The sequence below is a fragment of the Spinacia oleracea genome, chromosome 2 (assembly GCF_020520425.1).
Source record: "Spinacia oleracea cultivar Varoflay chromosome 2, BTI_SOV_V1, whole genome shotgun sequence".
NCBI lineage: Eukaryota > Viridiplantae > Streptophyta > Magnoliopsida > Caryophyllales > Amaranthaceae > Spinacia > Spinacia oleracea.
This window is the reverse complement of record NC_079488.1, coordinates 66,664,567-66,808,745: the sequence shown is the minus strand read 5'-3', so window position 1 is coordinate 66,808,745 and position 144,179 is coordinate 66,664,567. Positions and strand designations below refer to the sequence as shown.

The following is a 144,179-nucleotide window of genomic DNA, read 5'->3' as shown; positions in this document are numbered from 1 at the left end:
CCAGCCTTTGAAAGGACTTAAAACAAACTAGATGACCCTACAACTAATGTAGCATTGCCATGCTTCATTTCCCACTTGTAGGTCATTAGTGTATCCTAGCTTCCATTATTTGAGTTATTACCGAAGTAAGAACCTCAAGCGGTATATGATACCAAGGAAGTTTGATTGCTAGGTCACTTCTCTTTAAACATAAATTTATAGGTAGAAACGGAATCGTAAATTCCTTTCATTTGTTCCTCGTTTTCCTATTTCTTGTACCCTTTCTTATAGTCTTAAGAATTGAATTCTTTAGTGTTGACTTTTATACTTTGTTAGACATGTCCAATGTCACCAACAAGGTTCTTTACCATTTTAATTTATGTTGAATATTCTGTTTCAACTAGATGATCTTACCAGAAGCTTCTAAAGTTCTCTAAGCATCGATCTATTCGAATGTCTAGGAACTAGACTCATTCGAGAATTAAATGGAAAAAGGATTTTAGGTTGTTAACCATTGGTAAAGCTGAGCGTTTAAACTCAATGCTTTATGATCTCAAAACCACATTGTATTTTGAATTCACAAGCACCAATCGGTTTGCCATTCGACTTTGATACTCGAAAACAACCATAAAAGTCGATATAAGAAACGTACATTTTAAATTGCTCACTTTCTCTCATTTCCGTGAATCGTTCTTGGATTCACTACCAATCGAGGAAATTTACTGTTACCTTTCTAAAAGGATTTATTGCAGTGCAAGATATTTAATTATAAACAATAATTAAAACATACATTGAAGCATGCAAAGTCTAAACATTTATCATGAATAATAACTTGAAATTAAAGCAACCATGCAATTCAAACAAGTTATTAGCATTTTATTCGATTTTATTGTTCCGGCAGGTGTGAATAAAATGATTCCAAGATCCTAAAATCATTGAAGAACTAAGCACAGTTTGTCGACTTAATCCTAGAACATCTTAGGTAAGCAAAAGCCTTTTGCTAATAGTCTAGAAACTATTCTTGGTTGATAGGTACGTCTAAGAACTTATTAGGTAAACCTATCGAATTTGCCACGACATAAAAGGACTCCTTACTTATATCGTTGAGTTTCACCAAAACTAACATGTACTCACAATTATTTGTGTACCTTGCCCCTTTAGGACCAATAAGTAACACCTCGCTGAGCGAAAACTATTACTAGATTGATGTAAAGGATATCCAAGCAAGTGTATATTTTGGCATGACACCTTTTAACTCAATTTTTAAGTTTGGAACTTAAGGCTCTTACTATGTTGGTTAGATTTTAAGTGAACTAAAATCCTTAATCATGCAACATAATCAAGCTTTTGATCTCATGCATTTTAAGACATATTTAAAAGCAATAAATAACTTAAAACATGCATAAGATATTTGTGATCTAGTATGGCCCGACTTCATCTTGAAGCTTTGACTTCAAAGTCCGTCTTGAAAATCTCCGTGGGAGGCACCATTTTCTTCAAATAGGATAAGCTATAACTAATTACAACTATTTGATGGTTCGCAGACCATATTTGAATTGAAAAATAACTTTGGTACTTTAGACCAATTACATTCAAATTAATGGTACGCAGACCATATTTTCTATCCTATTTGGGCCATACTAGTCACTTCATAACCTGCAAAACAGTACATATACAATATATACCATTCACCCATTCATTATCATGAATGGCCCACATAGCTGGTTAGTAAAACACATTATGCATCACGTAAACATTTGCAGCAATTAATCAAGGGCACCAATAATCTACCAATTATTCAGTCCTTATTAATTCTAATCAAGTTGTTTTAACCTTAAGAATTTGTAGACCTAATCAAGAGTTTATGACTAAAAAACGCTCCCACTTAAACCAATAAATTCATATGCTTTACCAATTTTAAACATAAAAATGTATTTCTAGTCTAACCGGAAACATACAAATTTAATTAAAATTTAAAGCTCATATAAATTTATAATTGAATCCAAAAAGTTTAATTTAATTTCAGTCGCATTTAAATTAATTCATGATTTTAATTTTAGTAAAATAATTAGAATAAATAACATTTATTATAATTATAATATTCAAAATTAAAATCCAAGAAAATAATTTAAATTATTAATTTTAAAATTAATTAAAATTACGTGAACTGAAATTTTCAAATTAAACATTCAGAACGATCTAATCGTAACGCAAACACCCTACGCGTTGCACGCCCATGGGCCGCACGCACACAGCCATTGCTGGCCATGTGCGCGCAGCCCATGCGCTCGTCGCATAGCTGCTGCATCCCTATCGCAAGCCTCCGCACGCATTGGTGCTCGCTGCGCGCGCCAGCGCTCATCGCACGCGGGCTATCGCTCGCAGTGCGCGCGCGACATCGCTCGCTGGGCGCGCGACATCGCTCGCTGGGCGCGCGAGCCATCGCTCGCTGGGCGCGCGACATCGCTCGCTGTGCGCGCGAGCAATGCTAGGCGCAGCGCTCGTGGCACGCGAGCTTGCGCTCGCTGCGCGCGAGGCTGCGCGCTCTTGTGCGAGGCAGCGCGCGTTGTGGCGCAGCTCGCTTGCTGCCCACACGCGACTGCCTTGGCTCGCCCTACGCCCATGCCCATTCGTCCATTGGTCGTGGCACACGACACAAGGCAGGGCTGCTGCCTTGTGCTCGTGCACTACGCCCTTGCTCATTGCATTCGTGCCGCATGGGCGACGAGCTCCCTTGCTCGTCGTCGCATGCCCGCATTATACAACACCCCTTAAGGGTAACACGAAGCGTCCATTGCTTCGTGCGTGCAAGTTATATGAACGAATCGCATAAAAATTTAAAATTTATATTTAAAATTAATGACAAATTCATAAATAATATTAATTTCATAATTTTAGGGCGAAAAAATCGAAAATTTATTATCCAATTGATTTCCGATTGTTATGGATTCAAGTCTAGGTCATAAAAATTTAAAATTTATCGTAAATTTACAATTTTTATGGTGGTTTTTAATCATAGGTTTCTAATTAAATTACAATTAATTATGAAAATCAAATTAATTCTAAATTATTCTAATTTTCAACAAATTAATCATAATTACAAATTAGATTGCATAATTAACAAGACTAGGCATTCAAACTTGTTAAACATATGCAGTAGGTCAATCAAAAATTCAAGATTTATCAACAAGAATCGCAAATATTTAATTTAACATCTTAAATTTACGAAATTTTGCATTCGAAAAACTAAAACCTTCGAAAAGTAATAGTTAGGCTTCGAATTTGAGAATTCTGGGTTCGGCAGAAAAATACTCTTTTTGTCAAAATTTTAGAATGCTTTTTACATGCGGAATTGACACAAAAATCACTCAATTCGGATGAGTAACGAAGAAACTGCCGAAAAACTGCGTACGTATAATTAAATAAACGCAATTTGCAATTAATTAACAATTACGAAAATTAATCACCCCTTTTAATTCTTGCAAATTTGTAATATTTAACCATGTTCATGCAATTTAGATTATGAAAATAATAAGGGGCTCGTGATACCACTGTTAGGTTATGATACATATGACAATTCATAAATCATGCGGAAAAACCATAAACCCAGGAAAACATATTATTTACACATAATCATTTAGCATAGATTAGATGCATACTCTTTGTTGCGTGCCTTCCCTAGCTGCGCCCGAACCGAACAAGAACAAGTCTTTAGGACTCCAAGTGTCGTCCCTCCGTAGATAGTCCACAGTACGTCCGGATCCGCCTTAAGATTGACCAACTAGAATCGCCCTTAAGGTACTAGAATTTTCGGCACTTTTGAGCAAGATGTGTGGCTGAATTTTTCTTTCAAAACCTCACTTTAAATACTTTTTAAAACTCGTCATAAATTGTGAACCCAGGCCACATATTTATAGGGTTATGGAAAGGGAATTGGAATCCTATTCAGATACAAATTAATTAAACCTAGAATCCTACAAGAACTCTAATTTAATTAATTTATCAAATAGAATTAGGAATTTAATCATTAACCGAACTCTGCACGTTTTAAGAAACGTGCACGAACACAAACACTTACACACGCACACACGGCAGCCACGATGGGCCGCCCATGCGTGCGCACGAGCAGCAGCCCACGCAGCGCCCGCGCGCGCTGCGCGCTGCGCGTGCTGTGCGCGCTGTGCGCGCTGCGCAGCCTGCTGGGCCTGGCCTTGCGCTGGGCCTGGCGTGGCTGTTTGTGCGGCGCGCTTGGCTTGCTGGGCGATGGCCTGGCTTCGTGCTGGGCCTCGTCCGGCAGGCCTCGTCCGATGCTTATTCGTACGATACGCTTCCGATTAAATTTCCGATTCCGGAATTCATTTCCGATACGAACAATATTTAACATTTCCGATTCCGGAATTAATTTCCGTTTCGAACAAATATTTAATATTTCCGTTTCCGGAATTATTTTCCGATTCCGGTAATATTTCCGATTCTGACAATATTTCCGTTTCCGGCAATATTTCCGATTCTGGTAATATTTCCATTTCCGATAATATTTTCCGATACGTACCATGTTTCCGTTTCCGGCAACATCTACGACTTGGATAATATTTATATTTCCGATACGATCCATATTTCCGTTTCCGGCAATATCATCGTTTCCGGAGTATTCATTTCTTGCCTGTGACGATCTTAGCTCCCACTGAAACCAAGATCCGTCGGTTCCGAATATTCATAGATGGAGTATTTAATGCCATTAAATACTTGATCCGTTTACGTACTATTTGTGTGACCCTACGGGTTCAGTCAAGAGTAAGCTGTGGATTAATATCATTAATTCCACTTGAACTGAAGCGGCCTCTAGCTAGGCATTCAGCTCACTTGATCTCACTGAATTATTAACTTGTTAATTAATACTGAACCGCATTTATTAGACTTAACATAGAATGCATACTTGGACCAAGGGCATTATTTCCTTCAGCAGATGGATGTCAAAACCGCTTTCTTAAACGGCGTTTTAACAGAAACTGTGTTTATGACACAGCCTGAGGGTTTTGAGGATCCAAAGAATGCTAAAAAGGTATGCAAGCTTAAGAAATCAATCTACGGATTGAAGCAGGCATCAAGGAGCTGGAATATACGTTTTGATGAAGCAGTCAGTGACTTTGGTTTCATCAAGAACGCAGACGAATCTTGTGTATACAAGAAGGTCAATGGGAGAAAAATTGCTTTTCTAGTATTATATGTCGACGACATATTACTTATCGGAAATGACATTCCTATGTTGAACTCTGTCAAGATTTGGCTTGGGAAATGTTTTTCGATGAAGGATCTAGAAGAAGCACAGTACATACTGGGCATCAAGATTTACAGAGATAGATCTAAGAAGATGATTGGACTTAGTCAAAGCACTTATATCAATAAGGTGCTTGAAAGGTTCAAGATGGCAGACTCCAAGCGAGGCTACCTACCCATGTCTCGTGGAATGACTCTAAGCAAGACTCGGTGCCCAAAAACACTTGATGAGCGTAGACGAATGAGTGGGATTCCATATGCATCATTGGTTGGTTCAATAATGTATGCTATGATATGTACACGCCCGGATGTTGCGTATGCACTCAGTGCTACGAGCAGATACCAGTCAGACCCAGGAGAGGCACATTGGACTGCTGCCAAGAATATTCTGAAGTACCTGAAAAGGCACAAAGATGATTTCCTGGTCTATGGTGGAGATGATGAATTAATTGTTAAAAGCTATACGGACGCAAGTTTCCAAACCGACAAAGATGATTTCAGATCACAGTCTGGGTTTGTCTTCTGCCTCAACGGAGGTGCCGTAAGCTGGAAAAGTGCTAAGCAAAGCACCATTGCGGGTTCTACAACTGAAGCGGAGTACATTGCTGCACATGAAGCAACAAAGGAAGCTATATGGCTAAGGAAGTTCATAGGTGAACTTGGTGTAGTCCCCTCCATTAAAGGACCAATAGCTCTGTATTGTGATAATAATGGAGCTATTGCACAGGCATAAGAACCTAGACACCACCAAAGACTCAAGCATGTACTTCGTAGATTTCACCTTCTACGAGAGTTCGATGAAAGAAAAGAAGTCGAGATAAGCAAGATTGGAACTGATGACAACATCTCAGATCCATTTACTAAACCTCTGCCACAGGCGAAGAACAACTCGCACACTGCAGCTATGGGAATCAAGCATATTGGAGAATGGTTTTGATGTCCTTGTTTAATGTTTTAAAGTTTTAGAGTTTAATACTTTGTAAAACATTATTGGTTAATCATTCACAATAAATGAATAGAATTCATTTTTCCATTTAATTTGTAGTTTATTAAATGATGAGTCCCTTCAATTTGACGAAATATTCAAGATAGACTGTCAGGACCAGTCCTGTGACTAAGAAATGTCTATCAAGTGAACTTGAATGTCAAAAAAATTGAAAATGGTCCCTGGTCGGAGTTTTCTATAAAGATGGACGCAAAGAAAACGTTAGACGACTAGAATGCAAGATGACTAGTAGTTTTGTTTCTTGAACTATGTGGACATGGCAATGTCGTAATCATTTGCATAGATACTTACTTTGGGAAGACTAGTATCAGACAGACCTATGAAACTTTACTGTAAGAGATGAAAATCTGTCATAAGTAAATTTCATTAAAATTATTAGACACTAATCCTCAATACCTTAAGAGAGATTCTAGTTGGCCAAGCTTAAGGCGGATCCGGACGTGCTGTGGACTTTCTACGGAGGGACGACACTTGGAGTCCTAAAGACTTGTTCTTGTTCGGTTCGGGCGCAGCTAGGGAGGGCACGCTACAAAGTGTATGCATCCTAGACTAATTATATGATTATGTGCAATTAATATGATTCCTGACATTAAGGTTTTTCCGCATGATTTATGTTGTTCATATGTATCATAACCTAACAGATGTAGCTTTAGCCTGGGCCACAGAATGTGACATGCCCCAGGCACATGATCCAGTGTGAGCTACTCCCTTCGTCCCTTAATACTGGACCTGTTTTGACTTTTTGTATTATTCACATAATTCACCTTGACCCTATTTTATTTATAGTATATGAAAACAAATGTGAGTTTATAATATATTGTTGGCTTCATCTTAATATATATTTTCAAAATATTAATATTTTTATAGGTTTTTATAATATGTAGTTAAAGAAATTTGTGGTCAAAGTTGTGCATTGGCAAGCGTGTCTGGTCAAAACAGGTCGAGTATTAAGGGACAGATGGAGTATTGTATACTCTGTAGCTGATGCTTAAGACCATCCTGTTCCAGTACAGTGATTGTCTTTATTCCAAGCTGCATGCACCTATAAATGAAAAGGGATATGACCATCCGCCTGTTCAGCCGCCGGATTTTTGAAAGTTGAAATGACCGGTTAAATTATAGGTTCCACATAAAAGCGTCTAACATCTTTCTTTTTTTTTTTTGTAATTTTGTTTTTTTAAAGCTTTACTTTGTAAGTTTTTTATTTATTTTTTAAACTATACAAAAAAAAAAAAAAAAAAGCTGAATGTTTTTAAAGTGAAGTTGTGTTTTTCCACTTAGACACGTTAGTATTATTATTCGATGGGAACGTCAATTTTGTCCGATCATTGTCAAATTAAAAACGAGTCATGAAAAATGTGTCAAAATCTTATCTTGAAAGGGTGATGATAAAGGTTGCAAGTTGCGACAACATTTATGTGTCGCAATCAGTGGCGGAGCCAGGATTTCACGGATGGTGGGTCACCATTCTACGTCGCTCACCATACAATCATAAATCAATGTTTAAATTAAAAAATATATATATTAATACTTAAAAAAAAAAAATTCCAAGAGTAACAAGTATTAACTATTACAACCAAACTTCGAAATTACAATTGCTCTCTACGGCTTTTCATTTTTTGATATCTATTTATTATATAAATCCTAAATCAACAAATTCCTAAATCAACCAATTCCTAATTCAAATATTTAAATATCAAAATCAACAAATGTCTGATTCCTCAACAATTCAACAATTCCTCAACAATTAAATTCAATTCAACAATTCAATTCCTCACAAATAAAATAAAATTCCTAATTCCTCAACAATTCAATTCAACATTTCAATTCCTCACCAATTCCCAAATATCACAATTCACAAATTAACAAATATCACAATTCACAAACAATATGTAAATATCACAAGTTCACAAATATCACAAATTCACAAATTATCAACATATTACAATTCACAAATTCACAAATCACAATTCAATTATTATCAATAGTTTAAAATTTATATGTTTAATAATTAAAATTTTAATGTTTAATAATTAAATTTACACAATTTAATTATACAATTTATAAATAATACGAAGTATGATGTTATTTATTTATATGATATAAAATCTAAAGCGGTTTTAGTAAAATGTAAATGACCCTATTTATTATTTATTATACTTCGTATTTGCTGATACTTTTACAAAAATTCACATATAAATCTATAATGGTTAAAGGTCTGTTTGGTTCAATTGATTTTGACTTATTACTGACAAAATATGTTTATTTTCCAGGCAAAAGTAATTAAGGAAGTATCATATCATTATTTGCTTACTTTATATGTGGAATATGTACATAGCAATATTACAATATAGCATAAACCAATGATTCACATGTTATTGTGACCACTTTAGTCTTTAGCCGCTAAAATAAATAAGCAAATAAACTAGCCACCAACGAGCTACCGTCCTACTTCGTATCTCCTATGCCTATTTTAGTGGAGGTAATTGATCCAATTAACTCTCATCGGGTCTACAAAATTCATAATTTATACGAATTATACCTCAAGTCAGTGGTCACGAGTTGCACTTGCTGAGTTGCTGAATGGGGTTTCGGCTTGACGGGCGACGGCGACGGCTCGACGGGCGACTCCTCGAGTCCTCGGTGCTCGGCTAGTCGGCTGCTCCTCCTCTTCCTCGGTGCAGACTGCTCGTTGCTCGGTTCCTCTTCCCCGCGACCACGGTGACTCGGGCACACGGTTATGCTGCGGATCTGGGTTCGGTGGTCGGATGACCTGGTGGCTGGTGCCTGGTGGGCTGGTGGCTGCGGCTGCGTCGAAGAGAGAGGGAGAAGGTTTCTAGAATTTTAGGTTTTGCCTTTTGGTTTCACGCACTGCTGCGTTCCAGTCTTTCAGAGAGAGAAAGAGAACGCGTTTTTGGGTTTTCAATTTTTTATTTTTTATTTTTTTTTAATTATTAGTGGGTCACGTGACCTAGGATGCCCAAGCCTAGATCCGCCACTGGTCGCAATCTTACGTGTCGGAGTTTAATTGGTACATATAGACAGCGGCGGATCCAGGATACTATTATAGGATGGGCCGTTACATATTACTAAATTTAAATAGACATTCAAATAAAAATAAAACTAAATTTTTTAATGAAAATAGTTTATTTCCTTTACTTGTATCTAAAATTTTCAATTAAATTTGGTGACCTAAAAATATACTTTTTTAATAGTAAATAAATGAAAATTTTATAAAAATCATAGTACTTCTTAACGGGTCGGTTACTCTGTAAATCCTAAAGAAAAAAAATACTTCCTCCGTTCCGGAAATATCGCACCATGGTTGACTTTTACTCCTCTAACCATTACTTTGACTCATAATATCTCAAATCGTGTGCAAATAAAAATTATAAAAAAATAATATTTAGAAAATATATATCGATACGAATCTAACATGACCCCACATGACCAAAATTTATTTACGTACGAATCACAAAAAATGGCCAAAGTCGTAGTGTGAATAGTGTAAAAAACATATGGTGCGATATTTCCGGAACGGAGGAAGTATATACTTTGTAGACGAAAATTAGTCAAATTTTGGCTATATCACTTGGTGTATGTACAAATTTTTAATTTTACATTGGTAGATGTGAGTTACAAATGGCATGCGCCAAAATTACTACGGAGTAAAGAAGAAAAGATCGCAATTTGGATTATACACCCGGGTGCACAGTGCTCATTTTGCATACTGTTGAACATTTATTGAAAATTTAATGAACATTGAGAATGATTTCAATGTACATGTACTAGTGAAATATGTAAACTATATGTTCTATGGATTTGAACTATATGTTCATTGGCTATATGTTCTTTGGGTATGAATAATATGTTCTTTGTATTTGAACTATATGTTCTTTGTAAAAGAGGGTGCACAGTGAGCATTGTGCACCCGGGTGCATAAACCATATTTTGAGAAAAGATAGTTACTCTTATAAGGCTTTAAAAGGAAAAGAAAAACAATAAATAAATGAGAAACTAGTTGGCAGTAGAGCTGTCAAAAATTGACCCGATCCGATAAACCGACCTGAACCGACCTGTATTTTTAATGATTCGAACCCGACCCGATCCAACCCGTTAAAATCGACGACTGATTTTGACCCGTTAATGCATGACCCGAACCCGAACCTGATACCCGACCGAAATATAACCGATAACAAAACTGAGTCAGTTTACCCGACCGAAAAATGACCCGAACCGATGTCAACACCCGACCCGATGTCAACCCGAAACCGATTATAACCCGATGAAACCTATTATTGACTCAATTCGTGACAACCCGTTACCTGAATTTACGCGACATGTTGACAACTCGTTTTTTCATTGACCTAACTAAATAATGACTTAAATCAAGTTAATATTATGTTTTATAATTACCTAAACTAGAACAAGTGAAAAGCGTTAAACCAAATTTAACCAAATTTATAAAAGTTAATTATAAGGTTTAAACTTGACTAATCCTGATAGCTATCATACCCGGTCTTAACCCGTGCCCGATAGTGAACCCGACCTGAATTTTAACCGGCCCGGTAATTATCCGATCCGAACTTGACCCGACTCGTTAAGACCCGAACCCGTAATGGTACCCGACTAGAAAAAGACCCGACCCGAACCCGAACCGAACCCGACCTATACCGAAATGGAAAAATAACCCGACATGACCCGACAAATTTTCAACCTGACCGAACCCGACCTGCACCCGATAATAAAATGACCCGAGATGACCAGACCCGAACCCGACTTGAGTAACCGTTTTGACAGCTCTAGTTGGCAGCCAAAAGTTGGATAAAGGGACTCGAACCCTGCGACCTTGGATCTATAAGGCTTTATACTTACATCCATGGGGCGGGCCAAGGCCCAGGTAGGCCCCCCCTTGGATCCGCCGGTGCATATAGACGCCACATAGATTATGTGTGATCAGAATATTTTTACTATCAATGTAATATTTTTACTATGAAAATATGTGATTAAGGTAATCGGTATAAAGAAGGAAACAAATTATAATATTAAGATCTTCCTACATTTTTTTTGAAAAATGTATAATAGGTTATATAAGTTAAATATTTTAGTTTCCAATTTAAATCATGACACATAATCACAACATGTCATCGTTGTGACACGGCTCAAAGGTCGCATGTTACGACCTTTATCATTTTCATCTTGAAAAAGGGGCCTAAAAATGTTCAATACAAAATCTTGTCTTTAAAAACGGACCTAAAAATGTTCATCGCACATCTTGTCGTGAAAAATTTGCAAAAAAAAATATACTCACTCCATCCCACATTATTCGTTATACTTACCTTTGTATAAAGTTTTAGATGATAAATGATTGTTTGGTTATCAATTGTTATTTTATTGAAAGGTATATATGATAGGAGTTAGTGGAGTATCTTTTAATTGAATGAGATAGCGTGGGGGATCAAACTTTTATAAATGGGAAGAGAAAGACAATATAATAATGGTGTGGTTATTTCTAATTTAGAAGTGTAATAAATAATGTGGAACAGAGGAAAAAAAAAGTGTAACAAGTAATGTACGATGGAGGAAGTATCTTGAAAACATACTAATAATTAAGTAACCTCAAAAAAGTTCAAAAAGTAGTATCGCAAAAAGCTTTTTTTTAACTTTTTCCTTCTTATTTTTAGGTTAAAGAGGAAACATATTAAGTACTAGTCTTATATGCACGTGATGCGTGCGAGTGTATTAAAAATTTATGCTATTACAACACCTTTAGTATAATTATCTTTCGCCCAGTTATGACCTGCCCTAAACTGCCCAAAGACGGAGTTATCATGCCAGAAAATCTGCTCAGAACCACAACCAAGTTGGATGTCTTCAACCAAAAAGATCAGAGTTGCTACCCAACGCCTTAGATTTCATCACAACACAAATAGCAAAGAATAAACTACGAATTGATATGTATAAAAGCCTTTCCATGATCATATGACACAAAAGAAACAAAGTCACTGATTAAGATAAACCACATTCCTATAAATTTATCTAGCATCACAGCCATTACACCATAAGGAACATATTTTCTCCTACGGAATTGGTATTTGGATGCAACCTAACATTCACATCTATATACAATGAATTAAAGTAAATATGATATTAGTGTATTTAACAAAGTAATTCTCGGTAGTAGGAGAAGTCGTCTATTTGAAAGGCTCACGGCAAGACCAATAGATCGACCTACAGAACACTCCCGTGTTCTTTATCTCGTCATAGCAAGAAACAATATACTTCATGCACATGCATGTAAACAACCAACATTCCGCAACGCTATCATAGTTGGAATAACTATGAAAGAGAGATATAAGAGCTTCAGTGTGTGTAACAATCAGATCATAGATCATTGATCTCACTGAAATCCTCTAAGATAAGGTAAATTATCATCATCAACTCTAATCAACCCACAAATTAGTCACATAAAAACATAATTTTTGAGGAAAAATAAAGCTGAAACAATAGTTTTTCAAAGGTTTACTCAGAGTTCCAAAGGTCAGAAACTCTAGTCCACACTAAGTTATCGGGTCCATGAGCACGGCCCGAGGAACGAACCGATCGCAACTCACTTTGGTGTAGTACACATGAAAGATCTAACTCTCCTTCTGCTCCCCGAGCCTCCTGATTGTACTTCGCACGGTTTCTGCACTGGCGGTGCTGTTATTCAAACATAGAAAACAAATAAGTAAAGAAATAAAAACAAAGAAATTATGTATAATTAGCATAAATGGATGCATAAAACTAATACCCCTGTACGGGGTCACATCCAGAGAGGACAGAACATCAATGACAGAGCAAACCCTGACACCCAGGGCACACCCAAGTCAAAGAAAGACTCTAAACCCCAAGCCAAGCATATGCAGCCCAGGCAGATCAAACCTCCCCAGATCACGTATAAAGACACAGAGCAGAGCTAGACAAAGCTGCATCAGTCCAAGAAGGGACCTGCAGGCTAAACGACAACGACAAGGAATAAAGTACATCGCCGTCATACACGTGGCGGCATCTAAGTAGGCCAAAGTACAGAATAGTACGCCTATAAATAGCACCCACATCATTCATGATGGGACACATTCTTACACACGGTACTTGCTCCACCTTCTCTCTATATTCCCTCTCTAAAGACTTCTTATCTATTTGCTGACTTAGGCATCGGAGGGGGTTTCCTCGGTTAAACCCCCGAGGTTAGCTCACGTTTGCTCTGCTTGACAGGGCCAAGGCACTTCGGAACGTCCTCCCAGTTCCATACTCGGAACAAGTGGCGCTAGAAGGAGGGGACTTCCCAGACCTTGCTTCTAAAAGACCTACCCTCTCACAAAATGACTGAGTCAAGCGAACCGATAATCCAGCAGATAGAACCACCCACCTCAAGAAACAACCAGAGAACCACAAATGTACCTTTGTTCGGCATGCCTCAGAGTCTTGGTCCGCCAAGAGAGACACCACAACCTAGAGCTATGGCAACCCCTAGCCAGGGCCAGGGCATCCCAGTTCCAACCAGTGCCTCACTAGCACGATTGGGGGCACAGTTCTCACCCGACCAGATGCGCACAGCCATAGAAGTCCTGACCTTCCTTACTCAGACAACACCACAAGCCCAGGTCATGAGGACAGCCCCAGAGGTTGAGGTTGAGCAGAGGAGAAAACGTCCCAGACCCCAAAACAGTCCGAACGTCTGGAGGAGGAATCTGCAGCAGGAGATGGAAGGGGTTGATAGCCAAGAATATGAGGCAGAAAGTATCACGCCTAGCAGAGCTCAACCCAGAGCAAGGACCGAACAAGCACCCAGTCAGAGGCACCACTCCGGGCCAGGTATGCCAAATCCCACCCGAGCAATAGTTAAACCTGATAATTCCCCCTTCTGTGATGAGATACTCTCGGAAAAAATGGAAAAGATAAAAATGCCCACCTGCAAATATTCCGGAAAGTCAGACCCAACGAATCACCTCTCTGCCTTTGGGGGACACATGATGCTATATACCAACACAGACTCTATGTGGTGTAAGGTCTTCCCTTCCACTCTGGAGGGGATAGCACAGAGCTGGTTCGGTAAAATACCCAAAGGCACCATAACCTCTTTCCGGCAGTTAGCCATCTTGTTTCGCACCCAATATGTGGCAAACATTGCCAGAGAAAGGATGACAGGGGAGCTGATGTCAGTCATCCAAGGACCTCAGGAATCTCTGAGGGAATACATATCCAGATTCAATATGGAGGCATCGAATATACCCAAGTTACAGCAAGAGGTAGCAGTCCTGGCTATGATGACTGGTCTGTGGGATGGAGAATTCAAGAGCTATATGGGCAGAAAGTCATTCACAACCCTGGCAGAGGTACTGGGGAAGGCAAATGAATTTATAAAAAGTGTCGAGATTGGCAGAGCAACCTCACGACGATATGTGGCAAGTGAGAACAATTACGGTAGTCAGAGCAAGAAAGAGCCGTACAAAAAAGAATACCCAGACAAAAGAGAAAATCAACAGCCCAGAAAAGATTGGCACGGGCAGGTCAGAGGAAGAGGTAGTGAGTTCAAAACTGAAAAGCGAGGCAAATTCAACGAATACACTCCTCTGGTTGCATCCAGAACCCAGATTTTTGCTATCAGCAAGGAGGATGAGAAATGGCAGAGACCACCGAAAATGTACAACAAATACAGGGACACGAAGAAGTACTGTGATTTTCACAAGGATCATGGTCATCTCACAGAGGAGTGCACTCACTTGAAAGATAACATTGAGGACCTGATCCGAAGGGGGTACCTAACACAATTTAAGGCAAAGAGCTCGTATAGCAGGACCTACGAAAACAGGGATGATGAGGGTCGATTTGATAACAGAAAGACAGAGCAAAAGCAGAACCACCCAGCAGATCAGAAGAGGTCGAATGATATACTGGTCATAACAGGAGGACCAGTTTACGCTGGTACTACAGCCAGCGGTGCTAAGGCCAGTGTGAGCGAATTTAAACACCAGGTTAATTACCATAACTCAGGAAAATGGCCTGCCCCTCCAAAAATCCCACAGTGCACCTTTACGGAAGATGATTGTAAGGGCATAATTTATCCCCATGATGACCCAGTGGTGTTAGCTCTGGATGTGGCTAACAGAAAAATCCATCGAATCCTGATAGACGGAGGTAGCTCGGCAAACATTCTATTCTGGCCAGCTTTCCAAGAGCTGCAGATTGAAGAAAAGCACGTAAAACCAGTTAGCTACCCAGTAATTGGTTTCACAGGGGCAACGGTGATACCAGAAGGAATAGTCAATTTACCTGTCCAAATTGGGCAGGGGAAAGATATCAAGGATGTCATGGTTGATTTCATGATAGTGAAAGTACCCGCAGCATACAACGCCATTCTGGGCAGACCATTTATCCATGATGCAGGAGCAGTGGTGTCTACTTATCACCTCACCATGATGTACACAACGAATGATAACAGATCAGCTAAGGTCAAGGGAAACCAAGAGCAGGCCAAGAGATGCTACCACACAGCCCTGAAACAGCCACCCAGACCCCCACCCCTGGCAGAGGCAGACATTCCCTTGTCCAGAAAGAGAAAGAGAGCAGAGCGTAAAAAAGACGCACTACTGGACATGGAGAATTTTGAGCATCGTGAAGAAGGACTGTTAAAACCAGCCCCAGCAGAAGAAACAGAGGAGATAGAGCTGGAAGAAGGAGTAGAGGACAGAACAGTCCGAATTAGCACAGATATAGACCTTTCCCTGAGGGTAAATATCATCGATCTGTTGCGAGAGCACGCGGACATATTTGCCTTCTCTGCCGACGAAATGCCAGGGATTGATCCCAACGTCATGGTCCACAGGTTGAATGTTAACAGAGAAGTCAGGCCGGTAAAACAGAAGAAGAGAACTTTTTCGACAGAGAAGAATGTAGCCATCCAGGAAGAGATCAGCAAACTGTTAGCAGCCAAATTCATAGAAGAGTGTGACTACCCAGAATGGTTGGCTAATGTCGTGATGGTAAAGAAAGCAAATGGTCAATGGAGGATGTGCGTAGACTTTACAGACCTTAACAGGGCTTGTCCGAAGGATTGTTACCCGCTACCCAGGATAGATCAACTGGTGGATTCCACCAGCGGGCATGCCCTGCTGAGTTTCATGGATGCCTTTTCGGGCTATCACCAGATCAGTTTGTTAGAATCAGACCGGAAAAAAGCCGCCTTCATTACAGACGTTGGAGTTTACAACTACAGGGCTATGCCGTTTGGTCTAAAGAATGCAGGGGACACATACCAGAAACTGGTAGACAAAATATTCGCAGGACAAAAAGGCCGAAACGTGGAGGTGTATATAGATGACTCCATAGTCAAGAGCAAAAAGGAGGGTGATCACATTAAGGATCTGAAGGAAACTTTTGCAACATTGAGGCAATTTGGTATGAAGTTAAACCCAAAAAAATGCGTGTTCGGTGTTAAGTCCGGAAAATTTTTGGGGTTCCTGGTCAGTGAAAGAGGAATTGATGCGTAGAGGCCATACTCAACCTACCAGAACCAAGAAACATACGAGACATCCAGAGGTTGACTGGGAAAATGGCAGCACTCACCAGGTTCATCAGCAAGTCCGCGGATAAGTCTCTCCCCTTTTTCCAAGTGCTAAAGGGAAACAAAACATTTAAATGGGGAGAAGAGCAAGAGAAAGCATTCAAGGAGGTGAAGAACCACTTGAAAAGCCTCCCAACCATAGCCAGACCAGAAGTGGGGGACATATTACAGCTATACATCTCTGCCTCCAAGAAAACTGTAGCAGCAGCTCTAGTAGTCGAGAAGGATAAAATCCAGCAGCCAGTCTACTTTGTCAGCCACATCCTCAACCCAGCAGAACAGAGGTACCCCCTGATTGAAAAAATGGCCTTTGCCATCATGATAGCTGCCAGGAAATTGAAACCATACTTTGACGCACATAAAGTGCAAGTGTTAACTAATCAACCTTTAGAGAAGTCATTGCAAAGGTTAGATACTTCTGGTAGACTCCTAAAATGGGCGGTGGAACTCTCAGAATATGACATCGAGTACAAACCCAGAACCGCCATAAAAGCACAGGCACTGGCAGATTTCATAGCAGAGGCATCATACGAGGAGGAGGAAGAGCCATTGGGGACTTCGCAGATCTCAGTAGACGGCTCCGCTGCAGTCACAGGGTCGGGTGCAGGTATCATAATGGTATCACTAGAAGGCAACGTTTTCGAATATGCTATAAAATTCAAATTCAAAGCTTCAAATAACGAGGCAGAGTATGAGGCGGCAATCGCAGGAATCCAGATGTGCAAAGCAGCAGATGCTAAGAAAATAGTGCTCAAAACCGATTCACAGCTGGTGGCCAGCCAATATAGAGGTGAATATGAAGCCAGAGAACCGTCTATGCAAAGGTACTTGGCCTTGATAAAAGAAGCAGTAGCCCAGCTAGAAAGCTTTGAGATTCAACTGGTTCCCAGGGCAGAGAACAGTCAAGCAGACGCCCTATCCAAATTAGCAAGTTCGACGCTACAGGACTTGGAAAGAACAGTGATGGTAGAGGTCCAGGAAGAAAAGAGCATTGACAAAAAGCCTGCAGTCAACTTCATTGACACTGAGCCACAGTGGTATGACAGTATAGTCTCATACAAGCTGGGAAGGGGCCTTCCCACAGCAGAGCAAGAGCAGAAAAAAGTAAAACGAAACGAGCATTGGTTTGTCATTTACCAGGGTAAACTGTACAAGAAATCCTTTTCGTTGCCTCTGCTGAGATGTATATCAACAGAGGAGTCACAACGAGTCATTGAGGAAATACACGAGGGAATATGTGGAAACCACATAGGTGGCAGGACATTAGCCTTGAAAGCTCTCAGAGCAGGATATTATTGGCCAACCATGGTAAGTGATTCTCAAGCATATGCTAAAAAAGTGCGACAAGTGCCAGAAATTCGCCCCAGTGATCAACCAACCCTCTAATGACTTACAGCCAATCATCAACCCCATACCATTCGCCCAGTGGGGAATGGATATTCTGGGACCATTCACAGCAGCACGCGGGGGAAGAAAATTTCTGATCGTGGCAGTTGACTATTTTACTAAGTGGATTGAGGCAGAGCCCACTAAAAGCATAACAGCCAAGCGGATGAAGGATTTCATCTGGAAGAACATTGTGACAAGGTTCGGCATCCCAGAAAGTTTAGTCTTCGATCATGGAACACAGTTCGACTGCACTCCTATAAAGGATTACTGCGCTGAACTAAGAATAAAATTCGCATACGCATCTGTGTGCCATCCCCAGAGCAATGGTCAGGCAGAGGCAGCAAATAAACAAATCCTGGGAGCACTGCGAAAGAAGGTAGAAGATTTTAAGGGTGCATGGGCCGACCTTATTCCAGAGATCTTGTGGTCCAACAGGACCACTGAAAAAGAAGCAACGGGAGAAAGTCCTTACAAACTAGCTTTTGGGGCTGAGGCGGTCCTGCCTGTCGAAGTGGGTCTACCTAGCTTTAGAGTGCAGTACTATGAGGAAGGCACTAATGAGCAGCGTATGAGGGAAGCATTAGATCTCTTACCAGAAGTCAGGCTGCAAGCAGAGCTCAAGTTGGAAGCAAACAAAGAAAAAATGAGCAGGGCATACAACAAGAGGGTAAAGCACAGCCCTATGCAGGTGGGGGATCTGGTCCTCAGAAGAACAGCTGCCACTGGAAAGGGAAAGGCAGAAGGAAAATTCACTGCCAATTGGGAAGGACCTTACCAGATCACAAAAGAGGTAGCCCCAGGCTCGTACCATCTAATGACGATGGAAGGAAGAGAATTGAAGAACAGCTGGAACGCCAACATGCTAAAGAAATACTATGTATAGACACAAGAAGTTAATACTATAACAAGGCAATAGAAGCCAGAGTAGATCTCTTTACTTTTGTAATTTTCCACGCTTACAAGCATAATAAAAATTGGCCCAGCTACCTTCGATAAGAAGAAAGCGCGTCAGGTCTCTTGGAAAAGTAAAAGGTGAACGGCTAAAACTCGTAAAAAAAAAAGAGAGAAACGCTACCCACAAATAACTTGGTCTGATCAACCAAGTTATTGGGTAAGTTTTTTCTCAACGAGATTTAAGCGAAAACGTTTCTCGAGTTTTGTCCTGGCCAAAGCCAGGACAATTCAATAATGCGCAGCCAAAGTAGGCTGGAATATGAAGGAAATAATGCCCTTGGTCCAAGTATGCATTCTATGTTAAGTCTAATAAATGCGGTTCAGTATTAATTAACAAGTTAATAATTCAGTGAGATCAAGTGAGCTGAATGCCTAGCTAGAGGCCGCTTCAGTTCAAGTGGAATTAATGATATTAATCCACAGCTTACTCTTGACTGAACCCGCAGGGTCACACAAATAGTACGTAAACGGATCAAGTATTTAATGGTATTAAATACTCCATCTATGAATATTCGGAACCGACGGATCTTGGTTTCAGTGGGAGCTAAGATCGTCACAGGCAAGAAATGAATACTCCGGAAACGATGATATTGCCGGAAACGGAAATATGGATCGTATCGGAAATATGAATATTATCCAAGTCGTAGATGTTGCCGGAAACGGAAACATGGTACGTATCGGAAAATATTATTGGAAATGGAAATATTACCAGAATCGGAAATATTACCGGAAACGGAAATATTGTCAGAATCGGAAATATTACCGGAATCGGAAAATAATTCCGGAAACGGAAATATTAAATATTTGTTCGAAACGGAAATTAATTCCGGAATCGGAAATGTTAAATATTGTTCGTATCGGAAATAGATTCCGGAAATGGAAATTTAATCGGAAGCGTATCGTACGAATTAGCATCGGACGAGGCTTGCCGGACGAAGGCCCAGCACGAAGCCGGGGCCATCGCCCAGCAAGCATGCGCGCCACAAGCCCAGCCAAGGCAGCGGCCAGGCCTACCGCAAGGCAGGCCCAGCGCGCGCCAAGGGCCACGGCTGCGTGGGCCGTGCTGCGCGGGCTGCTGCTCGCACGCGCATGGGCAGCCCTTGTGGCTGCCGTGTGTGTGTGAGTTTGTGCTCATGCGTGATTCCTGAATCTACAAGAGTCAGTGTATGATTAAATTTCTATTCCTAAATGGATAAATTAATTAAATAGAATTCATGTAGAATTCTAATTCCAATTAATTCGCATCCTACTAGGATTACGATTCCTTTTCCATAACTCTATAAATAAAGGCCTAGGGGTCATAATTTATACACAAGTTTCAAAGTATTCAAAAGTGAGTTTTTTGAGAGAAAATTAAAACACACATCTTGCTCAAAAGTGCCGAAATTTTCTAGTACCTTAAGGGCGATTCTAGTTGGTCAATCTTAAGGCGGATCCGGACGTGCTGTGGACTATCTACGGAGGGACGACACTTGGAGTCCTAAAAGACTTGTTCTTGTTCGGTTCGGGCGCAGCTAGGGAGGGCACGCAACAAAGAGTATGCATCTAAATTATGCTATATGATTATGTGTAAATAATATGTTGTCCTGGGTTAATGGTTGTTTCCGCATGATCTATGTAGTGTCATATGTATCATAACCTAACAGTGGTATCACGAGCCCCTTATTATTTTCATAATCTAAATTGCATGAACATGGTTAAATATTACAAATTTGCAAGAATTAAAAGGGGTGATTAATTTTCGTAATTGTTAATTAATTGCAAATTGCGTTTATTTAATTATATGTACGCAGTTTTTCGGCAGTTTCTTCATTACTCATCCGAATTGAGTGATTTTTGTGTCAATTCCGCATGTAAAAGGCATTCTAAAATTTTGACAAAAATAATATTTTTCTGCCGAACCCAGAATTCTCAAATTCGAAGCCTAACTATGACTTTTCGAAGGTTTTAGTTTTTCGAATGCAAAATTTCGTAAATTTAAGATGTTAAATTAAATATTTGCGATTCTTGTTGATAAATCTTGAATTTTTGATTGACCTACTGCATATGTTTAACAAGTTTGAATGCCTAGTCTTGTTAATTATGCAATCTAATTTGTAATTATGATTAATTTGTTGAAAATTAGAATAATTTAGAATTAATTTGATTTTCATAATTAATTGTAATTTAATTAGAAACCTATGATTAAAAACCACCATAAAAATTGTAAATTTACGATAAATTTTAAATTTTTATGACCTAGACTTGAATCCATATCAATCGGAAATCAATTGGATAATAAATTTTCGATTTTTTCGCCCTAAAATTATGAAATTAATAATATTTATTAATTTGTCATTAATTTTAAATATAAATTTTAAATTTTTATGCGATTCGTTCAAATAACTTGCACGCACGAAGCAATGGACGCTTCGTGTTACCCTTAAGGGGTGTTGTATAATGCGGGCATGCGACGACGAGCAAGGGAGCTCGTCGCCCGTGCGGCACGAATGCAATGAGCAAGGGCGTAGTGCACGAGCACAAGGCAGCAGCCCTGCCTTGTGTCGTGTGCCACGAGCAATGAACGAATGGGCATGGGCGAAGGGCGAGCCAAGGCAGTCGCGTGTGGGCAGCAAGCGAGCTGCGCCACAACGCGCGCTGCCTCGCACAATTGCGCGCAGCCTCGCGCGCAGCGAGCGCAAGCTCGCGTGCCACGAGCGCTGCGCCCAGCACTGCTCGCGCGCGCAGCGCGCGATGTCGCTCGCCCAGCGAGCGATGTCGCGCACCAGCGAGCGATGGCTCGCGCCAGCGAGCGATGGCTCGCGCGCGCAGCGCGCGATGTCGCTCGCCCAGCGAGCGATGTCGCGCCCCAGCGAGCGATGGCTCGCGCGCACAGCGAGCGAGCCAGCGCGCCCAGCGAGCGATCTCGCGCGCGCACTGCGAGCGATAGCTCGCGTGCGATGGGGCGCTGTGCGGAGGCTTGCGATAGGACAGCAGCAGCTATGCGACGAGCGCATGGGCTGCGCGCACATGGCCAGCAATGGCTGTGTGCGTACGGCCCATGGGCGTGCAACGCGTAGGGTGTTTGCGTTACGATTAGATCGTTTTGAATGTTTAATTTGAAAATTTCAGTTCACGTAATTTTAATTAATTTTAAAATTAATAATTTGAATTAATTTCTTGGATTTTAATTTTGAATATTATAATTATAATAAATGGAATTTATTCTAATTATTTTACTAAAATTAAAATCATGAATTAATTTAAATACGACTGAAATTAAATTAAATTTTTGGATTCAATTATAAATTTATATGAGCTTTAAATTTTAATTAAATTTGTATGTTTCCGGTTAGACTAGAAATACAATTTTATGTTTAAAATTAGTAAAGCATATGAATTTATTGGTTTGAGTGGGAGCGCTTTTTAGTCATAAACTCTTGATTAGGTCTACAAATCCTTAAGGTTAAAACAACTCGATTAGAATTAATAAGGACTGAATAATTGGTAGATTATTGGTGCCCTTGATTAATTGCTGCAAATGTTTACGTGATGCATAATGTGTTTTACTAACCAGCTATGTGGGCCATTCATGATAATGAATGGGTGAATGGTATATATTGTATATGTACTGTTTTGCAGGTTATGAAGTGACTAGTATGGCCCAAATAGGATAGAAAATATGGTCTGCGTACCATTAATTTGAATGTAATTGGTCTAAAGCACCAAAGTTATTTTTCAATTCAAAATGGTCTGCGTACCATCAAATAGTTGTAATTAGTTATAGCTTATCCTATTTGAAGAAAATGGTGCCTCCCACGGAGATTTTCAAGACGGACTTTGAAGTCAAAGCTTCAAGATGAAGTCGGGCCATACTAGATCACAAATATCTTATGCATGTTTTAAGTTATTTATTGTTTTAAATATGTCTTAAAATGCATGAGATCATAAGCTTGATTATGTTGCATGATTAAGGATTTTAGTTCACTTAAAATCTAACCAACATAGTAAGAGCCTTAAGTTCCAAACTTAAAAATTGAGTTAAAAGGTGCCATGCCAAAATATACACTTGCTTGGATATCCTTTACATCAATCTAGTAATAGTTTTCGCTCAGCGAGGTGTTACTTATTGGTCCTAAAGGGGCAAGGTACACAAGTAATTGTGAGTACATGTTAGTTTTGGTGAAACTCAACGATATAAGTAAGGAGTCCTTTTATGTCGTGGCAAATTCGATAGGTTTACCTAACAAGTTCTTAGACGTACCTATCAACCAAGAATAGTTTCTAGACTATTAGCAAAAGGCTTTTGCTTACCTAAGATGTTCTAGGATTAAGTCGACAAACTGTGCTTAGTTCTTCAATGATTTTAGGATCTTGGAATCATTTTATTCACACCTGCCGGAACACATAACTTGAATAAAATGCTTAATAAACATTGAATTATGCATGTATTTAAGTTTATTAAGAGAAACTGTGAATGGTTATTTATTTGTTTATTCTTTTCAATTGTAGTTTTAATATGGCAAACAACAATCAAAACATCATCATGGGTTCTGAGCTTATGGTCAAGCTGAACCTGACAAATTTTCTTGAATGGGAAGCTAAGCTAGTTGAAATAGTCAAACTCAATGGACTTGAGTATGTACTATCACATCCCATGCCAAGCTACTATGCCAGAGACATGACCCCTGAGAGATTTTACGCCTGGGATGCGGATCTCAAAAAGGTTATGAGTCTCATGCTGAACAATATCCCTGATGATTGGGCTAGAAGGTTTGTAGCCTATGAACCTTTTACGCTCATCAAGAATCTGAGGGATATCTGTCGTGGAAGTACGGAGGACAGGGACCTGAACGTCCATGAGTTGATTGAATCAATGTCTGGTCTAAAGGTTAGTTCTCCCAACAGGTGTTATAGGATGGAGGTCCAAGAAACACATGTTCAGCTCCTTCGCACTAAACAGAGGGTAGGCGTCCCACTGAGGTTCCATGTGGATCTTATGTGTTCATATTTTGATCGCCTAAGTCTACTAGGAACACCAATAAGCGAAAGGATGGCAGTCTCTGTCTTGCTCAATTCACTACACAGTGGGTTTGGTCGCTTCAAGCAACAATACCTAAGTGAACCAAGAGAAGAAACAGTTGCAGAATTTATTCACCTTGTCAGAAAGGCTGAAATAGTACTGGACTGTGAAGCCAAAGATTTACTCAAGGCTAGAAAGAGACCATTCAAGAAAGGTGGAAAGTCCAAGGGCAATGCTAAATCAAAGCAGGACAAGTCCACATCAAGCTGTCTTTATTGTGATGGAATAGGCCATTACAAAAGAGAATGTCCAAAGCTAAAGGAAGATCAGAAGAACGGAACAGTCGTTCCATCTTCAGGTATTTTCGTTATAGACTGTATACTTGCTAATTCAACTTCTTGGGTATTAGATACAGGTTGTGGCTCACACTTATGTTCCAATCCACAGGGACTAAGAAGAAGTAGAAAGTTAAGCAAGGGTGAAGTCGACCTACGAGTGGGAAATGGAGCACGGATTGCTGCATTAGCCGTAGGAACTTACTATTTGTCGTTGCCCTCCGGGCTAGTTTTGGAACTGGAAGAATGTTTCCATGTTCCAAGTCTTACTAAAAACATCATTTCAGTTTCTTAGATGCTAAGGGATTTTCCTTTATAATAAAAGACAATAGTTGTTCGTTTTATTTTAAAGAGATGTTTTATGGATCTGCTAGATTAGTCAATGGACTTTATTTATTAGATCACGACAAACAAGTATATAACATAAATACCAAAAAGGCCAAAAAGGATGATTCAGATCTCACCTATCTGTGGCATTGTCGATTAGGCCATATAAACTTGAAACGCTTAGAAAAAAACTTCAAAGGGAAGGAATTCTAGAACCATTTGACTTAGAGGATTATGGTAAATGCGAATCATGTTTACTTGGCAAAATGACAAAGCAACCTTTCTCTAAAGTCGGAGAAAGAGCAAATGAACTATTGGGTTTAATCCATACAGATGTATGTGGACCAATGAGTACAAATGCTAGAGGTGGTTTCAGCTACTTTATCACTTTCACTGATGACTTCAGTAGGTATGGTTATGTCTACCTAATGAAGCATAAGTCTGAATCCTTTGACAAATTCAAGGAATTTCAGAGTGAAGTAGAGAATCAATTAGGCAAGAAGATTAAGGCACTGCGGTCTGATAGAGGCGGTGAATATCTGAGCTATGAATTTGATGACCATCTGAAAGAATGTGGAATTCTATCAGAATTGACTCCTCCTGGAACACCACAATGGAACGGTGTGTCAGAACGGAGGAACAGAACCTTGCTAGACATGGTCAGGTCAATGATGGGTCAGGCCGAACTTCCATTAGAATTTTGGGGACATGCACTAAATACAGCTGCACTCACTATAAATAGAGCTCCGTCTAAAGCTGTCGAAAAGACTCCATACGAATTATGGTTTGGAAAGCCTCCAAATGTGTCTTTTCTTAAGATTTGGGGATGTGAAGTATACGTCAAACGATTAATTTCAGACAAACTTCATCCAAAATCTGACAAATGTATCCTTGTGGGCTATCCAAAGGAAACAAAGGGGTATTACTTCTACAATACATCTGAGAACAAAGTGTTTGTTGCTCGAGATGGTGTCTTTTTGGAGAAGGATCACATTTCCAAAATGACAAGTGGGAGAAAAGTAGACCTCGAAGAAATTCGAGTCGAACAACAAACTCTAGAGAATGCTCAAGATGACATTCAGGATGAAACTCAGAGATCTTTAGAAGAATCTGGTGAGAATCATGGTCAATCTAGAAATGTTACCCCGCGTAGATCGCAAAGATATAGATCTCAACCGGAAAGGTACTTAGGTATTTTGACGAACGAGAGCTATGAAGTTCTATTACTTGAAAGTGATGAACCTGCGACTTACAAGCAAGCTATGACGAGCCCTAGCTCCAAGCAGTGGCAAGAAGCCATGCAATCTGAATTAGACTCCATGTCTGAAAACCAAGTATGGGATTTGGTCGATTTGCCAGATGGCTACCAAGCCATTGGAAGCAAATGGGTTTTCAAACTGAAAAAGGACAAGGATGGGAAACTTGAAGTTTTCAAAGCTAGATTGGTTGCAAAAGGTTACAGGCAAGTCCACGGTGTGGATTACGATGAAACCTTTTCACCAGTTGCAATGCTAAAGTCTATTCGAATAATGTTAGCAATCGCTGCATATTACGATTACGAAATATGGCAGATGGATGTCAAAACTGCTTTCTTAAACGGCGTTTTAACAGAAACTGTGTTTATGACACAGCCTGAAGGTTTTGAGGATCCAAAGAATGCTAAAAAGGTATGCAAGCTAAAGAAGTCAATCTACGGATTGAAGCAGGCATCCAGGAGCTGGAATATACGTTTTGATGAAGCAGTCAGTGACTTTGGTTTCATCAAGAACGCGGACGAATCTTGTGTATACAAGAAGGTCAGTGGGAGCAAAATTGCTTTCCTAGTATTATATGTCGACGACATATTGCTTATCGGAAATGACATTCCTATGTTGAACTCTGTCAAGATTTGGCTTGGGAAATGTTTTTCGATGAAGGATCTAGGAGAAGCACAGTACATATTGGGCATCAAGATTTACAGAGATAGATCTAAAAAGATGATTGGACTTAGTCAAAGCACTTATATCAATAAGGTGCTTGATAGGTTCAAGATGGCGGACTCCAAGCGAGGCTACCTACCCATGTCTCATGGAATGACTCTAAGCAAGACTCAGTGCCCAAAAACACTTGATGAGCGTAGACGAATGAGTGGGATTCCATATGCATCATTGATTGGTTCAATAATGTATGCTATGATATGTACACGCCCGGATGTTGCGTACGCACTCAGTGCTACGAGCAGATACCAGTCAGACCCAGGAGAGGCGCATTGGACTGCTGCCAAGAACATTCTGAAGTACCTGAAAAGGCACAAAGATGACTTCCTGGTCTATGGTGGAGATGATGAATTAATTGTTAAAGGCTATACGGACGCAAGTTTCCAAACCGACAAAGATGATTTCAGATCACAGTCTGGGTTTGTCTTCTGCCTCAACGGAGGAGCAGTAAGCTGGAAAAGTGCTAAGCAAAGCACCATTGCGGATTCTACAACTGAAGCGGAGTACATTGCTGCACATGAAGCAGCAAAGGAAGCTATATGGCTAAGGAAGTTCATAGGAGAACTTGGTGTAGTCCCCTCCATTAAAGGACCAATAGCCCTGTATTGTGATAATAACGGAGCTATTGCACAGGCAAAAGAGCCTAGACACCACCAGAGAGTCAAGCATGTACTTCGTAGATTTCACCTTCTACGAGAGTTCGTTGAAAGAAAAGAAGTCGAGATAAGCAAAATTGGAACTGATGACAACATATCAGATCCATTAACTAAACCTCTGCCGCAAGCGAAGCACAACTCGCACACTGCAGCTATGGGAATCAAGCATATTGGAGAATGGCTTTGATGTCTCTGTTTAATGTTTTAAAGTTTTAGAGTTTAAATCTTTGTAAAACATTATTGGTTAATCATTCACAATAAATGAAAGAAATTCATTTTTCCATTTAATTTGTGGTTTATTAAATGATGAGTCCCTTCAACTTGACGATATATTCAAGATAGACTGTCAGGACCAGTCCTGTGACTAAGAAATGTCTATCAAGTGAACTTGAATGTCAAAGGTTGAAAATGGTCCCTAATCGGAGTTTTCTATAAAATTGGACGCATAGAAAACGTTAGACGATTAGAATGCAAGATGACTAGTAGTTCTGTTTCTTGAACTATGTGGACATGGCAATGTCATAATCATTTGCATAGATACTTACTTTGGGAAGACTAGTATCGGACAAGACCTATGAAACTTTACTGTAAGAGATGAAAGTCTGTCATAAGTAAATTTCATTAAATTATTAGACACTAAATCCTCAATACCTGAGTGATTTGAGATTACTTGTTTGAGAACTGGTTGCTTTGACGTTGACCAACCGTCGCACCGTAAAAGGAGGCTATAAAGGCAACGCTCAGGTAATCACCTATCAAACGAAGTCTAATCTCAAGATCGCAAGATTGGGATTGTCCTCCCATAAATCGGGATGAGATGCTTAAAAGTTGTACAAGGCCACTCGGAGAGCTAGAAACTGTGAAATGCATGGCCGTGCTCGGATGAATCATAGGCTATGATTATCTGTTTATTTGATCAGTTGAACTCTGAAACCGAGGAACACCTCTGGACATAATAAGGATGACAACTCTTACCTTATGTTCAAGAGCAAGCATCGAGCGACAAAGGAATTAGGAAATGCACACTTGTCCCTAAGGACAAGTGGGAGACTGAAGGAAATAATGCCCTTGGTCCAAGTATGCATTCTATGTTAAGTCTAATAAATGCGGTTCAGTATTAATTAACAAGTTAATAATTCAGTGAGATCAAGTGAGCTGAATGCCTAGCTAGAGGCCGCTTCAGTTCAAGTGGAATTAATGATATTAATCCACAGCTTACTCTTGACTGAACCCGTAGGGTCACACAAATAGTACGTAAACGGATCAAGTATTTAATGGTATTAAATACTCCATCTATGAATATTCGGAACCGACGGATCTTGGTTTCAGTGGGAGCTAAGATCGTCACAGGCAAGAAATGAATACTCCGGAAACGATGATATTGCCGGAAACGGAAATATGGATCGTATCGGAAATATGAATATTATCCAAGTCGTAGATGTTGCCGGAAACGGAAACATGGTACGTATCGGAAAATATTATTGGAAATGGAAATATTACCAGAATCGGAAATATTACCGGAAACGGAAATATTGTCAGAATCGGAAATATTACCGGAATCGGAAAATAATTCCGGAAACGGAAATATTAAATATTTGTTCGAAACGGAAATTAATTCCGGAATCGGAAATGTTAAATATTGTTCGTATCGGAAATAGATTCCGGAAATGGAAATTTAATCGGAAGCGTATAGTACGAATTAGCATCGGACGAGGCTTGCCGGACGAAGGCCCAGCACGAAGCCGGGGCCATCGCCCAGCAAGCATGCGCGCCACAAGCCCAGCCAAGGCAGCGGCCAGGCCTACCGCAAGGCAGGCCCAGCGCGCGCCAAGGGCCACGGCTGCGTGGGCCGTGCTGCGCGGGCTGCTGCTCGCACGCGCATGGGCAGCCCTTGTGGCTGCCGTGTGTGTGTGAGTTTGTGCTCATGCGTGATTCCTGAATCTACAAGAGTCAGTGTATGATTAAATTTCTATTCCTAATTGGATAAATTAATTAAATAGAATTCATGTAGAATTCTAATTCCAATTAATTCGCATCCTACTAGGATTACGATTCCTTTTCCATAACTCTATAAATAAAGGCCTAGGGGTCATAATTTATACACAAGTTTCAAAGTATTCAAAAGTGAGTTTTTTGAGAGAAAATTAAAACACACATCTTGCTCAAAAGTGCCGAAATTTTCTAGTACCTTAAGGGCGATTCTAGTTGGTCAATCTTAAGGCGGATCCGGACGTGCTGTGGACTATCTACGGAGGGACGACACTTGGAGTCCTAAAAGACTTGTTCTTGTTCGGTTCGGGCGCAGCTAGGGAGGGCACGCAACAAAGAGTATGCATCTAAATTATGCTATATGATTATGTGTAAATAATATGTTGTCCTGGGTTAATGGTTGTTTCCTCATGATCTATGTAGTGTCATATGTATCATAACCTAACAGAATAAATGCGAAGACACTTCTTGAGCTTTGTCCTGGCCAAAGCCAGGACAATTCAATCATACGCAGCCCAAAATAGGCTGAAGTAAATACGAAAACACTTCTTGAGTTTTGTCCTGGCCAAAGCCAGGACAATTCAATGATACGCAGCCCAAAGTAGGCTGGAGCAAATGCAAAAACACTTCTCGGTTTTTGTCCTGGCCAAAGCCAGGACAATTCAACAATACACAGTCCAAAATAGGTCGAAGTGAATATAGAAATACTTTTTGAGTTTTGCCCTGGCCAAAGCCAGGATAATCAAACATGCAAAGCGGGTCAAAAGGAAATATGGGGGAAACAAAACAATAAAAAATAGCAAGCAAAAAAAAAAAACAAGGTAAAACGCAACATAAGCACGACGAGTTAACAAACAATGGGACCGGCGGCTATACCTCAAAAAACTTATGCAATGTACAGCCCTACAAAATGGCCACTGTTGATCAAAACTAAAAACGATAAATATTATTTCCAGAAACAAATTCTTACTCTCCACGCAGGGAGGACAAAAACAACCAGAAGAAATAAACTATGCATTGGCTGAGGTAGTGCAAGATGAACATGGGGACAGCCGCCTGTGCCATTATTGCCCAGCATCATCTTCAGCATCAGACAGAGGCAATTCCCCAGGGTGAACATTTTCAACACAATGATCAGGCACCCCATCATCCTCTGGCACCGCACCGCCTGCAGCCAAAGACGCTTGCTCGGCCTCCCTCTTCTTTCTCAGAAGCTCAACATGGAGCCCAGCCAACCAAGCAGCTTCGATAGGAGACCAGTGAAGATCAGGATGCTTTTCTTGCACTATTAGCGAAGCAGCCTTCCACCCGCCATCATAGCTCTGAGTGCGCAGAGCATACTGCTCATCTGACCGACGGAAGTCGCGAATGGCAGCCGCAAGTTGATCTTCGATGGAGTTCTGCAGTTGGGCCATCTCATTGTCATGAGATTGCTCAACAGAGAGAAAGTCTTGCTGAAGAGTCTCAATTTTCTGCTGTCCGGTAACCAGATCAATTTGGGCCTGGGAAAAGCTAGCCTGCAGCTGATCACGCTCTTCAGTAACAAGCCTCAATTGATCATTGGCCGAAGTAAGACAGGTCGAAGATAGCTCCAGACTATCAGTTAGCTCCTCAATTTTTTTCTTTTGGGCCTCCATATGGGCAGCATTGGCAGCAAGTCGTTTCTGATAAACTATGAAAACTTCTGTCAACTCACGAACAGCGTTGCCACACTAAGAACATAGAAAAAGAGGCAAGCATTGTAAGTTAGTGCATAGCAAAAGAAACGAACCAATGTACCAAAGGAGAAGAGAAATAAACCAAGTATACCTCCATGACCTTCTGGCAAGCATTCGCCCCAGGAGTATACAAACGCTCTTTGGGCAGGTCGCTGGGCAACTGCAGACCTCTCAACATCCTCAGGGCAAGCGTCCCGCCTTTCTCAGGGTAGTTCCCATATAAGCTTTCTGATTCGGACACGTCCCAGCGCGGGACAAAAGTACGATCCGAAGCAGAAGGACCAGAGAAGATAGCAGCCAGCTCAGGGTCGGCCTGGGGACGAATGTCGAGAAACTCTTTCTCAACAAACTCCTTATGCCGACCTATGATATGCAGGTCAAGATCATCAGCAGCCAGATCATTTCCTTGAAGCTCTTGCTCCAAAAACTGTCGAAGAGAGCTACCAGAATTGTTGCTACGATGGGGATCAGCCGCAGAAGGGGAGGCTCGAAGTAGCTCAGCCCCACTATCAAGCCTGGGTTGTTTCCCAGGACGCTGAACAAAAGGCGGCTCTTCAGCTTCGATGTCCACAGGATCGGACGCAGAGCCCGAACGACCTGGCTGGTCACATACCTCATCAGCCACTTCCCCAAAATCATGACCTGCATCCTCTGTTGGAGCTTCGAGCCCAGCCTCGAAATCAGCTCGGTCACGACGAGAGCCTGACAGGGCACCGCGATGGGAAGCTCCACGAGAGGTCTGCCCTCGGCGAATAGGAGTGCTCGCAGAGCCAGTGGTTGTAGAGGAGACCACCCGAGACACTCTGGGAACGATCCCAGAACCGCCACCCCGACCAGATCGGCGTGTAGAACTTCTCCTGCTGCCCTCTATTTGGTCAGCCAAAATTTGATACCCATTCGCAGCGGGATCGGGGGGAGCAGCGCAGATGAAAGAACCATCAGCCCGAACACCCAATTCCTCAAGATTCAAGAATCGACGACCTGGAAATAAAAAAAAATAAAAATAAAAAATAATAAAAAAAAAACGTAAGGAAGAGAAAAACAACTCGCACAAAGAGAAAAGAAAACACGAAGTGAGAAAGTAACACAGAACTAACCTTGAGGGTGAGTAGAACAAAGAAACATAGCGGACAACACGTCATTCCGCAGAACATAACTTGAATGCGGAAGCCAAACACGAGGCAACCGCCCAACCTCTTTACCAGCAGCATTAAACTTGGGCTCAGATGAAAAATGCTCAAAAGCCCTCTCCTCCAAGACAGCACCATCTAAAATCTCGACACCCTCTAGCCGAGTCCGAGGTCGAACAAAACCCCGAGCAACAGGAAAGTCAGCAGGGACAGCGAGCCAGTAAAACCTATCCTTCCACTCTTTTTGACCGGTAGGCATCCCATGGCAGGTCAATCTTCCACGATTGCAATAGATGGAAAACCAACCAATCTTGTTCCCAGTACCACTGTTACGCAGATGATGGACTCGCTTACAGAGAGAAAGGGTCTCACGAAACTCCAAAAACCAATAGACCCAAATATAGCTGATCAAAGTACCAACAGCGAAGGGATGGAGCTGAGCTAAGCAAACGTTAAACGCACGAAGAATCTTCACCAAGGTAGGATCCAGAGGAAAGCGCAAACCAAAGTCCAGACTATAGGCATAAACGCCTATGCACCCCTCTGGTGGATGAGTGATCCGAGCATCGTCGTCTGGCACGATGAGTCGATAACCATCAGGCAGACCATAAAACTCTTTACCAACAACAGCGTGATTCTCTTTTCGCGCATCATCAGTCCACTTAGCGTTCAGCTTCGCGTGTAAGGGACCAAAAGCAGAGGCCTCAGAAAGTAAGGGCGTCGAATCCCCAGGAACGACATTCTCTTCCACGTAGTTCGGAAAAGGCCTCATCTCATTCACCTGGGCCAAAATATCTTCCCCACCAGCTTGCCCACCCACGGAAATAGTGACATGGTTGGCCATCATAGAACGAAAAATAGATTCCCGGCGTCTGTAAACACGCAAAGACAGTTCAGACTCATTAGCTCCAGCAAGCTGCTCAAAATCATCTAACCAGGCCTGTTCAGACAGAGGCTGAACATCAAGCCCTGGGGGGACATTGGACGGCGGATTTATCCTAACTATCCGCGACAGATAGTCATGGCGCATCTCCCTAAGAGTTTGACGTAAAGATGGGGACAGGTCGGCTGTAGAGTCAGGACACCCAGAATCACCCGCATCTGGGGGGGGGGGCGGCTCCTCCCCAGAGGATTCATCGTCAGAGGACAAAGGAATCACAGCAGGCACAGAGCGAGACAAAACATCATGCATTGATTTGGTTCTGTGCTCAGCAGAAGCCCGAGTCTCCTCATCAGAAGATAAAGAGACAGAGGAGGGAGAAGAGGTAACATAGGAAGCAGAGGAAACGCTTTTAGCGTCTGAGCTACTAAGGTTTTGGCTATCAGATGCATCAGACATTATGAACTGAAAGTCACAGGACAAGGGAAAAGGGCACAAAGGTAAATAACAAAAAAAAAAAAAAGAAAAGGGAAAAGCTACTCAACAATGGCGGAAGTTCAAAAACGACTTAACAATGGCGAAAAATACCAGAAATTGAAACCCAAAAAAAAACCTCCAGAAACACTAAAATCAAGCAAACAACAAACAAAAGTCGTACAAAAGAATCGGAAAGATAAAGTATTATGTTTCTTAATCAGTGTGCTCAACAAATCGGCGGAACTGAGTGTGGCTATTACGTTATGAAGTTCATGTTAGAGATAGTCACGTTACAACATGACTATGAAGGCCGGCTAGATGAGGTAATTAAGTAACTAATTGATTCGTATTCTAGACTATTAATACATTGTCATTAGTTGCTTGAATGTTAAAATGTGACATTTCATTTGCATTTAATCGATCTAATGCTCCATCAATTTTTTGTTTTTGTAAGGTCTATACTCCGAGGACCGCGCCTTATGCTAGTGAGGAAATTGATGTGGTTCGTGAGCAATGGGCGAAGTTTTTTACCACCAAGTATTTATTATTGACCTGAGGGCGCTTGATCGTGTTGGTTTAGATGTTATAGAACAATCTTTTATGTTAAAATGTATGCGTACGTTGAAATTGGAACGTAAATATATTTAAATGTATCGGTATGTGCACTTTTGGTTTTGGGATATATACAAAACTCCAGTTGTTGTTTTTATATTTGTTATACAGGTTGCGTTATTCTATTATTGTTTTGACAGGTTTCTATATTTGGTGCAAGGCACTCTAGGTATCCCTAAACAAAATTAGAATTTTCCCGCCAAAAGTGCTTTTTTGCAGCGTACATATATGTTGTACGCTGCAACAAGGGAAAAAAATTTCGCAAAAATTCAGACTTGTTGCAGCGTACAAATAAATGTACACTGCAAAAAATTGAGTAATTCAGACTTGTTGCAGCGTACAAATAAATGTACGCTGCAAAAAGTTGAGTCTTTTGCAGCGTACATATATATGTACGCTGCAACAAGTCCAAAATTTTGCCAATTTTTTGGCACTTGTTGCAGCGTACATCTAAAAGCCCGCTGCAACAAATCACTTTTTGCAGCGAACTTGTACGCTGCAACAAGTTCAGACTTGTTGCAGGCCCCCCAGTTGCAGCACACGATGTACGCTGCAACAGGGGTCTAAAAGCCCGCTGCAATAAGGGTTTTTTCTACTAGTGGGGTTAGAATCAAAAGGAACACAGCAACGGAAACCTCCCTTCGCGAAATGGCAAACGAAAACACGAGGGGCAAATGACCACCACAAGCAACAAGAACACTAGCAATCGACCGGAAAAGTGACGACAAACACAAAAATGAGCAAAAGATCGAATTTTGAGAAGACTTTTGCAAATAACAAGCAACGGAAAATGAGAGCACTCAAGTGTTTTTCTCAGAAACACCAAGGAGAGAGAAGGTAAGAAATGAAGATGAAGAAGGAAGGAAGTTACCTTTTCTTTTTAAAAGCCAAAGAAGAACGGCTAGGATGCGAGCAACGATACAGTTGCACAAGCAGGATGAAGGACACGTGTAGACCTCAATTCAACCAAACTTAATCATGATGAAGGACGGTCCAGATTGAGCGACGATTCCAATTGACTCTTCGGATGGGCAACGCGTGGCACGAGGAAAAGCCGGTTAAAATCCCCAAAGATTTCTTACCATTCACCTCAAAGAAAGCCCGCCCAAAAAAAAAAAAAAAAAAAAAAAAATTAGATCTACTCTGGAGGGACTGGTAGCAAGAAAATACACAGCCAGGACAAAAGCAAAAAGCCAACAAAACAAGCATTGCAGCCCCAAAGAGTCCAGATCAAGGACAGAAGAGCAGACCTGACTTAAAAGGTCAGCTCTACTCTTGAGGGACTAGTTGTACGGGGTCATATCCAGATCAAGGATAGAAGAGCAGACCTGACTTAAAAGGTCAGCTCTACTCTTGAGGGACTAGTTGTACGGGGTCACATCCAGAGAGGACAGAACATCAATGACAGAGCAAACCCTGACACCCAGGGCACACCCAAGTCAAAGAAAGACTCTAAACCCCAAGCCAAGCATATGCAGCCCAGGCAGATCAAACCTCCCCAGATCACGTATAAAGACACAGAGCAGAGCTAGACAAAGCTGCATCAGTCCAAGAAGGGACCTGCAGGCTAAACGACAACGACAAGGAATAAAGTACATCGCCGTCATACACGTGGCGGCATCTAAGTAGGCCAAAGTACAGAATAGTACACCTATAAATAGCACCCACATCATTCATGATGGGACACATTCTTACACACGGTACTTGCTCCACCTTCTCTCTATATTCCCTCTCTAAAGACTTCTTATCTATTTGCTGACTTAGGCATCGGAGGGGGTTTCCTCGGTTAAACCCCCGAGGTTAGCTCACGTTTGCTCTGCTTGACAGGGCTAAGGCACTTCGGAACGTCCTCCCAGTTCCATACTCGGAGAAGTCGTCTATTTGAAAGGCTCACGGCAAGACCAATAGATCGACCTACAGAACACTCCCGTGTTCTTTATCTCGTCATAGCAAGAAACAATATACTTCATGCACATGCATGTAAACAACCAACATTCCGCAACGCTATCATAGTTGGAATAACTATGAAAGAGAGATATAAGAGCTTCAGTGTGTGTAACAATCAGATCATAGATCATTGATCTCACTGAAATCCTCTAAGATAAGGTAAATTATCATCATCAACTCTAATCAACCCACAAATTAGTCACATAAAAACATAATTTTTGAGGAAAAATAAAGCTGAAACAATAGTTTTTCAAAGGTTTACTCAGAGTTCCAAAGGTCAGAAACTCTAGTCCACACTAAGTTATCGGGTCCATGAGCACGACCCGAGGAACGAACCGATCGCAACTCACTTTGGTGTAGTACACATGAAAGATCTAACTCTCCTTCTGCTCCCCGAGCCTCCTGATTGTACTTCTCACGGTTTCTGCACTGGCGGTGCTGTTATTCAAACATAGAAAACAAATAAGTAAAGAAATAAAAACAAAGAAATTATGTATAATTAGCATAAATGGATGCATAAAACTAATACCCCAATCAACAAAACGTCACAAATGTGAACTACAAACTCAATCAAGCTATTGAGTGGAATCCTTGGTCACTACCAATAGTTGTTGGAATTTCGAAAGATGCCTTCAGAGTATCTGTGAATCAGAAGCCTAAAAAAGTTTGTTGTTTGACACTTCTACCAGCTCTTAAGACGTTGTATGGGATCTCAAATCGTATCATATTCATTTGTATCAGACAATCAACTCTAATCTGAACTCTGAAACGCAAGTATATGTATATGAACTGCTGCTAATCTGCTATAGACTTTAGTGTTAAGGGATAGAGAATACATTTCATCAATTTTTTCTAGGTCATTTTATGGGTCTAAATATATAAATATTTTGTTTTTATTCTGGTTAGATTAGGCATCTCCTTCCTCTGTTGTTTTTCTTATTCCATATGAGTGGCGTTGCAATGCTAGTACTTCACCTATTTCTATACATGTATATGTTGACCTAATAAGGATAATATCACAATTATCATAAGTTGAATGCTGGTATGTTGGTATTTAGACTACTTTCTGTTTATATTAACTGCATGCCAGCTGCAGTGTTGCTGAGGCAGAATAAACGTTGTATGCAGCACCTTTACCTGATATACATAAATTCAAAGTGGTTGGATAATCATTCTAATAGATTAATAACATTCTTCTTTCTCGTTACTTATCATTTTTTCTTGTTCTTCTTTTAATAAATTCCTTCAAAATCAAGGCTTTCTAATCGGCGTTTCAAATGAAAATGATATTCAAGTACTACTGATTTTACATCTCAAAAATCCATCTATAAATTCAATTTTTTTTTCCACTGATTATTCTGCTGGCCTATTTCAGTTGAATAACCACTATAAAGCATTAAATGAAAACATCTCACACAGTTGAATAAGAAAGTATGTTTCACAAAATTTAATCAATTAAGTTGGTAATAAAAAATTATATAAATTAATTATAAGGCAAGAAAAAATGTTCGTAAAGTTCGTCTAAGGAAAAATTAGACATCATCTCTATTTAAGAACAAAATACAATTTAATACTCATGGCCATACGAAAATATAAATTGTAATACTAAAGTAAAGAAATCAAACAATGTACGGAGTAATAATCATACCCTTTAAACAATGTACTACGTAATACTTACGCGCATAATTGGTTCTTCTTTTGGCATTTTCGCGTCCTTTTTGTTACGGGGTGAGTGATTGTCCTTGTTGTCATTTTTTAACCTTCCATCTCAACATTCGATCTTGCATAACTTTATCTTCATTTTCTTCTATCATAAAACTCCAAAACTACACATTAAATTATCAATATTATTACAATGTTTAAATCTCTAATATTATTATAACCTTAAATATATTACTTAACCAAATTACTTTTATTATTTTTTCTTAATTAAAGTCATAGAGCATGTAGTCTAAAATACGATTTGACCCGCTCACCTGAAAATAGGGAAGCCTAAAGGTCGTAACTCGTAAGGGTAGTAAGACCTTTAATCTAAGACAATCATAAGTAATCAAAGACCACTAAAAGAGTAAAAGGCTCTTATCTATCAAAACCTAAACAGTAAACTCCATTCTCTTATTTGGCATTAACAACAACACCACCAACATCAACGAAGGAGATATAAGTGAAAATGGAGACAATAATCCCCACCTTTCTCTCCTCCCGTTGTTTCATCTCAAGAGACTCAAATCATCAACTATGTCCTGATTATCTCTCCCTCCATAATTTTATCACCCTTGCACATAAGACTTTCCGCTGAGGCGCCGGCTATTGGAACCGGCCAATTAACTTATCCATGTTGTTGGAGTTCATGTGGGGTTTATATCGACAAATCTCGAATTCGATTAAGACGACTCTTGGATCACTACCCATTTAAATACGACATGCATATCAGGAATCTGCACCTATTGGGGTTTTCGTCGTCGTTTCGCTACCGGTGGTGTGGTGATATATACTTTTGTTTTAGTTAATTTTGAATTCCTTGGTCTTGGGTGTCAGTGAATTTTTTGGCTTGATAATCTTATTGATTTTTAACATTTATTTGAGAATTGTATTTTTTTGGCTTGATAATCTTATTGTTTTTATTACCAACTAATAAACTACAATTGTAGTCTATCACGATCCAAAACTCAAAGTAATTGGCGTTTTTTTTAAGACATACCCAGATGAGAAAATGAACCAAATACATGAAGAATTAGAAATAAGAATGTTTTTTTTTCAATTGATTGACAAAAGATTGTATTTTTCAATCAAATTAGCAATTAAACAAAATGGTAAGAGGATATTCATAGTTTCATACCTGATGAAGAAGCCATCGCCTCAGTAAGAACTTCACTAAAAAAAAAATCAACGTGAGGGTTTTGAAACCCTAATTAATCGACCGATGCCGCCCCCTTCTGGTTAATAAAAAATTACACGAAATTGACATAAGTAAAGCAAAATAGAAACCCTAATTAATCGAAAACAAAAAATTGGGAAACTTAACTGGTTAGATGATGATGAGGGTTTTGATTTTTGAAGAGATTCAACGTGAAAAGGGCCGACCGATGTCGCCTCCTTCTCCATCTCCATCTCAACCAATTGATGATTAAAAAACCTCAATAACACAAAGATCAAACGAATAAGAACATAAGTTTTAATCCCAATTTACCGAATCTTTGAGAAGAGAATAGAACTGAAAAGTGGCGAGTTATCTCACCCGGATCTCCAAAAGATCAGACGTTGATGGTGATGGCGGTGGCGAAGGCGAGAGGCGGAGGAGAGAGAGTCTGCGTGTGCGGTGAAAGAAACACAAAATATTTAGGGTTTGGAATGGAGGACGGGGTTTGGTGGAAGAGGATTAGTGGAAGAAGATCGAAGAAGATGAAGAGGAAGGAGAGAGAAAACGGGAGGGAGGTTGAGGAGTAAATAGGTCTGGAGGTCCCTAAACTTTGCCAAAAGGAGCAGTTAGGTCCCTCAAGTTTCAAAAGGAGCATTTAGGTCCCTGCGTTTGGATGGAAAACGCTGCTTTTTGTTTTCCGTCACTAACGGCCGTTAAAATTCAATTAAATTAAAAGGAAACTAAATAAAAGGCACTAAACGACAAAAAAACAGTTACATTTACCATTTACCAATAATTAAATAAAGGGGAATTCATTTCAGTTAGCTTTTTACAAAAATATAGCCGTTGAGGCTCTCAAAAAACAGAGTATTTAACATTCCATGCACAACAAAACAACAATAAAACACTTAAAAAACAAAATTCTTTCTTCTCCATCTTCTGCTCTGTGTTTTTTCTCTGTTGCTCCACCATAGCTGACTCTTCTCAACAAAAAGGTATTTTTCTGCCATTTTTTTTAAAATCTTAAGTTAGCTTATTTTAACAATAATTAAACATATTTAGGAAATAATTATTAAAACGTAATTTATTTGCAGAATGATGAACAGGGCTATCTCTTTGTTCAACAATGGTGATAATGAACACCCTAAGAGGTGCTACTGTGGATTCACAGTATCCATTCAAAAGGCATGGACAAAAGAAAATCCTGGAAGGAGGTTCATTGCTTGTCCAGATTATGATGTTGAAACAAACAGAAGGGGTTGCATTTTTTTTAGATGGATTGATGAACAAGAACCAACAACTTGGCAAACAATTGTCATACTAGGGCTAATGCAAGATAAACAAAGCCTTGCTGCTGAAGTTGATAGTTTTAGGACAAAACTTAGTGAAGCTAACAATTATGCAAGGAAGAGGGAGGCAGACTATGTGATGAGCAAGATGAGAAGACCTATTAGTGTGAAATGTGAAGTGTGGGTTGTAATCCTAGTGGTTCTGTTTTTTTTTATCTGGTTTGTTTTAAGTTAAGTGGGTTAAGTGGGTAGGTAAAATGTAATGATCTGCACTAATGAAATGTAATGAAGACTTTAAATTCAATAAAATCTAACCTCATGGTCTTTTTTCTAATCTTCTAGCCATTGCAAGATCCTGCAATGCTTGGCTTGATATTGTGTGTCCTTGACTTGGTTGAGTCTGTGACAATGGGAAGTCATGTGCAGGGAAGGAGTAGATGGTTTGCTCACCCCCATGATCAGAATAGAAAGCTGCAGGAGGTCTTTGCCTCTGTGGTGTGGGGAAGTGTTGTGATATAGGCTGCATTAATTAAAACAAATTAGCAACAAGTTGGCTTCAGTACAGTAAAGTAACATGTAAGAAAGAATTTGAGTATATTGAATGACTTACAGTAGCTATTCTTTGATACCCATTTGGGTAGGTATAAATACCCACACCCCTATTGTGCATTGGTATAGCTGAACTGGTTCTTGGGTGTTGTTGCTGTGGTGTGGTCTGCTCTGCAGTAGCATGATTGTTGCTGTGTTGTTGTTGCTTAGGGGCATTCTTGCAACCCCTTTTGTTGTGGCCTATCACACCACATAAGCTGCATTTCATAGAACAACCTGTTCTCTTCAGCTTACCAGATGCAGTTACCTCTCCAACACCATATCTCCTCTTTGTTTTAGGTCTTCCATTGACCTTTTTCACCTTTTGAGCCACAACAATGCTATCAGAAGTAGGCCACTCTTGAGGACCATTTAAAGGCTCTAACAAAAATTCATATACCTTCATGTAGGTCTGTTTGCAGAAATATGCATTGACATATTGTTCTGGGTGGTCTACTTTATTCCATATAGCAACAATTGCATGTTTGCATGGAATCCCACTCACCTGCCATGCATTGCAACTGCAAGTATGTTGGTTCAGATCCACCACATACTTAACCTGTGTTGCACCTTCTCTTACTCCATAGCAAAACCCACCATCCCAGTATGCATTCCAACCCCTAGCCCAAATTTTGTGTTTCTCTAACTGAATTTGGATCCTAGGACACAACATTATCTCCTTTTTCCCAATGAAATCTCTTTTCTTATGCAGTCTTTCCATCAAACCCTCACTGATATCTTCCAACATGGTAATAATAGGCTTGTGCCTTGCACTCAAGATGTATGCATTAAACACCTCACTCATGTTGTTGTCTACACTGTCACAACAAGATAATGGAGTGTAGAATGCGCTACACCATTTCTTGTAGTTCCTTTTCAGTAGGTCTTCAGCAGCTTCATGTGAAATACCCCTCATTACTTCAATGTTTTCATTGAAGTGATTTACTGTGTTGCTTTTTGCAATAGTCCAAAATTGTTTTCTGTACTCTAAACCACCTCCAAACACTCCCCTAAAGTTACAGTACACATGCCTTGCACACACCCTACTTTCAGCTTGTGGAAACACATTTGACACAGCAGCAAGTAAACCCTTTTGTTGGTCAGACATGAAAGTGTACCCTGCTCCTTCACTAGTGCCTAAATCAGTAGCTAGAAGTTCTAGAAACCAACTCCATGTGTCAGTGCTCTCAACCTCACAAACAGCCCAAGCCAAAGGGAACATTTGATTGTTTCCATCCCTCCCTACTGCTACTAACAATTGACCCCCAAATGGTCCCTTTAAGAAACATCCATCAAGTGATATGAAAGGTCTGCATCCTGCCAAGAACCCTTTCCTAAGTGCCTCAAAACACAAATACAGTCTGTCAAACACATTTGCATCCAACTTCAACTTCACTGTGTTCCCTGGATTGCTTCTTAGTATCTCAGCTGCATACCTTGGGAGTAATGCATACTGCTCTTTGTATTCACCAACAATGAGTGCTTGACCCCTTCTCCTAGCCCTGGCAGCCTTGTCTTTGCTCACCCTTATACCCTTTTCTAACCAAATGGTTTCCTGAATATCTTGCACTCTCATGTAAGGGTTAACCTTAAACAGATTCTGGTAGTGTTCTGCAATCCAATGTGAAGTCATCTTCTTAATGATAGGTGTCCTACCACAAGTGTGCTCACTGACAAATGTTTTCACTGTAAATGACCTTCTTCCTCTCTCCCATGAAGCCCAAATTCTCCATTTACAACCTTTATCTTTGTGCTCACACTCTGCACAAACCATAGTGGAATCATTTTTAGAAAATGGAATGTTTCTTCCTTTATCAATTGAATAATCTATGATTTCTTTCCTAAATGTCTTTGGATTCTCAAACTGTTGCCCAACATAAAAAGTGGCTTCCCTCTCTTCAGTTTCAGTGTTGTTTTGCTTCTGTTTCCCTCTCCCCCCTCTTATGGTGTTGTGGTGCAACTAAGTAACCAACATCATCCTCATCTTCTGACTCACTAGGGCTGTCTAAGTCACTGTATCCATCAAAGTCATCCCCCAAATTCAGACCACCTTCTACTTTACTTTCTGCTAGTTTTTTCAACATTACTAACTCCTCAAAATAAGCCTTTTCCCTTCTCATATCATCAGATATCTTAGACCTAGCAGGGGCTAACTCATCATCATCTTCATCTTTACCCTCTGAATCATAATCAATTTCAGGTTGAGGCACATTTTGAGGTTGAATTTGAGGTTCAGGTTGAGGTTCAGGTTGAGTTTCAGTTTGTTTGGGTGGGAGTACTGTAAAAGGTGGTTCCACATAATCAGAATTTAAGTCAACCACATCAGTATTCAACAACTCAAGGAAGCTACCTCTCCCTCCTCCCCCTCCTGCACTCCTGTTTAGGTTAAAGTTGTAGGTGGGTTTGATTTTATGTTCAATGTATATATGAATGCTTTTGTATTCAAAGAGTAAAGCTAAGAAAGGGTCACAAGTACTACTATCAAAACCTAAAAACCTAACCCCATTCTTGAATTCTTTCCTAGGGTCCCAAAAATGTACTTTCTCTATATCATTATAACCTAAACTATCGACTAATTCCTTAACATATTTGCCATCTGCATTCTCATGGATGTAATCAAAGACATCCACCCTCCCCCCACTATAAACCATATCACCTTGCACAACCCATTCACCACCATGATGCACATATATGCAAGGGTTCAAAGTCAAATCATCAACATCATCTGATCAAAGTTAAACAATATCAATTAAAAAAACAAAACTTTAAGAAATCAAACCAAACCAAATCTTGAATAACAACACAAGAGATAACAAAAGGTTAAATTGCATTCATTCATTCATCCACATGATCAGAATTCATTTACAAAAGGGTAGGCTTCAACCCTAACATTTCAAACCTCAATCCACTATTGAGGGAGAAGCCTACGGTTAGATATAAACTACTGTCATAGCAGTGACAAATACCAAAAACCAACATTTGTCACATTCACAAAAACCTAATTGCAATGACAGTAGTAATATAATTGTCCTTGAAAATTAAAAATAAAAAAAGCTATAAACAAGCTGGATCATCATAAGCTTGACAAAAGAGGGGCCACCACCAGCGCCACCACCACCCCTGCATGGCCTCCACCACCAGCTACTCCTCCTCCTTGAAAAGGAGGGGGAAGCCGTCAAAGTAGACGGTCATGTCCTTGTCCATCCAGGCGTGGAAGTCACGGCCATCATTGTCAATGATGTCCATGATCACCCACTCCCGCAGCCACGCGCGGCAGCATCCTTGAGGGTAGTGGTATGGGAGGCGGTACCGCAACTTGGCCCACCTACGCCACTGCTTGCACACCATCTGCACAGCAGCCTGCCCCTCCTAGTCCAGCTTGGTGAAGATCTGGGTGACGAGGATGTCTTGATGATGACAAAGGGGGTGTGCCTCCCTTAAAGCAAGGTCTCCTAAATTCAAAGTAACGGCCAAAGTCAATAAAACAGTAAGTAAACCCTAATTATTATACGGAATCTAGATTAAAATACTTCCAAATTAAACAATAGTTTAAATAAACACCATTTTCAAGAACATGCAAGCATCAATTCGAATTAATCAAACTCTGTTTTTTATTTAAGTGAATCAAAAACAGTAAGTGAAACCCTAATTACTACAAAATCTAGTTTAAATTAATTCCAAATTAGGCAACAATTGTATAATTTAACATATTAAACACCATTTTCAAGAACATGCAAGCATCAATTCGAATTAAATATTGGAAAGTAAAAACGGACGAAACCCTAATTCCAACTTCAATTGATAAATTATGCGAAATCAGCCCACGATTGTTTAAATTAACATATAAAACACCACAATCAAGATAATGCATGCACCAATTTTGGGAAAAAGTTACTTAACAAAAAAGCCCTAATTTATCATGGCTCAACTGCAAACATTTATTGAAAAAACCGACAAATTGAATGAAAATACCTTCGTCCCATCTGGAAATTCTTGTTCTCTTGGGGGTGTGACATTCCCACTTATCAGCAGTCCTCTTTCCTGATACGCAAGAACCCATTTTTGCAGAAAACTCAGAGTAATAACTTCAAATTCTCTTAAGTGTTTGAGTGAGTAAATGGCAAAAAGACAACTGAGAGTGAAAATGGGGGGGGGGGCCATATAAATAGGAAGTGAAAAGGGGGGAAATAGGGTTGGGAACAGTAAAAAATTACCGCCAAAACATTATTAGGAAGGAACCAGAAAAAACGAGAGAAGTTGGAAGGTTTCCACGTGTACACATTGAAAAAGTAAGTTGAAACCTCTAAGTAATTGGAAAAGGCTTATTTTCATCAAAATCATCTGTTTTCAATCATTAATCTACGTGTATATTAATTCTCCTTTTATTTTAATAATTTTTAATATTATTATATTCATTTTAACGGCCGTTAGTAACGGAAAACAAAAAGCAGCGTTTTCCATCCATTTTGAGGGACCTAAATGCTCCTTTTGAAACTTGAGGGACCTAACTGCTCCTTTTGGCAAAGTTTAGGGACCTTCAGTACAGTTTACTCGGAGGTTGAGGGACGCCGAAGACCTAGGAGAGAGAAAGAGAGGTATGTGTGAGAGTGAAAGGCTGGGGGGTTTACTTAGGGGGTAATTTCGTCAATTCGCAGGGGGACACGAAAAGTTATTTTACTATTATGCCCTCAGCTGTTCCTTTATATAATAGAGATACTGTATACTTCATCTGTCATATAGTCTCTCTAAATTCGCTTCAAAAAATGTGCTTGGCCAAGTAAAATATCGTCACAGAAAACGTGTCTAAAAACTTGATTTGAAAAGCGAGTTGAAATGTGCCACAAACGTAACTTACTTTGAAAAGCATGTCAAAATATGGCGTGTTAGTGTGTTACATAACCTGCAACAACGGGTCATAAAGTTAGACTTATTCAGATATAATCAAAACCATGACTTATTTTTAATAAACTGATCAAAGGTTGACTTATTTTCATCAATTTTTCTTTTTTAATATTTATTTTAATGAGGTAACTATGATACCCTGTATTTAAGTAATTATAAATATATTTAATTATATTTATAGGGAATTTTATTATTTCTATAAATTAAAGTCGCATTTAAATACTTATTTAAATGTATTTTATCGGTTATATTTTTTATTATTTTTAATTAGAAGAAAATGATTTTTATTTTGAGTTGGGGAATTTAATTGGGTTTCAAAAAGAAAAACGAGTTTAAATTATTCTAGCCCATTCCAAGTTTAAATTATTACTATAATTTTTTTTGACCCTACATTTTTAGTGTATAACTAGTATAGTACCCGTGCGATGCACGATTTATGATCTAAATATTAATTTTGCATTAAATCTAATCTATAGTTATATATAATTGTCTTCTAAATATAAATTATAGATATTATTCTAATTAAAATTCAAATCTACCACACTTGAAGCAAATTTGTGGGAGACCCTCCTATTCCACACAACGATTATTTTGACCTCTTTCATCACCATGTCAAACATATATGAAGTTATTTTCATCCATTTTTACCTTGGTAATCATACCATCTAATACTCGATATACCATCTACCAATTATCCGATCAATTAACACCTACCCACACTTTTTATTCAAGTAGAGATGACTCTGAAGCGGGTGCGTGCGGAAGATGGTCCCTCCACTTCCATACCCTCCTAAAAATACCATCTCCATCTCTGCTACCCACGATAGTGTATGGTACTCATCCCCATCCCAACCCTATTCACCGCCTCGTGGGGTACAAAATAAAATTCATCCTCGCATCTTCACCACTCAAATATTTACACCCTCTCAAACTCACCCCTATATCCAACAAATTTATTCTCGTAGATGAATTTTGATATAGTGTGTTATTTAAGTAACTTTATATGAAATATGATTGCTGATTCATCTTAAATTAACACCAAATATGATCAATGATTCATCTCAAATCCACCCATAGATCCAACAAATTTATTTTGTTTGGTAGGAGGGTTTTGAATTTAAAAACATTGTTCTTTTCTATGATTTAATTGGATTCTCTGATTCGAGTGATTGAGAAAAATAAATAGAATATATTATTTTTAGGTTAGTAATGAAAACATGTAGATATATTCATAATCAATTAGATGAAAGATAAGCTAGGAAGACGTTTCCAGTCTAAGGCTCTGTTTTGTTCACCTTATTTTCATTTGTGTTTAAAAATAATTCCAGATAACTTCACATAAGTTCAGTTAAGTTCAAATAATTACAGATAAGATAAGTTCCGAAAAAAATTAGGGTTGACCAATTTTATTTTATGAATAAACCAAGTGTTGATAAGTTCTAATAAGTCCAGGTAAGTTCAGATAAGATAAGTTCATAAAAAATAAGTGAAAATCAGGTGAATAGAAGTACCCCCTATAATCCATCATCGCTCGACATATACATTTTTATCCCCATAATCCACTAAGGCGTGACGCACGATTTACGTATCAAAATGTTAATTTTGTACAAAATTTTATACATAGGTAATCTTGCATTCGTTGCATTAACCTATTATTCTACTATCAAAAAAATATTATTAACAATAACTTAACAAAGCCCTAATACGGAGTGTGTTATTTAAGTAATTTTATATCAAATATGATCAATAATTCATCTTAAACACCACCTTTGAATTCTATACTAACCCTTATACTTTTGAGCATATATTTATTGACATTAATTTTTTATTTAATAATAATACTCCCCTGCTCTTAAATATTAGTCCCCTTTTGACTTTTTCATCCGTTTCAACTCCATATTTAAACGTATATATCTCAAAATACGTACGTTAAAGAAATATAAAAAATTGATATTGTTAACCTACACATTGAAACCAACAAAATAACATGAATATATTTTGAAATACGTATTGGAAAGAAATGAGAAGATTCTCTTCAATTGTAAATAGTGACAAGTTCTAAAAATGACTAATAATCGAGAACGGAGGGAGTATACTTCTTAAACAACTCCCTCGGTCCCAATTTAAAGTGTTTACTTATCATGAATACATTACAAATAATTTTAGTATAATTTTGAAGTGTGGTTATCAAATATTATTTTATTGAGAGGTTAAAGTAGGTAGAATGAAAGATAGTAATTTTTTTTAATTAAATGAGAGAGAGTGTGAGACCCTAGGTTTTAGTAGTGGATAAAAAGAAGTAATAATGCAATTGTTGGCCCTTTCCAAAAATAGTAACGTTCTAAACTAAATTGGGCTTCATGACTACTATGTATAATGTATATATGACTATAAATCATAGTCCACCAATTGGAGAATTTGGTTTTGGTCATATTTTTCATAGTATTTGAGGAAGCACATACCAATATATATACTCGATAAGATATATTTCGTTTTATACATTTTCTTAAAAGAATTCTTGAAACGATAAGTATAATTTAGTAGTAGCTATATTTTAATTTCACCATATTATTATTTTAGAAACTGCATATTTAAATATGTTCAAAATGCTATCAATTTTTCTTGTAATATTAAAATATATTTTATTACCAACCTCATAAATTACTTTTGAAAATGATTATTTTTAAAGAATATATTTTTCATTTAGAAATATCAAAAGATATTTTTCATGACGTATTTATTGTTATATATATTGTTTGGTATAAAGTATAATCAATCATTTATAAAAATGAGACGATTTTTAGAAATGAGTATATTATTCATATAATATAAATGCATTATTTCAGTAACTTTATAACAATATAAGATATGGAGTACGAATTAGTATCCATTTTTTTTAATTATTTTTTTCAAAAAATTTGAAGGATTTTTAAATAAAAAAGAAATTATAGGGCACGATGTGTTAGTTTTGCATGCATCGACTTGCTTGTTTAATACGAGTTACATAGTTAAGTACTTCGTATAGGTTACATTAGTTTTTTCTTCTTGTATGTTATGTACAATTATTCAATGTTGTATAATATCACATTCAATAGTTGTATTTTTAGGTCGAATCTATTTTTTAAAATGTTATATTATGTACAAAATATTATACATTCTTAGTTATATTGGTCATTTTAAATTTGTTTGGAGTTATAATTGTTTAAGGTTGACAAATTAATATATCATTATATTAGAAAACTCTTTTTAAGTATACAAAGTAATAGAATTATTTTATTCTTTCAAATACTCCGTATATAATAAAATAGATTTGTAAAAGATATTGATTACCTTAAATAATTATTTGATATATATGTAAGTCAAAAAAAGTAAATAATAAACACTAAAAGATAAGGACACGTGTCAGCTTCATAGACAGTTCCTTGTCTTTTAATAGAGTATATATATAGATACATTATACGGAGCATGATTTACTGTTTTTTAGTACTTTGTATTGAACATTAAACTTTTACCTAGTAAATCGTAGGTTTTTTTTCCTACATCTCTTGTGTATAACTAATACTCATATTGTCTGCTACTAATCTTGAAAAGTGAATACCACATTTTAGTTTATAACTAGTATAATACCCGTGCGATACACAATTTAAATTAATTTTGAATGAAAACTAATTTACAGTTATTGACAATTATCATCAATAGTGCTTATAGATATTCATCTAATTAAAATTAATACATGATAGATATGTTATGACCCCGTTTAGTCTCTTATTTTATTTTATTTAAAAAAAAAACGACCAAGGGTACGTATATGAAATTATTTTCACCTTGTTCATCACCCGTGTCAAAAAGTAAAGTCATTTGCATCCATTATTTACTTTGATAATCAAATCCACCTTATACTGGACACACCATGTATCTTTATACCCGATCACTTTACACTCACTCATACAATCTATTTATTTAGCTACAAATGACTTCGACGTGGGGCGAGTATTGGTCCCTCCAAAACCGTACTTGCTTATCTTGTTCTTATCCTCACCACCCACGATAAGTATGATACTCATCCTCATCTCAAACACAATTCCGATCCCACCAGCGCTGGGTACAAAATAAAACTCATCCCGCCTCCATCACCCACCCCGAAATCGACACCCGGTTCAAGCTCAACCCTGGTCCGGCAATTTCTTTTTGGTATTAGAGTTTTGAATTTTAAAACTCTGTTGTAGACTGTTTGGAAACTTAGTTGTCTGATTACGGTGATTGAGTAAATATACAAAATTAAAATATGTACGTTAGTGTTAAAAATATATATTGATATACTCATAATCAATTAGATAAAGGATAAGTGAGGCGGCCGACCAGGTCCTACCCACGGTGGATAACCCCATCACCCGCATCAGATACATTATTCATTCCCATAACCCACCTTATTTCCATCCCCAGCCACTTGAGATCGATGATGGGGTCAACCATATTGAGGGTCAAAAACTTTCCTCTATCCCCGCGTCAGGTAACTAAGTTACATATATATATCAAATAGTTTATTATTGCAAGGATAGTATATCACTTGTACAATTCACGGTTTATAAAATTTTACTATCAATTTTTGCACTCATTTGAAATCAATCTACTTACTGAGTAATAGTGGAGATGTTTATATTTTTGGTTAATAAACTACAAATATAAATATGGACTATGCGATTCTTTTTAACACTCCTATTTTCTTCTTTTGAATGTTCAACAACAAAGCAATACAATTAGAAAGTGACACTTGTCAGCTTCACATCGATGCATCCTTATATACTAATTGTAATCAATCTATTTTACTGAGTAATAATGGGCATGTATATATTAATAGATTAATAAAATTGCAAATATGTATATGGATTTTGAAATTCTCTTTAACACTACTATTTACTTTTTTTTGAATGTCCAACAACAAAACAATACAATCTTTTCCCCTTTTTTATGCTATTTTGAATTTATTGAATTATTTTTCATAACAGGAGATTTAAATATGTTTTAGGATATGAATAAGTCATATCCTGACCTGTTCTATGTCCTTTTTTTATGCGAATTGATGTTATACAACAAAAAATTGTAAATCCAATTGATAATTTCTTATATTTCTTTTTTTTAACTTGCAACATAGTCCCGCAATACACAACTTCGGACTGTCGGAGGACGTAAAGAAGAAAATAACCAATATAAACATAGCTAAACATCCGAATCACAAAATGTGCTATCCTTATGTTTAAGTTTTAATTAATTTGTTCATTTACATGTTTTTTTCCTTTTTAAACCGGGGCTTTGTTTGGTTGATAGTTACAGAGTAGTATATATTGAATTGATTTTTGCCATATTGAGTTATATTGTTCATCTAATCTGTTATGAAAATAGGTGATTCAGATTCGGAGTAGTTTGTTAAAAATTGACTAAAATATAATTCAATTGTTTAGCCTAAAATATTTGGAGGAGTTCTTTTAAGTATAACGGACCACGTGTTAGTTGCACATCGATTTTCTTATTTACTACTCCCTCCGTCCCAATTTATTCTTTACGCTTTCCTTTTCTAGTGTTCCATTTTAATCTTCACACTTAGAATATTTCTTTTTATATTGTAGCATAAAAGTCCCAAATATTCTGTCAAAAATCATGTCAAATAATTATTCCAAACCAATTAAAATGGTTAGGTCATTTTTACCATTAAATCTCTCACACTTTTCCATTGGAATATTAAGTATTTCTCATTTTTTCAATGTCAAATTTTTGATAAAAGTGAAAATACTATTAATACACGTAATTTGCATTGTTTAAGTTAAACTAAAAGAGAATATTTATCCATATTAATTATTTGTTAAATCGCGTGCATGATACCAAACGTAAAGAATTTGGACGGAGGGAGTAATTCTTCCATTTTTTGTGGATAAACCACTTTTATTTTCACGATTGTTAGTAAGTAATATCAACTATTAATATTTTAAATTATCAATAGTAAAAATTATTACAAAAAATGGATGTTTAATCTACTACATCTGTTTCATAATGATCTTTATGGTTAATATTTGTACAAATATTAAGAAAAAAGAGGAAGAGCGTAAAAAGGTAGGTAATAATAATAAAATATGGATAGGATAGATATGTAAAAAGATGGGTGGGTATAAGAAAAAAAAAAGAATAAAGTGAGTTAAAATTTGTAAATGTTGTGTGGTTTATGAATTTATGTGCTAAGATGGTAAAATTTCATGTCCAAAAATAGTACAAAGTCAAATTTCATGTCCAAAAATAGTATTGAGTAAAATTTCATGTCCTGAAATACAATGTAAAGAAAATTATGAAACAGACTAAAACAGAAAGCGTAAATATCATTTTTGAAACGGAGGTAGTAAGTATTTAGACAAATACAACATAATGCTATGGAGTACATGACTATGTACATAATAAAGTATTAATAATCAACAAAAAACATATATAAGAAGTAGAAAGATGTGTGAATATTGAGGAATTGCAAGAGTAGATAGATTATATTCGATTACACAAGTTTTGCTCATGTTTAAGGAAGTTACATAATTTTTTTAAAGTAGTAAAATATTACTATCAATGACGGTGATAATTATCGAATTAAGTTGTTAAATATACAACGTATAAAGTATTACAATTAATGGCGGTTAATAATCAAATTTAGTTACATTGTTAAAATATTATAGATTGATATTGTAATTTTTTTATACACTCTTATTCATATTCGTGACTTAATTTGTAACTGATTTGGAAAATATTTATGTGGTAATTTATTTGTAAAATATTTATGTCTTTTCTTTGAAAAACTTGTAAGTGCTAATCCGTACTGTTTATTTGTAAAAATTATGTGTCTTCTTTGAAACTATTAATGTGCTAATTTATTTATAAAATATTTATGTGCTAATCTATTTGTCATATGTGATACGGAATACTTGTAAAATATTTATGTGCTAATTTTTTGTAGTGTAATTATGTTAGTATCAGTAGAAACGTCTTATTTTTAAAAAAAAACATCCTACTATATAGTCCGTATAACAAATTAATTTATTTATAAAAAAGATACCTAATATTGGTTATATTTGTTACCAAAATATATAAACGATCATTTATAAAATATTCGATCTCCATGTGTAGATTGTTTTTTTTTTGGTTGTTGAGGAAAATAGAATCAAATATTTTTAACAAAATACTTATAGAATCAAATATTTTATTTTTTTATTTATTAAAAGAGAGGCGAATCAATGAGTGATATTTTTCATCACCACATTGATTTCTTCTCTTTTAGTATAATATAGACTAGTGTTTGGAGCAAGGCGATGTCCCGAAGTATTATGTGAATAACAATTAAGTAATTATTATATGCAATGAAAATTATGTCTGAATTTTGGTCACAAGACAGTTTTTCTGTATTATATTATTATTAATTTTGCTAAGATAACGTATAAAAAATCATAGCTCAATTGGATAACACTCTAGTGTTGAAAGTGGTGGTCGTAGATCAATTGGATAACACTCTAGTGTTGAAAGTGGTGGATAACCTTATACATACCATTTATCTCATTTTTTAAATGAAAGTGGATTGATAACATGAATTTATGAATGGAGGGAGAGCGCCTTATGGCATGTAGACATTTGTAAAAACTCTTTTTAATATATAGTATAGACTTGATGCATTTTAGTACTTTGTATTTACTCCTAATCTTGAAAAGTGAATACATGTATTATTTGCACCTTTTACCGAATAACTAGTTTTTGGGCCCGGACGATGCCCCGAGTTACTACATTAATATATAACATTCACTTTTAGTTATATGTGTTTTTTTTCAATAATAACATGAAACATGTAATAGCTTAGTGGTAAAAAGCTTTATTGTTTAAACTCTAGATCAAGGGTTCAAACCTTAGAAAATTATATTTGATTTTATTTTTAATGTATATGAAGATTACATGGAGAGAGTCAGGGAACTACCAATAAGCAGAGCGCCATGTGTCACGTATACTTTCTCATAGACGCCTTTTAATATATAGTATAGATTGTTGTCACTAAATAATCTTATTTTGACTTTTTTCGATCCGATTGATTCCCTTAGGAAAATAGCGTAGGTTGCAAATTTGCATTTAACTTTTTCTAATCTTGGCATTAATTATATATTTAATACAATTTGATTAATTCAAATGGTGAATGAGGGTACTATAAACAATTTTATATGGGGACGCTAAAAGATCATTTATTAAATGATTTCAAGAGTTTCCTTAGAATAGATACATTTCTTTCATTTTTTCTATTCCACAAAAATATATATTTGTCAAACATACTACCTCTGTTTCATAATGATATTTACAGTTACTATAGACAAAAATACTAAGACAATATAGAGAACGTGTAAAAAGGTGGATGAATGTTATAAAACATGGATAGAATAAGATAGATGTGTAAAAATGTGGGTGAGTGTAACAAACAAATGAATAAAGTAAGAGAAAGTGAGTGAAAAATTATAAATGTTGTGCATTATAAAGAGGGATAAGATAATAAGAGAAAGTGAGTGAAAAATTACATAGAGGGATAAGATAGTAAATTTTTATGTCCAAAATATTATAAAACACAATGTAAAAACATTATGAAACAGAGTAAAACGGAGTTAAGCCCATTATTGAGGTCTAAGTTTTGCAATAAATCACCAATTGGGACCTCACTTTTTTTTTGGTCAATAATTGGGACCTAAGGTTAGATTTTTGGTAGTTTAACTCACCTTTAACTCAAGGTTGACTATTCAAACTAATCAAATAAATCAAATAAATTATAAGAGTTATGACTTAATAAGTAGTATTATTTGCCAATTTTTTTAGGGATTTTATTGGGTTTATTTTGTTCGTCTTTAGATTTGAGTTAATTGGTACTTGTTAATTTTGTGATTTTTTGTTCCCCTTAAAAAAAAATTGTGATTTTTTGTGAGATTAATGATTGAATTGGTTAATTTTGTGATTTTGTATGATAATGCTGCTAAATTTTATTGTTTTTGTGTTGATTTTGATCGATTAGTTATTGTTTGATTTTTTATTTTTATTTTTAATGTTTAGTTCGTGATGTTTATACCTTAATCACTTAAGGAGAGCAACATTTTTGCATACTTTATAAAGTGATTGAAAGTAAAATGAGGTTCGGCCATTGTTTCAAATGAAGATTATGCCTTTTAAATGGGTGACATACAGTGAGAAGTATGATAGATTACAGACTACGAAGTATTTTTAGGATGTGACTCATATACTCATTTTCTTTTAAAAAAACATGGGTCGGAACGGGCTAGGCTATGCTAAATAGGTCACTTGAGCTGACTAAATATGACTTGTTTATGACCCGAACAGACCAATTTCATTAAGTTTGGGGCGGAGCGGCCCTTGACATGGCCCATTTTATAGCTCTATGTTAAAACATTCCATGGAACATTTTGGTTTTGTTGGTTTCGAAGTAAAATTAGTAAATATTAGAAATTAGTTACTTAACATTTTTTTATCAATTTATCGTTGAACTGTGAACTATAAATCTATAATGGAGAACTTCATTAATAAAGAAAACAGAAATTAATGTGGTGTTGGTAGTTTCCGATGATGTTTGTTCAAGAGGGGGATATTGGAGGTGTAAGAATAATAATTAATTAAATAAATTAGTTTTGTATTTTTACAAAAGTAAAATGTTATAATTATATTTCTTATTTCTTAACCCAAGGACTTAACATTTTTTTAACCACCATAGTTAACTTAGGCTAAAAAAGTAAGAGAGGTCCCAATAATTGACCAAAAAAAAGTGAGGTCCCAATTGGTGATTTTTTGTAAAACTTGGACCCCAATCATGGGGTTAACTAGAGTAAAACGGAAAGTATAAAGATCATTTTGAAACGAAGGTAGTATATCGTAATGAGTGCCTTATTTGTATAGTTGAATTAATAAATCATTTTTTTTATATAGTTGTATTTTTTTTAAATATACAAGCTTGAGAAACATTGTTTAATTTTGTCCCATCCATGTGAACGTGGAAATTGAATATTAGTTGATGAACGTTCATCCAACTACTCATGTTTTAGAACGTTTGTTCAAAGAACTTTTATAAGTTCATTGTTAAGAGCCAAGAAAATTTTCATGTTCAAGAACAAAAAGTCCATTGTTTAGCATGCTCTAAGGGGGTTTAGTAAAGTTTATTAAAAAGTTCACTGATTAGCATGCTCATATATCTTTACTCCAACTCTCCGAGTATCAAATAAAAGAATAAAATTAATACAGAAATAAAATCTCTACCCTTTAAAAATTGGGAGCTAAGTTACTGTTCCTTATGAACAGTAACTCCCCATAAATTAATTATTTTTTTTATTTTTTTTTTTAACTGATTATCCTAATTTCTCTTTAACTAATTTGTCAACTACTTTTTATCAAGGGCAATAGTTTTATTGAGACTTAACCTAAACACTTCACTGCATATTTCTTTGGTACTCACTCAACTAATGCTCCTTAATCTAATAAACTCGCTCTTAAGTACGAAGTTATTTAGAGCTGGGTACATGTACCAAGTGTCTTTTTTGTACTAACTTTATCGATTTTGTTTATTTACAATTTAGTACAACCGATCAATAAGATAAAAATCGATTTTGAGTACACCTAATTATAAACATAGTCGGGAATAAGGTAAAAGTTCTCATATACGTTTGCATTTCCTTTTTTATTCAAATGAAATGTAGAACATGTACTGTTTATAGTATCGAGTTTCGAGTATCCAGCTTTAATTTTCAACTTTTTTGTTGAAAATGATTCTTATATACGTTTGCATTTCCTTTTTTATTCAAGTGAAATGTAGAACATGTACTGTGTATAGTATCGAGTTTCGTGTATTCAATTTTTCAACTCTTTTTGTTGAAAAGGAAAAATACATTGAAATTAAGATACAATTCTGTCATTTATTATATTCTAATTTTTCTAAAGGGTGAACATATACTACATAAGGGGTGTTTAATTTTCGGATACAGGATCTGATCCGATCGATATGAATTTTTTGGATCGGATTCCCAAAAATCCAAAATCGATCCATATTAAAAAAAAAAAAACTTCGAAATTAGGGTGCTAGAACACCATCGGAGCCAGATTTAAATATCCAGCCACACTGCGCGCAACGCGCGCGATCATCCACTAGTCTATACTAAAATTAAGTTTTATGTATTGATTAATTGTAATCCATCCATTTATATATTCTAAGTCTATAATCAAGGAAAATATATCTTCTTGATTAATAGTAAAGCCCCTAAAACTTAGTAAAGAATCAGAAAATAATACTAACAAACATGGTAAGTGAGATGGACTTCTTAATTATGCACAAAAGATTATTGATTCATTACTATATTACCAAATTTTTCCAAATAAGGACTATCCTCTCCTATATATTGGTTAGCTCTTAAAATTATATATGATAATTTCATCATAATATAATTAATTATAAAAATTGAGTACAAATCATACATTTTTATAGTAAAAATCATAAATTTTTCCAGTAAAAATGGCTAGATTTCTTCCATTTTTGTATTATTTTTTCTTCTCCATTACAATAACACTTTCGTTAAGTTGTCAAGCCACCAACGATGAATGGGTGACGGATGCCCATGCTACATTTTATGGTGATATGAAAGGAGGATAGACTATGTGTAAGCTATTCAATCTTATATGAAGTATTTATTTTAGCTTAAATAATTTTGGGTGTGAGAATAAAGGGTTTCGTAATATTCCTTTTTCCTTTTGCTTTAGTAAAAAAAAACCTAATTGAAGTGTTTCTAAAAATCTAGAAACATGATATAATTAAGAACTAGTCATTATTAAATGTCATGATTTTCAATTCACTACAAAATTATGCATTGTTCAAGACAGATTTTGAGACGGATACTATAACCATCACAAATTTGAGATGGTTACTAAAATTTGTCTCTAAATTATAATCAAGATGGAATTATATAGGGGGTTCCAAAAGTTTTATCTCAAATTTGTAATGCACTTATCAAATTCCGTCTCAAAATTTTGACTACTTTCGCCTCTAATCACCAGCTTGGGAGGAATTTTGACTATTTTAAGATGAAATTTCTTCATCTCTATAAATTGTATAATTAATTAAAGTGATTATTTTGTAGAGATTGTTGTGAAAATAAATTTTCCAACTTATTATGATTTTCAGATGGTGCTTACTCACAAGGTTACGGCCTTGAAACAGCAGCATTAAGCACTGCATTATTCAACAACGGATCAGCATGTGGTTCGTGTTATGAGATACAATGCATAAACTCCAAATGGTGCAAACCCGACCATAATACTATTAAGATCACTGCCACAAACTTTTTCCCCCCTAATTACACAAAAACAGTCGATATTTGGTGCAATCCTCCTCAAAAACACTTCGATTTATCACTTAAGATGTTCTTAACCATTGCGGAATACAAAGCCGGGATTGTTCCTATACGATTTCGCCGAGTTCCTTGTGTTAGAAAGGGTGGCCTGAAATTCCTACTACAAGGTACTCAAGGTTGGTACCTTGTACTAGTGTTTAATGTTGGAGGTGTTGGAAACGTTGTTGATGTTAAGATTAAACCGTCTAATTCTCATAATTGGATGCAAATGACGCGTAATTGGGGGCAAAATTGGCAATTCACGGGAAAGTTGATAGGGCAAAATTTGTCATTCCAAGTGACTACTAGTGATGGTAAAATGGTGCAGTCTGATAATGTTGTACCGACTAATTGGCAATTTGGCCAAACATTTGAAGGCAGCAAGAACTTCTAATTTACATAATTAAGTATAAATTGTTATTGTTCTTTTAGTATTTGACGTACGAGTTTAATTGAATGACATGGTTGTAAGAGAGATCGGAAAGTTCGATCCTTTTTCAATTAATATAAGTAAAATAGTTTCTTTTGTTGGAAATTATAGTATGCAAATTCTAGCTTAATTGGCATCCACATTTTTATCGTTTTTGATAAAATGGTTATTTCCGCTTTTTAGTTTCTTATTTGGAGCAATAATTACTTAGTTATTGTCTTTTCGATTTCTCAAGTAATATGGATGACAAATTCATAAATCGCGAGGCCAATGCACCTTACAAGAAGGTGTGAGAGTAGGTTGAAACAAATCCAAATTTATCTCTTAATTCGAATCATTAATAATTTGAAACTTCTTTTTGTGTTATTATTAAATTTTAAGGCCTTTCGTAACACTAAAATGTTGGAACAATAGACTGAAAGTGTTTATTATAACACCATTTTCCTTGTATCATTCGTTCTTGGAACAATATATTCGATCTATTCTCACGGTATATGATCTATTGTAATGGCCTTTAAGTCAAGGTCCACCGGACCACCGCTTCCGGCTGCCATGACTGTTTTAGGAAATTAGGAGCCCTAATATCAAGATAAAAAAATGCTAAAAATGCTAAAAGACTCGAGATAATTTCCTACTTCTAGACGTTGACATTGTTATAAATGTATTGTATTGTGGATGCCCATTATACCCCTGACATCCTTATCCTATATAATGCATGTATATATACATATTATATTGATGGGAATAAGATCATAACCGCCTGTTTCTCTCTTCCCCTCTCTCCCTCCCCTCTATTTTCATAACACGTTATGAAAAATCTGGTTTATGAATTTAGAGAAATTGGTTTTGAACAATCATTTGAACATGGCTGATTCCTTGATCACCACTCATAAAGGAAATGACTGGTTATTAAAGTCTAAGGATGGCTCTCATACATCAATGAGAATAGATTATGAAGAGATGTATTTAGTGGGTAGAAAAAATTTCTCTTACAATAGTTAAGATGGAATATATGCATAAATCAGGGGGAGATAGCTTTTAATTTTACAAAATAGTGGTATATGGATTAAAATGATACATGGATGGTAAATATGGTACAAGTTTTTGTCATAAATTATGAACACGGGTATGAGTTTATGATATTGATATCATCCTGTAGATGGAAAAAAAAAGATGAATATGTTTATTGACATTAATATGTACCACAATTACAATGAATACTCCCGAAGAGTGTAAACTATCTTTCCATAAGTTTTGTTAGACTGTCTTGCTATTACAAATGACACACCAATTTGTGTTGTTATATCACATCACAATATATTCAAATTATAGTATTTTATAATTACAGTGATCACTCTGAGAAGATAACCAGCAGTTATCGAATGAAATATTTTATATGATATTATATATGTATGATGTGATAATTTAGGCCATCCGAGTTTAAGAACACCCGTCATGAGAGTTTATTGTCAAATAAAAGTTTATGTGCTGACACCCCCTCATATGTTGTATATATATTCAAAGGCAAGACATATTGATGAGGTTGAGTTGTATTTCAATCGAATAGTTATAATGAATCGATTGAGAAAATAAATACAAGAGATATTAATAGCTTTGAAAACTTTTATAATGATAGGTGATATGAAGTTCACCATGATAGTAAGTGACCTGAAGTTCACCAGATTGATAGTAGGTGACTTGAATATCACCAAGAAGTTTACAAAAAATGAAACATGATAGTAAGTGACTTGTATAAAGATATGATAGGTGACTTGAAGTTCACCATGATAGTAAGTGACCTGAAGTTCACCAAAAATGATAGTAAGTGACTTGTAGATCACCAAGAAGTTTACAAGTGTTTTGTGATTGATTTAAATATCGTAAATCTCTTGATTGGGGCAAAATATGTCAGCACGAAATGAGAAAATGTGAAAAAAATACAACTGCACAGTGTATCTACTCCCCATGATCAATGTTAATTTCCAGAAGAGAACAAAAGTATGAAACATTTATTAAAATACACGCTGAAAAGTGTATTATTAGTTGGTGAAAGATTTTATGCCCCATAATATATTGAAAATATTTTCTCAACTTAGGGGGAGACGAGCTAGAATAAGTTGGTAAAATTGAAAGATAATACATTGATCCCCATATGAGTGAGTGTAAATGCCAACTTTAGGTCCTCAAAATATGTTTGGACATGAATATCTATGAATTAATTATGTTAAGTTTTACATGTCTAAAGACATAAAGGTATATGATAGTCATAATGCTCGATGTTATATATAGTAAGTGTTGAGAAATATATATCTTGCCAATATTTATTTAAATCTCTACACCTGAAGTGTAGATTATATATACGGTTCCAACATAGTGATGAGTTACATAATTATTTATATGAAAGGGCAAGATAATGCAATTGATAATTTTTTTTGAAAAGAAAGAAAACACTATTATATAGTGTATGAAATACCCTTGAAGTGGTATTAATATCTGAAAAATAATAGATGGCCCGTGAGGAAAAAAAAGAAAAAAAAAGAATGGTACCTATTGAATAAGTATTCAGATATCATTGATGAATAACATGCAAAGTATATGTTGAAGAATTTTGATGATACCGGTAGATGATGGACCCGAAATATAATGCATATGCGAGAAATAATGGATTTTGAATAAGGGATGGTAAATCTATGTCTATTTCGATGTAGACATAACTATAATGATCAAATGAGCTCATGGACCTGAAGTCCAACAAGTTATGGATTTGAAATATCCACGCTGTACAGAGTTTTGCATTTTGAGTCTTACATTCATATACATGTGTAGTTAATAGGTAATGCATCATTCATGATACATTTAGTTTGTTTATGTTTTATCATGGTATGATTTTGATTTACCCAGTTATAATTTCATATTAATTAATGTTTCAAAACTATTATGATGTCGTATATGAATATGCATTCAAAGAATGTTAAGACGGATTTGCATCTTTTGGAAATTTACAAGAGGAGATTCTTACTCCATTGGGCTAGTAGTTGCAAAAGAAATATGTAATATTGATTTAATAGCATGTTATGAATCACGCAAATAAGAAGAGTTCCTGAAGAACTTATACATGATGTTCTTAACATCTAGCCCTTTAAATTTTACATATGAATATCACAACATTGATGAGATATTATCAAACTCTTGAAGAGTGTTTTTGAAATGTCGTCTCAACCAGTAGTTTGAGTACTTGAGAATTATGAAATATACATATTAGATTATTCACGGAAGAATTCTTGTACAAATAAGAGTTGATTCAAAATTATAAGATAAAGTATGTAATGTCCTTACATTGAGTTTTATTTTATGGTCCAGAAGAACCATAAATTACATTATACCCTAAGTTGGACAGTGATATTATTATTTGTCATATATTGTCATGAAAGTATGATTAGAGAAATTTTGATCAACATTAATGATTACAACTACTTATGACCTCCAGAAGAAGGTTTATATATGTCGAATATTTAAGGATACGTTTTGTAATATTATGTACAAGAAAATATATTTATTTCAGGTATTATTGTCAAAAGTCTGGTGATATAAATACTCACTTAGTGCATACAAGTGAACGTTTGAAAATTCAACTCAAATTGTGGAGAATCAACATCCAAGGAGTTTCATGTTGCTACATTTGGAAAGTTATCAACGGTATTAGATTCATTGAACTAGAAGATCTCAAGTCATGTATTCATTAGGGGGAGAAAATACGCGTTGCACTCTTTTTCCCTTAACCATGATTTTGTCCCATTGGGTTTTCTTGGTAAGGTTTTTAACGAGGCAACATCCCAAGCGTATTATGATGAGTGTTGTACTTTTTTTTTCCCTTCACTAAGTTTTTATCCCACAGGGTTTTCTTAGAAAGGTTTTTAATGAAGCATCATCTCATGTACATTATAGTGTCATTGTATTATTTTAGATAATGGACATCCAAGGGGGAGTGTTATAAATGTATTGTATTGTGGATGCCCATTATACCCCTGACATCCTTATCCTATATAATGCATGTATATGTACATATTATATTGATGGGAATAAGATCATAACCGCCTGTTTCTCTCTTCCCCTCTCTCCCTCCCCTCTATTTTCATAACAGGCATAGGTTATTTACTAATTATACTTCCTCCGTCTTTTAATACTCGCAACGTTTGTTAGTCTCACGCATGCCAATGCACAACTTTGATCATTTATATCTTAAATTCTCTTTATGCAAAAATTATAAAAAAATTGATATTTTGAAAATACACATTGAGACGAATCTAACAAGATCCCACATAACTATGTTTTATCTTATACAAAAAACACTACGAATAGTCAAAGTAGATTATATGAATAGTGGCAAAAGTCCAAACGTTGCGAGTATTAAAAGACGGAGGAAGTATAACCCAGATACAATTTTATTCTTTTTGACACGATGGTCAAGTTTCTACTTGCTATCCGTTAAGTTACGAGTTCGCTTATTAGAAACTACCTCTTATGACATAAAGGTAATGTTGCGTAAATTTTGACCTTTTCTAGATCTTGCGTTAAATAGCAAAAGCATTGTGCATTGAGTACGAGATTTGTAATGCAATTTTATTTCATTTGTTATGTAATTCTTGCATTGATCATATACAAGATCTTGCGTTAAATAGCGAAAGCATTGTGCATTGAGTACGACATTTGTAATGCAACTTTATTTCCTTTGTTATGTAATTCATGCGTTGATCTTATACTAAGGCGTTATCGATTCGAGTAGCGGATATCCAATTGAGTAACGGGTAGCGATTTAACTAAGTCAAAACGCTAGTTGTGTTCAATAAGGCAACGGTGTAGGTAGAGGGTAATGATTAAGGTAGCCTTTTAATAGATTGTGTCAAACGTTACTTCGTAATAAGAAGCGTTCTTACATTAGAAGTAGCGGTGGAATAACACATCTATACTATATATTAATATATGTCTATAAGAAGGCATACGTGATGTGTGACACTCTGCTTATGGGTCGTTCGCTCCATGTAATCCTTACATAGATAAAAAAAAATGTCAAACACGATTTGGTTTGAACCCCTAACATTAGCTTTTACCACTAAACTTATTACATGTTTCATGTTATCATTGCAAAAAAAAAAAAAAAATACTTCAATATAAGTAAATGTAAATGTTATTAATGTAGTAACACGGGGCTTCACCCGGGCCCAAAAACTAGTTGATTGTTATATGTTGAGCATTCTTGATAAACCGAATGCCGTATAATATTGTTTGAGATTTGCTTGGTTGTAGATAGAATTTAGGTAAATTTGTCAAAAATTACCTTATAAAATTGAAATTTTGTGAAAAAAAAACTTATAAAAAAAAGGTGTAATTAATTACCTTATAAAAGTTTTATGTGGTAAGATACTAACTTTGTTCGTATTATAAACATTGATTCAAAATTTTGGGGTTGGCGATATCTCACGGGAAAGTCGTATTTGAATGGCACGTGACATATATATGGTAATAGAATATCAATCCAACTAATTCCGGGAATGCTAGTATCTTATAACATAATTTTTTTATAAAGTAGTTAATTGCAACATTTTTTTCCGCATAACTTAATTTTTTAAGGTAGTTTTGACAAATTTATCTTATTTTAATGTGATTTTAACCAAATTCAAATAAACTGAGTATTAGTTACAAATTTCAAAAACATACTCCCTCCGTCTCTTTTTGTTCTTTACGTTAGTTATTTTTCACGCTTTTTAAAGATTAATTAATTTGCCTCGAGATTCCTCAATTTTTTTTATTTAAACAAGATAAATTACGTTTATTTATAATGTTTTCACTTTTATCAAAATTCTGATATTGGGAAATGAGAAAAATTTAATGTCCCAATTGAAAAAATGTGAGGGATTAAATGACCAAATGAATTTAATTGGTTAAAATAATAATTATACACATATTGGATAGAATACTAAGTCATTTATGTGATAATATAAATGGAAATGTAAAGAACAATTTGAAAAACCCAAAAAAAACCGTAAAAAACAAAAAGAGACTGAAGGAGTAGTATACAACAACCATTCAAAATCCTAACACTTATAAAGCCTTGAACTTTTATTTCTATTCACCCAATAGTGCAATTACCTATATATCCCTAATTTCCTTCTTTGTTTTTCTTTTGTCTTATTCTTATCAATAATGTAATGTCTATTTTACCCTTCTTTTTTGTCTTTGCTTCTCTATGAGATGTTCCCCCTTCCATTTCAACCTAAGCACGTTGCTAATGTTCCATGTGAAATACTACAATATTAATTCCGGAGAGCTTAATGTTGCATGTGAAATGTTAAAATATCAATGAAACCTCTTGTAAACGTATTTATAATCACATATTATCAATTATGAGCAAATCGAGCTTTAGCTTTGTTTTCCTAGAGCTCGCCATAAATTTTTAAATGTCATTTTACGAAATAATTTTTTTATACCTCGGAGGAAGTAGTAAGTTAACTATTGAATTAGTTTATCATGTCACACAATATTTCAAGCTAATGTGTGTTCTACTAGCTAGTTTATACCCCAACAGTTAGCTATTAGTTTGACTAGAATTAAGTTTGTGCGATACACGGATCAATAAAGTAAAGTTACAGAGGAAATGCATGATTTGTTACTTTTTTATGGGTTAAAAGTATTAACGACTGGATTTTCCATCGTAAAAGAACCATTACGACATGATTCCAGTCGTACTTGTCAATAATTATTTTAAATTTAATTTAAAATTATTTCATTGGTCAACTTTTTTTTCAACAACTAATATGGTTTGGTTAATTTAATTTCTCATTTCAACTTCACTGGTTAAGTTAGTAGTTTGAAATTTCTAAAAATTACAAGTAAATTCCTAATTATAACTATACAAACTTTTATGTAAGGCGGTCTTACACAAAAGACCACCTTAGTGTCATATAAGTTAAAAAATGAAATCAATTAGTTAAGCACTGTAACTAATTAGTTAAGTTTTGAATCTAATAGTTAAGCACTGAAACCAATTAGTTAAACAATAAAACTAATAAGTTAAAAACTAAAATTAATTAATTAAGAAATGGAAACAATTAGTTAAACAATCAAAGTGGTCTTTCTCGTAAGACGGTCTTACACAAAAGTTACCGTTATAACTATATGTGTTGCTCTAAAATACACTATTTGAAATGCATTTCTTTTCTTCTTTCATAATGTTCCGTTCTTACGTTCGAATGGATGTGTCGATCAAATAGGCAAAAATCTAACAATGGCAGACTTTTGTATCTTTTTGTTCCATGTATGTTCCAATGCGCGATGGATGAATCGGTCAAATACGCAACACTCCGTCAATATGTAGCTCCGTAATATTAGGATGAGTTTATCCCTAACCTGGGTAGAAGTCTGGAAGGGAGTTTGGACTCTGACTTTTGGGATATTGTAGTAAAAGACTACAACAAGTTTGGATGTGAGTTTGAAAATCCAACACTCACTCAAACTTACTTATAACTCCATTTTTTTCTCCAAATAAATTAAATCATGTTATATCATCACACTTTATCTTACTTAATTCTCTTTTTATATGAAATTAGGTGAGTCTATGGATAATGTGTAAAATATAGAGCGTCTTGTATGAGTCTGAATAATGAAAAGGTAAGAGATGGAAAACTGAAGTGACAAAGCCAGGAGTTTGGGTTGAGTCTTAGGGATAAACTCACCCTTAACATTTCGTTATTCTAACTAATACTCCCTCTAGCTTTTTTGTGTATCCACTTTCTAAAAGGATTTTTTTTATACCAACTTCTACTTTATTCTATTTTTGATGAACAATTTTTACCATCTTACTCCTTTTTCCCATAATAATTACAGAGTACTCACATTTACCTCATATCTCTCCTATTTATTTAACTACATATTCAGTGATTTTTGATACTTAAATAAATGCAATTGAGATAGAGAATAGCCATACATGAATAACAAAGTGGAATAAAGGGAGTGTTTTAACATTTTATAATACACAATAATACATTTTGTGCCCCGTCTTGAAAAAAAAAAAAAAAAAAAAAAGAAGCATCAAGGCACTCCCACCTAAAGATGTCCGGGCCGTTCTTCGTTAGGAGCCCGCATGTCATGGGAAGTCCACTTATTTTATGCTAGGACATGTCATACAAGGGCCAGAAGTTTTAAAGGGCTAACTCAAGCCCATATGTGGTGCATTCTTAAACGGAAACTAAGTTTCCACTCCCAACTTTTTTTTTTTTCCTTATGTGTTTGTATTTTTTGGGGCCGAATCTAGGGCCACTTGGGGTTCCATTTTTGTTATAACCATTGCAGCCACTGAAGCAACTAACCAGACGCATCAGAGCCCCATTTTTTGGACTAATCAAGATTTAAAGAGGCTTTCTGGGAGTTTCAATCGCTATTGGTAATCCACCCGCTAGGGGAAGGACATTCATATTCAATTGTTCTTGAGCTTGCTAAAGGGTCAAGTTCAAAACGGAAATGGAACTCTTGGGGCTTTCCATTTTTTCAAATGAACGATTTGAAGACCGCCGGTCGACACATCCCGGACGCAATGTGAACTGGGATATTGCCTACTTTCACTCAATTTTACATGCTTTATCATATCGGGCATTGTCAGATCCGCAGTCCACAATTTTGTGTCCGCACTGGGACAGTCCAACCCAGTTTCATCTTTACTCTAACCGAAAATTCAACAACTAATAGTGCCACTCGTGATCTGATTCGATATTAATACAAGTAGTTCTTTAAAAACTGAATTTCTCCTTCGAAAGTCATTAACTCTAAACCGGCTCCAATGGAAGATAAACTTGAAGAAAATAGACATCTTTATGTGGACAACATCAAACTTTATGTCAAGGATAAGGCATTTTGATCTTGAAAACAGCAAAAGAATAACACCCTGTTTTCCCAACCACATAAATATGGTATAGACTTTGACATAGTAACGCCTCATAAATTCCCAACAACTATTGTGACTCAAAGGTCTTCCACTCGTATAACATTGCTTCCTGTAAGACATTCATTGATTCATGTAAACTACAAACATGTTCTTCAAGTTATTTCCATGGGGACATCATAAAAACAAGAAATACGCGTTATTAGCATCGCTTTAGCAGGTATTGATCCATAGCGATTGTACACCGGCTCAAATGTTTTGTTTGTTATACAAGCTAGCACAATCAACTGCCAAATATCAAAAAAGTAAAAAATTTGTATATTAAGGTGATCTAAAGTTTTACAACATCAATAATCAACTGCTGAAAATATCTTAGGGGCTGCCTTGCACCGCCAGCACGGTACAAGTACATGGAAATTCTGCTCCTCAAAACTGCATATGCAGAACAACGAAAAAATTATCGTCTCCAATTTCCTTTTATTTTCAAAAAATACCTCTTGCCTGTAAAAGCTTCTAGAAGTCGATCCAGGAAATGGAAGAGCAGAGAAGAGAAGGATGGCCAAGGTCCTTAGGTGGACTTTCACTGTGAACGGAAAATGCCACTTACTGCATCATAGCTTGGAACGTATAGAACTGCAAAAGTGACCGAAACCAAAGACATTATTACTTGCATTTTAAGTAAAAAGGAACAAAAAGCAAAAAGTAGATGAACTCCGATTAGGTTACCATCGCCATGTGAAGCCATCGTAAGGGGAGAAGATAAGAGCTTTTGCGCGATGGAAGTAATGTCCTTCTCAGTGATTTCATCTATAGTTTTCAAGAAATGCTCTACTGGTTTCCTGTAAAGTAGAAATAAATTTCTTATCAACGGGAAGACCTAGCTAAACACAAAATCTTTTGTACATGAAAGAGATAAATGAACATTAAATAGCAGCTTCTTTGCTAACACCCAAACTCTAGACCCTACAATGGTATAATGATCCTTCATTCCTTCTCTCCAAAAAAAATATCATCCATAATTAAAGTCATGAATTTGGTTAAAACACAAGGCATGAACAGTGTAAAGCATCTAGAAACAGCGGCTTGAGCCACATGCCTCGTACCAATGCAACATTAATTTGGCTACTAACAGCCCACTATTTCCACCTTTTAACATTCTAGTCCAAGGCAGATCACCCATCCAGACACAAAGCTGGAAAGAGAACTGTTCTTATGACTCGGTTTTGCGGGCTGTTTGGAAAGTGGGTGGCGGGAGGGGGAGTAACATCATGGCAGCAGCAGCCATATTGATTCTTTATCGACCATTGTCCTCAGACTCCTCATTACCGAAACTTTTATTGGAGTGCAAGAGACACATATCTTCTCACTTTTTACAGGCTAGCAGTGCAACAGAAGGGGGCAAAAAGAGAGAGAAAAAATGTAACAACCACAATGATGATCTAGCAAGTAATACCTACGGCTCCGCAGCATGAATAAACAAATCGCTAATCTTATCTCACCCCAATTCAAGAGTTTGGGAACAAATTTTTTTAATCATACTCTGTACTCAAAATACTTCTTAGCACTTTAAATTTTAATTGTGTGAATTTCTGAAGAAAGAAGAGGCATTAATTATATATTACTAATAAATGAGATTATACCATTATAGAATTATTATACTTCGTTTATAAACCTAAATTATCAATGGTATTTACATGCAGCTCTGGTAACAAAAAACAGTGTGTAACGTCTCCGTGTCAATTCAAAACACATATTATGAAAAGTTGAACAGCCCTGATATCATTTCCATCAGGCTCTAACTATGTCATCAACCTTTGCACAGATGAACGTATACGAACTATAAACTGCTGTTGCCAGCCAACAAAAAATAGCATTACAAAAACTATTGCCAAAATTTAAATCATTTGGAATTGTGAAAGAAAAATAAAACGAGAAATCTGGAGACAAGAGTAGAGATGAATAGAGGCAACAATGCTAACATGGAATTAGCAGTTTTAGCGCACACAAAAAAACCAAAAAGAATATCATAAAAAGATACCTCTCTCCATAAGTCAAAACCTGCCTACCAATGTCTTCTGATGCGACCATCTGTAAAAGTATACAACCAATAAAACACAACAAAACTACAAAGATTAAAGAAAAAACACCAGGACCAAAGAGGGCATACTCTAGATTCCAAGTTCATAAGAATAGCAGACTTTGTAGCCACTTTAGCACGACTGAGCTGTAACTGTGAGACTGGAGGAAAAAAGTGAAAATGGGTTGAGAGACGTTGCAGTTAGTAACTCCAAAATATACAACCGGAACTATTAGCATGATCAAATAGAAATTACTGATGGCAGACCTTGGCCAGGTGTTGCAACTGCAATGAGTTCTTTAGCAGCAATCTCAAATGCCTTCACTATGAAGTCAGATCCCTAAAATGAGGATATCAGGATTAAAAACCAAGAACAACCATACAACGGGAGGGGGGGGGGGTGCTTATTTCATTCTTCTTCCTCTCTACTCCCTTTAAATTCTATGGTCCCCAATCCCACTTTTATAGTTTCAGTTGAAAAACAATAAATAATACTCACTACCTTTTTTTATTCACTTGTACTTGACAAAACCCCGCCACCAATACTCTCCGATTTTCCCAGGGGAGATGGGAATTTTTTGGGGGGAATGAGAGAGTATTACTCTTCTAAATCCAACATCAGAAATATCAGATATCTTGAAATCAGCACATCCAAACTTCAGATCATATAATGAATTGCAGCATCAATTGATGCTAAGAACAACAAACAAGAACCATCCAAAGTCAAAACATAACGAAACTACTACCCTACTACACCTTGCATCAACACAAATATTTTCAGCAAGTGGCAAGTAGCAGCAAGATGGTTTAGCATGACAGTAAAGCAATCAATGACTAGACCAGCAGACCCCATATCCTGTCTCCCCCCTTATTCCCTTGGGACTAATCCCTGTGGAAAGAGCATATTATTTTACTGAATAAGCTGCAAATCCAAAATAGTTCATGCCAGAGATCAAGCTTCGGAGTAATTCAGCAACCTTGCCAGCATTCCCTGCAATCTAAACAACTTCACACTCTCACAACTAGCGGGCCCTTTCTCTAAAGTTCACCTGACTTCTAGAGTTCTAGGATTTTGATTGATTTAGGGGGAAAATAAAATACTTCATGTCCTTTTTAATTGTAGTCAGTGGCAACAGTTCCAGCTACAGTGAATACCATCGATCATCACCCAAATGATATCATTCCAATATGATTATAAACAACACTCAAGCCGCAGATATACTAAATTAGTAAAAGGTCACACCAACACCACTCCCACCTCAAGCCATTTCAACAATATCAACCCTACAGTCAAGGGTGGGTAAAGGCAGAAAAAAATATCCTTATTGAATTGCCACAACACCACAATAAAACCTCAAAGAATCACCTCCTTTGCACAAGATCTGATCAAGGGGGGTAGATAAAGCCACAAAGATAAAGATCTCAAAAATTAAAATGGGCAGACTTGGTTCTTCCTGACGATCTAAGGTGGCAGTGGTGCTCACAGTAAAAAGAAAAAGGGTAAAAGATTAGTAGGTGATGGATTTGAAGGCAATAGAGGACAGTATAAAAGGGTTAAATGGATGCCATATGAGCAATGTAAAATTAAAGTCGTCCTGCTGAGGAGGTATAGTGCCTGGAATTGGATCTAAGCTATAATGACATTGGCAAGTGAAAGACAAGAGCAAGAAGGTAACACTGTATGCTACTGTTCTATGCACATGCCTGAAATAACTTCAAAGCTGGATTGTTGCAATACTACTGACAATGGTGGCTGCGAGAGAATTTGATTCCCTAAAGAAAGGGAACGACAGAACTATGAGGATTGGAGTGGAAGTGTACATTAACAACCTCAACATTAACAATATTCCAATTTCCCCCAAGGGCTCGCACAAATCAGTGTAAGGGGGTTGAATATTTTCATACTCACACCTAAAAAGGGGGGAAATACAAAGTCCCAAAATAGACAATCAGCGTTCCCACGGCCTTAATAAAAAGGCAAAGAAACTCTAAGAAATCATATAAAAACCGAATGGCAGGATCCATTCCCTTTCCGATGAATGAAAAGCTTGGGAGAATATGCAAGTCAAAGACCTGCATTAAATACTAAACTTGGACATGCAGCAGCTAGACCATTCCTTTTCATCATGAGTAATAATAAGTAATTGTTAAGCCGTATGGCCTTGGAGATCTTAAGAGAATGTGGTCCCTCGCTAAATTGCAGCATTGCAAACTTGGACAAGAGAAATTAAGCTGACAAGGGGAAGGTCGGTGACTCTCCAGTAACAAAATAATTCACTACAGGATATACGAACTATATATTTTGCCTACAAATTCCACTTCCAAGTCATGAAATATAAAGCATTAGAAAACAGAACTAACTGTATTCCTGGTCTATGCTAAGGTATGAAGATAAGCAGTGATAAATCAAGGAACACCCCTGTTTTATGCAATATCTGCAAAATAATTACATGCCTGTATCATGTATGAGGATACTCAGGAGATCATGCCAGCTTACAGAAGCCAACATGTCCAGATATATAAATAAAGAGCATACTAAAAAATTAGTGATTTCATCACAGATATAATGTGATAAATCAAGCTAAATAACTAAGCGTATAGAAACTTAACAAAAGGAAAGAAGACATATTTTGTAGTAATTCAAAGTTAGAGAATGCTTACGGTGGTAGCTTGAATTCCAAAGATTCCAGTAGTATTGTAGATGCTGGTGAAGGCAGAGAAAGATTGGATTTGTGGATACTGGTTTAGGACATTCAGATCTGGTAATAACAAAAATAAAAATAAAAAATTAGAAGAAATCAATATTACTTCAAGTATACAGTCAAACACAACTGCAAGTATACACGGAAAAGTATGAAAAATAAACTTAAGAATTTAATAGTTCATCAGTAATTTGTTAGCGGAAATTTTCTCTCTCTCGAAAAGATAGGGGACATGGCCTACTCAGCAATCCATACCCTCCTCCCCCCATTAGATACCAATAACAGTCCCTCAATTCTTTTTTATTCTACTCACTTTCCAATTCGGGGTGTTTTTGAAAGTTCTACTCACTTTTCCCCACAAATGTTTACACCTTTCCACTCACGCTCTTACTTTTACTTTTCCTAACGTAAACCAACCTTTTTACTACATCTCTCTTACTTTATTCACTTTTTTATACACCCACTCACCTTTTCCTTGTTTACCTAGAAACAAGAGGCTACAATAAGTGAGCAGAACAAAAAGGAAAGGAAGGAGTACATTACTTTTTCAACAATACACTCAGGACAAGGATTTTTTCCATTTTTCTTCAGATTCTGAATACAACTATTTAAAAATCTTAATAGGTTACACGAAATACTCACATAACCGTGAATACATTCCTTTTCCAGGACCACCAGCTGAGAAGGACCCGCCACCTCCCATAAGCATCTACATTTAACCATAAGTTTTTCTTTAGTTCACCAACAAGCAATAATTTAGAGATAGACATAACAAGGAGTGGACTGAAAACGTGATATAGCTTTTCTAATTTTAATCTACAAAAGAACAACAGCCCAGTGCCTCGACTGAGGCTCTTGTTCAAGACAGCACAATTGGTCATTTGGATGCAGCTATTCTCCTATGAACACTAGTACAATACGCAATCAAACACATGAAAAAATCACTGCACCTATTGTTATACCTGAAGAACAGTCAGAACCATTGCATCTTTATCCTTCTGCCAGCCACCAGGAAGTTCAAAACCCAGTGCAAAATGTGTCACCTGAACAAGTAAGTATGTTCAAGTGTTAACGATAGTTATGAATCAATGAATATAACTGAGAAAATTCAACAAGCTAGAGTTACTAACCTCTGACCCTGCTTGGCAACGGTAATCCCCGCCAATGTAAACCGACTTTGGCTCTTCTGGGCGTGGTACATGAGGTAAGTCTGACAGAAGAGGCTCTGCAATTGACAACAGATCTTCATGCTCAACCCCAGAAGCAGCAAGTACCATACGTGGAGCAGTGTAATTCTCCTGAAATCCTCAAAAGAAAGCCTTGATCAGAATCAGAGTTTACAACAAAAAAATATGGCAGAGAAAGTCTTGATGGCTAACTTAAAGCGTAAGAATCATGAAGTAAAAAGTATACAAATTGCATATTAAACTTACAGCAACAAATTGTTCCAGAGCAGAGCTATCCAATCTGCCAATTGTTGATTCTTGAGCCATAAGAGAATGTGCAAGGGCACCAGAATAACCGGCAGAATGAATTGCCTCAACAAGCAATGCTTGGGGATTGTTGGAAGCTTCCTTTACCTCACCTTTCAGATTCTTAAGCTGCAAGAGCCGTAAAAACATTTCAACATAATTTCTCTCAATGACCAGGGCCACTATATAGGTAAAGACTAGAGTCGTGCGGTAAAGACATTACCGTCTCCTTGATTTCCCAATCCAAGAATGCAGGGTTCCTAACAGAATCTACAAGAAGTTCGACCATTTCAGGAACATAAGTCTTCAAAGCATCAAAAGTGTAACCCATCTGCTCCCGAGAAGCAGAGGAGCACACATTGCCTCCTACGGCCTCCACTTCACGCACAATACGCAGGTGGCTACGATTTGTTGTGGTTTTGAATGCCATGCGCTCTAAAAGGTGTGTTGCACCAAATGAGAGCGGTGTCTCATATATTGAACCGGAGTCAATATACAAACCAATAGAAGCAGTAGGGTTCTGCATCAGAAGTTCAAAATAAGGAATTAAATTATAGAAAACTTAATCAAACCAAACCCTTTTTCTGGTACTTTATGAAAAGATATCTGAGCAAGAACAAACATTCAAACTTACAGAAGATGCTTCAGAAGCAATTTTTACTCCATTAGGAAGACTAGTTATCTTGGTTTTCGCCGGCTCCACGTAATCAGGCAGAGATGGAAGCACCGATACTCCCTCTAGTGGGAAATCTAGGGGAGGGAGGGATTTACCACCCAACCAGTTGAATAACCCCCCTGAAGCGTTTGTTTTTGCAGATACAGCACTTGAACTGGCATACCTTGTCAAATACCTGCTGCCTTCACGCCCCTAAACCAATATTTTACATCAAATAATCAACATCTCCGAGATTGTGCACAATTGTATCATAAAATTTAAAAAAAATTAAGCAGATCGAGAAGATAATTGCTTATTTTCTTTTAATATTTTCCAACATGGAAAATTCATTCATTATCGTTACCCTAGTGCCTTCAAAGAGGCTCCCGGGACAAGCAGGGTAAAGAGGGGTCGGATGTATGCAACCGTACCCTTACAATTGCAGAGAGGCTGTTTCCAATTGAAACATAAGCAATAACGGGAGGACCATCTTCTAATGGAAGATTCATTAAAGTATCAAATTTATTTATAGCATTGGACTCTATAGAAAATTAGCTAATCATTCGTAAACTGAACAAATTAAAGGAAAAACAGTCTAACTAAATACAGTAACGCAAAATCTACACAATAGAATGTCGGTAAACAAGTTGGAAACTTTGTAACAAACATTACATTAACGGCTACAAAAAGAATAAGGCATTGCACATAACATCAACAAAATGGAATCCCGACATCAATGAATCAGAACTTCATCAGCGTATCGAAAACATAGTATAAATGATACAAAAATCAATTTCTACGCATGATACTAATCAAACGGAAAATGATTCAAAGAAGAGCCGATATTTCAACAGATCTAACCAACAAACAAAACATCAATTTCATTTGCGATCATCAATTCTCGTCAAATCGAATTCGATTGACGCGTAAATAAAATAATCAAAAGAGATTATTAAAATTAAACCACCAATTGAAAATGAACATCAACCACAGTATGAACAATTTAAATCAACAAAATTAGGGTTTTCCAGAGAAGTGAAGGGGGAAATGGAGAAAAAAGTATTACCTTGTTTAGGGAACGAAGGCGAGAAGCTGCGGCTCTGTACATGGTAGAATTGATGAGGTGATTTGAGCTTCAATGGAAGAATTCTCTCTCCTATTCTCTCTCTTCTCTAGTTCGTGGAAGAGTTGAGACTTTGAGACTGCTGTTTAGTTGTTTCAGGGAGGAGAGAGAAAAATGGGGGAAACCAAAGTTGTAGTGGGCCTATTTTAGCCTACAATTATAGAGGATTTTAAGCCCAAATCCCCGAATTAGATCTTAACACTAATCCGTAAGTATGGACTATGGAGTAGGGTTAAAATCTCGTAAATCTTGTAGCCTTATAGATGTTCGAGAAATACCTTGAGCTCGAACGACTTTTTAAATTTTTTGTTCAAGCATTTCACTCATTTTAGCTGAGCTGGTAAATGCTCATTTATATTCCAAGCTTATATGAGTTGAAAACGACGGAATCCATAACTAGTATTTAAAAAGGAACACCATAAATTATTAGAAGTCATGTGGCATCTCATTATTAGAAGTCATGTGGCATCTCTCTTTACATCCATCATTTTGTTTTATTTTTTTTCAAATTTTCTTTATTGTTTCTATGATTTACAACTTCTAATGCCTCTTCCACTCCATTTTCCTTATTCAACATCAAGTTATTAATAGTCTAATATAATCATTAGTCTCTTCCACTCCACCCTTTAACATCCAATATTTATTCAACATATAATTTTTATATTTTTCCAACCTTCAAATTACACCTCTATTTAATTCACATATTACCAAAAATCACAAGTACTCACTAATTAAAACTTCAAAAGACATCTGAACAACCACTATACAATCGCCCGTTCTATGAACGGGCTCAAAAGCTAGTTTGGTTTAATAAACGAGATTTTCAATCGTGATCACTTTTTTCATATCAAAACAGATGTTGCAATCTACTACCAAAGCGGCAAAGCAAACATGAACAACTAAGAGTTGAAAATGAAACAATACAAATACATGATAACTTGATTGCCAAAAAGTGCAAATGCATGTCTTGAAGTGAAAGAAAAACATCTAAATAGTACATAAGACAAGGATACAATGTGTAAGGATTTATTAGTTAACTACTTAAAAATCCAAATGCATCACAAGAACGCTATTTAAAATAAGAGATGGCGATATTGTTGAGTAGTGTATGAGTTGTTCTCCTACATTAATGGGCAAAACTAGAAGGTGTTCAAAGTTTATTTTTTCTTCTTGTACTTATTGTACAATAATTTGCAGACAATATGCAAACGCATACGTTGTATTGAGAAAGTGGAAGCCCCAATAAGACACCAACTAGTACTAAAGATGGATGTGGGTCATGGCGGGCAATGCTTTGTGCCGGAATAGGCCAACGAGGATGTAAAATGTGTGATGCTTGCATCCATGACTCTTGAACTTCAGAAAACGTTTATCAACTCGGATGCCTATCAGATCATCTCGGAGTTGAAGAACATGTTTCAGGACTAGGCCAGAATCGAAAGATTCAAAACTCAGAGGTTGATTCATGAGACAAAGCTTGAGAAAGGAGAACCAGTAAGCGCTCATGTTATTAAAATGATTGGATTGTTTGAGAACATGAGGGCTTTAGATTCTGATATCTCAAATGACATGGCCTTTGACATCATTCTCCATTCACTTCATAGTAGACATAATCAGTTCAAGTTGAACTACAATATGAACAGTATGAAGAAAACTCTTACTAGGCTTCACTGTATGTTGAAAACCGCTGAAAAGACGCTCAAGCAAGAGAGTAAGCAAGACGTGCTTATGGTGCGTAAGGCAAAGGCTTTAAGTTGGCAAGGGAAAGGACAAGAAGTGTAAGTGTATGTCTTCTCCCACACCTAAGTCCAACGGCGCCAATTCTGGTAAACGGAAATCCCCGTGACTTTGAATGCTTCTATTGCAAGAAGAAGGGGCATTGGAAGAGGGATTGCTTGAAGAGAAAGGAAGATGAGAAGAACGGAAACGTTGCTTCTGCTTCAGGTATGGATGTTATACATTGTTATCTTGCAAATTCTACTTCTTGGGTATTGGATACTGGTTATGGCTCACACTTATGTTCCAATTCACAAGGACTAAGGAGAAGTAGAAGGATTGATAAAGGCCAGATGGATCTACGCGTGGAAAATGGAGCACGGATTGCTGCATTAACCGTAGGGTCCTATTTTATATCTTTGCCTAGTAGTTTTATTTTGGAACTAGAAAACTGTTACATGTTGCTAGTATCACAAGAAACATAATTTCCGTTTCATGTTTGGATTTTAAAGGTTTTAGTTTTGAATTTAAAGACAATAGTTGTTCTTTTTCCTTGAATGACATGTTTTATGATTCTGCACAACAAGAAAATAGTTTATATGTGCTTGATACGAATAAACAAATATTTAACATAAATAGGAAAAAGGCAAAAGCTGGTGATTCAGATCTCATATATCTGTGGCATTGTCGATTAGGCCATATAAACATAAAGCGCATAGAACAACTTCAAAGGAAGGCACTTCTTGAATCATTCGACTTAGAGAAGATTGATCAATGCAAATCATGTTTACTTGGAAAAATGACAAAGAAACCTTTCTCAAAGTTGGGAGAAAGAGAAAAAGAACTACTAGGGCTAATACATACCGACGTATGTGGGTCTATGAGTTCGAAAGCTAGAGGTGATTTCAGTTACTTCATAACGTTTACGAACGATTTCAGTAGATATGGCTATATTTACTTAATGAAACACAAGTCTGAATCATTTGAGAAATTCCCAGAATTTCAGTATGAAGTAGAGAATCAACTTGGAAAGAAAATCAAAGCTCTAATATAAGATCTAGGAGGTGAATATCTTAGCCATGAGTTTGATGACCATCTTACATAATGAGGTATTCTTTCTAAATTGAGTGCTCCGGAGACACCTCAATGGAATGGTGTGTCGGGACGGAGAAACAAGACCTTACTTGATATGGTCAGGTTAATGATGTGTCAAGCCAAACTTCCTTTTCAATTTTGGGGACATGCGTTGCAAACAACAACACTCAAACTGAATCATGCTCCGTCAAAAGCTGTTGAAAATACTCCATATGAATTATGGACTAGGAAACTTCCAAAGTTGTCTTTTCTAAGGATTTGGGGCTGCGAAGCATATGTCAAGCGATTAATTTCAATCAAGATAGAACCAAAATCTGACAAATGTTTCATCGTTGGGTATCCAAAAGAAACTAAGTGGTATTACTTCTACAACAAGTCAAAGAACAAAGTTTCCGTTGCTCATGACGGCGTCTTTTTGGAAAAAATCACATTTTCAAAATGACAATTGGGAGAATAATATAACTCTAAGACATTAAAGACGAACAACGAATCGAGAAATCTTGGAAGAAGTTCAAGATGAAGAACCTCCAAGGCCTTTAGAAGAGCCAGTGGGAGTAGTTCATCAAGCCGTTGTTCCCCCTCGTAACTAAGTTCAGCCGAACAGATGGACTGGTGTCCTCTTTGAAGGAAATAATGCCCTTGGTCCAAGTATGCATTCAATGATAAGTATAATGAATGCGGTTCAGTATTAATTAAACAAGTTAATAATTCAGTGAGATCAAGTGAGCTGAATGCCTAGCTAGAGGCCGCTTCAGTTCAAGTGGAATTAATAATATTAATCAACAGCTTACTCTTGACTGAACCCGTAGGGTCACACAAATAGTGCATGAACGGATCAAGTATTTAAGTAAATTAAATACTCTATTTATGAATATTCGGAATTGACGGATCTCGGTTCCAGTGGGAGCTGAAATCGTCAAAAGGCAAAATATGAATACTCCGGAAATGATGATATTGCCGGAAACGGAAATATGGATCATAACGGAAATATAAATATTATCCAAGTCGTAGATGTTGCCGGAAACGGAAACATGGTACGTATCAGAAAATATTAGCGGAAATAGAAATATTGCCGGAATCGGAAATATTGCCGGAAACGGAAATATTACCGGAATCGGAAATATTGTCAGAATAGGAAATACATTCCGGAATCGGAAATATTAAATATTTGTTCGAATCGGAAATCAATTCCGGAATCGGAAATATTAAATATTGTTCGAATTGGAAATGAGTTCCGGAATCGGAAAACGAATCCGAAGCGCGACGTACGAAACGGTCTGTAATACCCCGAATTTTTTAAAACTCGATTAATTATGCTTAAGTATTTATTTAGTTTAAAATCGTTTTAAATCCTAAATTCGAACTTTATTGTAATTAACGAAGTTTTATTTCGCTTGAATTTTTAATATTGTTACACGAATTACTATTTTTAGATTTTATAATTTAATTTCATATTTACAAGCTTAATCTTAATATTTTCGGATTTTAAATAATTTCGAAACGTTCTTATCTTTATTCGAAAACTAAACTTATTTTACAAAAGTTTTATTTCACGATATATTTTTTTTCAGATTATATTAATCTCGTATTTTCGAGAATAATTACGTTTTAAATATTTCGTACGTTTTCGTTAACGACTTATTCGGAAAATAAATTCAATTACTTGCACGTTATAAATATTATTTTCAGAAATTAATTTAGTCAAGATCGTTATTTTAATTTTAGTTATTAGTAATTTAATTCTGAAAATCAGCCCAAAAATTACTAAACTACCGTTATTAGCACCTAAATGAAACAAAGTCAGCTTCTCTTTTCTCTTCTTCTTCCTCACGTCACTTTGGCCATGGAAGTCAAAAGCTCCACTTTCTACTTGTCACCACCTCAAGGCACCTCAATCTACTTGTCACCACCATATTGCAATTCAAACCTTACTCATCAAACCTACTTGAATATCTGGAAATCTAGAACTAGAATAGCTCATCTTATTCATCAATTTCTTTGATTCAATCTCTTCCACTTGTCAATACAATCAAGCTGAGTTGTTGCATCTATGGAGCACCATAACAACTATAAATAGCTGCTCAACCATCTCAAATGAAACACAAATCAGATTAACCACTAATTCCTAATTCACCATTAAAATTACTTAAAATTAATTCAAGAAATTTCCACCACCACCACCACTTACTGCTGCCGCCACCACCACTTCCTGCCACCACCACCCTGACCGCCCAACACCACCACGACCACCGCACACCCTTTCGCCACTCGCCGTCCTCCACGCCCAGCCTCCCCTGCCTCCATCTCCTCTGCGCCCATCCCCCTCCATCTCCCTCTCCTCCTCGCAGCCATGCCACCACACCACCACCAGCGCATTGCGCCGCCCAGAACCAGCCACCCCGCCCTCCACCTTGCCCGAGCAGCGACGCCTTCTCCGTTACCGTCCACCTCTCAGCCCTCCCGTTTCTCTCCTCCCTCTGTCGTGCCCCTGTTGCTGCCTCCCCCCCTGCTTTCTCTGTTGTGCGTGTGTACATGAGGTTTTAGGAACCAAGTTCCTATTTTGGGGCTTGGTTTTTATTCCACAATCCAAGTAAGCCCAACTACCATCTTGGCCCAAATTTCTTTACTCTAATATTGTTAATATGTTTCACTATTATGTTTTACTTAATATGTAAAATTATTATACTTATTTATTCTAATATTGTTATACAAATAAATTTGATGATTATTCTAGATTTAAAACTTTTCCAAAAACTTGAATTTAATTATACGATTTATTTAAATACTTAATTAATTTATAAATTTTAAACTAATAAATTATTTGGAAAATATTAATCGTTTCAATATTAATTCTAAAATATTTATCATTTTATATATTAATTCAATAATTTAATCTTTTGAAAGAATTCGGACTCGGAGCTCAGAAAGAACGAACCAAGGACAAAGCTTAACGTAACGCGGAATTTAGGTAACGGCTATTGCTAGTATCCGCAATTCCCTTCTAAATGTGTTTATGAAATCATGACAATATGATTGAATTTATGATCTGAATTCTTTGACATGTTTTATTGAATTGCGGGAAATGAATTATGTTTTGATTGAATAATTTATTATAATATGATTTGATGGAATTATTCCTTATTTCATGATTGATTGAATTTCTTATAAAATGATATTATGATTGATTGAATTTCTTATAAAATGTTGTTTATAAGAAACCATGAAAAGAAAAGGATGTTTGATCGTATGATCCAAAGGAAATATGTTACTTCAACTGAAGTAAAAAGGCTAAAATGTAAAATTAAACGAAACATGATAAATGAAAGTGAAATTCCTAGTCCGTTTGGCAGTATATGTTCACAGGTTACGATCCTCGGTCATGCATGTACCCATGGGGCATCCCCCCATTGAGCCAAGGCTCTCATGTTTCCGGGCCAAGGCCCCATGTTTAAGGACAGCGGTACATCGTGGAAGGCGTTCCACCATGTCATACTTGCCACGGCTAGCATGTGTACCCTAAAGTTATGAATGAATTAAATAACGAACTTTATAAAATGTTTTAAATTATTCTATTCTCCCTGTGTTATTAAATGAATTGAAATGAATTTACGTTGCTAGAATAGTTCGTTACTGAGTCTTCGGCTCACCGTTTTTGTTTTCTGTTTTAGGTACCGCGGGGATCAATGGAGACGAGTAGTGGCGAGGAATTTCACTTGAATAATATTCACTTAGTTTATGCTTAATGTTTTAATAGTTTAATTAAAGACTCTTAGTAAGTTATGTACTTTTATTTCGGTAATATAAAGAATTATTATAATAACTTTTGGGATTTAATAACTTATGATTGATGGTTGCCTTGTAATTCCCAAGAGGGAGTTACGGCAGGTAATGTCCCGACCAAATTAGGATAATTCCGTTGCCAATTATGCTTTAATAATTGAATTAGAGGTCGGGGCGTTACACGGTCGTCGGACGAGCTTGCTAGACGCAAGGCCCAGCACGAAGCCAGGCCCGCGCCTAGCGAAGCCCGCGCGCACAAAGCGAGCAGCAGGCCCAGCGCAGCAAGAGAGCAAGGCAAGGCCCAGCAGTAGCGCCCACGATGGGCCGCGTGCTGCCAGTGCCCTGGCTTGGGCCGAGCCGCGCACCAACGCTTGTGGGCTGCGTGGCTGCGATGCTACGTACGACTGAGTCCTTGGTCGTTTAGGATTGCTTGCTTAATATCGTTTTCCTAATTCTACTAGAATTGAATGTTTTTGTGTTTGATTAAACATTAAATTATAATGGATTAATTTAACTAGAATCCTAATGGATTTAGTTATTTGAATCCTAGTAGAAATCTAAGTCCTTTATTTCCTCCCTATAAATACGTGGTTCATAATCACAATTGATATACAAAAATTCAATAAGTATTCATATACTTTAAGTTCAAGTGGGAATTTAATAATTTGTCTAAATTAATAATTAACCTTTCCGAATAAACGTAATACCTTAGAGAATATCCTAGTTGGTTGAATCTAAGGCGCATCCGAACGTGTTGTGGACTATCTACGGTGGGGCGATATTTGGAGTCCTAAACTTGTTCTTGTTCGGTTCGGGAGCAGCTAGGGAAGGCACGCATCACATGTATGTATCCTAAATTATGCTAATTAACTATGTGGCAATTAATTTGGATTCCTGGCTTTATGGTTTTTCCGCATGAAATATATGATTCATATTTGTCATAACCTAATAATTTGTCATGAAATATATGATTTATATTGTCATATATTTCATATATCATATTTCATATGACCATTTTCGAAAAACTCTATCCATCAAAGTTGAACGTCTTCAATGACTCTGTGAGAGGACCATTCAAGTCAGTAAATTCCCAATGACTCGTGAGGGAACTATTGCCATTTCCAGTGATGAACTTCAGTCAAATGTTATCACTCGGGGGCTCGTGAAACCTTCGTTAGAACTTAGATTTAACCAAGCTAGGTCCTAGATGCATTCCATCTACCAATACTTTGATTGTCGTCTTGCTCAGACTCAATCAAAGTGGCGGCTAACTGTAGACGCCTACATTTGTCCCTAGGCCCGACACGGTGTGTTTGATGATAAAACCAAACACCGCTTGACTAAGCTTTCCAAAGTATGCGACGAACGATCCCTGACTGACTGATAATCCCGTAAACCACATTTCCATTTTTAGAAGCTGCTATTTATAGTAATCACTATGCTTGGACGCTGCCCAGAATAGCAACCATGCAAGATAAAATATCTAAGTGTTTGAATTGCCTTACGATTCATCATTAGGCAAGGACTAAGAGTTGCAGTCCAACTCGTGTTCCTAAAGGATAGAAAGCGTGATAAGACTAGGCAAAAACCGATAAAGACTGGAAAAGTAGACTAAAATACCAGCGCTGGAAAATTTAAGTGCTGGCATTCCAAGCGCTACTATTTTCCAGTGCATAAACCTTAAGCGCTGGTTTATTCCAGCGCTGCTGTTTGCCTCTTACACAATCACGCAAAAAATAGAATTGATCCAGCTATCACCAGAGCAAATCTGGCGCACAAATGACTAGCGCTCCTGATCCAAGCGCTGGAATTTTCTAGCGCTCAGAAAATCTCAGTTGGAAAATTCTCATTTCGAAATTTTATCTTATTTTGGCCTATTTTGCTATAAATAGGGCCTCTAAAAACCGGAAAAGAACACACAATTCCAACCCTAAACCCTTAAGCTTAAGTATTGACCGAAGCTTTCTTCTGTCCCGTATTCGTGCGTATGCCGCTTTAACACACTTGCTCACCGAATACTGTTGAAGTGCTGCTGAAACCTAAAAACAAGTCCTTAAGCCTAAAATACTCAAAACTCTGGAAGAATCCCGTCCCATACTCAGTCAGTCATCGGAAAGTTCTAAAACCAAACGGAAAGCTAGCAAAGTCAAGTGGTAGGTGTTCCTGAGAACCGCAGTAAAGCCTACGCTTTGATGTAACGTGAATCTATATTTTTATTGATTTCCTCACCATATAAATTTGCTAACTTTAATCTATTATATTTCTCACGCCTAAATCAGATAATATTTGGACAAACCGGTTTATTGTTAAGCTCCTTTAATCAACCTAAATCAGCGTTTTGACATTGTTTAGCAATATCTGTGCATTAAAATCAATCAATAGTAGCAATTTAGCATAACGCATGTCCCATCATCGTCACAATTGAACTAGTAAGGACCGCGCCGCGTGGGCTAATGATGGGCACTCCCCGTATTAGTAAAAGTCCCCCGAACTCTCAATCTCTGCTCCACTGGATGTACGTTGAGGGATCTCTATACCAGGGATCACAAGGGAATATATGGCCGTCGTGAATCACATATGTTTGCACTCCAGGCATGTCACGATAATCGGGTTTTGTTAGTTTTCTAAAACTGAATGACGACTCCTAAAGACTAGTAAAAAGAGGCTAGCGCCCACAGTTAGTCCCTGTTTACTTAATATGCCTGCCACATCCAGAAGAGGGAAAAGTCGTGCGGGCCGTACACTCTTTCTAAGAGGCGTCTTGTCATGTTTTTCGACCCCCTCACAAAACGAGGAACCTATGAAGTTTGACATCCTTGTTGGCTTGGATCCAAAGGTTAAGGGCAGCTTGAGTTACCTCCGGACCAATGGCTTCCGGTAACTCTTCCTCAAGGACATACTCCTTTTCCTCATGCATTAGAACTATTTGCAAGTTCCCTTTCCAATCGAGGAAGTTATTGCCATTCAACTTCTCTTTGTCGAGAATTGAATGCAAATTGAAGGAGTTGTTATTGTTTGCGGCCATTGATTACTACAATTGAAAAGAATTTGCAATAAATAACCATTCATAATCCTTTAATAACTTTGAAATAAAAGAAATCATGAAATCATTAAAGTTATTAAAAATTTCATTCATGCAACATAAACATGGTCCAAAATGAATGAAACGGTTCCAAAACCCTAAAAGTCCTAAATCCTTAAGCATGTTTTAACTTGTCTTAAGTCTTTTAAGATTCTAGGTAAGCAAAACCGATTGCTATTAATCTCGAAATTACTCTTGGTTAATAAACTAATACCATAATTTATCCCGTTACCATAATATATGCCAATATTGTTTGAGTTAAAACCACAATCAACGTGTTCCTTTGGGATACCTTACCATCTAAGTCTACTAAAATAACACCTCGCTTTGGCGGAAACCTACTATCTTAGGTCCTTAGATTTTTATAAGTGCTTGATTTGGAAGGCAATTATAAACTCAATATTACTTTGGACCTAGTTGTTGAAGGAAATAATGCCCTTGGTCCAAGTTTGCATTTAATGCATTTAATGCTAAGTCTAATAAATGCGGTTCAGTATTAATTAACAAGTTAATAATTCAGTGTAATCAAGTGAACTGAATGGCTAGCTAGAGGCCGCTTCAGTTCAAGTGGAATTAATAATATTAATCCACAACTTACTCTTGACTGAACCCGTAGGGTCACACATGCAAATAGTACGTGAACGGATCAAGTATTTAAGTGAATATATTATTCATTAAGTACTCTATTTATGATCATTCGGAAATGACGGATCTCGGTTCGATCCAGTGGGAGCTGAAATTGTCAAAAGGCAAAGTATAAGAATATTCCGGAAATGAAGATATTGTCGGAAACGGAAATATGGTTCATGACGAAAATATAGGTATTATCCAAATCGTAGATGTTGCCGGAAACGGAAACATGGATCGTATCGGAAAATATTATCGGAAATAGAAATATTGCCCGAATCGCAAATATTGTCGAAAAGGGAAATATTACCGGGATTGGAAAAATTGTCGGAATAGGAAATTATTTCCGGAATCGGAAATATTAACGGAAACATAAATATTTATTCGAAACAGAAATAGATTCCGGAATCGCAAAATGAATCGGAAGCTCGACGAGTGACAAGACGGCAAGCGAGTCGGCCCATCGCTCGACAAGCTCGAGGCCGAGAGCACTGAACACGAAGCCCAGCGTCAGCGCCCAGCCATAGGCAATGGGCCTGGAGCGATGTGGGTAGCGAGCACGCCAAGGCAAGCAGCAGCAAGCCAAGGTTAACAGCCCGCCAAGGCCAAACTGCAGCGCGTTGGGCCTTGGGCCAGCATCGGTTGCGTTTGGGCCTATCCTGGCACGCGCGCCAGCGTGGCCCTTGTGGCTGCGTTGGTTGCTTCGTCTTGGGCTTCAAGCAAAGTCCGTTTACTTAGTCGCCAAGTAACTTTTTCCTTAAGTATTAGTTTTCCTAGTCCTACTAGAATTGAATTAATTAAGTGTTTAATTATTGCTACAATTCTAATTGGTTAAGAATTTCAATCCTAATGGGATTGGTAATTGTTTTCCTAGTAAGACTCAAATTCCTTATTTCCTACCCTATAAATATGAGGCTAGCCCTCATAATTTATACACATCAAAAACATATTCTTTACATATATTATGTTCAAGGGAGAGCATAGTTTATAGCCTAACCCGAGTGCATAAAACCTTAAGTAATATCCTAGTTGGTTGAACCTAAGGCGGATTCGGACGTGCTGTAGACTTTCTACGGAGGGACGACACTTGGAGCTCTAAAGACTTGTTCTTGTTCGGTTCGGGAGCAGCTAGGGAAGGCACGCATCACATTGTATGTAACCTAAATTATGCTAATTGACTATATATGTGGCAATTAATTCGGATTCCTGGCTTTGTGGTTTTTCCGCATGAATTATATTGTTTGTATTATTCATAATCCTACAGTGGTATCACGAGCCTCTAATTAATTCCATAATCAATTATAGTTAACATGGATTAAATTTTATAAATTTGCAATGAATTAAAGGGGTGATTAATTTCGTGATTGTAATTAATTGCAAATTCGTGCGATTATTTGATTATATGTTCTCAGGATTTTTGGCATTTTTGTCAATAATGGTCGAAATCTTATGTTTTTATAGTGAATTTCGCATGTAAACGACGTTTTAAAATTTTGACAAAAATCATAGATTTGATGCCGAACCCAGAATTCCCAAATTCGAAGCATGCCTATGACTTTTCGGAGGTTTTAGTTTTTCGAATGCAAAATTTGTAATTTTTATGATGTTAAATTAAATATTTGCGAATCTTGTATGTAAATCTTGAATTTATGATTGACCTGCTGTATATGTTTAACAATTTTAAGGTCTAATGTTGTTAATTATACAACCTAATTGGTAATTATAATTAATTTGTTGAATTTCAAATAATTTAGAATTTGTTTTGAATTTCATAATTAATTGATAATCTAATTAGGATCATATGATTAAAAACCACCATAAAATTTGTTAAAGTTGAAAATTTTATAATTTTATGACCTAGATTTTAATCCCTAAGAAATCATGTAATCCAAAATAATTTTACTAATAAATTTTCGATTTTTCGCCCAAATTTAATGAAATTAGTATTGGTTATTAATTTGTCGTTAAATTTAAATATAAAAGTTTTGATTTTTATGAATCGTTCACAAACTTGCACGCACGAATCAATGGAAGCCAAGTGTTACCCTTAAGGGGTGTTGCATAGTAAGGGCATGCGACGACGATCAAGGGAGCTCGTCGCCAATGCGGTACAAGGCAGCGAGCAAGGCACGAGAATGCGTGCGCGGGCACATCGCCTGTGCAGTGTGTGATGTGGGGGGTGATCGAGCAAGGCAAGAGGACAACGCGTGCACACACCCAGCAACGTTGGCGTCGAGGCAGCGTGCGAAGGATTTCGAGCCATGCGCATCTGCCAGCCCCGCGTTGTGCCCAGCAAGCGATGGCAACGAGGCATCGATGGATGCCCTCGTGCCATGCGCGCAAACCAAGCAAGCATGCAACGACAGCCAGCGATGGCGTCGAGCCAATAGGCACTAGCGAGGGCCTGGTTGTGCGATGGCCTCGACCATGCGTGCGGTCGGCTCTTGCGATGCTGCAAGCCTTGGCGAAGCATGGGCCTTGCGTCCATGGGCCTTGCCTTGGCCGATTAACTTGTTTTGTTTTGTTTTTTAATTTTCGGCTGAACAACGAATTTAATTAAATTTAATTTCGTAATTTAATTTTTCTCGGAATTTAATTTTGATTAATTTAATTATTATAATTTATTTTGTACTAATTATTTTAATTAAATTAAAACCTTGGTAAAATTATAATTAATTAATTTTAATCAACTGGAAAATGATAAAGGGATTTAAATTTATTTTTATGTGACCTTTAAAATTTTAATTAAATTCGTAAGTTTCTGGTTGGACTAGGAAATAGAATTTTATGTTTAAAATTAGTAAAGCATGTAAATTCTTGGTTTTAGTGGGAGCTTTTAATCATTAAACTCTTGATTAGGTCTTTATTCCTTTAAGGTTAAAACGACTAGATTAGAACTAATAAGGTTGAATAATTTGTAGATTGTTGGAACCTTTGATTAGTTGCCGCAAATGTTTATATGATGCATATTTTTCTACTAGCTTGCTATGTGGCCCAATCATTGATAAATGAATGAATGAATGAATGAATGGTATATTGTAAATGCACTGTTTTGCAGGTTGTGGAAAGTGACTAGTATGGCCCAAATAGGATAGTAAATATGGTATGCGTACCATTAATTTGAATGTAAAATTGGTCTAATGCACCAAAGTTTTTATTTAAATATGGTCTGCGTACCATCAAATAGTTGTAATTAGTTTAATTATAGCATATCCTATTTGAAGAAAATGGCGCCTCCCATAGTGAAATTCAAGATGGAGTTTCCAATCCATTTTCAAGACGGAGTTTGAAGTTGAAGCTTCAAGATGAAGTCGGCCATAGTGGATCACATTTAAATCTTATGCATGCTTTAAGATATTTATTTCTTTAAATATGTCTTGATATTATGCATGAGATTGTGGCTTGATTATGTTGCATGATTAAGGATTTTAGTTCACTTAAAATCTAACCAACATAGTAAGAGCCCTAAGTTCCAAACTTTAACATTGATTTAAAAGGTGTCATGCCAAAATAACTCTTAATTGGATAACCTTTACATCAATCTAGTAATAGTTTTCCGACATATTGAGGTGTTACTTATTGATTCTAAAGGGGGTAAGGTACACAATAATTGTGAGTACATGTTAGTTTTGGTAAAACTCAACGATATAAGTATGGGGTCATTTTATGTCGTGGCAAATGGGATAGGTTTACCTAATAAGTTCTTAGACGTACCTATCAACCAAGAGTATTTTCTAGACTATTAGCAAAGGATTTGCTTACCTAAAATATTTTAGAATTGAGTCAAAATACATAATGTGCTTAATTCTTCAATGATTTAAGGCTCTTGGATTCATTTTATTCACACCTGTAGGAACACAAAAACTCGAATAAAATGCTTAATAAATTTGGAATTATGCATATATGCTAGAATTTAAGTTTATTAAGAGCATCTATGAATGGTTATTTATTTGTTTATTCTTTTCAATTGTAGTTTTAACTATGGCAAACAACAATCAAAACATCATCAAGGGTTCTGAACTTATGACCAAGTTGAACCTAAAAAAATTTCTTAAATGGCATTGAGTATATACTGTTCAATCTCATTCCAAGATATTATGCCAGAGATATGACTCCTGAAAGACATGCCGCCTGGGATGCGGATCTCAAGAAGGTCATGAGTCTCATGCTGAGCAACATCCCTGGTGATTGGAATAAGAGGTTTGTATCTTACGAACCTTATATGCTCATCAAGAATCTGAGGGATATCTGTCGTGGAAGCACGAAGGAAAGAGACCTAAATGTCCATGAGTTGATCCAATCAATGAAAGGCTTGAAGGTTGATTCTTAAAACAGATGTTTCAGGATGGAAGTCCAAGAAACACATGCTCGGGTCCTTCGCTCTAAGAAAAGGGTTGGTGTTCCACTAAGATATCATGTGGACTTTATGCTTTCATTATTTGAACACTTAAGCCTACTGGGATCACCAATAAACGAAAGGATGACAGTCTCAATCTTCCTCAATTCACTTCATAATGGGTTTAGTCACTTCAAGCTACTATACATGAGTGAACCAAGAGAAGAAACAGTTGGAGAATTTATTCGTCTGGTTTAAAAGGCTGAAATAGTACTCGACTGTGAAGCCAAGGATTTACTCAAGGCTTAAGGGAGACCATTTAAGAAAAGTGGAATGTCCAAGGGCAATGCTAAGACAGTTCCCAACAGGAAGATAAAGCAGGAAAAGACCATATCAAACTGTCTCTATTGTAGTGGAATTGGCCATTACAAAAGAGAATGTCCCAAACTAAAGGAAGATCAGAAGAACGGAACTGTCGTTCCATCTTCAGGTATTTTTTTTATAAACTGTAAACTTGCTATTTAAACTTCTTGGGTATTAGATACTGGTTGTGGCTCACACTTATGTTCCAATCCACATGGACTAAGAAGAAGTAGAAGGCTTATCAAGGGAGAAGTGGACCTATGAATGGGAAATGGAGCAAGGATTACTACATTAGCTGTTGGCATTTATTATTTGTCGTTGCCTTCTGGTCTAGTTTTGGAAAGGGAAGATTGTTTCCATGTTCCAAGTATTACTAAAAACATCATTTATGTTTCTTGCTTGGATGCTAAGGAATTTAGTTTTGAAATAAAAGACAATAGTTGCTCGTTTTATTTTAAAGAGATGTATTCTGGATCTGCTAAATTAGTCAATGGACTTTATGTGCCAAATCACGACAAAGAAGTTTATAACATAAATACTAAAAAGGCCTAAACAATTGATTCAGATCTCACCTATCTGTGGCATTGTCGATTAGGCCGTATTAACATGAAACGCATGGAAAATCTTCAGAAAGAAGGAATTCTAGAGTTGTTTGACTTAGAGGATTTGACAAATGCGAGTCATGCTTACTTGGAAAAATGACAAAGGAACCTTTCTCGAAAGTTGGAGAAAGAGCAAGTGATCTATTGGGATAAATCCATACAGATGTATGTGAACCAATGAGTTCAAATGCTAGATATGGTTTCAACTATTTTATCACTTTTACTGACGACTTCAGTGGATATGGTTTTGTCTACCTAATGTAACATAAATCTGAATCCTTTTGATAAATTCAAGGAATTTCAGAGTGAAGTAGAGAATCAACTAGGCAAGAATATTAAAGCACTGCGGTCCGATAGAGGCGGTGAATATCTGAGCTATGAATTTGATGACCATCTGAAAGATTGTGGAATCTTGTCAGAATTGACTCCTCTTGGAACACCTCAATGAGACGGTGTGTCAGAACGGAGGAACATGACCTTGCTAGACATGGTTCGATCAATGATGGGTCAAGCCGAACTTCCAATAGAATTTTGGGGACATGCACTTAACACATCTGTACTCACACTAAATAGAGCTCCATCTAAAGCTGTCGAAAAGACTCCATATGAATTATGGTTCGGAAAGCCTCCAAAAGTGTCTTTTTCTTAAGATTTGGGGTTGTGAAGTATACCTCAAACGATTAATTTCAGACAAACTTTAAACGAAATCTGACAAATGTATCCTTGTGGGCTACCCAAAGGAAACAAAGGGGTATTACTTCTACAATACATCTGAGAACAAGGTGTTTGTTACTCGAGATGGTATCTTTTTGGAAAGAGATCACATTTCCAAAATAACAAGTGGGAGAAAAGTAGACCTCGAAGAAATTCGAGTCGAAAAACAAACTCTAGAGAATGATCAAGATGTCATTCAAGGTGAAACTCAGAGATCTTTAGAAGTATCTGGTGAGAATCAAGAACCAATTAGAAATATAACCCAGCGTAGATCGCAGAGATATAGGTCTCAACCAGAGAGATACATATGTATTTTGACAAATGAGAGCCATGAAATACTATTGTTGGAAAGCGATGAGCCTACGGATTACAAACAAGCTATGACTAGCCCTAGCTCCAAGCAGTGGCAAGAAGCCATGCAATCTGAATTAGACTCCATGTCTGAAAACCAAGTTTTGGGATTTGGTCAATTTGCCAGATGGCTACCAAGACATAGGAAGCAAATGGGTTTTCAAACTGAAAAAGGACAAGGATGGGAAACTAGAAGTTTTCAAAGCTAGATTGGTTGCAAAAGGATACAGACAAGTCCACGGTGTGGATTATGATGAAACTTTTTCACCAGTTGCAATGCTAAATTCTATTCGGATAATGTTAGAAATCGCTGCATATTACGATTGCGAAATATGGCAGATGGATGTCAAAACCGTTTTCTTAAACGACATTTTAACAGAAACTGTGTTTATGACACAGCTCGAGGGTTTTGAGGATCCAAAGAATGCTAAAGATGTATGCAAGCTTAAGAAATCCATTTATGGATTGAAGCAAGCATCAAGGAGCTGGAATATACGTTTTAATGAAGCAGTCAGTGACTTTGGCTTCGTCAAGAACGCAGACAAATCTTGTGTATACAAGAAAGCCAGTGAGAGCAAAATTTCTTTCCTAATATTGTATGTCGACGATATATTACTTGTCGGAAATGAAATTCTTATGTTGAACTCTGTCATGATTTGGCTTGGGAAATGTTTTTCGATGAAGGATCTAGGATAAACACAGTACATATTGAGCCTCAAGATCTACAGAGATAGATCTAAGAAGATGATTGGACTTAGTCAAAGAATTTATATCAATAAGGTGTTTGATAGGTTCAAAATGGCCGAATCCAATCGAGGCTACCTACCCATGTCTCATGGAATGACTCTAAGCAAGACTCGGTGCCCAAAAACAATGGACGGGCAAAGAGGAATGAATGGGATTCCATATCCATCATTGATTGTTTCAATAATGTATGCTATGATATGTACACGCCCGAATGTTGTGTACGCAACCAGTGCTACGAGCAGATACCAGTCAGACCCAGGAGAGGCACATTGGACTATTGCCAAGAATATTCTGAAGTACCTGAAAAGGCACAAAGATGATTTTCTGGTCTATGGTGGAGATGATAAAGTAATTGTTAAAGGCTATACGGATACAAGTTTCCAAACTGACAAAGATGATTTCAGATCACAGTCTGGGTTTGTCTTCTACCTCAACGGAGGTGCAGTAAGCTGGAAAAGTGCTAAACAAATCACCATTGCAGATTCTACAACTGAAGCGGAGTACATTGTTGCATATGAAGCAGAAAAGGCAGGAAGCTATTTGGCTAAGGAAGTTCATAGGTGAACTTGGTGTAGTCCCCTCTATTAAAGGACCAATAGCTCTATATTGTGACTAACGGAGCTATTGCACAGGCAAAGGAGCCTAGACACCACCAGAGAGTCAAGCATGTACTTCGTAGATTTCACCTTCTACGAGAGTTCGTGGAGAGAAAAGAAGTCGAGATAAGCAAGGTTGGAACTGACGACAACATCTCAGATCCATTAACTAAACCTCTGCCGCAAGTGAAGCACAACTCGCACACTGCAGCTATGGGAATCAAGCATGTTGAAGAATGACTTTGATGTCCTTAATGAATGTTTTAAAGTTTTAGAGTTTAATACTTTGTAAAACATTATTGGTTAACCATTGATATAAATGATTAGAATTCATTTTTCCATTTAATTTTGTGGTTTATTAAATCATGAGTCCTTTCAATTTGACAATATATTCAAGATAGAATGTCAGGACCAGTCATGTGACTATGAAATGCCTATCAAGTGAACTTCAATGTCAAAAGTTGAAAATAGTCCCTGTTCGGAAGTTTTCTATAAAGGTGGACGCATAGAAAACACTAGACGACAGAATGCAAGATGACTAGTAGTTCTGTTCCTTGAACTATGTGGACATGGCAATGTCGCAATCATTTGCATAGATACTTACTTGATAAGATTAGTATCGGACAGACCTATGAAACTTTACTGTAAGAGATGAAAATATGTCATAAGTAAATTTCATTACATTATTAGACACTAATCCTTAATACTTGAGTGATTTGAGATTACTTGTTTGAGAACTGGTTACTTTGACGTTGTCAAGCGTTGCACCGTAAAAAGAGACTATTATGACAACGCTCTGGTAATCACCTATCAAACGAAGTCTAACCTCAAGATCACAAGATTGGGATTGTCCTCCCATAAATCGGGATGAGATGCTGAAGGTTGTACAAGGCCACTCGAAAAGCTAGAAACTGAAAAAATGCATGTTCGTGCTCAGATGAATCATAGGCTATGATTATCTTTGATCAGTTGAACTCTGAAACCGAGAAATACCACTGCACATAATAAGGATGACTACTCTTATCTTATGTTCATGAGCAGGCATCAAGCGACAAAGGAATTAGGAAATGCACACTTGTCCCTAAGGACAAGTGGGAGACTTAAGGAAATAATGCCCTTGGTCCAAGTTTTCATTTAATGCTAAGTCTAATAAATGTGGTTCAGTATTAATTATAAAGTTAAAAAATTCAGTGAGATCAAGTGAGTCGAATGCCTAGCTAGAGCCGGCCTCAGTTCAAGTGGAATTAATAATATTAATCCACAACTTACTCTTGACTAAACCCGTAGGGTCACACAAATAGTTCGTGAACGGATCAAGTATTTAAGTAAATATATTATTCATTAAATACTATATTTATGAACATTCGGAAACGACAGATCTCGGTTCCAGTGGGAGATGAAATCGTCAAAAGGCAAAATATAGAATGCTCCGACAATGATGATATTGCCGGAAACGAAAATATGGATCATGACGGAAATATAAATATTATCCAAGTCATAGATGTTGTAGGAAACGGAAACATGGTTCATATCGAAAAATATTATCGGAAATAGAAATATTGCCGGAAACGGAAATATTACCGGAATCGGAAATATTGTCGGAATCGGAAATAAATTCTGGAATCGGAAATATTAACGGAAACGTAAATATTTTTTCTAATCGGAAATGAATTCCGGAATCGGAAAACGAATCGAAAGCACGACGTGCAAACGCTCGACGAACGAGCTTGCAAGACACAAGGCCCAGCGCAAGCGCCAGGCCCAGCGCCAAGCAATCCCGCGCGAAGCAGCAAGGCATGGGCCGAGCAAAGGCAGCAGCGCCCATCGAGTGGGCCGCGTGCTGCTCGCTGTTACGCCCAACGCGCATGGGCCGAGCAAGGCAGCAGCGCCCATCCGTGGGCCGCGGGCAGCTTGCTGCAAGCCATGCAACGTGGGCTTAAGGCCACACGTGCAAGCCCTTGGCCGGCCAGGTTACTTACGAGTCAAGTAATCGTGTGTTTTCCTAATTCTACTAAAGTTAGATGTTTAGGGTAAATCTGAAATACTTAGTGTTTGATTGTCCCTAGAATTCTGTTGTTATTAGTTAACTAGAATCCTAATGGATTTAGTTAATCAATTCCTAGTAGGATTCAAACTCCTTTATTTCCACCCTATAAATATGTGGTTAATGATCACAATTTATAATGCAATTCAATATACTATTCTAACACATTAAATTCAAGAGAGAATTTAATACTTGCCTATCACTATTGTGAGTTTCCCGAGTGCACATAAAACCTTAGAGAATATTCTGGTTGGTTGAATCTAAGGCGGATCCGAACGTGCTGTGGACTATCTACGAAGGGGCGACATCTTGAGTCTTATACTTGTTCTTGTTCAGTTCGGGAGCAGCCAGGGAAGGCACGCATCACATTGTATGTATACTAATTATACTAATTGACTATGTGGTAATTAATTTGGATTCCTGGCTTTATGGTTTTTCCGCGTGAATTATATTGTTTATATTATTCATAACCTTACAGTGGTATCACGAGCCTCTAATTAATTCCATACTCAATTATAGTTAACATTGATTAAATTTTATAAATTTGCAATGAATTAAAGGGGTGATTAATTTTTTGTATGTAATTAATTGCAAATTCGTGCGATTATTTGATTATATGTTCGCATGATTTTTCGGTAGTTTTGTCAATAATGGTCGGGATCTTATGTTTTTATAGTGAATTCCGCATGTAAACGATGCTTTAAAATTTCGACAAAAATCAAAGATTTGACGCCGAACCCAGATTTCCCAAATTCGAAGCCTAACTATGACTTTTCGGAGGTTTTAATTTTTCGAATGCAAAATTTGTTATTTTTTTGATGTTAAATTAAATATTTACGAATCTTGTATGTAAATCCTTAATCTATGATTGACCTACTGTATATGTTTAACGATTTTAAGGCCTAATAATGTTAATTATACAACATAATTTGTAATTGTAATAAATTTGTTGAATTTCAAATAATTTAGAATTTGTTTTGAATTTCATAATTAATTGATAATTTAATTAGGATCCTATGATTAAAAACCACCATAAAATTTGTTAAAGTTGAAAAGTTTTAAAATTTTATGACCTAGATTTTAATCACTAAAAATAAATGAAATCGGAAATTAATTTGAATAATAAATATTCGATTTTTTGCCTAAATTTAGTGAAATTAATATGATTTATTAATTTGTCGTTGAATTTAAAATATAAAAGTTATTAATTTTTATAAAACGATCACCAATCTTGCACGCACGAAGCAATGGAAGCTAAGTGTTACCCTTAAGGGGTGTTGCATAGTGCGGGCATGCGACAACGAGCAAGGGAGCTCGTAGCCCATGCGGTACGTAGCAATGAGCAAGCACGAGCATGCGCGGCAGGCGAGGCCCTGTGCGGTGTGTGCTGTGCGGGTGGTCGAAAAAAGGGCAACGATGCATCGTAGCGCAAGGCACGAGGCAAGGCAGCAGCACAACGAGAAAGGGAGCTCGCGTGCCGATGCGCAATCCCCTGCCCAGCGCGCACGCAGCGGGCAGCAGGCACAACACGGGACTGGTGCGCTGTGGTGGTGCATCACTCGGCCAACAGCAATGAAGGCCTTGTGCGCTGCCTTGTGCACGCGGACCATGGGCGCTGCGTCGTTGGTGCTTGGGCGAGGCATGGGCTTCGGCCTATAGCCTTGCTTTGGCACGTTTGGGCCGTTTTGTTTATGTTTCGGTTGAAAACGATTTTAATTAAAATAAATTTCGTAATTTAATTTTTTTCTCGGAATTTAATTTTGATTAATTTAATTATTATAAATTATTTTACTAAAATTAAAACCTTGATAAAATTTAAATTAATTAATTTTAATCAACTGAAAATAAAATTAAGGGATTTAAATATTATTTTATATGAGCTTTAAATTTTAATTAAATTTATAATTTTCCGGTTGGACTAGGAAATAAAATTTTATGTTTAAAATTTGTAAAGCATGTAAATTCTTGGTTTTAGTGGGAGCTTTTAGTCATTAAACTCTTGATTAGGTCTACATTCCTTTAAGGTTAAAACAACTCGATTAGAACCAATAAGGTTGAATAATTTGTAGATTGTTGGAACCTTTGATTAGTTGTTGCAAATGTTTATGTGATGCATGATTTTTTCTAATAACTTGCTATGTGGGCCATTCATTGATAAATGAAAGGGTGAATGGTATATTGTAAATGTATTGTTTTGCAGGTTATGGAAAATGACTAGTATGGCCCAACTAGGATAGAAAATATGGTCTGCGTACCATTAATTTGAATGTAAAATTGGTCTAATGCACCAAAGTTTTTATTTTAAATATGGTATTTGTACCATCAAATAGTTTTAATTATAGCATATCCTATTTGAAGAAAATGGCGTCTCCCAGGGTGAAATTCAAGACGGAGTTTCCAATCTTTTCAAAGACGGAGTTTGAAGTTGAAGCTTCAAGATGAAGTCGGGCTATACTAGATCACATTTAAATCTTATCCATGCTTTAAGTTATTTATTGCTTTAAATATGTCTTAATTATGCATGAGATTATAGCTTGATTATGTTTCATGATTAAGGATTTTAGTTCACTTAAAATCTAACCAACATAAGTTCCAAACTTTAACATTGAGTTAAAAGGTGCCATGCCAAAATAACACTTACTTGGATAACCTTTACATCAATCTATGTAATAGTTTTCCTCCATAGCGAGGTGTTGCTTATTGATCCTAAAGGGGTAAGGTACACAAATAATTGTGAGACATGTTAGTTTGGTGAAACTCAACGATATAAGTAAGGAGTCCTTTTATGTCGTGGCAAAAGAGTTAGGTTTACCTAATAAGTTCTTAGACGTACCTATCAACCAAGAGTAGTTTCTAGACTATTAGCAAAGGATTTGCTTACCTAAAATATTTTAAAATTGAGTCTAAATACATAATGTGCTTAATTCTTCAATGATTTAAGGATCTTGGATTCATTTTATCCACACCTGTCGGAACACAAAACTCGAATAAAATTCTTAATAAATATTGAATTATGCATGAATGCTAGAATTTAAGTTTATTAAGAGAAACTATGAATAGTTATTTATTTGTTTATTCTTTTCAATTCTAGTTTTAACTATGGCAAACAACAATCAAAACATCATCAAGGGTTCTGAACTTATGATCAAGTTGAACCTAACAAATTTTCTTGAATGGCAAGATAAGCTAGTTGCAGTAGTGAAACTCAATGGCATTGAGTATGCACTGTTCTACCCCATTCCAAGGTACTATGCAAGAGACATGACTCCTGAAAGACACGCCGCCTGGGAAGCGGATCTCAAGAAGGTCATGAGTCTCATGCTAATCAACATCCCTGACGATTGGCATAGAAGGTTTGTAGCTTACGAACCATATATGCTTCTCGGTCATCTAAGGGATATCTGTCGTGGAAGCACGGAAGAAAGAGACATAAATGTCCATGAGTTGATTGAATCGATGAAAGCGCTAAAGGTAGACCTGATCAAGATGAGCCCGGCCCGCCCGAAATTTTCGCGGGTTTGGGCAGATTTTTCCTGCCCAGATTCCGGGCCCGGTCCGGCCCGAAAATTTTATTTGTTTGGGCGGGTTTGGGAAACACAAAAATACAATTTTTAGTTATAAATTTGGCCCGGCCCGAAAGTGGCCCGAAAAGCCCGGTAGTCCCGGCCCGAAAATAACGGGTTTGGGCACAAAATTTTGGCCCGAATCTTGGCCCGGCCCGGCCCGACATAGTGGGCTGATATTTTACGCTCAAGGCCGGCCAGAACCCGGCCCGAACCGCCATTTGATCAGGTCTAGCTAAATGTTGATCTTCATAACAGATGTTTCAGGCAAGAAGTCCAGGAAACACATGCTCAAGTCCTTTGCACTAAACAAAGAGTTGGTAAACCACTTAGGGATCATGTGAACTACATGTTATCATTGTTTGATCACTTGAGTCTACTAGGTTCACCAATAAGCGAAAGGATGGCTGTCTCCCTCTTACTCAACTCACTTCATGAAGGATTTAGACGCTTCAGGCAATACTACATGAGTGAACCAAGAGAAGAGAAAATCGGTGAGTTTATTCGACTAGTCAAAAATGCTGAAATAATACTCGACTGTGAAGCCAAAGATTTACTCAAGGCTAAAGGGAGACCCTTCAAGAAAGGTGGAAAGTCCAAGGGCAATGCTGAGTCAGTTCCTAGAAAGAAGACAAAGCAGGACAAGTCCACATCAAGCTGTCTTTATTGTGATGGAATTGGCCATTACAAGAGAGAATGTCCCAAATATAAGGAAGATCAGAAGAACGGAACGTTCGTTCTATCTTCAGGTATTTTCGTTATAGACTGTATACTTGCAAATTCAACTTCTTGGGTATTAGATACAGGTTGTGGCTCACACTTATATTCCAATTCACAGGGACTAAGAAGAAGTAGAAGGTTAAGCAAGGGTGAAATCGACCTACGAGTGGGAAATGGAGCAAGGATTGCTACATTAGCTGTAGGAACTTATTATTTGTCGTTGCCCTCTGGGCTAGTTTTGGAACTGGATGAGTGTTTCCATGTTCTAAGTCTTACTAAAAACATCATTTCTGTTTCTTGCTTAGATGCTAAGGGATTTACCTTTTTAATAAAAGGCAATAGTTGCTCGTTTTATTTTAAAGAGATGTTTTATGGATCTGCTAGATTAGCCAATGGACTTTATTTACTAGATCACGACAAACAAGTTTATAACATAAATATCAAAAAGGCCAAAAAGAATGATTCAGATCTCACCTATCTATCGCATTGTCGATTAGGCCATATTAACATGAAACGCATAGAAATACTTAAAAAGGAGGGAATTCTAGAACCATTTGACTTAGAGGATTATGGTAAACGCGAATCACGCTTACTTGAAATGACAAAGAAACCTTTCTCTAAAGTTGGAGAAAGAGCGACTGACCTATTGGGTTTAATCCATACAGATGTATGTGGACCAATGATTTCAAATGCTAGAGGTGGTTTCAGCTACTTTATCACTTTCACTGATGACTTCAGTAGATATGGTTATGTCTACCTAATGAAGCATAAGTCTGAATCCTTTGACAAATTCAAGGAATTTCAGAGTGAAGTAGAGAATAAGTTAGGCAAGAAGATTAAGGCACTGCTGTCTGATAGAGGCAGAATTGACTCCTCCTGGAACACCTCAATGGAACGGTGTGTCAGAACGGAGGAACAGGACCTTGCTAGTTATGGTTCGATCCATGATGGGTCAGGCCGAACTTCCAATAAAATTTTGGGGACATGCACTAAATGTTAGGTTATGATACATATAATTGAATATAAATCCTGCGGAAAAACCATAAAGGCAGGAATCCAAATTAATTGCCACATAACAATTAGCATAATTTAGGATGCATACTCTTTGTAGCGTGCCCTCCCTAGTTGCGCTAGAACCGAACAAGAACAAGTCTAGGACTCCAAATGTCGTCCCTCCGTAGATAGTCCACAGCACGCTCGGATCCGCCTTAGGTTTAATTAACTAGAATTGCGCCAAGGTACTATGAAATTTTCGGTTTTTATGACAAATAAAAGTCTGAGTTTTAAGCCTAAAAATTGAATTAATACTTGAATTACTCGTTATAAATTGTGAACTATGATCACCTATTTATAGGGTATGGAAATCGGATATTCAAATCCTACTAGGAAACAAATTAACTAATCAGAATTTGACTAAAATTCAATTAATTAACTTCTAGTAGAGTTAGGAATTTGATCTTAAACGAATCCTAATCGATCAAGGTTTCGTACACAAGCACAAACACACACACGCACATCAGCCCACAAGGGGCGCCGGGCGCGCGCGCACGCGCTGAGCCTTGGCCCAGCAATTGCTCGCAGCCCACGAAGGGCGCGCAGCTCGCTGGCCTTGCTCATCGCTTGGTTGGGCTTGCTTGCTTGGTCGCGCGGGCATCGCTAGGCGTTGGGCCTAGCTTCGTGTTAGGCCTTGCGTCTAGCAAGCTCGTTCGATGTTTGTTCCGTACGTCGCGCTTCCGATTAATTTTCCGATTCCGGAATTCATTTCTGATACGAACAATATTTAATATTTCCAATTCCGAAATAAATTTCCGTTTCGAACAAATATATAATATTTCCGTTTCCGGAATTATTTTCCGATTCCGATAATATTTCCGAATCCGACAATATTTCCGTTTCCGGTAATATTTCAGATTCCGGCAATATTTCCATTCCCGATAATATTTTCCAATACGTACCATGTTCCGTTTCCGGTATCATCTACGACTTGGATAATATTTATATTTCCGATACGATCCATATTTCCTGTTTCCGGCAATATCATCGTTTCCGGAGTATTCATTTTTTGCCTTTGACGATCTCAGCTCCCACTGGAACCAAAATCCGTCGATTCCGAATATCCATAGATGGAGTATTTAATGCCATTAAATACTTGATCCATTTACGTACTATTTGTGTGACCCTACGGGTTCAGTCAAGAGTAAGTTGTGGATCAATATCATTAGTCCACTTGAACTGAAGCGACCTCTAGCTAGGCGAGTTCACTTGATCTCACTGAATTATTAACTTTTATAATTAACACTGAACCGCATTTATTAGACTTACCATTAAATGCATACTTGGACCAAGGGCATTATTTCTTTCAGTCTCTCACTTGTCCTTAGAGACAAGTGTGCATTTCTTAATTCCTTTGTCACTCGATGCTTGCTCTTGAACATAAGGTAAGAATTGTCATTCTTATTATGTCCAAAGGTTTTTCTCGGTTTCAGAGTTCAACTGATCAAATAAACAGATAATCATAGCCTATGATTCATCTGAGCACGGCCATGCATTTTACAGTTTCTAGCTCTCCGAGTGGCCTTGTACAACTTTCAACATCTCATCCCGATTTATGGGAGGACATTCCCAATCTTGCGATCTTGAGATTAGACTTCGTTTGATAGGTGATTACCCGAGCGTTGCCTTTATAGCCTCCTTTTACGGTGCGACGGTTGACAACGTCAAAGAAAGCAGCTCTCAAACAAGTAATCTCAAATCACTCAGGTATTGAGGATTAGTGTCTAATATTTTTGATGAAATTTACTTATGACAGATTTTCATCTCTTACAGTAAAGTTTCATAGGTCTGTCCGATACTAGTCTTCCCAAAGTAAGTATCTATGCAAATGATTGCGACATTGCCATGTCCATATAGTTTAAGAAACAGAACTACTAGTCATCTTACATTCTAGTCGTCTAACGTTTTCTATGCGTCCATCTTTATAGAAAACTCTAACCAGGGACCATTTTCAACTTTTGACATTCAAGTTCACTTGATAGACATTTCTTAGTCACAAGACTGGTCCTAACAGTCTATCTTGAATATATCGTCAAATTGAAGGGACTCATCATTTAATAAACAACAAATTAAATGAACTCTATTCATTAATGTGAATGGTTAACCAATAATGTTTTACAAAGTATTAAACTCTAAAACTTTAAAACATTAAATAAGGACATCAAAGCCATTCTCCAAAATGCTTGATTCCCATAGCTGCAGTGTGCGAATTGTGCTTCGCCCGCGGCAGAGGTTTAGTTAATGGATCTGAGATGTTGTCATCAGTTCCAATCTTTCTTATCTCGACTTCTTTTCTTTCAACGAACTCTCGTAGAAGGTGAAATCTACGAAGTACATGCTTGACTCTCTGGTGGTGTCCAGGCTCCTTTCCTGTGCAATAGCTCCATTATTATCACAATACAGAGCTATTAGTCCTTTAATGGAGGGGACTACACCAAGTTCACCTATGAACTTCCTTAGCCATATAGCTTCCTTTGCTGCTTCATGTGCAACAATGTACTCCGCTTCAGTTGTAGAATCCGCAACGATGCTTTGCTTAGCACTTTTCCAGCTTACTACACCTCCGTTGAGGCAGAAGACAAACCCAGACTGTGATCTGCTATCATCCTTGTCGGTTTGGAAACTTGCGTCCATATAGCCTTTAACAATTAATTCATCATCTCCACCATAGACCAGGAAATCATCTTTGTGCCTTTTCAAGTACTTCAGAATATTCTTGGCAGCAGTCCAATGTGCCTCTCCTGGGTCTGACTGGTATCTGCTCGTAGCACTGAGTGCGTACGTAACATCCGGGCGTGTACATATCATATCATACATTATTGAACCAATCAATGATGCATATGGAACCCCACTCATTCGTCTACTCTCATCTAGTGTTTTTGGGCACTGAGTCTTGCTTAGAGTCATTCCATGAGACATGGGTAGGTAGCCTCGCTTTGAGTCTGCCATATTGAACCTTCCAAGCACCTGATTGATATAAGTGCTTTGACTTAGTCCAATCATCTTTTTAGATCTATATCTGTAAATCTTGATGCCCAGTATGTACTGTGCTTCTCCTAGATCCTTCATCGAAAAACATTTCCCAAGCCAAATCTTGACAGAGTTTAACATATGTATGGCATTTCTGATAAGTAATATGTCGTCGACACATAATACTAGAAAAGCAATTTTTCTCCCATTGACCTTCTTGTATACACAAGATTCGTCTGCGTTCTTGATGAAACCAAAGTCACTGACTGCTTCATCAAAACGTATATTCCAGCTCCTTGATGCTTGCTTCAATCCGTATATTGATTTCTTAAGCTTGCATACCTTTTTAGCATTCTTTGGATCCTCAAAACCCTCAGGTTGTGTCATAAACACAGTTTCTGTTAAAACGCCGTTTAAGAAAGCGGTTTTGACATCCATCTGCCATATTTCGTAATCGTAATATGCAGCGATTGCTAACATTATCCGAATAGACTTTGGCATTGCAACTGGTGAAAAGGTTTCATCGTAATCCACACCGTGGACTTGCCTGTAACCTTTTGCAACCAATCTAGCTTTGAAAACTTCAAGTTTCCCATCTTTGTCCTTTTTCAGTCCATTTGCTTCCTATGGCTTGGTAGCCATCTGGCAAATCGACCAATTCCCAAACTTGGTTTTCAGACATGGAGTCTAACTCAGATTACATGGTTTCTTGCCATTGCTTGGAGCTAGGGCTCGTCATAGCTTGTTTGTAAGTCGCAGGTTCATCACTTTCAAGTAATAGAATTTCATAGCTCTCGTTCGTCAAAATACCTAAGTATCTTTCCGGTTGAGATCTATATCTCTGCGATCTACGCGGGGTTACATTTCTAGATGGTCCTTGATTCTCACCAGATACTTCTAAAGATCTTTGAGTTTCAACCTGAATGTCATCTTGAGCATTCTCTAGAGTTTGTTGTTCGACTCGAATTTCCGCGTTTGCGCGTGGCAGCTACTCGTGCCTTGCTGTGCAATCACTCGTGAGGGGCGATGCTACCTCGAGGACTCGAAGGGGCATGGGCGCAAGCCCATGGCCTCGTCTTGACCCGATTGATGCGCTTTGAATTTAATTTTTAATTTTCAGTTCGGAAACGATTTTAATTAATTTTAAAAATTCGTAATTTAAATTGTTTTCTTGGATTTTAATTTTGAATATTATAATTATTATAAATTTTATTTATACTAACTATTTTACTAAAAGTAAATCTTGAATTAATTTAAATTCGTTTAATTCAACTGAAATAAATTAAATTAATGGATTCGATTATAAATTTATATGAGCTTTAAATTTTAGTTAAATTTGTATGTTTCCGGTTAGACTAGAAATACATTTTCATGTTTAAAATTAGTAAAGCATATGAATTTATTGTTTTAAGTGGGAGCATTTTTAGTCATAAACTCTTGATTAGGTCTACAAATCCTTTAAGGTTAACAACTTGATTAGAATTAATAAGGAGTGAATAATTGGTAGATTATTGGTGCCCTTAATTAATTGCTGCAAATATTTATGTGATGCATAACGTGTTTTACTAACCAGCTATGTGGGCCATTCATGATAATGAATGGGTGAATAGTATATATTGTATATGTACTGTTTTGCAGGTTATGGAGTGACCAGTATGGCCCAAATAGGATAGAAAATATGGTCTCCGTACTATTAATTTGAATGTAATTGGTCTAATGCACCAAATTTGTTTTTCAATTTAAATATGGTCTGCGTACCATCAAATAGTTGTAATTAGTTTAATTATAGCTTATCCTATTTGAAGAAAATGGCGCCTCCCACGGTGAAATTCAAGAAGAAGTTACCATTTTCGAGACGGACTTTGAAGTTGAAGCTTCAAGATGAAGTCGGGCCATACTAGATCACATTTATCTTATGCATGCTTTAAGTTATTTATTGCTTTAAATATGTCTTAATTATGCATGAGATTGTGGCTTGATTATGTTGCATGATTAAGGATTTTAGTTCACTTAAAATCTAACCAACATAGTAAGAGCCTTAAGTTCCAAACTTAAAAATTGAGTTAAAAGGTGCCATGCCAAAATAAACTCTTGCTTGGATATCCTTTACATCAATCTAGTAATAGTTTTCGCTCAGCGAGGTGTTACTTATTGGTCCTAAAGGGGTAAGGTACACAAATAATTGTGAGTACATGTTAGTTTGGTGAAACTCAACGATATAAGTAAGGAGTCCTTTTATGTCGTGGCAAAATCGATAGGTTTACCTAATAAGTTCTTAGACGTACCTATCAACCAAGAGTAGTTTCTAGACTATTAGCAAAAGTCTTTTTCTTACCTAAAAGATTTTAGAATTGAGTCTAAATAAATAATGTGCTTAATTCTTCAATGGATTTTAGGGTCTTGGAATCATTTTATTCACACCTGCTGGAACACATAACTTGAATAAAATGCTTAATGAACATTGAATTATGCATGTATGCTAGAATTTAAGTTTATTAAGAGAAACTGTGAATGGTTATTTATTTGTTTATTCTTTTCAATTGTAGTTTTAATTATGGCAAACAACAATTCATTCAACATTCGATCAATTCTCGAAAAGGAGAAGTTGAGCGGGAAAAACTTCCTTGACTGGCAAAGGAACTTGCAAATAGTTCTTATGCAGGAAGAAAAGGAGTATGTCCTGGAAGAGGCGATGCCCGAAGCCGAAGGCGAAGGGGTCACTCAGGCAGCCCTCAATCGTTGGATTAATGCCAACAAGGATGTGAAATGTCTAATGCTCGCCACCATGAGTGCAGATCTGCAGAAAACGTTCATCAACTCAGATGCTTTCACAATCATCAGTGAGTTAAAGAACATGTTCCAAGATCTGGCTCGAGTCGAAAGATTCGAGACTCATAGGCAAATTCTTGAGACCAAACTTAAGAAAGGCGATCCCGTAAGTCCGCATGTTCTCAAAATGATTGGACTCATTGAGAATATGAGTCGGCTGGATCAATAATTCTCTCAGGAAATGGTTGTAGACACCATCCTCCATTCTCTTCATAGCGGGTATGACCAGTTCAAACTGAACTACAGTATGAATAGTCTGGACAAAACGCTCACTGAGCTTCACGGTATGCTGAAGACCGCTGAAAAGACGCTCAAAAGTGATAAGCAAGATGTGCTTATGGTGCGTGGGGGCAAGTTCAAGAAATCTGGAAAGAAGAGGAATGCTAAGAAAGGTGGAAACAAGGCCAGCTAAACTAAGCAACCAACTGGCGCGAAATCTGAAAAGAGGAAGGTCAGTCAACCCACTTCTGAATCTGAATGCTTCTACTGCAAGAAGAAGGGGCATTGGAAGAGAGATTGCTTGAAGCTAAAGGAAGATCAGAAGAACGGAACAGTCGTTCCATCTTCAGGTATTTTCGTTATAGACTGTATACTTGCTAATTCAACTTCTTTGGTATTAGATATAGGTTGTGGCTCACACTTATGTTCCAATCCACATGGACTAAGAAGAAGTAGAAAGTTAAGCAAGGGTGAAGTCGACCTACGAGTGGGAAATGGAGCACGGATTGCTGCATTAGCTGTAGGAACTTATTATTTATCGTTGCCCTCTGGGCTAGTTTTGGAACTGGAAGAGTGTTTCCATGTTCTAAGTCTTACTAAAAACATCATTTCTGTTTCTTGCTTAGATGCTAAGGGATTTACCTTTTTAATAAAAGGCAATAGTTGCTCGTTTTATTTTAAAGAGATGTTTTATGGATCTGCTAGATTAGTCAATGGACTTTATTTATTAGATCACGACAAACAAGTTTATAACATAAATACTAAAAAGGCCAAAAAGGCTGATTCAGATCTCACCTATCTGTGGCATTGTCGATTAGGCCATATTAACTTGAAACGCATGGAAAGACTTCAAAAGGAAGGAATTCTAGAACCATTTGACTTAGAGGATTATGGTAAGTGCGAATCATGTTTACTTGGCAAAATGACAAAGCAACCTTTCTCTAAAGTTGGAGAAAGAGCAACTGAACTATTGGGTTTAATCCATACAGATGTATGTGTACCAATGAGTACAAATGCTAGGGGTGGTTTCAGCTACTTTATCACTTTCACTGATGACTTCAATAGATATGGTTATGTCTACCTAATGAAGCATAAGTCTGAATCCTTTGACAAATTCAAGGAATTTCAGAGTGAAGTAGAGAATCAATTAGGCAAGAAGATTAAATCACTGCGGTCTGATAGAGGCGGTGAATATCTGAGCTATGAATTTGATGACCATCTGAAAGAATGTGGAATTCTATCAGAATTGACTCCTCCTGGAACACCACAATGGAACGGTGTGTCGGAACGGAGGAACAGAACCCTGCTAGACATGGTTAGGTCAATGATGGGTCAGGCCGAACTTCCAATAGAATTTTGGGACATGCACTAAATACAGCTGCACTCACTATAAATAGAGCTCCGTCTAAAGCTGTTGAAAAGACTCCATATGAGTTATGGTTTGGAAAGCCTCCAAATGTGTCTTTTCTTAAGATTTGGGGATGTGAAGTATACGTCAAGCGATTAATTTCAGACAAACTTCATCCAAAATCTGACAAATGTATCCTTGTGGGCTATCCAAAGGAAACAAATGGGTATTACTTCTACAATACATCTGAGAACAAGGTGTTTGTTGCTCGAGATGGTATCTTTTTGGAAAAGAATCACATTTCCAAAATGACAAGTGGGAGAAAAGTAGACCTCGAAGAAATTCGAGTCGAACAACAAAAACTAGAGAATGCTCAAGATGACATTCAGGATGAAACTCAGAGATCTTTAGAAGTATCTGGTGAGAATCATGGTCAATCTAGAGATGCAACCCCGCGTAGATCGCAGAGAAATAGATCTCAACCGGAAAGGTACTTAGGTATTTTGACGAACGAGAGCTATGATGTTCTATTACTTGAAAGTTATGAACCTACGACTTACAAGCAATCTATGACGAGCCCTAAGCTCCAAGCAATGGCAAGAAGCCATGCAATCTGAATTAGACTCCATGTCAGAAAACCAAGTATGGGATTTGGTCGATTTGCCAGATGGCTACCAAGCCATTGGAAGCAAATGGGTTTTCAAACTTAAAAAGGACAAGGATGGGAAACTTGAAGTTTTCAAAGCTAGATTGGTTGCAAAAAGTTACAGGCAAGTCCACGGTGTGGATTACGATGAAACCTTTTCACTATTTGCAATGCTAAAGTCTATTCGGATAATGTTAGCAATCGCTGCATATTATGATTATGAAATATGGTAGATGGATGTCAAAACCGCTTTCTTAAACGGCGTTTTAACAGAAACTGTGTTTATGACACAGCCTGAAGGTTTTGAGGATCCAAAGAATGCTAAAAAGGTATGCAAGCTAAAGAAATCAATCTACGGATTGAAGCAGACATCCAGGAGCTGGAATATACGTTTTGATGAAGCAGTCAGTGACTTTGGTTTCATCAAGAACGCAGACGAATCTTGTGTATACAAGAAGGTCAGTGGGAGAAAAATTTCTTTCCTAGTATTATATGTCGATGACATATTACTTATCGGAAATGACATTCCTATGTTGAACTCTGTCAAGATTTGGCTTGGGAAATGTTTTTCGATGAAGGATCTAGGAGAAGCACAGTACATATTGGGCATCAAGATTTACAGAGATAGATCTAAAAGGATGATTGGACTTAGTCAAAGCACTTATATCAATAAGGTGCTTGATAGGTTCAAGATGGCAGACTCCAAGCGAGGCTACCTACCCATGTCTCATGGAATGACTCTAAGCAAGACTCAGTGCCCAAAAACACTTGATGAGCGTAGACGAATGAATGGGATTCCATATGCATCATTGATTGGTTCAATAATGTATGCTATGATATGTACACGCCCGGATGTTGCGTACGCACTCGGTGCTACGAGCAGATACCAGTCAGACCCAGGAGAGGCACATTGGACTGCTGCCAAGAATATTCTGAAGTACCTGAAAAGGCACAAAGATGACTTCCTGGTCTATGGTGGAGATGATGAATTAATTGTTAAAGGCTATACGGACGCAAGTTTCCAAACCGACAAAGATGATTTCAGATCACAGTCTGGGTTTGTCTTCTGCCTCAACGGAGGTGCAGTAAGCTGGAAAAGTGCTAAGCAAAGCACCATTGCGGATTCTACAACTGAAGCGGAGTACATTGCTGCACATGAAGCAGCAAAGGAAGCTATATGGCTAAGGAAGTTCATAGGTGAACTTGGTGTAGTCCCCTTCATTAAAGGACCAATAGCCCTGTATTGTGATAATAACGGAGCTATTGCACAGGCAAAGGAGCCTAGACACCACCAAAGAGTCAAGCATGTACTTCGTAGATTTCACCTTCTACGAGAGTTCGTTGAAAGAAAAGAAGTCGAGATAAGCAAGATTGGAACTGATGACAACATATCAGATCCATTGACTAAACCTCTGCCGCAGGCGAAGCACAACTCGCATACTGCAGCTATGGGAATCAAGCATATTGGAGAATGGCTTTGATGTCCTTATTTAATGTTTTAAAGTTTTAGAGTTTAATTCTTTGTAAAACATTATTGGTTAATCATTCACAATAAATGAATAGAATTCATTTTTCCACTTAATTTGTGGTTTATTAAATGATGAGTCCCTTCAATTTGACGATATATTCAAGATAGACTGTCAGGACCAGTCCTGTGACTAAGAAATGTCTATCAAGTGAACTTGAATGTCAAAGGTTGAAAATGGTCCCTGGTCGGAGTTTTCTATAAAATTGGATGCATAGAAAACGTTAGACGACTGGAATGCAAGATGACTAATAGTTCTGTTTCTTGAACTATGTGGACATGGCAATGTCGTAATCATTTGCATAGATACTTACTTTGGGAAGACTAGTATCAGACAGACCTATGAAACTTTACTGTAAGAGATGAAAATCTGTCATAAGTAAATTTCATTAAAATTATTAGACACTAAATCCTCAACACCTGAGTGATTTGAGATTACTTGTTTGAGAACTGGTTGCTTTGACGTTGACCAACCGTCGCACCGTAAAAGGAGGCTATGAAGGCAACGCTCAGGTAATCACCTATCAAACGAAGTCTAATCGCAAGATTGGGATTGTCCTCCCATAAATCGGGATGAGATGCTTAAAAGTTGTACAAGGCCACTCGGAGAGCTAGAAACTGTGAAATGCATGGCCGTGCTCGGATGAATCATAGGCTATGATTATCTGTTTATTTGATCAGTTGAACTCTGAAACCGAGAATCACCTCTGGACATAATAAGGATGACAACTCTTACCTTATGTTCAAGAGCAAGCATCGAGCGACGAAGGAATTAGGTAATGCACACTTGTCCCTAAGGACAAGTGGGAAACTGAAGGAAATAATGCCCTTGGTCCAAGTATGCATATAATATTAAGTCTAATAAATGCGGTTCAGTATTAATTAACAAGTTAATAATTCAGTGAGATCAAGTGAGCTGAATGCTTAGCTAGAGGCCGCTTCAGTTCAAGTGGAATTAATGATATTAATCCACAGCTTACTCTTGACTGAACCCGTAGGGTCACACAAATAGTACGTAAACGGATCAAGTATTTAATGGCATTAAATACTCCATCTATGGATATTCGGAATCGACGGATCTTGGTTTCAGCGGGAGCTGAGATCGTCACAAGCAAGAAATGAATACTCCGGAAACGATGATATTGCCGGAAACGGAAATATGGATCGTATCGGAAATATAAATATTATCCAAGTCGTAGATGTTGCCGGAAACGGAAACATGGTACGTATCGGAAAATATTATTGGAAATGGAAATATTACCGGAATCGGAAATATTGCCGGAAACGGAAATATTGTGGGAATCGGAAATATTATCGGAATCGGAAAATAAATCCGGAAAAGGAAATATTAAATATTTGTTCGAAACGGAAATTAATTATGGAATCGGAAATATTAAATATTGTTCGTATCGGAAATGAATTCCGGAACCGGGAATTTAATCGGAAGCGCATCGTACGAATTAGCATCGGACGAGGCTTGCTAGACGAAGGCCCAGCACGAAGCCAGGCCCGCGCCCAGCAAGCCGAGCGCCCAACATGGAGTTGCCACAGCCTCGCCAGGCCCAACGCAAGGCCAGGCCCAGCAAGGCCTTGGCGCGCGCACGCTGAGCGTGCTGTTGGGCTGCGAGCAGCGGCTGCTCGTGTGGGCCGCAAGGCCTGCGCGGGTGGTGCGATGCTCGTGGCCATACGATGCTCATGTTCGTAACGAATACTAATCCTATCGGAATTCGTGTATTGATTAAATCCTAATCCTAATAGATTAAGTTTATTATTTAGAGTTCAAGTTGGATTCTAATTAATAAATCCAAATCCTAGTAGGATTATAATTCCTTTTCCATACCTCTATAAATAGGTGCCTAGGGTCATAATTTATAGACACAATTGAAGTATTCTAAAGGTAAGATTTTGAAGAAAAATCAGCCATACACTTGCACCTAAATAGCCGAAATTCCTAAGCAACCTTAAGGGCGATTCTAGTTGGTCAAGCTTAAGGCGGATCCAGACGTGCTGTGGACTATCTACGGAGGGACGACACTTGGAGTCCTAAAGACTTGTTCTTGTTCGGTTCGGGCGCAGCTAGGGAGGGCACGCAACAAAGTGTATGCATCTAAACTATGCTAAATGATTATGTCTAAATAATATGTTTTCCTGGCTTTATGGTTTTTCCGCATGATTTATGTTTTGTCATATGAATCATAACCTCACAAAGCAAGATTGGAACTGATGACAACATATCAGATCCATTGACTAAACCTCTGCCGCAGGCGAAGCACAACTCGCACACTGCAGCTATGGGAATCAAACATATTGGAGAATGGCTTTGATGTCCTTGATTAATGTTTTAAAGTTTTAGAGTTTAATACTTTGTAAAACATTATTGGTTAATCATTCACAATAAATGAATAGAATTCATTTTCCATTTAATTCGTGGTTTATTAAATGATGAGTCCCTTCAATTGGACGAAATATTCAAGATAGACTGTCAGGACTAGTCCTGTGACTAAGAAATGTCTATCAAGTGAACTTGAATGTCAAAAGTTGAAAATGGTCCCTGGTCGGAGTTTTCTATAAAGATGGACGCATAGAAAACGCTAGACGACTAGAATGCAAGATGACTAGTAGTTCTGTTTCTTGAACTATGTGGACATGGCAATGTCGTAATCATTTGCATAGATACTTACTTTGGGAAGACTAATATCAGACAGACCTATGAAACTTTACTGTAAGAGATGAAAATCTGTCATAAGTAAATTTTATTAAAATTATTAGACACTAAATCCTCAATACCTGAGTGATTTGAGATTACTTGTTTGAGAACTGGTTACTTTGACGTCGACCAACCGTCGCACCGTAAAAGGAGGCTATAAAGGCAACGCTCAAGTAATCACCTATCAAACGAAGTCTAATATCAAGATCGCAAGATTGGGATTGTGCTCCCATAAATCGGGATGATATGCTTAAAAGTTGTACAAGGCCACTCGGAGAGCTAGAAACTGTAAAATGCATGGCCGTGCTCGGATGAATCATAGGCTATGATTATCTGTTTATTTGATTAGTTGAACTCTGAAACCGAGAAACACCTCTGGACGAAATAAGGATGACAACTCTTACCTTATGTTCATGAGCAAGCATCGAGCGACAAAGGAATTAGGAAATGCACACTTGTCCCTAAGGACAAGTGGGAGACTAGAGGAAATAATGCCCTTGGTCCAAGTATGTATTTAATGTTAAGTCTAATAAATGCGGTTCAGTATTAATTAACAAGTTAATAATTCAGTGAGATCAAGTGAGCTGAATGCCTAGCTAGAGGCCGCTTCAGTTCAAGTGGAATTAATGATATTAATCCACAGCTTACTCTTGACTGAACCTGTAGGGTCACACAAATAGTACGTAAACGGATCAAGTATTTAATGGAATTAAATACTCCATCTATGGATATTCGGAATCGACGAATCTTGGTTTCAGTGGGAGCTGAGATCGTCAAAGGCAAGAAATGAATACTCCGGAAACGATGATATTGTCGGAAACGGAAATATGGATCGTATCGGAAATATAAATATTGTCCAAGTCGTAGATGTTGCCGGAAACGAAAACATGGTACGTATCGGAAAATATTATTGGAAATGGAAATATTGCCGGAATCGGAAATATTGCCGGAAATGGAAATATTGTCAGAATCGGAAATATTATCGAAATCAGAAAATAATTCCGGAAACGGAAATATTAAATATTTGTTCGAAACGGAAATTAATTCCGGAATCGGAAATATTAAATATTGTTCGCATCGGAAATGAATTCCGGAATCGAGAATTTAATCGGAAGCGTATCGTATGAATTAGCATCGGACGAGGCTTGCCAGACGAAGGCCCAGCACGAAGCCGGGCCATCGCCCAGCAAGCCGAAGCGCACCAAACACACGCTGCCAAGCCACGCCAAGCCCAGCGCAAGGCCAGACCCAGCAATGCGTTGGCGAGCGCGCGGGGCTGCGACGAAGTGAGCTGGCGCTGTGCGTGGGCCGCAAGGCCTGCGTGCGGTGCTAGCGTATCACTCGAAGTGTGTTACTCGAATCCTAAAGCTACCAGGATTCGTCATATGATTACATCCTAATCCTAATAAAGATAGAATTTGTTTAATAGAGTTTTAATAAGATTCTAATTAAATAAATTAGTATCCTAATCGGATTCCAAGTCCTTTTCCAAAACATTATAAATAGGTGCCTAGGGTCACATATTTACATCGAGAATTGAAGTATTCAAAGGTAAGATTTTCAAGCAAAAATCAGCCACAAACACTTGCCTATTAGCCGAAAATCCTAGTACCTTAAGGGCGATTCTAGTTGGTCAAGATTAAGGTGGATTCGGACGTGCTGTGGACTATCTACGGAGGGACGACACTTGGAGTCCTAAAGACTTGTTCTTGTTCGGTTCGGGCGCAACTAGGAAGGACACGCTACAAAGTGTATGCATCTGAATTATGCTAAATGATTATGGGTAAATAATATGTTTACTGACTTTATGGTTTTTCCGAATGATTTATGTTTATTCATATGTATCATAACTTAACAATATTCTACTAAAATCACAAGAGTTAAAAGGTTAAAAGGCTCCTCCCGATATAAAAAAAAAAAACAAAAAAGAAAAAAACTCCTCGCGCCTGCACGTGATGTTGAAATGACGGCACGAAGCATAACGGTGTCGGCCAGCGTGACACATGCCACACAATAATGATGGAGTATTATACTCCCTATAAAAATGTTGAACGAATATTATACCTTTAAACTGCAAATACTCCGTATTATTGATTTACTGGTTCTCCAAAACATAAATTTACAAATAAAACAACATTACGGAGTATAAGTTTATACTCAAATGCTAGTAAAGAAATATGGTGCATGTTAGCATGTCACCGAGTTTAGTTCGTTATCAGGTGCGGTGTTAATTTGTTAACTAGTATTTTGTACTCCCTCCGTATTTATTTAAGAAATACACTTGGTCGGATATGGGTATTAAGAAGAACTATTGAATGAAATAAAATAATAAAGTAAGTGGGGTTAATTAGATATTTAAATAAGTAAACAAGTGGGGACCATGTCATTTTGTGGGGTGGGTTTATGAAATTATTTGTTTAATACGATTGCGGGTCATAAGTAAATTAGATGTATTATTTAATTAGATAGTGGGATTGATAAATTACTAAAAATGACAAATGTATCTCTTAAATAAATACGGCCGGAAAAGACAAGTGTATCTCTTAAATAAATATGGAGATAGTAATATTTATGACACAATGCAATTATGCATTCATGAAATCAGGTATATCTTGAAAAGTTTTACGAGGAGACCTAGTAAAAAAAATTAAGCAATATATATAGTGTTTAAATTATACAATTATATTAGAATTTTAGAGGGCATAAATAAAAATACATTGCGAAAATTCGTTGGACCCACCTAGGCTATCAAAAAGAACCGATGTTGAATTAAATTTCATAAAATATATGTAGTATAAGAATGCAAGTCTACTGAAATCATGTGATCTTCTGGAAAGTTGATATAATGAAAATACATACCGAAACTGATCTAACAAGATATTACGGATTACACGATAATATTTCGACATACTCCATATGTATATAATAGTGAGAATTACTGTCAAAGTTTTCATACTTTGGACACATTTTCTAATGCGTAAAGAACTTTCAGGACCGAAGTTATTACATATTTTACGTCAATGTCTTTAGAGGACACTTTACACATTAAATAACTACAGTAACAACTAACATACTAAACGCTTAAATAAACAATTAATTTAATCAGTTAGTCAAATTATCTAATAACTAGTCAAACCAAACGACTAACCGCTAATGACAAAACATGGCTTTTGTAGTTTTGTATATACGGAAAAGACTACATGTACATCTAGTGTACAAGATTCTCTTGTAAAACACCATTAATGTGTTGACACAGCATCAAACCCACTAAAAAATAAGAATAAAAGACGATAAATATGTCATTTCAACCAATAGAAAAGCATGGTGTACAACATGTCTTGTACATTAGGTGTACATGTAGTAGAATCCTGTATATACGTAGTACTAGAACAAGTAATATAATGAAAAACGTTAACAAAATTCGAAAAGTTGGAGCAATTAATTGGTCTTTTATGAGAGGTGGACCCTTAAATAAGAAGACTTGCTAATTGAAATTAGCATGGTGGCTGGAAAGCAAACAATCAATGGAATGGAGGCTATTCTGTGTGCTTTGCTTGTTTCCTGGAACCAAGGTTAATTCATTATCCTGTTGCGCCTCCGATCCCATTTCAATCTGTAGTACGTACCTACCAAACTTGGTTGGTGTACATAGTTGGTAGAATCTAAAGCTAGAAATCTCCAACTCCAAGAACCTAACGGTATCCCGTTTGATGTTTTTTTTAAAGTGGAAGTGTGGAACATGAAAATTTTAAAGGTGATCTAAGTTAATTTGTCAATGTTGATCAGATGAACATAAAATCAGACAAGTGTTAGAGAAGATTAACCCATGTATGATTTGAGACTAATTGTCTTATATGGAAGAAATAGAGAGAGATTGACTAACATATATTTATGTGGTTTAGTAACAATATAATTCTTATTAGCTATGCCAACAAGCAAAGGATTGAAGTATTAAACCAATTACGAAGTACGGAGTATATATTGTCCGATGGCTTGTGTACTGTAGGTATCGGGTTCGAATCCCCACTCCCATTTATAATTTATATTGTCCATATGGCTGCAAATCGGTGTGCAAGCTTTCTTGTCATCATTCCAAAAAAAAAAACAAATGATTAAAAGTTCTTATTCATACTAAAGTAAGAGAAATTGTAGTACCCCGTATTAGGCAGAGTTAATGTAATATGGAGTACACCCAGAATAAAAGCGGGATAAACCTCAAAAAAATAGGTCGAAAATTTAATTATTTTTGAAGGACAAACTGATTAAAAGACCTATTCTAATCGCGTGCTCTATATATTTCTGTTTATAGCATAATAAGGAGTGTCGATTAAACGGACATCCAATACGGTCTCCTTAAAACACGAAGTATATGGAATATTTTTTTGGTGCAAGTATATGGAATATTGGTATTATTATTTTGACTTTGAAATTTGAAGGTCTATTATTGAATGGCTACTACAAAGACTACAATATATAATTAAACTCCTCAACAAGTCAGCAGTCATAAGAAGGAAAGCATGAGAAATGGAGCTGTTAGAAAACCATCGTCTTTGTTTCTTAATTCTTTTTAGTGATAATGACTGATGACACAATAATAGAGTTCTAATTAAACAAAAAAAATCACAAATTCTTATTTATAAGGGGTGTACAATAAATATTGTACACCGGAGTAAAAGTTAACTCAAAATGCTTAAAAGTTAAGCTTATGTATGTAAAACTTATCTATTGTTTAGTGATAAATTTTTTAATTTTAGTAAAACTTATTTCTTCAAAATGACTAATAATGTATAAAATTAATCATTTAACCCTTTAAAATGTTTATCTATCAACTTTTTTATTACTTAATCAAAACTAGGTTAAAGTTACAAAAAATTGGGTAAAAGTTATCTTGGTGTACAATAAATTTATTGTACACCTTGTGCGCACAAGACATTTTGAAAAAAGATAGCGATTAATAATTAAGGAACACATCACTTTGACATCAACCATGCAGGCCGGCCTTGACTAACGACTACTCCCTCTGTCCTTTAATACTCGACCTGTTTTGACTTTTTGCACTATTCACATAATTCACTTTAACCCTATTTTATTTCTAAGCTAGTATATGAAAACAAATGTTAATAATATATTGTTGGATTCATCTTAATATATATTTTCAAAATATTAATATTTTATAAGTTTTTATAATATGTAGTTAAAGAAATTGGTGATCAAAGTTGTACATTAGCAAACGTGTCCGGTCAAAACAGGTCAAGTACTAAGGGACATAGGGAGTATTAATTCATCGATGATCAAAGTGATACTTCCTTCGTTTAGCAAATTATCATTCCCTTACTCGAATGAGGCACCACTCGGCCACTCTCCCCTTCCCGGGCTGAGGACCTTATTGATCTTTCTAATTTGACTATGCATATTTGCCAATAAACATTTTTAATATTTCGTAATTAATATTTTTAATTTATATTTAGTCAAAATTATATAAAAAAAAATTAATGTCCATATAGCAGTGATTGAGACGAAATAACAAGACCCATGTAATTATATATACTTCATGCGTTCCATAAATATCGCATTATGATTGACTTTTACTCATCTAACCCATAACTTTGACTCTTAACATCTCAAATCGTGTGTAAGTAAAAGTTATAAAAAATTGATATTTATAAAATATATATCGATACGAATATAACATGACCCCACATGACTACATTTTTCTTACATATAAATCACAAAAATGGCCAAAGTCGTAATGTGAATAATGTAAAAAACTAAATGGTGCGATATTCACAGAACGGATGAAGTATTTTTTTTTCTTATATAAGAATTAAGTATTAGTCATAGTATATTCCCCCAAATTCTAAACAGTTGCAAGATTCTAAACAAAAATAACATTAAAACAAAGGGGGTAAATTTTCATGATCAAATTTGATAGGAACATACTATGTCGTCCACTTTCATCATTGTTCCCTATATCTTTCCACCTTATAAAAGTTTAATCTGGTGGATAGTTGGATAAGAAGCTTTATCCAGTGGCGACTACTGTAAGGGTTCAGTTGGTTCAGCTGAACCCTTACTGAATTTAAAAAAATAATAAAAAGTTTGTCGAAAAAATGAAATATAGTGAAATAAAATTAAGTAGCGCCCAATATGTGACAAAAAGAATCAAGGTAGCTCAGTGGTATGTGTTGCGGTAATTTTTAATAAGTGAAAGTTTTCTTATTTTAGTTTTTTTTTAACATGATATTTTAGGATATCAAGTCACTTTTAAACAAAAACACGCCGAATTTTATTTAATTGCAAATTTTCCATATTTTAAATGAAATTTTTGCACTCTCAAGATTTGTTTGTTTCAATTTGGGGTAAGAAATTGGATTTTATTTTATAGAATTTATTTCAGTTAACTTAAGTTCGAATTCGATCCCTTACTATAAAATTTCTAGCATTGCCACTAGCTTTATCGTTTATTCATGTTACAAAGCCTCGTTATTGTATTTTTCTTCCCCTCTAATGCTCCAACTATTAAAACTAATTGCAAATTGTTTGATTGAAATCAAGTTTAAAATGTTCTCAATTAATAGTTTTTAGTTGCAATACCATCTAGAGAAAAGCACAATATGCGTAGTTTTTAAGTGAAAGTTTTCTTATTTTAGTTTTTTTTAACATGATATTTTAGGATATCAAGTCACTTTTAAACAATGAAAATTCGCCGAATTTTATTTAATTAATTGCAAATTTTCCATATTTTAAATGAAATTATTGCACTCTCAAGATTTGTTTGTTTCAATTTGGGGTAAGAAATTGGATTTTATTTTATAGAATTTATTTCAGTTAACTTAAGTTCGAATTCGAACCGTTACTATAAAATTCCTGGCATCGCCACTAGCTTTATCGTTTATTAGATGAGTATGTTGAGTAGCAAATAAAGTAGAAATGGATTATAAAAACCATGCTTACTACATAGTTTTTTTTTTTTTTAAAAAAAAAAAAAATAGAGAAACGAGACAATTATTTTAAAAGAAAAATGCATCAATCTTATGAAGACAAAGAAAGTAATCCATGGCACATATTAATGTACAACCAGGACGATGATGCAAGCTGCGATAATTAATAAGTGTCGTAATCTTACTTGTCGCTCTTTTAGTGGTACCATATGGGTGTCACATAGCTCACAAGTCACAACTCATCAATCATTTTTATTATCAATATTATATTTTTACTATAAACATATGTAAATAATGCCGGTAGTCAATAATAAAAAAATTATTATATTTATAATAACTAGTAAATATGTACGTATTTCCTTTTATCTTGTAAATTAAAATTAAAAACTAAAAATTATATACTAAATATTTAATAGGAAGTATATATTAATACCAAAAAAAATACGAAGTATATTTTGTGTAACTAAAAAATACAATAATTTATAATTTAATGACATTTTTGTGTAGATACCGAAGAACAAATATCTTCTTTTTTTTGGTTGACAAAGACTCATATTGCAATTTTTTGGTCGCTTCACTTTTAGCCTAACAACTACAATTATAATCTCTTGTGATTAACTACTTCACCTCTAACTTTAAAAAAATTAATACTCCATAATAAAATTCAATGTCCAGCTTAAATTAATATCAAATAATTCAAAATATTTTAATGTATATAAAAATGTCCCAAGTTCGAAAGACTGTTAACAAGAAACAATAACGAGTAAAAAAATCAATTCAGACCAATATACATTGACAAAACAGGTTTCTGTTTCTGAAAAATGTAGACCAATTCGATCATATACGATTACAGAAATACAGAAGTTTCATAAATTATATACAGAGTAAACGTTTTTTGGATCTTTTACCAAAATGACTAATTTTATAATTTTATTTACCAAAATAGCTACTTTTGAATTCTATTTCCTAAACTAGCTACTATTTATTCACCAAAACGACTATTTTGACTTTGAGGCAAAAAAAAACAATGAACCGATTTGGTTTGGGTTTTTTTTTATATATATATATATATATATATCTATTGAACCGGTTTTTTCTTTTTTGATGATTGAGGTTTGTTTTATTAAGTAGGAAGGAGCCATAGAATTGGACGGTTGCCCAATCATTGTGAAAGCTCAGAGTACAAATCAGTCTTAAGACTTTCAAACCAAAATAATCAAAATACAAAAATCGCTGGCCCTTGGTTACAGCCAAGCTAATGAAATCATCAGCTCTCGTGAGTCCTTTCTGGTTTTGTGGATGGTTTCAATGCCATCCCCGTCCTGCGATGCGCCCCGAATATAGATAGTGATGAAGTTGAGGTTCCGCGGTCCACCATTAATCTCGTTACACCACTTTACCGCGATTGCGGAGTCCGACTCAATTATGAGTTTGGACTAAAAAACAAGTAATTTTTGCTACTAGCCGTAAAGCATTCTCAAATAAAATCAACCCAAAACATAAATTACAAACCAAATAATAATTACTTTATTATTAATGAAAAATAACTTGTATTATTAAACAAAATCACCTATTCTATAAAACAAAAAACTCAAACCAAACCGGTTCAGTAGTTCACAATTAAAAAAAAACCAAACTAGTTCACAATTAAAAAAAACCCAAACCGGTTCACTATTAAAAAAAAACAAAACCGGTTCACAATTAAAAAAATCAAACCAATTGATTGATTTTTACTTCAAAATCAAAATAGTAGCTAGTTTGAAAAATAGAATTCAAAAGTAGTTATTTTGGTAAATAAATTTGTAAAAATAGCCATTTTGGTAAAAGGCCCACGTTTTTTTACTTTAATTTCTTATATAAATTATGTAAATATATTTTGTTTTAAATTCCTATACAAATTATTATGAATGAGTTTTTATTTACTTAATTTCCTATACAAATTATTATTATATTTATCAAAAATAAAATTACATATTCAATTGTAAAATAGGATATTAAAATTTTCCTCGTTTTTCATAACAGGTAAAATAGTGTATGTATGTTAAAAATCTTATTTTCCAATTCAAAAGTACAACACGTCAACATGCCACGTCACACTTAGGACACGTTATAATGATCGTAAGTTGCGATCTTTATCAATTTCGGTACAACTAATTGTATGATGAAAATTCTTGTAACCCATCCACATTAAGTATTGCTTACATCTAATTGCCTTTTAACGAGTTAGTTCATGCTTAAATTTAGTAAATGATTGTATAATTAATTTGCATAATTTCTAATAAACTCTGGTGTTGTTAATTACATGCTGTCTAACATGCTACCCATAGATCAGGTCAAATTTAGAAAGTGCATGATGCATAGCTTGCAGAGTTGCAAGTACGTCACTTGGTAATAATTGGACTTTTAAATTATGATTATTGTATTTTTTTCTTCTATATTATAGTGTAGCTGTCTATACATTATAGAAAAAAAATAAGAAATATATGATAGTAATTGGAATGTTATAGATTAGACTAATTAAATCCTATTTCTCCTCCTTTTTTTTTTCCTCTCTACAGTTTACAAATTTCAAAGGGTTTAGAAATTTGGCTATTTCCGACTCTTTTGGTTTAATTATTCATGTGTTTGTCTTCAAATTCAATAAAACTACATCGTTTGAGTGTAGTAAATTCCCCTATGGTGAAATTAGTGAGTGTAGTAAGTTCTCCTATGGTGGGATTAGTTGAGTATTTGAGTTTTAGTATTAGTATAGTTTTGGTGGAGTATCGTCGTGAATTCGGTTCGTTGATAAAGAATAATACGAGATTGAACCAGTTATCAAAATTTCAAATTGACTTAGATGAATCGGATGGAAACCGTCCTCACGGCTACAACAAATCGTTAGACTGTCTCTCCGAAAAGGCTGTATGTTGCAGCGATATGTGCGAGAGATGTCCCACAATGCAAAATCTTCCCAACGACGGTAGTTTTGATGAAGGAATACCTCTTTTTGATTCAATTTGTTTTGTATTTGTTAAATTCGATTTCTGATGTAGATGTCGCGCGTATGACTTTTTATTAATGAATTGATTTTACATTAAAAAAAATGGAATGTGATAAGTATATATTAGAGCATATAACATAGTATAGAACATTAACTTGTAATTAGTTTGTTACTTAGTATAAATACTCTAGATTTGTACTATCTCAATTAGTTACACAATTAATAAAATGTAGTCTTTAATTTCTCTCTCAAAGATCACGAGCTACCAAGCTCCAACAATGGTGTTCCGTTATTTCTTCTTTACTTCCTCCTCCTCCTTCCCCTAAACTCTCAAATTCAACATGGTATCAGAGCGGGAACGATCCCGGCTCTTCAATTCCGCATTAAACTTCTGTTCGAATCACATTTCCAATTCGTCAAAATTTCCCTAAATTTTCTGCTTCGAAATTTTTGCTCGAATTGGGTCAAAATTCGACGAATTAGGGTCTTAATTCGCCCTAATATCTTCTAAATTCGCACACAAATCTTCTCCAGAACCTTGAATTAAACAATTTTTTGATTCTTGAGTTTTCCCCAAATTCTAGGGTTCTTGAAATTTTTTGAAATACTTGCAAGAATCTGGTATTGTTGGTAGATTCTTGAAGCAATTTGTGATTCTACGTTCTTCGGTGTTTTTAATCGAAGGATTGACCGGACTTTTTGATCGGAGGTTTGATCTGTGATCGATTTGGTTGCGATTTCTGACCGTGCTCTTCCGTCGTCGTCTTCTTCGACGTCTGCTTCTGCTACTTCGAGATTTGATTTACCCAAACTTTTCTCTGGTTATGAATTTCGATTTATGGGTCTGCTTAATGGGTTGATAAATGTTGGTGAATTCCGATTCTTGAGTTCGTTTCCTTGATTTCTTGGCTTCCTCCGTCGATGATGTATTGCTATGATGTATTTCTTGGTGAATTAGATTGGTTTCTTGGTAAGTGATAGATTCAATAGAGCTTCGCCACTTTAATTTTTGTGGGTTCTTCTTAGTCAAATCTTGGACAAGTTTGCTCACTCAATTTGGGTTTTCTGTTAAGCCTTTTACTCGCCAAGAAAACACTGTCATTCAGACTTGTGTTGTTGCTTGTTATGGCCTTTCTTTTAGTGGCGGTTTTGGTTCACATTTGATTGCTATGAATGAGAAAACAAACAACCTTATTGGCCCCGACTACTCGGGTAATCGAGCAGAAGATGTGATAAATCCTGGTTTGTGGTGGATGATGGGTTTCTTGTTTGTCGTTAGTTTTTTGGGACTTTTTTAGTCTTGTGCCACTTCGTAAGGTCATGGTGATGGATTATAAGCTTACATACCCAAGTGGGACAGCCACAACTATGTTGATTAATATAGTTCTTGCAAGCACCAAAGTATGAAGTTGCGAATCATCTGCTTGATCTAATAGCCTCAATTGAGTTGTATTGTGGACATGTGACGTATGGTCAGTTTAACAAAACAATGGATGCCTGATGTGATTCTAGGATTGGGATCAAGGAACATGCTAAAACAGTCAATGGAAGAGAGTCACTTGTCAAGTGAAATGAGAAGTTCCTAGCATTTAGCAAGTTAATTGGAATGATGGTTCAACTAGTTGGAATAAATAATGAGATATTAGACATTGCTGGGATAATATTTCTCATTGGGTGTAGAACAAATTTGCAAAGAAAGGACTTTGGGTCCAATGTCTTGTCCACAAGTGTTTGATGGAGGTTCGTTGGCATGATTTGTTGCTAGTTTTAGGTTGAAGTTTTTTTTCTTTTGAATGTTGGCACGATTCAACATTTTTTTTCCAGCAACAGATCTGGAGTTCAGTACCTGTATAATCAGGTCAATTTTGTTCATTTTTCCCAGCAACAGATCTGGAGAATCAGAACCTGTAAAATCAGGTCAATTTTGAGACCCAAAGAGGTCAGTTTTGAGACCCAAAGAGGTCAGTTTTGTGACCCAAAGAGGTCAGTTTTCATTGATCCATTGTGATCATTCTTTTGATGAGACCCATTGAGGCTCATTTCTTCAAAGCAATATTGGACGTTGCAGTTTGATATGAGCAGTTGGTACAACAGCAATAGCAGTGGCCAACATCTATGCTTGTTCATGAGGAGTTCTTGGTGCAAAGTTAATGAAAGAGTCTGTTTTTGAAGCTTTCAAACTGAAGATGTTTACACTTGAAGATGTTTACACCATCTCCAGTTTGAGGGGGGGTATTAGAGTATATAACATAGTATAGAACATTAACTTGTAATTAGTTTGTTACTTAGTATAAATACTCTAGATTTGTACTATCTCAATTAGTTACACAATTAATAAAATGTAGTCTTTAATTTCTGTCTCAAAGCTCACGAGCTACCAAGCTCCAACAATGGTGTTCCGTTATTTCTTCTTTACTTCCTCCTCCTCCTTCCCCTAAACTCTCAAATTCAACCGTATATGCATGTGAAAACTCATTTAACACTTTTAGTGTAGTTAATGCATTCATTTACAATTTCTATATGAAACAAGGAAAGTAGTCTTTTTCCATTTGCGTAAGGTCTGTCCTGTTTATCTACTCCCTCCGTCTCTTTTTGTTTTTTACGTTTTCCTTTTTGGGTATTTCAAAATGTTTTTTACATTTCCTTTTATATTATCACATAAATAACTTAATTCTATCAAAATTTGTGTCCAATCATTATTTTAACCAATCAAATTAATTGGGTCATTTAATCTCTCACACTTTTCCATTGGGACATTAAATTTTTCTCATTTCCCAATATCAGATTTTTGATAAAAGTGAAAACATTATAAATAAACGTAATTTATCTCGTTTAAATAAAAAAATTGAGGGATTTCAATGCAAATTAATTATTCGTTAAAACGCGTGAAAAATATCAAACGTAAAAAACAAAAAGAGACGGAGGGAGTAATTTTTAATTGTTTTTCTAAAGTCATTTAAACTTATTAAAACGTATTTGTGGACTTGTGGTATAGTCCTTAATTTTTCCGAACTTTTCTTATTTGAATTTATTTGGACTTAACTAAATTTATTTTAATTTGAAATTAATTTATGTCAAACTATTTTTTCTTAAAATAAGTGAAAATAAAGTGAATAAAGCATATGCTAATTGCATATATATTGAAGTTATTGAAAACATATGTGATGTACGTAGTATGAAACAAAATATGAAAGAACTTGCACAACTTAAAGACTCAATCATATGCAAAAAAGTTTTTCATTAATGTATGTTTCTTGCGAATGTAAGCTAATGAGCACCGCAATTTTCCGGCCATCAGAAAATCGATTTCGGTGTACATGTATAAAATCATAAAGGGCAAATAACGTAGAATAGGTTCGATATTAGGTAATAGTCAAAACTCATATATCTCTCTTTATAACTTTAACCAACTAACATAGAGAGTACTTGATATAACGCCCATATAAGGTTACATGTCCTTGGCCTTCAACTAAATTTACTCTTGCAATGTTGCTCCAATCTTACCTAGCTGGCGAGCGATCCCAGTTCTCGGCAGAGAACAAGACAACAAGCGAGCGTACCTTTGTTCGCTTCTTCTCCACCAAGCACGGAAGTTTAAGGATAACTGTAGGTCGGTGGCTACCTAAGGAAACTCCGATTCGATCCGCCCCCCGGCTGGAAGGCATCTACCTCATCACGATCACAAGGAGAAGTTCACCATGATGGGGGGTACTTTATTTTCCCTTCCAGAAAGAAAGAAATTCATAAGGGACCATCCTTTTGTTGCGGCATGCTCTTCCAATTTACGGATAGTAATCCCATAACTACGGAGTAATTAATTAGGAGTTCGAAGGTTGGGGTTTTAGATAATCAAGAAGGACCATTTAATCAACTCGTTTCTTAGTCAAACAAAAAAAAAATATACATACGAGTTGGTGTCCACTTAGACGTCTCTGGTCAAATAATATTTGTATTTAGATTATTTAATTACCCCGTAACTATTTACTTTGTTTTCTTACAATTTGGATATTTGAATTACTTTTAAAGAGATAACAAGAGAATTTATATATTTTAAATAACCAAACTAATCAAAAGAAAACACAAAATTATCTCAATTTAACAAATTGATGGAGGAGTAAAGGAGTGACACATGTGTCATCTAATCACATGTGGTTTCGCTTTTTAAATACTAGACTAGACTAGATATAGACCATGTTCGGAAAAACTAGCGGTAGCGGGTAACTTTAGCGGTTGAGTAGCGGGTAGCGGTTGGCGTAGCGAGTAGCGGGTAGTGGTTGGTGTAGCGAGTAGCGGCCAAGAGTAGCGGGTAGCTGTCAAAGTAGCGGTTCATAATATGAGTGTTTGGCAAAACTAGCGGTTGAAATTGTAAAATTTTATACAGATTATTAATTTAAATCAAATAATTACCATTTGACGAAAAAATGATCATATTCAATACGACATTTAATAATAAAAAATAACTATAGAATATTAAAACGGTATGAAAAAAAAATTATACTTATACACACAAAATACTACATTGCTCCTCGGGGAAAAAAATAAATAGACTACATTATTCTTCTTATTATAAATAACTAGTTTTTAGGCCCGGGCGATGCCTCGGGTTACTAAATTAATAACATTAACGTTTACTTATATATAATTTTTTGTAATGATAACATGAAACATGTAATAGCTTAGTGGTAAAAGCTTTATTGTTTAAACTCAAGGTCATGAGTTCAAACCTTACACAAACCATGTTTGCCATTTTTTTTTTATGTAGATGAATATTACATGGAGAGAACGACGCATAAGCAGAGCGCCACGTGTCACGTATACTTTCTTGTAAACGCCTTTTAATATATGTATAGATGTTAAATTAAAGTATCTTATTACAATGACTAAATGCGTCGTCTTTCATTCCTCGATTTCCATAAAGTATCAGCTATACGGTCACCAATAGCCTTCATTTCAGTACAACTCTCCTCTCCATTTCCACCACGCGAAGTAGCACGAATATCAGGTAGCTCAAATGAAGGTATGAAATTAGGATACTCTTCTAACACTCGAAAAAGAGGATCATTTGGGGAATTTATTCTAATATAGTTATGGAGTGCAAATGTAGCAACTATAATATGTATTTGTTTCTCGATGCTATATTGTGGCATTTTGGTTAATATCTTCCACCTTTGCTTCAAAACTCCAAAATATCTCTCTATGCAACTTCGAAGAGATGAGTGCCAACGGTTGAAATCAGATCAATCTTTAAAAACTCCAGAAATTTCATATATGGTTAAGATCATAAACATAAAAAAAAACAATTAAATAGGAGATATACATACCTGGATGATAGTCTGCTTGGAGAGTCAGATGATCAGAGACTGGCGATGATGATGGAGTGAAGGAGATGAAGGACGACAAAAGGAGAAGCATGGACGACTGGACGTGGGAGAATAATATATTTTTTTGATGATTAAACGTGGGAGAATGGGTAATACTTACACCGCTACTTTTAGGGATAGAACGCTATTTTTTAACGTTTGTGAAAATCTATCCAACCACTACTTTTCCGCTACTCAAACTGCTAATTTGCCAAACACCACTTTCTTTCCCAACTAACGTTTTAAAAAACGCTACCCGCTAACCGCTACCAGCTACCTAAACCGCTACCGCCGAACAGGCCCATAGAGGTATAGATTATTTGGGTAGAAAAACAAAAATGCTTCGTACTAATACATGTTATTACATAAAAATATTTATAAATTGCTTGGGCAGGAGGAAATACAAATCACAAGGCGGCTAGAAAATGTAATATTCTTTTGGAATACTCAATTACCATAGTAACTTCTAACTTTCGACTTTACCTCCTATTGTCTCCAACTCTTCAAATTTACAAAATTAAATAAAATTTCTGTGAACACATCAACACAAGTTCTAGAAAATTTGAAATTTCAATAATATTTTTCCTTAATTTATTATACTTTCAACCCTCCTTGTATCTTTGTTAAATCTTCTTTTCCAAGAAACATATTATGTCTATTAAATTCTCACTAAAACAACACTTCTTAAAACATTTTAATTTTAATATTTTATTGGATATCAACACTCTACATATATCAATGATTCGTATAATATAAGACCCTATTGAAGCAACACTTACCTCAGATTAATCAGTCCATCTATGTATGTCAATGCTTGAGCCACTCTCAAACAATCAATAAGGTTCAAGGCTGGTGGAGTAGGTGAGAGAACTCACCTTGTGATTTGAAGTTAACCGTCTAAATATTGATATTTAAATCGATCTCCATATACTTGTATTCCGTATATTATACGGAGTAATTCGTATTGGATACCATGTGTTTTTCTGAACCACTAGAAAAGTTTTTTTAAAAATAAAAAATAAAATTCGTATCCATTGATCATTTTTTCTGTCCAGTTTTTCTCTTTCCTCACACCCTCTTATTTTATTATTCAAAAGCTCTTTAAAAGTCCGAACCCAGAATCTAAAATCTATGACAAATTATTAAGATCAAAAACTTTGAGCCTTCAAAATACCATCAATTTATTTTTACCGACCAAAAAAAACCTGCCACTCATTATATTTTATATAAATCTTAAGATCCATTATCTCTGCCATATCAATGATCTTAGTCTATTATTTGCATTCATAATAATTCGTTAATTTCGTGATTTCTCTTATTTGATTAATTCACTAATTATTACTAAAAAGGTTGCTAAAGTTGATCAATGGAGCCCAAGATTGTTACTGGAGAAGGCGGTTATGCTCTTGATGATGTTCCTCACTTCTCCGATTATCTCACTAATCTCCCTGTAATCCCCCTTTTCTCTTTGTTTTTTTGGGTTATTTTTTACTATTTTTTTGGAATTTTTTAGCTTGATTTCCTTTGATTTAAGCTGTTTGTGATTCTGGGGTTCTTCCCTATAAATTTGGGGTTTGTTTTTTTGCAGACGTATCCGAATCCCTTACAGACCAATCCTTCATATTCAGTGACCAAGTAAGGCAACAATCTCTTTTTTTTTTGTTTTTATTTTTTGGATATATAAAGTTGCAAAGGCAATGATATAGACGAGATTTGATACTGGGTTTTGAAATCCCCTCACAGAGTCACAGCCTTTTATTCTTAGTCATCTTGATCATTTATTTAGAAATAGTATGAATTAACATGTGCATATAATTTTGACTTGTCACTTTTTCTTTATTATTGATTATTGATTTCTTTTTTCAACTCTCCCATTTCAGGCAATATTTTGTAGATTTTGATGACACGGTTGTTCAAAAGGTTAGTCTTTTTCTCAGCAATTGACTTTCTGCAAAAGTTGGTGTTATAAGGACTCTTCATAAGTTGTTGGAAGTGTTGGACATGCATTATTGAGCTTTTTATCCAGTTTACCTAGATGCCCACTGTGTATAACGGGGTCTTGTTCGTGTTTGGGTTCGTGTCAATTTTGGAATGTTTAGAACACCAAATCAAAAACTGTATATAATGTATGATTGTGTAATGAAGGAGTTGAAGTATAGGGTTTTAGTTACTCAAACTCGTACATGTATGAGTTTGTGATCATAGAAAACTGAGATTGAGATGAGTATGTCTTCTGATTTTACAGGCTGTTCAACATAAAGATGGTCCAAGGGGTATACATTTCCGACGACAAGGTCCCCGGCAAAAGGTGATTACTTAGTACATTTTCTTGGTTTTGTGTAGATTAAGAGGAAGTTTTATGATATTTGAGTAAGATGATGGATACTGACTCAATTTCATGACTTGGGTTTTAGGTGTATTTTAAGCCAGATGAAGTTACAGCATGTATTGTTACATGTGGAGGTCTATGTCCCGGGCTTAACACTGTGATCAGAGAGTTAGTTTGTGGCTTGGATTACATGTATGGTGTTAAAAATATCCTGGGAATTGAAGTGAGTTCTCATATTATATGACAACAAAATTTGTGTTTGTAAGCTAATACTCCATATGTTTGTGATGGACTTATGGTTTATGTTTGGACATGTAGTGTGGCTATAAAGGGTTCTATGCTCGGAATACACTCCCTTTAACACCAAAGACTGTTGACAGCATCCACAAACGAGGTGGAACTATCCTCGGTACATCTAGAGGTGGATATGTCACTTCCAAAATTGTGGACAGCATTCAGGACAGGGGAATTAATCAGGTTTTGTCAGATTACTGTATATCGCTCGTGATATTGTGTTATAGTTTCATCTGGGCATATAACATTATAACGTTTTCCATATTATGTGATTAGGTGTACATAATTGGAGGAGATGGAACTCAAAAGGGTGCATCAGTAATATATCAGGTACTTGGTTCGGGGAAGTGTATATTTTATTTCATACCGTCATACATGATAAACTAGGAATTTATCACTAATCCTTTCCATTGTTTTATATCAGGAAGTAAGAAAGCGAGGTCTTAAGGTTGCAGTTGTGGGAATTCCAAAAACAATTGACAATGACATTCCGGTATTCACTCTCAGTTTCCTCGTTCTTGGCATCATTCCAAAAACTCAACTGGTGTTCTTGTGAATTTGCTTGTTCTGATTATGATGTTGTATTCTTACTCTAGATCATCGACAAATCTTTTGGGTTTGACACTGCTGTGGAGGAAGCACAACGTGCTATAAATGCTGCACACACTGAAGCTGAAAGTGTTGAAAATGGGATTGGTCTTGTCAAGTTGATGGGTCGTGACAGCGGTAATCTTACAATATTTAGGCAAAACATTCTCGTCCACCAACTTTTTGAGAAAAGATTAAGATGTTACTTTCCTTCATCTTAGAGTAGCATAGTGAAAATTGATCAAATGGCATATAATTCATGCTGCAGGATTCATTGCAATGTTTGCAACCCTGGCTAGCCGAGATGTTGACTGTTGCTTGATCCCGGAATCACCCTTCTATCTCGAAGGGGAAGGTGGGCTCTATGAGTTCATTGGGAGACGACTCAGAGAGAACGGCCACATGGTTATAGTCATAGCTGAAGGAGCAGGTGAGAAGGTAGAAGAAAGAGACCCTTCTGGAAATAAGGCTTTTAAAGATGTTGGTCTCTGGCTGTCTTTCATGATCAAGGTATAAAAAAGTTCAACTTATACCTTGCCAAAGTCAATAATGTTATTATCTATGCAAGCTAACCAGATTTTGTTCCTGTAACAGGAACACTTTGCTAAAACAAAATTGAACATTACTCTTAAGTACATAGGTTAGTCAGTCTTTTGTTTTTGTCCTTCCCCACTTTCGTGTTTTAGATGTATCGAGTACTAAGTTATAGAGATTGATTAAGATTCTCTGGTTCCATAATATTTGACATCAGATCCTACATATATGATCCGAGCTGTTCCTGCTAACGCATCAGACAACGTTTACTGTACGATTCTTGCTCAAAGCGCGATTCATGGGGCTATGGCGGGTTACACAGGTTGTACTGTCGGGCCAGTCAACGGCAGACAATGCTACATTCCTTTCTATGTAAGTCGCTCTTAAGGGTTGTTTTTCTAATACTTTCAATAGACCTGATCATCATGAACCCGACCCGAAAATAGCGGGGTTGGGCAGAAAAATTCGTCCCGACATAAGGGGCAGAATTTTAAGGCATGGCCCCGACCGAACCCGGCCCGGCCCACGATTTGATCAGGTCTAACTTTCAAGAGTAAGTGGATTCTAGAATTCTCGAATACTTTCTCTCAATTATATCACTAATTTTACTTGTATTTCCTCTGACGGATGCAGCGAGTAATCGAGAAACCAAACAAAGTTGTGATAACAGATAGAATGTGGGCTAGGCTTTTGTCTTCAACCAACCAGCCTAGTTTTATGCATCCTCCCAAGGGTGCCATTATTGAAGGAAAGCAGGACGAGGTAGTGCTATCGGAATCTGCTGCTGAAGAATCAAATGAGAACGAAAAGTGTACACCGACATCAACCTCGTTATCAATCCATGATAATCATGTTGATGATCAGTATTCGATGAGCAATGGATCTTCTGAACTGCTGCTAAAGTAAAAACAGGTTTCAACTTTTCCGACATTATGTAAACTTCCGCTGTTTTGGAGGAACAGAGGAGATGAATAATAATCAGCCACCTTGGATTCGTCCTACGTTAGTGCTCGTCTAATAGTAGGGAAGATACCACAAAATTGTTATTAAGGAAATTGTTGATTTAACAACTAGTGTTTGTGCCTTTTTGTAAATTTTGAAGAGTGAATTGATCAATGTACTAATGTTTGGAATATTTTGTGTGCCAAATGTATTTTGTGTTTTAGTTGTAGAAAGCTCCAAGTTTGTGCATCATCTTGTATGAGGTCAAGAGTACGAACTTCATGTATACCCAAAAACAAGGTGGAAATTGACAAATACCTAGTGGCTAGTATTGTTTTTTATGACATCATTTCATTTTTTATACAATAAATACATTAATCTAAACAACTAAACAAGTGATTGTCAATGGGTCCAACAAACTGACAAAGGCAAACAAATTGGATGGGTAACGCCGTACCAGTCGAACATGAAATTTCATGGGTCACATAACTCATGGTCGAACAATCGCATACATTATCAAACAAGAAGTAATTGTTTTTTTTTCCTTTTCTTTTTTTAAGGCATTTAATAATTGGTTTTGTTTCATTTAAAAGAAAACAAAGTACTTCTTTTTAATAATTTTTTTGAAAGAAAACTCCGTCTGTGAGTGTCGCTTATGCAGCATTTTCTTGTGAGTGTCGCGTATGTGGCATTTACTTGTGAGTGTCGCGTATGCAGCATTCACTGTCGATCCCAAGCCCGGATAAAGGAGGAGGAGGGTTGCGATAGGTTGGTGGTGGCCAGCGTAAAACTAAGTCACATATCATGACATGAATCGGCAATGAAATATCGTGGGGGAGTCACCTTCTCAGCGACGCGTTACACCTCTTAAGCCCGGGTGTAGTGAAAAATATGTGAGGGTTGCTAGGTCGTCTCCCAGAAGCGGCGCGCCACCCCTACACCTGGAGGTGGGTGTCAAATATGCAAGGGTGCGCTACACTTCCTAGGTCCGGGTGCAGTGGAAAATATACAAGGGGTTGCTAGGTCGTCGCCCGGAAGCGGCTTGCCTCCCGAGGATGGTGTTAGCTATCCAAGGTTTCGTGGTAAGGGTAGGGGTAAGGATAAGGGTAGTAGGATGCGTTTAGGACTTGGAACATTGTCTCTTTGACCGGGTGATCAGTCGAATTAGTAGAGGTTATGAGAAGGAGGAGAATTAACGTATTATGTTTGCAGGAGACCAAGTGGGTTGGAAACAAGGCAAGAAAAATAGCTCCATGGGGTTATAAGCTTTGGCATTCGGGAAAATTTAGGGATAGGAATGAGGTAGGTATCCTTATTGACCGAGAATATATTGATGATGTAGTGGACGTGTCTCGAAAGAGTGATCGAATTATGAGTATTAAGCTTGTGATAGGGGATGAAGTTGTAACTATTGTGAGTGGCATGCACCACAAGCAGGACTAGATGCTTCAACTAGACAAGAATTTCGGGAGGATTTGGAAGAAGTGGTGTAACGCGTCCTTAGAAGTGAGAAACTGATTATTGGTGGGGATCTCAAGGTACATGTAGGTTCGAGTCGTGATGGATTTGAAAGCATTAATTCATGGTGGTTTTGGGTATGATGATCGGAATGAAGCGGGAAATGCTATTTTGGATTTTGCATTGGCATATGATTTGGGTATAATGAACACTTGGTTTGAGAAAAGACACTCTGACCTAGTAACCTATAGGAGTGGAGGTAATATGAGTCAGATCGACTTCTTTATAGTAAGGACTGTTGTGAGACAGTGCTACACCAATTGAAGGTGATTCCGGGTGAGAGTACATCAACCCCAACATAGACTTGTGGTACTTGATTTTCGAGGTAGAAGTCGTATAAGGAGGAGAAGACAACTAGTAGAGCCTAGGATCAAATGGTGGAAATTCAAGGGGAGCAACAACTTAAATTCTTAGACAAGTTGGCAAGTGAAGGTACTTGGACAGGTGATATGGATTTAGATATAGACTCATTATGGACAAGAATGGAGCACACCATAAAGGGAGTGACGGAAGAGGTTGTTGTTGGTACTTTAATGGTGCTGATATGTCACCCTTTTCAAGGAGGTATCAAGTATGCGCTGACACGATCTTCTTACAACATGCAAAACAAGAATATTCCCGTAGGAATATTCCATCCGATGTCTAAGTTAGTATTTGATAGAGAGAGAAAGTAAGTTCTATAGAAAAGGCAGAGTAGAATAATTAAGGCAGGTGAGGATAAATTGATTATCTTTCACCTTGGGATCTGAACTATTTATAAGGCTAGAATTTTGGGATTTGTTCCAAACCCTAGTTACCTAATTGGCTATCCTCAGAGATGAAGACATGTGTCCCTTATCATGCAGTTTGGATAGTGGGCTTAGTGTGTTTATATGAGATATGGGATTCTAGGCCTTTTGGACTTTTCTATTTTAAGAGTAGTTCTTTCATATTCAGAACAACTGCCTGGTGGGCTTACATGGTTCCACGTGTAGCTCTATGATTGGTCCAGGGTGGACTACCAATTTTGGTCACATCAGAGGTCCTAGGAAAATCTAAAGGATTCATGCCACCAAGTAAGGACACATCTTGGTGGAACGAAGTTGTGCAACAGCTATAAAGAGAAAACGAGAATGCTATAAAGAGTTGGGAAAATGTAGAAGTGATGAGAACTACGCGAAGTACAAGAAGGCTAAAAGGGAAGCAAAGAAGGCCATAAGAGAGGTTAGAGCAAAGGTAAATCAGGATCTTTACGCAAGATTGGATACAAAAGAAGGGGAAAATGACATCTATAGACTTGCTCGAATGAGAGATAGTAAGACGCGAGACATCGGGAGGATTAAATGTGTCAAAGATGTTGATCAAAAAGTTTTGGTGGGAGATAAGAAAATCAAGGATAGATGGAGGTTTTACTTTCATAACTTGTTCAACGGGGATCAAGGGCGCGATATTGGAGATACAACTATCCCTCGGGATATGGTTAAACTGGACTTTATCCGAAGAATTCAAAAGAGAGAAGTCGAAATGTCATTGAAAAAGATGGGACGTAAGAGGGCAGTGGGGCCCGATGGCATACCTATCAAAGTCTAGAGATGCTTGGGAGAGAGAGAGGGATTGTATGGTTAACAACTCTTTTCAACAAGATTTGGGGAAGTAATAGGATGCCAGTGGAGAGGAGGAAAATACTATCATCCCCGTGTACAAGAATAAGGGTGATGTCCAGGATTGTTCCAACTATCGAGGAATCAAACTAATGAGTCATACTATGAAACTTTAGGAGCGGATTATTGAGCAAAGATTAAGGAGAACATTGAAGATTTCGAAGAACCAGTTTGGATTTATGCCTGGGAGATCGACTATGGAGGCCTTCCATCTTATAAGGCAATTAATGGAGAATTATCGAGATAAGAATAAAGATTTACATATGGTTTTCATTGATTTGGAGAAGGCGTATGATAAGGTACCGAGAGAAATTCTTTGGTGGGCATTAAGTAGGAAAGGAATTCCGAGGAAGTATATTGATATAATTAAGGACATGTATGAGGGAGTTAGCACGAGTGTGCGTCCTAGTGTTGGTAAAACTGAAGAATTCCCATTACGATTGTAGTGTATCAAGGTTCCGCACTTAGCCCATTTATTTTTGCTATAGTCATGGACGAATTGACGAGGTCAATTCAAGATAGTATACCATGGTGCATGATGTTTGCAGATGATATTGTGTTGATTGACGAAACCAAAGGAGTGGAAAGTAAGTTGGAGTTATGGAGACAAACTTTGGAATCTCGGGGTTTTAGACTGAGTAGAAACAAGATGGCATATGTGGAGTGTAAGTTTAGTGGAGTCCAAGATAGAGAGACAGGGGCGATTACCTTAGATGGGAAAATTGTCCATGGTTCTGTTATTTAGGATCTATTATCCAAAAGGATGGGGAATTGGATGGCGATGTGGCTCATAGAATCAAAGCAGGTTGGTTAAAGTGGAAAAGTGGCACGGGGTTCCTATGTGATCCAGGCATGCCCCATCGATTTAAGGGAAAATTCTACCGCACGGCAATTCGACTGGCGTTGTTATACGGCACGGAATGATGGGAAGTGAAACATTGTCACGTGCATAAGATGAATGTGGCGGAGATGCATATGTTACGTTGGATGCGTGGGCATACAAGAAAGGTTCGTTTGATGAATGAGATTATTAGGAAGAAGGTAGGGGTTGCACCGATTGAGTTTAAGATGATGGAAAATCGTTTAAGATGGTTTGGGCATGTAAGCAGAAGATCAAGTGATGCCCCAGTTAGGAGGCTAGAAGTGTGGCAAAGTGATAGAATTGCAAGGGGTAGGGGAAGACCTAAGAAAACTTGGAGGAAGGTGATTAAGTACGATATGAGCCTACTTGGGATTGAGAAGAATATGGCGTTTGATAGGACAGAGTGGAGGGAGACAATATATGTTGATGACTTCATTTGACTTATACATCTTCCATTTTTATTTTTATTTTTATTTTATTGTTATTGTTATTATTTTTATTTTTTAAAATGCTATTTCAAAAGGTGCTTATTTTACTTATATCTAGTTTAACTTTTTTTTTATCCCTTAATTTTTTTTTTGTAATATATGTATAGATTTACTTATATTTATTTTAAACTTTATTTATTTTTATTATCGCTTATAATATTTTTTTCTTTTAACTTCCCGCTCCTTTCTGGTTTGTTCTGGTCACATTGACGATCTTCTATGACGATTCATGTTAGCCGACCCCAAATCATTTTGGGACTAAAGCTTTGTTGTTGTTGTAATAATTTTTTTTGAAAGAAATACGAAGAATATAATAAAGGTTTGGATTATTTTCTCCCAAGCCTGTACCATAACATAAACAAAGAAAATTGATTAAATCTTGTTGTTTGTGAACTCATAAACTTAGGCAGGAGTTGTAAATGATGTGATTTGTCTCATCAAAATTGATTGTGTTGGTTATTCCTAGACCTGACAAAACTGACCCGATCCGAATGACCCGATCCATTACACAATTTTGACCTGAAATGACTACCCAAAATCAACCAAAAATCGAAATTTACCCTACCTGAAACCGAAACCGAGCCGAAATTGATTTTAACACGAAATGAGCCGATACCCGAATCGGCATGAACCGAATCAACCCGAACCGATCTTCATCCAAAACTGAAGTAACCCGAATCGAAAATAACTCTAAAATTTGAATCAACCGGAAATCGATCCGAATCGAAGATCCGAAACCAATCCGAACCGAAGAACAACTCAAATTTATCATTAGTTCAAACTAAATAATACAAGTTTTTTAACTATCTTTTTATTATTATTATTATTATATATGAGGAATAATTACTTCGAATAATCCTACATTTCGACGATTTTCTGTTGATAATCCAACATTTGGAGTAATTTGCACCCCATTAAATTTAATTGCGCCCAACCGGCCATCAACCTGATACAACCTGTAACGTGGACACATATCATGTAATAATTCGTTATAATTTATTGATTTTTATTACAAAATATATATTCAATTGCTTTTCTTTATCTTTCTCGTGATTTTCTTTCCTCGGTCCTCCTAAAGTCCTACCTCCTACCTCCTTCCTCCAACACCCCACATCCCCTCTCTTTCTCATCCTTCCTCCACAACCTCCCTTACTCAAATTTCACTACCATCATCATCATCATCAAATTCATTATCAAAGTTTTAAAAATTATACTTTTGTATTGTTTCGGCTACCCCCATCCAAAATTTTCTTCCCAAATCACACACTCTTAATTAATTTTGTTTCAATTGATACTTTATGGAACTAATCAATCACACATAATGCAATTCAAAGCCATGGTTTCTTCTTTTCCACACATTCAATTCAAACTCCCGTAATCAATCACAAGAACCTTAATTTATGAGTTTCTAAATCCCACTCAAATCCCACCCAAATCCCTGAAATTTGCGAATGTATTAACGCTAGCCATGAACATCTGGGTGGAAATCTTGAAATCCATGAACCAGAATATGAGATTAGTTCTTTTGAAATTAACCTTTCAAAACCCCCAAATGAGGGGGGGGGGGGGTGGATAATTTTTCTAATCAGAGTACTGGAATAAATGTTTAAGATTATACAGTCTTATATATGAGCCTGCTACTGGGCTCTGGATTTGTGGCCTTTTCACGAGTCTCATTGATGTTGTTGTTATTGACGAAGGAAGCTCTCTTAAGCTTGCTGCTTAGATAATTTTGTTTGTGGGTTATGATTTATCATGTTTTTGATGATGATGACAACATTGATAACGATCGTGTTTATGAAAAAATGTTAAATGGGAAGGTCCGACAACTCTGCTATTTGATTTGTAGGATTTATTGGGTGGCATGTGGTGATTTTTCTAGTGGAGCTGGCTGTAGCTGTGAGGGGGGATGAGAGGAGAGATCAAAGAAGGGCTAGAAGACTATGGAGGCAGAAAGTCAGAAAGAGGAGGAAGAAAGAAGGAGGCAGCAGAAAACGAAAAAGTTAAGAAATTTTTAGCCGGTTGACGGTCATTTTGTTCAATAAAAGTTAATGGGGTGTAAAAGTTGGATTAATAGATAATAATTCAAATGTTAGATTATTAACGAAAAATCGTCCAAATGTTGGTTTATTTAATGTAATTTTTCCTTATGATTATTTATTATTATTATTATTATTATTATTATTTATTATTATTATTTATTGTTTATTATTATTATTATTTATTGTTTATTATTATTATTATTTATTATTTATTGTTTATTATTATTATTATTATTATTATTATTATTATTATTATTATTATTATTATTATTATTATTATGAATCAAATGCTAACAAAGTCAAACATTTTACAAATAATTGGTGGGAAGCCGAGATACAATCTGAGCCCCCACTCCTCTGGCTATAGAAAGACCTATCCTAGTGAAAATATGAGCAGCAACACGAGCCCTATTTTCCTGAGTATAATACCTCGTATTTTTCGTAATTTATAAATATATTTTAATGTATTTATAAAGTATTTTACGCATTTTAGAAATTTAAATTGCATTTAATATGGATTTAAATGTATTTTTATTTAAATAAAATAATTATTATTTTTATTAATCCCGGAATATTTTAAATAAATTTATTATTTATTACCCGGAATATATTGGACCGTATTTTAATATTTTTAAATTAAATCCAAGCCCGTTTCATTCATTTGGTGAACCCAACAGAGTTTCTAATCATTTAATCCTAAAGCAAACCCAATTGTGCAAAGCCCAATGTCAACCCTTAAGCTTAAACCCACTAGGGATTAGGAACCTACAAATATAACCCCTCACATTAAATGATCCCCACTTAAACCCTCATTAAACTTTCTCTCTCCTCTCCTTGCTCTCCTCTCCTTCGTCTCTCTCTCTCTCTTTGGCAGGCTCCCTTGCCCCACAAGAAACCGAGCACTGCTCGTTGCTCGTGCCTTCGTGCACCAGCCCTCACATCCCCTCACCCCTCTCTTCGTGCTCGCTGCCTTGTTCCCTCGTGCACGCAGCCCGCACACCTCACCTCCCTCTCTCATCTCGCCCTTCGCCAAGCACGCACGCCTGTTGCTGCGTTTAGGTGATGACGTTGTTGCTGCCCCTTGACACCCACACTCACTCGCTATCTTCCTCTCGTGCTCGTGCGAGGGCCGAGCTAAGCCCCCGCCCCTGCTGCCTTTCTCGTTGCTGCCCACATGCAACACACGCACACCGTGTGTGTTGTGTGTATTGTTTTGTTCCGGTTTAATTCCTTTTGCGCCCAATCACATTCAATTCATGATTGTACCGTGCTATAGGCCGGTTTGGTATAATTCTCTTCTTCCTGGCCTATTCTATCTCAATTCCGTATTTTGAAATTATATTATTATTATTGTTGATTTTGACTAATTAAACTGCTGGAAACGGTTATGAACACCGTATTGTGATGTTTTATGTGTCTGGATTGTTGAGGAGTATTTTAAATTAAAGAACTATAATTTCAGATTAGATTATTTAATAAAGTGTCAAATTTTAGTGTTTTAAATCGGTTTTATGATTAATTAGGGTTAGGGTTTTTAAACCCAATTTAACGGTCAATTTATTTACATAATTTAACGTAGTTTCAATTATGGAAATCAAATCTAATTTTCAGATTTAATTCAAAGCTTAAAAGTGTTGTTTTTAAAGATTTTTAAAGGCGAAATATTAATATTTTCGTACTAGGACTTTAATTTTCAAAGGAGACTATTATTTTAATTACGGGCAACCTAGCTATTTCTAATTAAATCAAAGGTTTTAAAGTTTATAAAAGTTTCTGGATATTTAGTGAACATGGATAATAACTATGTTTTATTATTTTAATTATAGGAGGTGATTTCTAGCCTTGAGTCGTGTTTTGCAAAGTGGCCCCCGTACTTAGATATTCGAACTTATCTTATAATTGTGTGAATTCAATATTTAATCTAATTTCCGTTATTTTATATTGCTATTCCACAGGGAGGAGTGTCAGATACATGTACACAAGGCTGGCTGATATCACTAGCGAACTCCTAGGAAAGACACTGGAATCACTTTACCGTTAGTGGAACTATTAAGGTAGTGGATGAAGACAGTGCAAATGATGCCAGTGAAGGTGACGATGTAACTCTCATAATCACCGAACTGCCAGTTCGAAAGTGGAATCAGGATTATAAGGAATTTTTAAGAGACAGAGATCAAATTATGCAGTGAATATTCGATGCTAAGGAGTCCTTTGATTTTTTCAAATATGCTTCTGATCAGGTATTGATGTACATTTCTCTCTTTTCACCGATCGTGGAGTCTAAGACTTCTAACAATGTGTGCCTCTCAATTTTGAGTTTCATAAATGTCCCAAAAGGCTATGATTCTTTTCATTCCATACTTATTTTGTATAAGATATTGCATTTGATGTGTTACTGTTGTATTTTGAGTGATTTTTATTTCATGCTATTTTCAGATTTTAACTTGACTTGCACAATTGTTGTTTCTTCTACAATATTAGTTGAAATTGCAATGGTAACAGCTCTGAAGTCTGATCAAAATCCTGTCAGGTTATGAATAATACAACAATATAATTCATGCGGAAAAACCATAAAGCTAGAATCCTAATTAATTGCCGCATAGTCAATTAGCATAATTTAGGTGACATACAATGTGATGCGTGCCTACCCTAGCTGCTCCCGAACCGAACAAGAACAAGTCTTTAGAGCCCCAAACGTTGCCCCTCCGTAGAAAGTCTACAGCACGTTCGGATCCGCCTTAGGTTCAACCAACTAGGATTTTACTTAAGGTTTTATGTATTCGGGTTAGGCTTGTATTATGTTCTCCCTTGAACACAATGGGAATAAAGAATATGATTTTCAATTCAACTGATGTGTCTAGTTATGAGGGCCTAACCTCATATTTGTAGGGTAGGAAATAAGGAATTCGAGTCTTACTAGGAATAGAATTACCAACCCTACTAGGATTGAAATTCTTATTCAATTAGAATTGCAACATTAATTAAACTCTTAATTAATTGAATTCCAGTAGGACTAGGAATACTTAATCCAAGGTTACTTGGGAATTAAGAATTCGAACCTTTCTTGGAGCCCAAGACGAGACAACCCAACGCAGCCACAACGGGCCACATTGGTGTGCGTGCGGCCTCGGCCCAGCCACAACCGCAGCTGGCCGAAGGCCCAGCGCGCTGTGGCCTTTGCCTCGGCAGGCGTGCACTCCTTGCTCGCTGACGGGGAGCGACCCATGAGCTGCTGCCTTGCTCGCAGCTTGGCGCGACCCATGGCGATGCTGCCTTGCTCGCAGAGCGCGGCCCATGGTGTTGCTGCCTTTCTCGCAGGGCACGACCCATGGTGCTGCTGCCTTGCTCGCAGGGCTCGGCGCATGGTGCTGCCTTGCTTGCTTGTCGAGCGATGGGCCGGCTCGCTTGTCGGCATCGCTCGTCGAGCTTCCGATTCGTTTTTCGATTCCGGAATTAATTTCCGTTTCGAACAAATATTTACATTTTCGTTAATATTTCCGATTCCGGAAATAATTTCCTTTTCTGACAATATTTCCGATTCCGGTAATATTTCCGTTTCTGGCAATATTTCCGATTCCTGCAATATGTCTATTGTTAGGTTATGATACATATGATATTACATAAATCATGCGGAAACAACCATTAACCCAGGAATACATATTATTTACACATAATCATATAGCATAATTTAGATGCATACTCTTTGTTGCGTGCCCTCCCTAGCTGCGCCCGAACCGAACAAGAACAAGTCTTTAGGACTCCAAGTGTCGTCCCTCCGTAGATAGTCCACAGCACGTCCGGATCCGCCTTAAGATTGACCAACTAGAATCGCCCTTAAGGTACTAGAATTTTCGGCACTTTTGAGCAAGATGTGTGGCTGAATTTTTCTCTCAAAAACTCACTTTGAATACTTTTAAAACTCGTTATAAATTGTGAGCCCTAGCCTCATATTTATAGGGGTATGGAAAGGGAATCGAAATCCTATTCAGATACAAATTAATTAAACCTAGAATCCTACAAGAACTCTAATTTAATTAATTTATCAAATAGAATTAGGAATTTAATCATTAACCGAACTCTGCATGTTTTAGGAAACGTGCACGAACACAAACACTTGCACACACACGCACGGCAGCCACGATGGGCCCCCATGCGTGCGCGCGAGCAGCAGCCCACGCAGCGCCCGCGCGCGCTGCGCGCTGCGCGTGCTGTGCGCGCTGTGCGCGCTGCGCAGCCTGCTGGGCCTGGCCTTGCGCTGGGCCTGGCGTGGCTGTTTGTGCGGCGCGCTTGGCTTGCTGGGCGAT

At 36.8% G+C, this 144,179-nt stretch overlaps 6 protein-coding genes and 3 non-coding genes across 9 annotated transcripts; 4 read left to right on the top strand and 5 right to left on the bottom strand.

Moving 5' to 3' along the window:
• Positions 1–12,216: 12,216 nt before the first annotated feature.
• Positions 12,217–12,355, bottom strand: LOC130468389 (small nucleolar RNA snoR80). Its single transcript, XR_008928777.1, has one exon. It is a non-coding gene; the product is annotated as a small nucleolar RNA snoR80 (small nucleolar RNA).
• A 265-nt stretch (positions 12,356–12,620) lies between these two features.
• Positions 12,621–12,706, bottom strand: LOC130468371 (small nucleolar RNA R11/Z151). The gene has a single exon (XR_008928759.1). It is a non-coding gene; the product is annotated as a small nucleolar RNA R11/Z151 (small nucleolar RNA).
• A 4,150-nt stretch (positions 12,707–16,856) lies between these two features.
• LOC130467485 (uncharacterized) lies at positions 16,857–18,254 on the top strand. The gene has a single exon (XM_056836001.1). It carries the CDS (start codon positions 16,857–16,859, stop codon positions 18,252–18,254), a length of 1,398 nt encoding a protein of 465 aa, XP_056691979.1.
• Positions 18,255–36,354: 18,100 nt separating this feature from the next.
• On the bottom strand, positions 36,355–36,440 carry LOC130468370 (small nucleolar RNA R11/Z151). The gene has a single exon (XR_008928758.1). It is a non-coding gene; the product is annotated as a small nucleolar RNA R11/Z151 (small nucleolar RNA).
• A 4,284-nt stretch (positions 36,441–40,724) lies between these two features.
• On the bottom strand, positions 40,725–42,771 carry LOC110804832 (uncharacterized). Its single transcript, XM_056836000.1, has 2 exons — positions 41,020–42,771; positions 40,725–40,929 (listed from the first exon to the last, which is right to left on the bottom strand). Exons 1-2 carry the CDS (start codon positions 42,769–42,771, stop codon positions 40,726–40,728), a joined length of 1,956 nt encoding a protein of 651 aa, XP_056691978.1. The 3' UTR covers position 40,725.
• Positions 42,772–57,370: 14,599 nt separating this feature from the next.
• On the top strand, positions 57,371–58,865 carry LOC110775736 (expansin-A9-like). Its single transcript, XM_056835501.1, has 2 exons — positions 57,371–57,601; positions 58,123–58,865. The coding sequence occupies exons 1-2, from the start codon at positions 57,598–57,600 to the stop codon at positions 58,722–58,724; spliced, it is 606 nt and encodes a 201-aa protein (XP_056691479.1). The 5' UTR covers positions 57,371–57,597; the 3' UTR covers positions 58,725–58,865.
• Positions 58,866–67,863: 8,998 nt separating this feature from the next.
• Positions 67,864–75,870, bottom strand: LOC110775737 (mitochondrial-processing peptidase subunit alpha). The gene is made up of 13 exons (XM_021980339.2): positions 75,665–75,870; positions 74,578–74,811; positions 74,167–74,463; positions 73,905–74,072; positions 73,602–73,769; positions 73,434–73,514; positions 73,114–73,180; positions 72,431–72,528; positions 70,037–70,109; positions 69,860–69,930; positions 69,731–69,780; positions 68,419–68,531; positions 67,864–68,325 (listed from the first exon to the last, which is right to left on the bottom strand). The coding sequence occupies exons 1-13, from the start codon at positions 75,704–75,706 to the stop codon at positions 68,273–68,275; spliced, it is 1,515 nt and encodes a 504-aa protein (XP_021836031.1). The 5' UTR covers positions 75,707–75,870; the 3' UTR covers positions 67,864–68,272.
• A 53,800-nt stretch (positions 75,871–129,670) lies between these two features.
• Positions 129,671–133,574, top strand: LOC110775735 (ATP-dependent 6-phosphofructokinase 6). The gene is made up of 13 exons (XM_021980338.2): positions 129,671–130,088; positions 130,227–130,273; positions 130,519–130,558; positions 130,884–130,946; positions 131,053–131,190; positions 131,286–131,444; positions 131,538–131,591; positions 131,686–131,754; positions 131,858–131,987; positions 132,118–132,359; positions 132,444–132,489; positions 132,601–132,755; positions 133,017–133,574. The coding sequence occupies exons 1-13, from the start codon at positions 130,005–130,007 to the stop codon at positions 133,287–133,289; spliced, it is 1,500 nt and encodes a 499-aa protein (XP_021836030.1). The 5' UTR covers positions 129,671–130,004; the 3' UTR covers positions 133,290–133,574.
• Positions 133,575–134,380: 806 nt separating this feature from the next.
• On the top strand, positions 134,381–135,107 carry LOC130467484 (uncharacterized). The gene is made up of 3 exons (XM_056835999.1): positions 134,381–134,407; positions 134,538–134,738; positions 134,874–135,107. Exons 1-3 carry the CDS (start codon positions 134,381–134,383, stop codon positions 135,105–135,107), a joined length of 462 nt encoding a protein of 153 aa, XP_056691977.1.
• The last annotated feature ends 9,072 nt before the right edge of the window (positions 135,108–144,179 follow it).

Excerpts from the sequence above, each read along its gene's own strand:
- LOC130467485 (XM_056836001.1), top strand. The coding sequence starts at position 16,857 with ATGGCAGCACTCACCAGGTTCATCAGCAAGTCCGCGGATAAGTCTCTC.
- LOC110804832 (XM_056836000.1), bottom strand. The coding sequence starts at position 42,771 with ATGGTTTGTGCAGAGTGTGAGCACAAAGATAAAGGTTGTAAATGGAGA. Across the intron at positions 40,930-41,019 it reads GGTATCAAAGAATAGCTACT|CCTATATCACAACACTTCCC; the intron begins GTAAGTCATTCA and ends TAATTAATGCAG.
- LOC110775737 (XM_021980339.2), bottom strand. The coding sequence starts at position 75,706 with ATGTACAGAGCCGCAGCTTCTCGCCTTCGTTCCCTAAACAAG. Across the intron at positions 74,812-75,664 it reads GCCTTCGTTCCCTAAACAAG|GGGCGTGAAGGCAGCAGGTA; the intron begins GTAATACTTTTT and ends ATATTGGTTTAG. Across the intron at positions 73,515-73,601 it reads GTTGCCAAGCAGGGTCAGAG|GTGACACATTTTGCACTGGG; the intron begins GTTAGTAACTCT and ends TTACTTGTTCAG.
- LOC110775735 (XM_021980338.2), top strand. The coding sequence starts at position 130,005 with ATGGAGCCCAAGATTGTTACTGGAGAAGGCGGTTATGCTCTTGATGAT. Across the intron at positions 130,947-131,052 it reads GACAAGGTCCCCGGCAAAAG|GTGTATTTTAAGCCAGATGA; the intron begins GTGATTACTTAG and ends CTTGGGTTTTAG. Across the intron at positions 131,592-131,685 it reads GTGCATCAGTAATATATCAG|GAAGTAAGAAAGCGAGGTCT; the intron begins GTACTTGGTTCG and ends GTTTTATATCAG.
- LOC130467484 (XM_056835999.1), top strand. The coding sequence starts at position 134,381 with ATGGTGTTAGCTATCCAAGGTTTCGTG. Across the intron at positions 134,408-134,537 it reads TAGCTATCCAAGGTTTCGTG|GAGACCAAGTGGGTTGGAAA; the intron begins GTAAGGGTAGGG and ends TTATGTTTGCAG. Across the intron at positions 134,739-134,873 it reads GGGATGAAGTTGTAACTATT|GTTCGAGTCGTGATGGATTT; the intron begins GTGAGTGGCATG and ends AGGTACATGTAG.